The 111,128-nt window shown below is 43.6% G+C and overlaps 3 protein-coding genes across 3 annotated transcripts; 1 reads left to right on the plus strand and 2 right to left on the minus strand.

The window, feature by feature from the left end:
- The first annotated feature begins 2,066 nt into the window (after nucleotides 1-2,066).
- On the plus strand, nucleotides 2,067-66,145 carry TK2 (thymidine kinase 2). Its single transcript, XM_063438443.1, has 10 exons — nucleotides 2,067-2,144; nucleotides 34,760-34,794; nucleotides 35,513-35,587; nucleotides 38,594-38,647; nucleotides 47,518-47,607; nucleotides 48,819-48,892; nucleotides 53,029-53,117; nucleotides 55,824-55,903; nucleotides 61,591-61,671; nucleotides 65,774-66,145. The coding sequence occupies exons 1-10, from the start codon at nucleotides 2,096-2,098 to the stop codon at nucleotides 65,849-65,851; spliced, it is 705 nt and encodes a 234-aa protein (XP_063294513.1). The 5' UTR covers nucleotides 2,067-2,095; the 3' UTR covers nucleotides 65,852-66,145.
- A 6,612-nt stretch (nucleotides 66,146-72,757) lies between these two features.
- LOC134578461 (uncharacterized) lies at nucleotides 72,758-79,538 on the minus strand. Its single transcript, XM_063437463.1, has 4 exons — nucleotides 79,121-79,538; nucleotides 78,868-79,023; nucleotides 78,423-78,721; nucleotides 72,758-75,042 (listed from the first exon to the last, which is right to left on the minus strand). Exons 1-4 carry the CDS (start codon nucleotides 79,536-79,538, stop codon nucleotides 73,669-73,671), a joined length of 2,247 nt encoding a protein of 748 aa, XP_063293533.1. The 3' UTR covers nucleotides 72,758-73,668.
- A 12,289-nt stretch (nucleotides 79,539-91,827) lies between these two features.
- On the minus strand, nucleotides 91,828-110,814 carry LOC134579294 (uncharacterized). The gene is made up of 2 exons (XM_063438521.1): nucleotides 110,360-110,814; nucleotides 91,828-94,086 (listed from the first exon to the last, which is right to left on the minus strand). Exons 1-2 carry the CDS (start codon nucleotides 110,675-110,677, stop codon nucleotides 92,713-92,715), a joined length of 1,692 nt encoding a protein of 563 aa, XP_063294591.1. The 5' UTR covers nucleotides 110,678-110,814; the 3' UTR covers nucleotides 91,828-92,712.
- Between the last annotated feature and the right edge of the window lie 314 nt (nucleotides 110,815-111,128).

The raw sequence follows: 111,128 nt of genomic DNA on the forward strand, positions 1-111,128 counted from the left end.
GGATAACCTGAAACATCATTTAAATTATTTTTTTTTTTTAAACGTTAAAGGGACACTATAGTCACCAGAACAACTACAGCTTAATGGAAGTTGTTCTGGTGTCTATATTGTGTCCCTGCATGATTTTTGCTGTAAAGACTGCCTTTTCAGAGAAAACACAATGATTATATCGCTGCCTAGGAACACCTCTAGTGGTCACTCCTCAGACGCCCACTAGAGGTGCTTCCCGGGTCAGTGCAGTACTGATGTTCAGTGTCTCCAAGCACTGCATTGAGACACTAAACTTTCCCCATAGAGATGCATCGATTATTCAATGGACCTGACTGTATATATATATATATATATATATATATATATATACACACACACACATACACACACATACAAATAACTGGAGCCCCGCATATGTCGGTACTAGTTGAGTGCAAAATCTCTGTCCACAATAATAAAATACATTGTTGGTGAGCACTCATAAAAATCTATATAAAAGGCGCAAAAACATTCAGAAAGAGCTAAGGAATCTGTTGGCGCTGTATAAATGGCAATATTAATAAAAATAATAATAATAATAATAATAAAAGGGTGTGTGAGTGAGACCTAGATTGTTGAGGCGGTTGCTAGGAAACCACTACCAAGCCTCAATGTAAAAAACAAAGTGTCCAAAAGGATGAAAGCAAAGTATCTACCTATGTTATGTCCAGAGGATACATAGTAACAAGATAACGCAAACCCCAGTAACGTCACCGAGTATACAGCACATGTAAAGCACAGGGTATGGCAGTGAAACTGAAGGTAAGAGCTGCGTATGTAAATATGTACAAGATCAGAATCTGCAAATACACATGAAAAGAGTTTAAGATGTAATTTGAAAACATTAAATAATTGTATGGGTCAATACTTGTGCCACAAATTCCACGGAAGGCTCTGACCCCTCATATATACGAGAGGCCCGAACCTTAGTGACTATATGGTCAATTCTTGTATGAACAAAACTTCTGAATAACCTACCAACCCAAGCAGTTATCGATGCCTAGGATGTGTGATCTGTGGGCACATGAATCTGGCTGAAACCTTTACCAACCCACACACTGGCAGGACATACAAGATCAAACATAGGATTACATGTACCATGGCATTTGTGATCTATAAACTCCAATGCCCACATGGTATGACCTATATTGTCAAAGCCAACACAGAAGTACAAAAAAGAATAAGGGGACATTGGTCCTCGATCAGGATAGCCTACCAGGATGGGCAGTCAGACAAACCTGTAGCTAGGCATTTCCTATAAGCAGACCATACCCCAGCCTACCCTTCCTGGGATTTGTGGAAATTTATCATGTATCTGAACCCACACGATCGTTGTAAGACTCTACTGAAACTGAGTTTTATTAGAAATTTACTTTAGACACTGTGTCCCAATGGGTCTTAATGAAAGAGACCTCCAAATTGCTTCTTAGACTTACGCCAATTTAGGCTCATATTACACATGGCCCACTCTGGACTTCCCATTGTCTGGCCATATGGAGTGGGTCGCTAATCTTTGCCGATGTTTATTATTATGCAGTTTGGATTAATTCATCTTATTTTTTATGTGTGTTTGTAGGTTTGTGTTTTTGCAGATTGTGGTCTTTTTGTACATATGTACGTATGCACTACTAATCTTCTGTTTCAGTGGCACACCTTGCCCCGTATACTCAGTGACGTTACTGTGCGGTGACCTATGTTACTATATCTTCTTTACAAATACTTTGTTTTCATACTTTCGTTTACTTTGTTTTACATTTAGGCTTGGTGGTGGTTTCCTAGCAACTGCCTCAGCAATCTAGGTTTCACTTTCACAAGAATGCTTTACGTCACTCTCTCGTTTCACTCACACCTACTTTTTGAATGTTTTTGCAGCTTTATATAGCTATTTGTATCCTTGTTCACATTGTCCTGATAACATTTTAAGAAAAGCACTGAAACATTGGTCATTTGTATGCAAGCTTGCAAAAGGCTGTTGCAGTAAGTCCTGTGAGTGCTCTTTTACGATATATATTTTATTATTGTGGTGGGAGATTTGGCACCAGGGCTACACTCAATAATCTCAGCCATGGAGCTTGGAGCAGCTGCGGACAGAGCACCACGGCATCAGGGAAAAGGTAAGTTAACTATCTTTTAATGTACTTGGTGGATGTGGTGGTAAATTTAACAGCTACAGGACACTAGAGCGTTAGGAATACACATATGAGAGAGCACTTACTGTCAGACTGGGTACCGCACCCCGCTCTGCCACGCTACAGGAGAGCAGGTACAGAGGGGAATGGGGGAAAGACACATGGAGGGACAGAGGGGGGGCTTGAAACTGGAGGAATGGGGGGGATTAACACTGGGGGGGTAGATAGACACTGGGGGGATGGGGGTTGTAGATTAACTTTGAAGGGGTGGAGGTAGATTGACACTGGAGGGACAGGGGGGAGATTAACCCATGGAGGGATGGGGGGGGGGGGGGGTGATTGACACATGGAAGGACATAGGAGGAAATTGACACATGGAGGGACTGGGGGGTGGAATTGACACATGGAGGTAAAGGGGGGCGAGACTGACACAGAGGGACGGGGAGAAGATTGACACATGTAAGGATGGGGGGGATTGACACATGGGAGGACCTCAAGGTAATTCATGCACCGGGGCCCCGTGGTTTCTAGTTACGCCTTTGCCCCACAAGCAGCCTCCCCACCCATATACACACTCACCTTCTCCCAGCTCTACCCAGCATATCATCTAATCCCCCACCTAGTCACATTCATCATTTAACTTTACCCCAAACTAGCCACTTTCACCCATTAAATATTGGTGTGTATATATATATATATATATATATATATATATATACACACCAATATTTAATGGGTGAAAGTGGATGGTAAATCTGGCCTAGTCTGTGTTCCTAATGCTATATATTGATCAGATACAACATTAAAGCCACTGACAGATGAAGTGAATAACTGATTATATATTGTTACAATGGTCCTCTCAATGGGTGGGATATATGAGGCAGCAAGTGAACAGTCAGTTCTCAAATTATAATTGTTATAAACAGGAAAAATTAGAAAAATTAGTGACTTTGACAGAATGACTGCGTCAGAGCATCTCCAAAATGGCCCAAGGGTCATTGATGCATAAGGGAAGTGAAGCCTAGTCTATCTGGTCCTATCACACAGAAGACTGTAGCTGAAATTGCTCGAAAAATTTATGTTGGCCATGATAGAAAAGTGACAGAACACACACTGCAGTTTGCGGTGTATTGGACTGTATAGACACAAACCAGTTGGCGTGCCCCTGTCGATTGCCAAAAGCAACTTCAATGGGGACGTGAGCATCAGAACTGGGCCATGAAGCAATGGGAAAGGTTGCCTGGTCTGATGAATCACGTTTTCTTTTAGATCAAGTAGAACAGGTGGGTGCCTGTACATAATTTACCTGAGGAAGAGATGGTAGCAGGGTGCACTATGGAAAGAAGGCAGGCTGGAGGAGGCAGTGTTCTACTCTGGGCAATGTTCTGCTAGGAAACCTGGATCCTGGCATTGATGCGGATGTTAATTTAACATGCACCCCCTGTCTAGAGATTGCTGCAGACCATGTACACCCTTTCATGGCAATCATGTTCCCTGATGGCAGTGGCCTCTTCCAGCAGGATAATGCACACTGCCACACTGCAAAATTGTTCAGGAATTATTTGAAGTACGTGACAAAGAGGTCAAGGTGTTGCCTTGGCCTCCAAATTCCACATCTCTCAATCCGATTGAGCATCTGTGGGACGTGCTGGAACAACAAATGTGATTGATGGAGTCCCCACCTCGTAACTTGCAGGACTTAAAGGACCTGCTGCTAATGTCTTATGGAGCATGCCACAGGACTTGCTAAGAGGTCTTTTGGAGCCAATGTCTTGATGCATCAGAGCTGTTTTGGCAGCAGAAGTGGATCTATATGATATTAGGTAGGCAGTTTTGATGTTGTGGCTGATTAGTGTAGTGTTCCTTTAATAGTGTGTTCTAGTTACTTACTGTGGCGGACCACTCCTTAAGGGATCCGAGTGTCCCCCGTGTGCATGATACAGGAGATGTGATTCAGCATGAAAGGCTTATACAGCATCTCTGTTTTAAAGCAGGTGACATTGGCTGAGTCATTTCAATGAAACGATGTGGTATCCATTCATTTACACCTTGAGTTTCCTTTTGCATGGGGTGCATCAAATAAGCAAATAAATACTTTTGCTAAATTGTATTGGGCAAATGATTAAAAAGTCCCTAATGCTGACAGATTTAGTTCCAAGCTGAATCACACAGGAATCAACACTTCTGCAAATGCATGAATAGACTTTCATTGTGAAAGTATAATTGTAGTTACCGGAAATTTGAAAAAATTATTCATAAAAGTGTGAGTTATCAGTAATTTAAAGTAAGATTTAAATTCAAGGTTAAAATAGATGACATAGCTCAGCTATTCTGACATACATTTTGCAATTCCCTATTCAGCTTAATTACTGATGTATAAAAAAATGATGACTTTGTAAAGCTACTACATCCACTAAACCCTTATCAAAACAGCACTAGTAATTTAGTTTCATTTTAGGGTCAGGGGCACACCTCGGTCCCATTTGATCAAAACAATATGGGGTTTGAGCTTGGCACCCTGATCTGATTGCTTTAAACCAAGCTTTTTTAAACTCAAAGTCTGGATCGGGACACATAAACAAGGTTTACGTTTATGTGGGCCGCAAAAAAAAATACCGTAAATTTTCATAGAAACTTAAAAAGCACTATATATATATATATATATATATATATATATATATATATATAAAAACAGCATTCCCCCTCTACTAAACCACATCACCCTGTGCCAAATCTGATCCTCCCGCTGACACACACACAGACTGACAGACAGACACACACACACAGACTGACAGATAGACACACACAGACTGACAGACAGACAGACAAACACAGACTGACAGACAAACAGACACACACTCGCAGACAGACACACACTCGCTGACAGACACACACACTCGCTGACAGACACACACACTCGCTGACAGACACACACACACTCGCTGACAGACACACACACACTCGCTGACAGACACACACACACACACACACACGCTGACAGACACACACACACACGCTGACAGACACACACGCTCACTGACAGACACACACACACACATTCTTGCACACACATACTTTTTTATTGCTCCTTACCTTATGGAGCCGATGTGGGGCCTCTCCCTGGGGTCCTTCTATCTGCTCCTCACTGCTCCCTTGCGCGGTTTAGTGATGCCGGGTGCTGGAATATGACGTCATATTCAGTCAGTGCACGTGAGGGAGCAGTGAGTAGCAGGAAGGCTGAGCTCCCTCGCTGGCCCTCCTCCCCAGCCGGGTAAGTGTTAGCAGAGTAGGCACCTGCAGTGTGGTTGAAAGCAGGTGCCTACTCTACTCTAACACCAGCATGTACTCATGGCTCACCGGGCCGCAAAGATGGTCCTTGTGGGCCATGCCTTAAACGAAACTTCAAACCAGTCGATCCCCATTTTTTTACCTTTAAAAACAAATACAGTATTAAAAGTAGGCAAAAAATAAGATGCAAATATAAAATTATTTCCCAGGATTTATAGCAGAAGAACAGTTATGTGATTTTGCGAAAGGCTGTTACAAGAAGCAGACAGATCCACAGACTGCAGCATGTGCAAGACATAAATACAACATGGTGGCTTCATACAGAACACAGTAGTAGCCAACAGGTATCTGCCCAGCTGATATGGCACTATAGTTTCCATAATGTTTTCCAAGCCATTAAAAAGCTAACTACTGGCCACATACACAGCACACATTCAAACAGGTGGAAGGTTGTTCCTACATCTATTTTTAATAATTTGATTGACGTTTTAAAGTTCGTATGTCATAGTGATACCGGAGAAACTGACGGAAGCCAAGCACAGAGAGATGGACACAGGTTTCTTCAGGAAGGAAGAGATTCTTTATTGGATCACCGATCGGGACTCAGAGGGACTAGCGTCACCAAAATACCACAAGTTCTGAGCCCCGGACAATAGTGCAGGCTCCTTATATAGGCATATAACTCCTCCCATATTAAGCTCCACCCGCACATTCTCTTAACCAATCAACACAAATAAGAATTAACTTCCTGTTTGACCGCATGGCTTGTCCAGCACAATGGAGGAGGGGAATACTATATCCTGTATTCTTGCACATGCTCCGTACACTACTGATCGTATCTTGCCTCGTGCAACCAACTGATCGATACGTCAGCATATGCACGTACACATGCCACGTGGTAATCTCGGCCTACTAAATTTATTTTTACCGAGATTCCACCACATTCCCCCCTTTGATGCCTCTTGATATTTTACAATTACTTGAGGCATCACATAACCTTAGTTTTGCTTACACCGCAAGTTACCTTGAACCAGACCAGACTTATCTTATGATGTGAATCTTTTAACACTCATCTTCCTGCATTGGTTCTCCTTGATCTAGAGCCTTATACTTATATATCGCCATTATCTGTGCAGCAGCCTTCCTCTCTGCTATACTTCCTATCAGGCTTTGCACAGACCTAACTACTAAGGGTATAAGACACGGTAGGAGTAGACACAACAGTAAAATCAGTAGGACTCCACCTACCACTGCCTTAAGCCCTCCAAACCACTCATACCAGCTACCAAACCAACTACTTGGATTGTACCCTTTCCATACCTGAGTAGGCACATGCGCTAGTTTAACCATATGGCTAGTAAGCTCAGCTATTGCTTGCCCTTCGTCATCTATTTGAAGACAGCAATTGCTTAGGTTAAACTTCCCACATACACCTCCCTCTACTGCCAAAAGGTAATCCAAGGCTAATCTATTCTGGTATACTGCTGTCCTCATCCTGGTATTATGTTTCACTAGGAGATTGAGCGCTTGTGATGTTTCATTAGTGATAATCTCAACCACCGCCTGTAATCTTATAATGCGGTTGAGCATATAAATAGGGGTTCTATAACCAAAGGTACCATCTTCTGCCCACGTGGCTGGCCCATAATAATCTATGATACGCTGGGGAGGCCATTCATTATCTTCCCAGGTGCCTATCTCTAAGGGTCCCCTTTTCTTCCTATGATTCACATCATACACTTTAACACCTAAAGTCTCACCTGTTTCAATCGGTAACAAGAAGAAGGATGGTTTGAGCATACCCAACACACATGCCCCTTCCCAGTCCTGTGGCAACTCCGAATAGGCTTTCTTACCACAGATCCAGTACAAATTTGCTGGGGCTCTCCAGGTAGATGTGATGGATAAATCAAACCACACATCCTTTAAACTGGCATATCTAGCAAACGGGTTAGATGGTTCTGAGACATTTGAAGCCGACCACCAAGTTGTATTTTTAGTATCATCATCATAAGCTTTTTGCCCTAGACAAGTTAATTCTCCTACAGAAGTATTATACATTATTCCTTTCCTTGCTATGCAAACATAACCTATGATGGAGGTCTTTAATCTCCACTCAGATTTACCTCTAACACTCAAATGATAATCGGCTTGTGTAGATATTAGTTGGTCAACTGCCTCAGAACCGGACATTACCTCCTTTGCTTCCCAAGGCCATTGGTCTCCCATGTTAGTACCTCCACACACATAGCAGTTGGTAACATTAAGACTACCGGCAATACTTTCAGCTAGGTCAATGAACAGGTTTTTAGCGTTATGGGGGATCTTATTATCTATACTCATCTCTTCATAAAAGGAATGGTATACTTGATGAGTCTGGGAGGATACCGTATCAGTCTCTATTCCTATAAACAATAATGTCCCAGGATCTAAACCCGTCCCGTATATCTGAAACCGAAATAAATTTCCATACTTATCTAGGAACTTGTCGGGGTTATTAATAAGTATATGGACTGGGTTGCATTCCATAGACTTACAATAAGGGCTAGTCGGCAACTTAGTCACTATCATGTCTTTATCTACTGTCTGTCCCCAAGTCGCCCACCCCACACAAGACCAATATGGGCAAAAGTTATAGTCTTTATTTGGGCATCTAGGACTTACATATTTATTTTTACTACTGGGACAAATATATTTATCATTAGACCCATACGTCCTCTCCCATCTAAGATCCCCACATACATTCCACGGTTTTCTACCACTTGATATCGCCTTACATGCATCAAATAACAGAACACCCGAAGAATATACGGATTCTAACACCGTCTTATTAATTAGGGTCCCCTGAGGATCTCCATTCCTGAGAGTCAACCAAATTGTACGAGGTTGATACTCTGGACTGAAGCACTTAGGTTCTCCTACTCCTAAATGGCACACACTATAGTCTATATTTAGGTATCTACATCTTGATACCTCTCCTTTACATTCGTATTGTGAATGCCAAATTAGGGTTTGGGAAATATGGTTACCTGTTCTCGTAGTCTTAATGCATACCTCACAGCTAGGAGTGTCGGTACCTCTACCTTCCTGAATATAAAAACACATGTAAATAAACACAATCAAAAGCACATCTTTCGCCGTCATCCTCAGTCTTCGTCCGTGCGATGGAACCTCAGCTTCCAGGATGTGAGGGCTGCAGGGAATGGAGTTCTGCTCGTCTTCACAGGTGTCCCTTCGAGACTTTCCTGGCTTATACACTATGTGTTGGTAAGCGGACAGGCTTTATTATGGCCTTCTCACTCACACCTGTAACAATAAAATTTGTAATCCACAATAATTCCTCGTTACTCCGACTGAGTAGTGCGTTTCAACCGGATCTTGCAGGGATTCTCTGGATCTGCTGTAACTTGCCAAGAATCGACTGCTGCTGGTTTAACCCTGGAGTGATGTATCCACGGAGTTACTTCGGCTACTTTTATCGCTGTAGGGGTAGACAAAAGAACAACATAAGGACCTCTCCACTTGGGCCCTAACGGTACATTATTCCACTCTTTAATCCACACTTGGTCTCCTGGATGATAACTATGAACAGGGGGATAAATATTCACAGGTAATCTATCTTGTACCCATTTCTGTACCTCCTCCATAGTCTTACCCAACTCTACAACCTGCTGCCGGGTAATTCCTTCTCCCAACTGACTCAAATCCCCCCTTAAGTTACCAAGTACGGGAGGTGGTCGCCCATACATAATTTCAAAAGGAGAGAGGCCCATCCTTCTGGTAGGGGTACTGCGGATTCGCAATAGAGCTATGGGTAAGAGAACGTTCCACTTAAGTTGGGTTTCCTGACACATTTTAGCCAACTGGTTCTTAATAGTTCTATTCATTCTCTCTACCTTACCAGAACTCTGGGGTCTATATGCAGTATGAAGCCTCCACTTTATACCAAGCATATGAGTCAGTTGTTGTAGGCACTGGTGAACAAAAGCTGGACCATTGTCCGATCCTATAGAACAGGGTAGTCCATATCGGGGTATTATTTCTCGTAGCAGGAATCTTACAACTTCTCCTGCTTTCTCTGTACGAGTAGGACATGCTTCTACCCAGCCTGAATAGGTGCACACAATTACCAACAGGTAACGATGTCCACCCGATTTAGGCATTACTGTAAAGTCTATTTGTAGATCGGACATGGGGAGTCCCCCCATAAACTGGACTCCTGGTGGCTTTACTGGTCCTTGTCTTGCATTATTCTTAGCACACGTTACACATCTGCGTACAATGGCCTGAGTCAAGTTGGACAATCTTGGTATGTAGAAATGTTTCCTGAGAGATTCTTCAGTACTGTCTCTCCCAGAATGTGTCCCGTTGTGATAATTTTGGACAATTTCTACCGCTAGTGATGCTGGTATGACTATTCTTCCATCTTCTAGCTGATACCACTTGTTCTCCAAATACTTTCCCGGTTCAGTCTTTAACCACTCCTCTTCTTGAGCTGTATAAACTGGAGTCCATTGGGACAGTGGAGTTGGTATAAGAGCAGCTATATGCCCCACATACTCCTGTCTTCCTGATTCAGCAGCACGCTTAGCTGCACTATCTGCCATCCGATTTCCCTTGGTTACATCACCATCTCCTCTCAGATGCGCTCGACAATGTATGATACCGACTTCTTTCGGCTCCCACACTGCTTCCAATAGTTGTAGGATTTCGGCTGCGTATTTGATTTCTTTGCCTTCTGAATTCAGTAGTCCTCTTTCTTTATACAAAGCTCCGTGGGCATGAGTGGTTAAGAACGCATACTTAGAGTCCGTATAGATATTCACTCTTAAACCTTCAGCCAATTGTAACGCTCGTGTTAGTGCTATTAATTCTGCCTTTTGTGCTGATGTTCCTTTCGCCAGTGGCCGAGCTTCTATCACCTTGTCTATTGTTGTTACTGCATATCCTGCATAGCGGATCCCTTCTTTCACATAACTACTGCCGTCGGTATAATATTGAACATCGGGGTTCTGGATGGGAAAATCACGAAGATCTGGTCTACTTGAAAATACTTCATCCATTACTTCCAAACAATCATGTTGACTTTCAGTAGGTTGCGGCAAAAGGGTAGCTGGATTTAAGGTGTTTACAGTCTCTAAATGCACTCTTGGGTTTTCACACAACATTGCTTGATACTTGGTCATACGGCTGTTACTAAACCAATGATTTCCTTTGTAATCCAACAACGTCTGTACTGCATGTGGGACTCGTACATAAAGTTCTTGACCCAGAGTGAGTTTATCGGCTTCAGCTACTAGCAGGGCGGCTGCAGCTACGGCTCTTAGACAAGGTGGAAGTCCGCTGGCCACTGCATCCAGTTGCTTAGACATGTAGGCAACAGGTCTTTGCCATGATCCCAAGTACTGTGTCAATACTCCCACAGCCATTCTTCTTTGCTCGTGTACATATAAGTAGAATGGTCGTGTGTGATCAGGTAGACCTAATGCTGGGGCACTCATCAAAGCCTTCTTCACATCTTCAAATGCCGTTTGCTGTTCTTGGGTCCATAAGAAGGGGTCGTGCTCTGTACCTTTGATGGCTGCGTACAGAGGTTTTGCCAGTATCGCATAGCTGGGAATCCATATCCTACAGAAGCCTGCTGCCCCCAAGAATTCTCGCACTTGTCTTCTATTCTTGGGTATTGGTATTTGGCAGACAGCTTCTTTTCTCTCTGGCCCCATAATCCTTTGACCTTCAGAGATATGGAATCCCAGATACTTGACAGTTGGCAAACACAACTGAGCCTTCCTCCTGGACACCTTGTATCCTGCCTTCCAGAGAATATGTAGTAGATCGTGCGTTGCTTGCTGACATTTTTCTTTTGTAACTGCTGCTATCAACAAGTCATCTACATATTGTAACAATACACATTCTCCTGGGATAGACTCGAAATCCAGTAGATCTTGACTTAGAGCTGAACCAAATAGGGTAGGTGAATTTTTAAACCCTTGGGGCAGTCTTGTCCAAGTCATTTGGCGTTTTGAGCCCGTTACAGCGTTCTCCCATTGGAAAGCGAAAATACATTGACTTTCTGCGGCAATTCGGAGGCAAAAGAAGGCATCTTTGAGATCTAAGACTGTGAAGTAAGTAGCCCCGCCCGGAATTAAAGCAAGCAGGTTATATGGATTGGGTACAACTGGATGTATACTAACAACCGCATCATTGACTGCTCTCAAGTCCTGCACAGGTCGATACTCATCTGTACCGGGCTTTTGAACAGGCAGCAATGGGGTGTTCCAGGGGGAAGTACAGAATTTTAGGATACCATACCGTATGAACTTATCCAGATAGGATTGGATGTTCTTCTTAGCCTTCTGTGGGATGTGGTATTGTCTTAGGCTCACTGGATAAACCCCAAGTTTCAGTTCAATTTTTATAGGTGGAATATTGCGGGCCAGTCCTGGTGGGTTGTTCTCTGCCCAAACTCCTGGTATGTTAAACAATGTCTCATCACTCCTAGGGTTTTGGCTAGTCAACACTGTATAAAGTCGCCACTCTTCTTCCTTTGGTACGGATAAAGTCATAATACCTGAAGGTCCATTAAACTTTAAGGATGTTGTTCCATTTGGTAGGAACGTAATCTGCGCTTGTAATTTTGATAGCATATCACGTCCCAGCAATTGGACTGGACATTCAGGCATATAAAGGAATTGGTGTTTTACTACGTGGCCTCCCAATGTACAGAGTCGACTTTTAAGAACCGGTTTTTCAGCACTTCTTCCAGTTGCTCCTATCACAGTAATAGTCCTTCCAGATGGAGGAGCAACTAGATTAGTCACCACTGAATGTTCAGCACCAGTGTCGATCATGAACGCACTCCTTTTTCCCCCTATTGATACATCGACCATAGGCTCCGCTTGACCAAGGGGGATGGAGCCCGGTCGGTATCAATAGTCCTCCATGACCGTGTCAGCCAATCCTACAAAGTCCCTACCTTCTCTATCGCGGGACCTTTGCGCTGCTGGAATATACCTGTCTTCCCTAACACTTCCTCTGTTCCCATTACTCCCTCTATAACCATTACTCCCTCCGGGGCCTCCTCTACCTCTCGCTCTGCCTCTAAAGTTTCCGTAGCCTGCCCTGGGTTGGTCTCTCTCGTACTGCTCTCTTTGCGGACATTCGTTCCTCCAATGCCCTTCTTCCTTGCAATACGCGCATTGATCCCTACTCAAAGGCTCCCTACTCCATCTATTATTGCCTCTATCTGGGCCCCGTTTATCTACGCCTGCGATCGCTACCGCTAGCATATCAGCCTTTTTACGCATCTTGCGCTCTTCCTCTTTCTTACTTTCTGTATCCCTGTTCATATAGACCTTATTTGCTACCTCCATTAGTTGGGTGATGGACATACCTGCAAACCCTTCTAACTTTTGTAGCTTGCGCTTAATATCCCCGTATGCTTGGCTGACAAAGGCGGAGTTAACCATTCGGGAATTGTCTGCGTCTTCCGGATTAAAGGGGGTATACAAGCGGTATGCCTCCAATAATCGGTCATAAAAGACACTGGGCGCTTCATCGCTTTTCTGGATCACCTCAACTGTCTTCGACATGTTAATGGCTTTCTTTCCTCCTGCTTTCATGCCAGCAATTATAGCGTCTCTATAGGCTCTGAGTTGAACCATATCAGCACCATTTACGTTCCAATCGGGATCAGTGTTGGGATAATGTGTTGCGGCCCATGCTGCTGGATTAGCTTGGTTCAAAACACGGGCTCTATCCTCTAGTGCTTTTATGGCTGCTTGATTTATTCTTGTCCTTTCCTCATTGTTAAATAAAGTCATTAGTAACTGCTGGCAATCAGCCCATGTCGGATTATGCGTCTGTACTATTGAGGTGAACAGATCAGTCATAGCTTGTGGTTTCTCAGTATACGAGGAATTATGGGTCTTCCAGTTTAAAAGATCGGTTGTGGTAAATGGGACATATACGAAGACTGGGTCAGCGTGTGCCATTTGACCTGCGGCATCGATATAAGCTGACCCGGGATTCAGACGAAGAGGCATCTGATAGTGCTTTAATTGTTGGGCACCAGTCAACTGTCGGGTTTGGATGGGGCTACGTAGAGAGGCGTCAGTCATGGGTTCCGGTCGGGGAGAGATAGGGTATGGGGATGTGGGAGGTTGGTTTTGGGAAAAGGTCGTAAATAAAACACTTCGAGCCGAGCTAGATGAAGCTTGACCGGAAGTCTGAAGTGGCGCCAAATCAGGATATTCGTTTCTAATGGGGGTGGGTTCTGGTTCCGGAAGGGGAGATTTAGTACGAGGGGGGGTGGATCCTGTACTGGAGGAGGAAGCGGAAGTGGATGGGGGTAATGAGGGGAGGGCTGCAGGACTTCCTGCGTTTGCGTCACTTCTTCTTAACGGAAAGTAAGGGGGCGGCAAAGGGATCTCGGACTCAGGGGGCGTGTCCAAAATGGGCCTAACACCAGTCCTAGTGGACGAACAAGTCCTAGCTACCATGAGGCGACACTGCTCCTCGTGGCATGTCTGGAGCCATTTTGGCGAGTCATTTACGGCCTGTCTCCAACAGTCAATATAAGGAAACTGGCCGTAAAGTTCAGGCCTACCTGATACAGCCACGTGTAAGCGCTGTACCAGAGTTAGATCCAAACTGCCACGTGGCGGCCATGCCGCAACCAAAGTAGGCCACTCCCTAGTGCACAAAGTAACTAAACGCACAGGAGACATCTTAACCCCAAAATCACAAGTTTTGAATCCCTTTTTAAAATTCTTCACCATACTACCTAAGGGATCCGGAATCGTTGACTGCGACGCACCCATACTTAACAACGGAACGTCGTCGACAACGAATACTATACACGCGTACTATTCAACAGTCACACCCGTTTCCTCTGGCAACAGCACCACGTGGTACGGTTACCAAGTGAAACGTACACAATAACAATAAACACTCAGGGAATTCCCGTACACACACAGCTGTTACACCAGTCACTATATAATCAATATTATGCCCTTTGGCGTAACTATACAGTCACCCACGCTATAATTCTCTATATACGAATTACCCGTCTATAACACACCCCAGTAACATCGTCTTTTACAAATAGCGGTTACAGTACGGTTAGCATAGGTCAAAGCACAAGTTAAGGTCACAATACAATTATTAGTGGTTATGGTGTTAAACATGCAATGGACAACAATGATTAGTACTTATATACAGTGTCAGTAAATATACAGGGTTATGGTACCGTGCACTATAATACAGCAACACACTATTAACACTCTCGCTAGACGGCTGAGCTCGCGCTATCTAACAAGATATACACTTTACTAAAACAATCGTTAACACATTTACAATTCCCAACTAAACTATTGGCCAGTACCTTGAATGGACTACCTAAAACTATATACACCCGTTTTGGTTAGCCACACTGCCCAATCACCACATATATAGCGAGCTAGAGAACCGAATTTACACAGGCGCCTCTTAGTCGCACTATCAAAAGTCTAGTGGGTTCCAAATTTACACGCCTTCCCACTTAGCCCAGATAGGATGAGAACTAGCGAACCGAATTTACACAGGCGCCGCTTAGTCTCCCGGTCCCTCCGACCTAGCGAACGTAATATACACCCTAGAACGCTAGTCTAGACAAGACACCGGTGTCCGGCTAGGGCTATTTACACCAGGACCCCGCCTGACTAACCAAATCAAACGGTCTGACTAAAGAGCGTTCGATCGAGCGGTGCGCCTTCGCTCCTTCCCTCCGACAGAGGGGGCAGATACACAGATTCAAAACCCCTTTGGGCCTACCGCACAATCGGTATACCCCTAGTGGGTCCTGCCGTCTAAAACAGCAGTTGTCTTACCTCCTCGTTCCTGAACCTGAGTTCACACTCATCGACGGGGACACCCCAGCACTTCTCACGTAGAGGCCGATGATCTCCTGGACAACAGACCAGTGGCGCCGAGACGAAGGGAGGTCCACGCAGAAGTTCAGGGGTGCAGCCGTAGAGAACGTGGGCAAAGATAGACCGTCTCACGCCTCTGCCTCTCAGCTACCGTTGAACGATGAGTTTCCCGGCCAATGCACCAAATGATACCGGAGAAACTGACGGAAGCCAAGCACAGAGAGATGGACACAGGTTTCTTCAGGAAGGAAGAGATTCTTTATTGGATCACCGATCGGGACTCAGAGGGACTAGCGTCACCAAAATACCACAAGTTCTGAGCCCCGGACAATAGTGCAGGCTCCTTATATAGGCATATAACTCCTCCCATATTAAGCTCCACCCGCACATTCTCTTAACCAATCAACACAAATAAGAATTAACTTCCTGTTTGACCGCATGGCTTGTCCAGCACAATGGAGGAGGGGAATACTATATCCTGTATTCTTGCACATGCTCCGTACACTACTGATCGTATCTTGCCTCGTGCAACCAACTGATCGATACGTCAGCATATGCACGTACACATGCCACGTGGTAATCTCGGCCTACTAAATTTATTTTTACCGAGATTCCACCACAATAGATCTAGTTGGAAGGTTGGTTTTTAATTTAAGAATGTTGCCCCAGCAAGGAGCTCTGTCTTGTCCAGGAATTACTTGACGACTGTCAGCCAGTCTTTAGTTGTTATAGTTACTGAAGTGTCACTTAAAAGAGAAGCACGGAAAATGTGTGTTCTGTAATGGCAAAAAAAAACAAAAAAACATTTCAACATCAACATTGGTGAAAAAAAAAATGTATGTCAAAAGATTACCGTATGTCAAAGTTCTATAGAAAGATGGTATCTGGAACAAAAAAAAAAAAAAATAACAACCTGAAGGTGACGATAAGAAAGCTTTCGGGTATAATCAGAAATAATACTTTTATATAAAGAATAATATAATAATTCTATATAAAGAATTGTAGTTGCATAAAATGGCCTTTCAGCAACTTCTTACTCTTAAATGACCAGGGGAGAGGGTAAAATGTAAATCAACAAAATACCCAATTTTCTTATTCACACGTGTTAAAGGAACACTATAGTCACCAAAACAAAATCATGCCCCTGCAGTCTCTCTGCTCAAATCTCTGCCATGTAGGAGTTAAATTACTTTTTTTTATGAAGCCTTTGGCACACCTCCCTGCATGTGACTTACACAGCCTTCCTAAACACTTCCTGTAAAGAGTCATCTAATGTTTACACTTCCTTTATTGCAAATTCTCTTTAATTTAGAATTTCCGATCTCCTGCTCTGTTAATAGCCTTCTAGACCCTGCATTTAATTAAACTTTCGATTTACAAAACAGGAGAGTCTTTTTTTTTTTTTTTTTTTTTAAAGTAAGTTACATCTGATTAAAAATGAAAAACATTTTGTTTTCATGCAGACTGTGTCAGTCACAGCCAGGGGACGTGTGACTAGTGCTGCATACACTTCTAAATAGCAGTGAAACCTCAGAGGCACGATCTATACACCAAAACTGCTTCATTAAGCTAAAGTTGTTTTGGTGACTATAGTGTCCCTTTGATTTATTACTTTTCTGGGTTAGTCAATAAAATGTGAATTCAAAGTGAATGTGAAATTTCAGGCTGAACTGAAAACTGGCTTGCTTTCTGGGTGAATTTTTACCAGTTCAACGCTTTCGGCCTAAAACTCCCATTGAATTTACTTTAAAGTCACAACTGCTTACATTATAGCGAATAACTGTTTTGTAGCTGTAAAACTCTGTTATTGTCATGGTGGTCAGAATGGGGTGGTCACTGGTGCCACAAGTGTGCTTCAATATGGCTCTGGCATATGCAACGTCCTAATGGCCCCAGGGGTATCACTTCTCACAGACAGGGGCCATTACCAGGGCTTCCTTGCCTTTTGGACTCAGACTGTTTTTTATCACTTGTGCTTCCTCACTGCCTGCCTGGACTTTCAGACCTCATGACTTTGTTCTCTGCTTTGCCCTTCTGGATTTACTTATAAAAACCCCGGGCTAACACAGATTTCCAAGGTACCTGTCCCTAATTCCAGGTCACCAAGGAGGTCTTTCTTGTACACCCATGGGTCACTAGAGTTTTATAAAATCAGTGCTTTGATACATCCTCTTTCTGGTTCTGGATCATCCCAGTCCCTCCTGGGTCCGTCGGTTATATACTCGTACGCACTGATCATATGAAACTCTAAGAAGAAGAAAGGGACATTAGGACAAAAAAACAAAAAACGACTGGAGAAATTTGACCCCAAAAAAACTGACTGTTCCTTTTAAATAGGAATGCATGGTGGTTTTAAAGGTATACTATAATCACAAGAACCACTACAGCTTAATGTAGTGGTCCTTGTGTCTATAGCCTGTCCCTACAAGCATTTTAATGTAAATGCTGCCTTTTAAGAGAAAATTTAGTGTTTACATTGCTGCCTTGTAACACCTCTAGTGGCAGTCACTCAGACAACCACTAGAGGAGCTTCCTGGGTCAGTGCTGCACAGTGAGCAGCACCTACATTCAGTGTCTCCACGCTCCACATGTAGATGCTGAACGCTGCCCATAGGAATGCATTGATTAAATACAGCTCGATGAGGCGATGCTGATTAGCGCAGTGTTTTTTTTTTTGCACATGCGCTATAGCCTCCGAATGCTTTTTTATGGGAAAGCATTAGATTTGCCAAAATCCTCAAGATTGATGATCTCAGCCATGGAGGCTGGGGCCAGCCACAGCAAAACCGTCATGGCGCTGGAGAAAAGGTGAGCAAAATCACCATTTTACTGCGTTCTAAGAGGGGTTGAGGACCTAAATTGTCAGTTTAACACTATAGTGTCTGGAATACACGTTTGTTGTTGTGGCTGATCAAAAATAAATTAAGCCACTTTTTCAGTATAGGGAATAGTCAGACTGGGCAGATCAATTATTTTGAATTTTGTCCAAAATCCAATAGAAGGGGGCTATGCGTTGTGTACAAGATCACATTTAAAAGCACAAAACCTCAAATTAAAGAAACAATAAATAGGGTTGAGCTAATGTAATATCCTTCATGTCTTCTGAGATAAAGTTTTACAAAGTAGTGCTGTTTAATAAACAAAGAGCAATTAGAATGGGTGGATGACTCTTCTTCCGAGAGTCTGTTTTAGATCATCTTGTTCTACACGTTGTTGGAACACTCATGCCCGCAGTATACTTGCATTGCAAGGCTTCTGAAATTGTAGATTTTTCTTACCGAAACAAATACATTTATGAGCCCTTCCTACTACTGTTCTGAGAAAATCTAAAATAAAATATATACCTGCCAAGTGCCTCTGTGCAGGGCCGGATTAAGAGCCCAGTGGGCCTGGAGCTGACAATTATGATGGGCCTAATTACGGAATCTTATCGACCAAAAACACTAAAACAGTCATACCTCCCAAGCATCATGTATCTGATGGAGATGGTGCTGGAAGGAAACTCAAAGGATGCAGCTATAAGAAAACACATACTCTATGCTAATCTCCCTCTAATTTATGCGTTCATCTTATAAGTAAATCCATACCCCCTAACAGCAGTGTCCAGTGAAGCAGGAAATCAATGGGCGCGGTAAAAGGGTGTGCCACTGGCACGAATCACGTGACCAGACCTGCCAAAAGGGGTGAACATGCCCAGAAAGGGGGCATGTTTGTCCAAAGAATTGGAAGGTCAGCCTGGCATGAATGCATGTCAGGCTGCCCGCCAATCCTGCAGGCTGTCCAACTAAGGGCATACTATGCAGGCAGCACCCTGAGCTTGACATAAATGTGTCTAATGATGCGCTCACTCCATGCTTTCTTAGGACTGTACCCTAGCACTCGCTGGTCCACTAGTCTCCTTACCTTCTTACTAGCAGGCAGAAGTTCCTGGTATATAGTCTGAGACAGAGAAAAGGTGAGTGTAGAATAAAGGGGACATGCCACAGTGTTAGAGAGACCAACGTCTGCATTACCTAAACTAATTTTATTGTCAGCCAGTCCACACAAGTTTTATTCCCATACATCCCTCTCAAGCTTCCAAACATAAAGGGACACTATAGTCACCAGAACAACTACAGCTTATTGTATTTGTTCTGGCAAGTAGAATCATTCCATTCAAGCTTTTTGCAGTAAACACTGTGTTTTCAGAGAAAATAACTCCACTGGCCGCTCCTTAGATGACTGCTAGAGGTGCTTCCTGGGGCAGTACTGCCTAGTGTGCAGCACTGCCATTCAGTGTCTCCACCCTCTGCATGCAGACACTGAACTTTCCTCATAGAGATGCATTGATTCAATTTATCTTTATGATGAGATGCTGATTGGCCAGGGCTATGTTGGACTTGTGCTAGCTCTGCCCCTGATCTGCCTAGTTGACAGCCTCAGCCAATCCTATGGGGAAGTATTGTAATTTGCTCAGACCACCACTTCTGATGATGTCAGCAGACAGTCTGTTCACAGGCAGAGCCAGCAGCTGCAGACTTGAATACAAGTAATATTTTATTATATTTAGGGAGGTAAGAACAGGCCAGGGTGGTGGGTTTAACATAATAGGGTCAGAAATACATGATTGTGTTCCTGACCCTATAGTGCTCCTTTAAGCAAGAGTATGTGAAGAGTAGTTAAGGTTGCCACCTTTCTTGGAAAAATATACCAGCCTTAATCATTTGTATAATGAATTAGTTAAGCGTGACACCACATGATGTAAATCACAAGGAGTGACATCAGAGAAAATTCTGTAAAATCACCAACAAACTACTCACAGTTTGATTCTGCTGTATAGATGGATTGCTCCCAGTGTCTCCCTGTCTCTCAGTGTCGCAAGTCACCCAGTGTCTCAGTGTCCCTATGTATCACAGTGTCAGTGTCCCCATGTCACCCAGTCCCCTAGTTTCCCAGTATCTGTGTCCCCATTTCTCCCAATGTCTCAGTGTGTCCCCATGTCACTAGGATACTGGGGACACAGTGAGACCCGGGGACACTAGAGACATGGTGACGGGGACACTAGAGACATGGGGACACAGAGAACCGGGGAAACTGGGAGACATGGGGACACTGGGAGACACAGACATTTAGGGAAACTGGGAGAAATGGGGACACTGAGACACTAGGGACACAGACACTGGTAGACATGGGGACACTGAAACATTTGGGGACACTAAGACACTAGGCACACAGAGACATGGAAACAGACACTGGGATACTAGGGGACACTGGCTGGGAGACAGACACTTGGGGACACTGGGGACATGGGGACAGTTGGGACATAGACATGGGGACACTGGGACATATAGGGACACTGGGAGACATGGGGACACTAGGCCCACTGAGACACTAGGAACACAGACACTGGGAGACATGGGGACACTGAAACATTTGGGGACACTAAGACACTAGGGACAGAGAGACATGGGAACACAGACACTGGGAGACTAGGGGACACTGGCTGGGAGACAGGCACTTGGGGACACTGGGAGACATGGGGACAGTTGGGACATAGACATGGGGACACTGGGACATATAGGGACATTGGGAGACATGGGGACACTAGGCACACTGAGACACTAGGAACACAGACACTGGGAGACATGGGGACACTGAAACATTTGGGGACACTAAGACACTAGGGACAGAGAGACATGGGAACACAGACACTGGGAGACTAGGGGACACTGGCTGGGAGACAGGCACTTGGGGACACTGGGAGACATGGGGACAGTTGGGACATAGACATGGGGACACTGGGACATGGGGACACTGGGACACATTGGGAGACATGGGGACACTAGGCACACAGACACTAGGAACACAGACACTGGGAGACATGGGGACACTGAAACATTTGGGGACACTAAGACACTAGGGACACAGAGACATGGGAACACAGACACTGGGAGACTAGGGGACACTGGCTGGGAGACAGACACTTGGGGACAGTTGTGGACATAGAGTCACTAGGTACACTGGGAGACTTGGGGACACACACTAGGGACACTGGCTGGAGGACATGGGGACTCTGGGAGACATGGGGACATAGTGTCTCCGTGTCCCAATGTCTCAGTGTCTCCCAATGTCCCTATGTCTTACAGCATCCCCATGTGTCTCAGGATCCCCATGTGTCCCAGTGTCCCCATGTTTTCCAGTGTCCCCAAGTGTCTGTGTTCTCAGGTCTCCCAGTGTCTGTGTCCTAGTGTCTCAGTGTCCTCGTGTCTGTGTCACCATGTGTCCCCTAGTGTCCCCATATGTCCCCTAGTGTCAGTGTCCCCTAGTGTCAGTGCCCCCATGTTTTCCAGTGTCCCCAAGTGTCTGTGTTCCCAGGTCTGCCAGTGTCTGTGTCCCCTAGTGTGTTTCCCCGTGTCCCATAGTGTCTCAGTGTCCCCACATGTCCCCTAGTGTCTCAGTGTCCCCATGTGTCCCTGCTGCCTTTCCCCCCATCCCTCACTTACCTGAGCTGTAGAGCTGCTGTCTGGACTCTGTGCTGTGTTGCTGCTCCCCCACGGATCAATGAGTAGTAGAGAGAGGCAGGGATTTGCTGTAACTTCCTATCCCTGCCTCTCTCCACACACAGTGACCCCTACTGGCCGGTGCTGGTATTGCAGAGTAATCTATTTATTTTCTCATTTACTCTGAGAAAAATACATGCATTTGTATTGCTGGTATTACTGCAATACCGGCACAGCCAGGCAACCTCAAATACCGGCTGTGCCAGTAAAATACCAAAATTTTTTTTTTTTTTTTAAATGGGCCTATTCCATGGGCCTGGGCCTGGAGCTGCAGCTCCATCAGCCCCTATGTTAATCCGGCCCTGCCTCTGTGTAAGAAAGAACAGTCACTATGTCAGGCTAAAAATTCTCTCTTCTTTACCAATACCCCTCCTTTCTAGTAATGACAGGGTTATTAACTAAAATATGCATTATCAGGAACTCAAAGGGTCTTCGAGAATATTTCCCATTGTGGCTTAAAATTTGAAATTCTATTTGAATTCAGTTGAAAGTCCCTGATCACACCTCCAGCCATACCCCCAAAATAAATGTGTCCCTCTTTGGCCATATGAAATATTGCGAGTTATAGTTACAGTAGGGAGGTCATGGTTAAACAAAGAATAAAAGAGTTCCATGGGCTTAAACATTATACTGCTGCAAAAATATATATAATTTTTGCCTTCTATGGGTTATTAACAGTTTTAAAGTTAAGTACACCCTTCCCATTGCTATAACCAAATGTGATTATGGATAAGAAGCACTGTGTCTTTAATATTCTTATTGCGAATATAAGCATCTATGGGAACCGTAATAAGGAACAGCCATTGTCCAAAATCGAATCCAGCTGCAACTCAGCTCATATCACTAACCAAACGTTCCTTTAAAGGCGCAGGTCTCTTAAACTCGAATCTAGATGTTTAGCTATTAGTGAAAAGCCTCAGGTAGTTATAAGGCTATGATAGCTCAGGATGTCTGTTATTAGAAGTGGGTTTTAAAAGAACACTTCAAACACCATAACCACTACAGCATGCAGGTGGGGAGCGGTGCCTGGCGGACCCATGGTAAGATGTCAAACAGTTCTAAAATTATTTGAAAACTTACACTGGGGGAGCGTAAGGACATTCCTGGCAACATAACCACTACAATGTCCTGCAGTAGTTATGGTGCTTGGATTGCAACTTTGCAGAAGAAAAAAATTACTAAGTCTCCCTAGAGGGAAAATATGTGAATCTGCACAAGACCCATATTAATGAGGACAGCATTGGAGGTCACTCCATTAGACTAACAACAGGGAGACATCTGCCTGCTATGGTGCCAGAAGTGTGCAATAACCACTATAAAAACAACCAGTACATTACTGTAAACACAGACCAATAGCCCCGTTCAATAGGGTAGCAATACATGGACAGGGTTGGACAAAAAAATGGTATAGGACAAAAGGATTACCTATCAATAGTGAGAGCTAATGGGCAAGTGAAAAGAAACACATTCTGACAATGGCAGGCCTCTAGGCTGTGGACATAAAAATAAATAAATTAAGCAATAATAGTTTGAGGAATTTTCATAAAAATCTTTAGCAATATGGCCCATGTGCAGACAAGGTAGAGGGTAATTCCCTGTAAATGGGGGATGGTGATGTCCCGTGGAGTGGGCAATGAGCAAGCAGATCCAAAGAGAATGTGTTTATTATAGAATAAGAATTTAATTTGAAGCAAAAGTAATGCCACAAAGGTAAATAGGACAGTGGCGCCAGCATACCTCCCAACAGTGAGCAGTATGAATGCACAATGTGTTTGGCAGGCCAACACAAGGTGTGCTACTGATGCTATCTACACAGGTGAGATGCAACAGGGTCAGTTCTGCTTAGAAAAAAAGTTTGATACATAGTAGAGTGTTTGTCGGGTTGGTTGGCAGACACACCGGCCAGATCCACTCAGTGGGAAACTGGAGATCAAACCCAGGACAGCAGCTCAATATCAGGACTGAACCGTTGAATCATGGACTGTTGGAATGTTTGCATCCAAACAGAATGACATATTCTGCAAATAGAACGTCAAGTGACCAGGCTACTGCACTACTATATTATCCTGGCAGTGCTAGAGTTAAAAATATATATATATATGTAATAGATTTGCTGTAACAAAAAACAGGTCTTTGTGCTACAGGACTGAAATGAAGGCATTAACATGGTTTCAGTAACAACGAATATTAATGGGTGTTTTGAAGCAATGGCTAGCGTCATTGATAAGGGACTGCAGACTGGCAAGGTTATTTATTGAAGTGAGAATTCAAAATGAACTCCAAATTTAAAGAGGAAGCCCCCCGACCCATAAACTGCAAAAGGAGTATTTCATGAATATATCATCTTGTTGAAATACTTCTATTGACTGTGGAATTTCATTGAAATGCCAACTCGATCAAAAGATATACTGAGACAAAGTAGGGACTACTGCCATCAAGAGGTGTTAATACCCCAGCTGTCACCGGTGCCGGTTGCAGGCAAATTAGCTCCATCTAATCTCTCACAGGATCCTCCATAAACTTCTCTTCTGTACTCTTGTGCGTGCACACTAGTAACATAGGGATGTCGGCTCCTGGCAGCTGAAGCACCAGGAGCAGAATATGATTGGCCGGAAGAAGATGGCGAGAGTGTGACAGAATCAGGTAAGTAGAACTCACCTTCGCCGGTCACCTGCCAAAGGACCACCAGCAGCAATGCTACTGACTATGTAAAGTACCCAGAAGGTGACAGTGCTGCTTTAAAGGGAAACTACAGCCATCAAAACAACTTTAGCGTAATGAAGCAGTTTTGGTGTTCAGATCATGATCTGGAGTCTCACTGCTCAATTATCTGCCATTTAGGAATTAAATCACTTTGTTTATGCAGCCCTAGTCCCACCTCCCTGCATGTGACTTACACAGCATTCCTAAACACTTCCTGCATAGAGTCCACTAATGCTTACACTTTCTTTATTGAAACTTCAGTTTCATTTAGAATTTCTTATCTCCTGCTCTGCTAATAACTTCTAGACCCAGGGACACTATAGTAATCCTATGTGTAATTAAAGTTCAAATTACAGAGCAGGAGATACAAACTTTTAAAGTAAGTAACTTCTGATTGAACACGAAATCACTTTTTTTTCATGCAGGCTGTGTCATTTACAACATGCGAAGGTGTGGCTAGGGCTGCATACACAGAAACAAAAAACATTTAACTCCTAAATGACAGGGAATTGAGCAGTGAGACTGCAGGGGAATGATCTATACACCCAAACTGCTTCATTAAGATAAAGTTGTTTTGGTGACTATAGTTTTCCTTTAAGGTCAAAATAGCTAAAAAAAAAAAAAAAAAAACTGGGAAATTCTCCAAGCCAGCAATGATTTCAGTTCAGTTAATTCTCATTTTGGTAAATAATCCTGTTGGTGTTGCTGAGGGCACACAGAAACTGTGATTCATAAGAAAGAATGGGACACGGTCCCCAAACTCAGCATAATAATGTTCATAATGTCAGCAACACTAAGCTACATGGCCTATTGTGGTTGTGGCAGCCCTCACCCAGATACAGTGAGTGACACCCTCACCCAACAGCAGCACCATGAACAGCACCCATCAGCTTGTGAAGCACACACACAATGCCAGACACACACACACACACACTTTTAGGTGGATACACAATACTAATCACACTCTGCCCCCTTATAGCATTTGTACACACACACTACTCTCCCACACACACACAGAATGCCAGAGACACACACACGTTCAGGTACATACACATAATACTAAACACACTCTGGCCCCTTATAGCATATGTACACACACACTACTCTCCCACCACACACACACAATGCCAGAGACACACACACGTTAGATACATACACATAATACTAAACACACTGCCCCCTCATAGCCTATGTACACACACACACACACTACTCTCCCACCACACACACACAATGCCAGAGACACACACACTTTCAGGTACATAAACATAATACTAAACACGCTCTGCCCCCTCATAGCCTATGTACACACAAAACCACTCTACCACCACACACACACACACACACACACAATGCAAGACAGTCAGTCAGTCCCCTCTCCCTTCCATAGCTCTCAGCCTCCTATGTACACACACCACTCTCCCACTACACAGACACACACAAAGCAAGACACACACAGTCAGTCCCCTCTTCCCTCCTCATTAGCTCTCAGCCTCCCCCATTAAATTCTCTCTCTCACACTGTGCCTAGTGGTATGGCAGTGGGTCCTAAAGACCCCTCACAGTCACAAATCAGCTCCAGAGGAAGCGGACTGAGCCACTGCCAGCACACTGACTGCCCTATATATATAAGCAAGGCGTGTCACGTGGTGCGCGCAGGCTCCGCCCACACCCGGAAGTGCATGCTGTAAGGCTGGTACCGGTACACCGGGATGTCAGTGAGATCAGCCGGCCGGCTCTGCTGGGGAATCTGGAACCGAGCCCGTACCCCCGCCGGGCCCCTGGGAGCCCCCAGCACACCCTCTGATAGAACCATGAATCACAGGAACTGCACGGGTATACCGGGCACAGGGAGAATAATATCTATATAGACCGTCACAGCCATGGGGAGGGAGAATAATATCTATATAGACCATGTCAGCCATGGGGAGGGAGAATAATATCTATATAGACCATCACAGCCATGGGGAGGGAGAATAATATCTATATAGACCGTCACAGCCATGGGGAGGGAGAATAATATCTATATAGACCATGTCAGCCATGGGGAGGGAAAATAATATCCTATATAGACCGTGTCAGCCATGGGGAGGGAGAATAATATCTATATAGACCATCACAGCCATGGGGAGGGAGAATAATATCTATATAGACTGTCACAGCCATGGGGAGGGAGAATAATATCTATATAGACCATGTCAGCCATGGGGAGGGAGAATAATATCTATATAGACCGTCACAGCCATGGGGAGGGAGAATAATATCTATATAGACCGTCACAGCCATGGGGAGGGAGAATAATATCTATATAGACCATGTCAGCCATGGGGAGGGAGAATAATATCTATATAGACCCTGTCAGCCATGGGGAGGGAGAATAATATCTATATAGACCGTCACAGCCATGGGGAGGGAGAATAATATCTATATAGACCGTCACAGCCATGGGGAGGGAGAATAATATCTATATAGACCGTCACAGCCATGGGGAGGGAGAATAATATCTATATAGACCATGTCAGCCATGGGGAGGGAGAATAATATCTATATAGACCATCACAGCCATGGGGAGGGAGAATAATATCTATATAGACCGTCACAGCCATGGGGAGGGAGAATAATATCTATATAGACCATGTCAGCCATGGGGAGGGAGAATAATATCTATATAGACCCTGTCAGCCATGGGGAGGGAGAATAATATCTATATAGACCGTCACAGCCATGGGGAGGGAGAATAATATCTATATAGACCATGTCAGCCATGGGGAGGGAGAATAATATCTATATAGACCGTCACAGCCATGGGGAGGGAGAATAATATCTATATAGACCGTCACAGCCATGGGGAGGGAGAATAATATCTATATAGACCATGTCAGCCATGGGGAGGGAGAATAATATCTATATAGACCATGTCAGCCATGGGGAGGGAGAATAATATCTATATAGACCCTGTCAGCCATGGGGAGGGAGAATAATATCTATATAGACCGTCACAGCCATGGGGAGGGAGAATAATATCTATATAGACCATCACAGCCATGGGGAGGGAGAAAAATATCTATATAGACCGTCACAGCCATGGGGAGGGAGAATAATATCTATATAGACCGTCACAGCCATGGGGAGGGAGAATAATATCTATATAGACCATGTCAGCCATGGGGAGGGAGAATAATATCTATATAGACCATGTCAGCCATGGGGAGGGAGAATAATATCTATATAGACCGTCACAGCCATGGGGAGGGAGAATAATATCTATATAGACCGTCACAGCCATGGGGAGGGAGAATAATATCTATATAGACCATATCAGCCATGGGGAGGGAGAATAATATCTATATAGACCGTCACAGCCATGGGGAGGGAGAATAATATCTATATAGACCATCACAGCCATGGGGAGGGAGAATAATATCTATATAGACCATGTCAGCCATGGGGAGGGAGAATAATATCTATATAGACCGTCACAACCATGGGGAGGGAGAATAATATCTATATAGACCGTCACAGCCATGGGGAGGGAGAATAATATCTATATAGACCGTCACAGCCATGGGGAGGGAGAATAATATCTATATAGACTGTCACAGCCATGGGGAGGGAGAATAATATCTATATAGACCGTCACAGCCATGGGGAGGGAGAATAATATCTATATAGACCATGTCAGCCATGGGGAGGGAGAATAATATCTATATAGACCGTCACAGCCATGGGGAGGGAGAATAATATCTATATAGACCGTCACAGCCATGGGGAGGGAGAATAATATCTATATAGACCATGTCAGCCATGGGGAGGGAGAATAATATCTATATAGACCCTGTCAGCCATGGGGAGGGAGAATAATATCTATATAGACCGTCACAGCCATGGGGAGGGAGAATAATATCTATATAGACCGTCACAGCCATGGGGAGGGAGAATAATATCTATATAGACCATGTCAGCCATGGGGAGGGAGAATAATATCTATATAGACCATCACAGCCATGGGGAGGGAGAATAATATCTATATAGACCGTCACAGCCATGGGGAGGGAGAATAATATCTATATAGACCATGTCAGCCATGGGGAGGGAGAATAATATCTATATAGACCCTGTCAGCCATGGGGAGGGAGAATAATATCTATATAGACCGTCACAGCCATGGGGAGGGAGAATAATATCTATATAGACCATGTCAGCCATGGGGAGGGAGAATAATATCTATATAGACCATCACAGCCATGGGGAGGGAGAATAATATCTATATAGACCGTCACAGCCATGGGGAGGGAGAATAATATCTATATAGACCATGTCAGCCATGGGGAGGGAGAATAATATCTATATAGACCATGTCAGCCATGGGGAGGGAGAATAATATCTATATAGACCCTGTCAGCCATGGGGAGGGAGAATAATATCTATATAGACCGTCACAGCCATGGGGAGGGAGAATAATATCTATATAGACCATCACAGCCATGGGGAGGGAGAAAAATATCTATATAGACCGTCACAGCCATGGGGAGGGAGAATAATATCTATATAGACCGTCACAGCCATGGGGAGGGAGAATAATATCTATATAGACCATGTCAGCCATGGGGAGGGAGAATAATATCTATATAGACCATGTCAGCCATGGGGAGGGAGAATAATATCTATATAGACCGTCACAGCCATGGGGAGGGAGAATAATATCTATATAGACCGTCACAGCCATGGGGAGGGAGAATAATATCTATATAGACCATATCAGCCATGGGGAGGGAGAATAATATCTATATAGACCGTCACAGCCATGGGGAGGGTGAATAATATCTATATAGACCATCACAGCCATGGGGAGGGAGAATAATATCTATATAGACCATGTCAGCCATGGGGAGGGAGAATAATATCTATATAGACCGTCACAACCATGGGGAGGGAGAATAATATCTATATAGACCGTCACAGCCATGGGGAGGGAGAATAATATCTATATAGACCGTCACAGCCATGGGGAGGGAGAATAATATCTATATAGACTGTCACAGCCATGGGGAGGGAGAATAATATCTATATAGACCGTCACAGCCATGGGGAGGGAGAATAATATCTATATAGACCATGTCAGCCATGGGGAGGGAGAATAATATCTATAAAGACCCTGTCAGCCATGGGGAGGGAGAATAATACCTATATAGACCGTCACAGCCATGGGGAGGGAGAATAATATCTATATAGACCGTCACAGCCATGGGGAGGGAGAATAATATCTATATAGACCGTCACAGCCATGGGGAGGGAGAATAATATCTATATAGACCCTGTCAGCCATGGGGAGGGAGAATAATATCTATATAGACCGTCACAGCCATGGGGAGGGAGAATAATATCTATATAGACCGTCACAGCCATAGGGAGAGAGAATAATATCTATATAGACCATGTCAGCCATGGGGAGGGAGAATAATATCTATATAGACCATGTCAGCCATGGGGAGGGAGAATAATATCTATATAGACCGTCACAGCCATGGGGAGGGAGAATAATATCTATATAGACCGTCACAGCCATGGGGAGGGAGAATAATATCTATATAGACCATATCAGCCATGGGGAGGGAGAATAATATCTATATAGACCGTCACAGCCATGGGGAGGGTGAATAATATCTATATAGACCATCACAGCCATGGGGAGGGAGAATAATATCTATATAGACCATGTCAGCCATGGGGAGGGAGAATAATATCTATATAGACCGTCACAACCATGGGGAGGGAGAATAATATCTATATAGACCGTCACAGCCATGGGGAGGGAGAATAATATCTATATAGACCGTCACAGCCATGGGGAGGGAGAATAATATCTATATAGACTGTCACAGCCATGGGGAGGGAGAATAATATCTATATAGACCGTCACAGCCATGGGGAGGGAGAATAATATCTATATAGACCATGTCAGCCATGGGGAGGGAGAATAATATCTATAAAGACCCTGTCAGCCATGGGGAGGGAGAATAATACCTATATAGACCGTCACAGCCATGGGGAGGGAGAATAATATCTATATAGACCGTCACAGCCATGGGGAGGGAGAATAATATCTATATAGACCGTCACAGCCATGGGGAGGGAGAATAATATCTATATAGACCGTCACAGCCATGGGGAGGGAGAATAATATCTATATAGACCCTGTCAGCCATGGGGAGGGAGAATAATATCTATATAGACCGTCACAGCCATGGGGAGGGAGAATAATATCTATATAGACCGTCACAGCCATAGGGAGAGAGAATAATATCTATATAGACCATGTCAGCCATGGGGAGGGAGAATAATATCTATATAGACTGTCAGCCATGGGGAGGGAGAATAATATCCTATATAGACTATGTCAGCCATGGGGAGGGAGAATAATATCTATATAGACCGTCACAGCCATGGGGAGGGAGAATAATATCCTATATAGACTATGTCAGCCATGGGGAGGGAGAATAATATCTATATAGACTGTCAGCCATGGGGAGGGAGAATAATATCTATATAGACCATGTCAGCCATGGGGAGGGAGCATAATATCTATATAGACCGTCACAGCCATGGGGAGGGAGAATAATATCTATATAGACCGTCACAGCCATGGGGAGGGAGAATAATATCTATATAGACCGTCACAGCCATGGGGAGGGAGAATAATCTCTATATAGACCATCACAGCCATGGGGAGGGAGAATAATATCTATATAGACCGTCACAGCCATGGGGAGGGAGAATAATATCTATATAGACCATGTCAGCCATGGGGAGGGAAAATAATATCCTATATAGACCGTGTCAGCCATGGGGAGGGAGAATAATATCTATATAGACCATCACAGCCATGGGGAGGGAGAATAATATCTATATAGACCGTCACAGCCATGGGGAGGGAGAATAATATCTATATAGACCGTCACAGCCATGGGGAGGGAGAATAATATCTATATAGACCATGTCAGCCATGGGGAGGGAGAATAATATCTATATAGACCATGTCAGCCATGGGGAGGGAGAATAATATCTATATAGACCCTGTCAGCCATGGGGAGGGAGAATAATATCTATATAGACCGTCACAGCCATGGGGAGGGAGAATAATATCTATATAGACCGTGTCAGCCATGGGGAGGGAGAATAATATCTATATAGACCGTCACAGCCATGGGGAGGGAGAATAATATCTATATAGACCGTCACAGCCATGGGGAGGGAGAATAATATCTATATAGACCATGTCAGCCATGGGGAGGGAGAATAATATCTATATAGACCGTCACAGCCATGGGGAGGGAGAATAATATCTATATAGACCGTGTCAGCCATGGGGAGGGAGAATAATATCTATATAGACCGTCACAGCCATGGGGAGGGAGAATAATATCTATATAGACCGTCACAGCCATGGGGAGGGAGAATAATATCTATATAGACCATGTCAGCCATGGGGAGGGAGAATAATATCTATATAGACCATGTCAGCCATGGGGAGGGAGAATAATATCTATATAGACCCTGTCAGCCATGGGGAGGGAGAATAATATCTATATAGACCGTCACAGCCATGGGGAGGGAGAATAATATCTATATAGACCATGTCAGCCATGGGGAGGGAGAATAATATCTATATAGACCGTCACAGCCATGGGGAGGGAGAATAATATCTATATAGACCGTCACAGCCATGGGGAGGGAGAATAATATCTATATAGACCGTCACAGCCATGGGGAGGGAGAATAATATCTATATAGACCGTCACAGCCATGGGGAGGGAGAATAATATCTATATAGACCGTCACAGCCATGGGGAGGGAGAATAATATCTATATAGACCGTCACAGCCATGGGGAGGGAGAATAATATCTATATAGACCGTCACAGCCATGGGGAGGGAGAATAATATCTATATAGACCGTCACAGCCATGGGGAGGGAGAATAATATCTATATAGACCGTCACAGCCATGGGGAGGGAGAATAATATCTATATAGACCATGTCAGCCATGGGGAGGGAGAATAATATCTATATAGACCGTCACAGCCATGGGGAGGGAGAATAATATCTATATAGACCATGTCAGCCATGGGGAGGGAGAATAATATCTATATAGACCCTGTCAGCCATGGGGAGGGAGAATAATATCTATATAGACCGTCACAGCCATGGGGAGGGAGAATAATATCTATATAGACCATGTCAGCCATGGGGAGGGAGAATAATATCTATATAGACTGTCACAGCCATGGGGAGGGAGAATAATATCTATATAGACCGTCACAGCCATGGGGAGGGAGAATAATATCTATATAGACCATGTCAGCCATGGGGAGGGAGAATAATATCTATATAGACCGTCACAGCCATGGGGAGGGAGAATAATATCTATATAGACCATGTCAGCCATGGGGAGGGAGAATAATCTCTATATAGACCATCACAGCCATGGGGAGGGAGAATAATATCTATATAGACCGTCACAGCCATGGGGAGGGAGAATAATATCTATATAGACCATGTCAGCCATGGGGAGGGAGAATAATATCTATATAGACCGTCACAGCCATGGGGAGGGAGAATAATATCTATATAGACCATGTCAGCCATGGGGAGGGAGAATAATATCTATATAGACCCTGTCAGCCATGGGGAGGGAGAATAATATCTATATAGACCGTCACAGCCATGGGGAGGGAGAATAATATCTATATAGACCATGTCAGCCATGGGGAGGGAGAATAATATCTATATAGACCGTCACAGCCATGGGGAGGGAGAATAATATCTATATAGACCGTCACAGCCATGGGGAGGGAGAATAATATCTATATAGACCATGTCAGCCATGGGGAGGGAGAATAATATCTATATAGACCGTCACAGCCATGGGGAGAGAGAATAATATCTATATAGACCGTCACAGCCATGGGGAGGGAGAATAATATCTATATAGACCATCACAGCCATGGGGAGGGAGAATAATATCTATATAAACTGTCAGCCATGGGGAGGGAGAATAATATCTATATAGACCGTCACAGCCATGGGGAGGGAGAATAATATCTATATAGACCGTCACAGCCATGGGGAGGGAGAATAATATCTATATAGACTATGTCAGCCATGGGGAGGGAGAATAATATCTATATAGACCGTCACAGCCATGGGGAGGGAGAATAATATCTATATAGACTATGTCAGCCATGGGGAGGGAGAATAATATCTATATAGACCGTCACAGCCATGGGGAGGGAGAATAATATCTATATAGACCGTCACAGCCATGGGGAGGGAGAATAATATCTATATAGACCATGTCAGCCATGGGGAGGGAGAATAATATCTATATAGACCCTGTCAGCCATGGGGAGGGAGAATAATATCTATATAGACCGTCACAGCCATGGGGAGGGAGAATAATATCTATATAGACTGTCAGCCATGGGGAGGGAGAATAATATCTATATAGACCATGTCAGCCATGGGGAGGGAGAATAATATCTATATAGACCCTGTCAGCCATGGGGAGGGAGAATAATATCTATATAGACCGTCACAGCCATGGGGAGGGAGAATAATATCTATATAGACTGTCAGCCATGGGGAGGGAGAATAATATCTATATAGACCATGTCAGCCATGGGGAGAGAGAATAATATCTATATAGACCGTCACAGCCATAGACCATGACAGCCTATATTATGGTAGCCCCTTTAATGCATAAAAAAACCAAAAACAAAACAATAGACCATGATGGAATTCATTATATCCAATAACAGGCATATTCTGAACTGGGACAATGCTGTCCAGTTGCTTAGCACAGGAAAATACTGTGATAGATGTTAAGCTAGGGACTATGTCTGGAAATCGGTGCAGTTAGGATGTATAGGGAACAGTATGATGAGTTTTATTTGGTAAACATCAAATTGTAAGGAATTGGATACTGATTGGCAAAATGTAGGCCAAAAAAATCTGCAATTTTCAGTCTCCGCTATTTGGTCTTAATTTTTTCAATCATCTAGTGTGTTCTTTACAATTTCCAGTTTAGTTTACGAACCTCAAGGAATTAAACACCCTGTTGCAGTGGACTTATAAATTAATTATTTATTTTCTCTCCGATAGGTAATTTTCTAACCAATAGGAATAAAAGCACAACTGTAAGTAAATGGCATTCCTGACATGTGATGTTAATGATCGTTATAATAATTGCAAAGAAATCTGTCTATACCAAAGGTTCTCAATTGTTACATTCTGAAACCGTGTACATAAATATTTATATACAATAATGAATCCGGCTGATATTTTGTCCAAATCCAAAGGTTTGCCCAATGGCTCCATATTTGAGTTATTTTTACTCCCTGTCCCCAAATTAATTGCAACATTTATAACCCAGGCATACACAAAAGCTCACTGTGGGATGCAGCTCCCAGGATGCTTTGCTGTTTGGGTTATACTATGGCTATACCTATGGCTTGCAGTTTTGCCACAGTTCAGAAGCACACATGTAATTTAGTATTTTAACTCTATGTTTCACTGCCTTTAATATTTTCTTACATTGACTAATTCTATTTTCTGATTTTGCGCTGACTATTTTTTTCACCTTTTGCTTCTTTTGCCTAAAATGTGCAGTTCCGTTTTAAGTTCACTGTTGAGTGGACAAACCTCCTCAGTGTAGTTGGATATATTTGTTTAATTTTTTTTTCCCCCAACACAAATTGTATGACATTTTATAAGTAGTTGTTTGTAACCGTACCGCATTTCTCTGTTTAGTCAAGACACCTAAATATCTACATGGCTTAATATTGACAGCATAATGATATATTGACTTTGTATAAAAAAAATAACAACTATTACATTGTATTTGTTCTTTATTAGATCTGCGTGGAAGGGAACATTGCCAGTGGGAAGACCAGCTGTTTAGAGTATTTCTCAACTACAGAAAACCTTGAGGTATTCTTTCATACTGTCTGCAACATTTTCGTGCTAATTTACATTTGTTCGCCAATAATAATTTAATTGATATGGTTGAACAAATGTTACATTTTTCCTCTAAGTGGCACTGCTACTTATTTTTTTTTTTTTTTTTAAACAATCTTTATTTAAGAGAGTTTTCTTGAGACACACAAAGAACCTAACATACCAGTGACTATAAACAAATGCACACGTCTGCATTAGCAATTGTTACAAATAAAACTTCAGTATAAGGCATGAGGAGTTAGTACTATAGGCCAAAATCCAAAATGAACGGGAGGTTCTGAAGAAATTTGAACAAATAAATCTCTCCGTTTAGGGTAAAGGAAAGATTAAAATTTTGATGGCTGTGTAAAGGGAACCCATAAGGGGAAACTTTTTTTCTAAAACAAGCATTGAAAGAATAAAAAGCCAGGTACAATAAAATGGAAAGAGAGGCTGGAGAAGAAAGGGGGAGAATACTGATAGAGAGCAGGAAGGGAGGTGGACGAAGGTGGGAGACTGCCAAAGGGAAGGGGGATCACCTCCAGTATGAACCAGCCAAGTAGCATATCAGGGAACAGGCTCAAGATTGTAACTCCGTCTAATTAAAGCAGGGAAACCAGATAGCAAAATATTTATTGTACGTCTTATAGGGAGGCAGTAAGTTCCTCCTTAAATCTACCATGTTCAAATCTATTGCAGCATATGTTACTTTTGGGGTTTTCTATAAAGGTTAAATCTTTATAAAACCATGTGACTGTTTCATACCCTTTACTGCACACCGTACCCTAGTAAACACTTTGAATAGAGTTCAATGAGGTAAGTGAATTAGGACTTTTCATTGAAATGACTTCTAAAAATGTCATTGGTGGCGCCTAATGTGAACCCAAATCTTTCCTCCCAGGGGCCGTGGCAAATGAGTGTAAACCTTTCACACTGCAATCTGTCAAGGAGAAGATTTGTTTTAATGCATTTACAGTTAAAGGGACACTAGAGCTTCATTATAGCTTACTGAAGTATTTTTGGTGTATAATTCATGCCCATGCAGTCTCGCTGCTCAATTATCGCCAGTTTAGATTGATTCAATGCAGCTCTATAAGGAAATGCTTACTGGCCAGGGCTATGTTTGGCTTGTGCTGGCTTTGCCCCTGATCTGGTTCCTTGACAGCTGTAATTGGCTGATCAAGCAGACAGATCAGGGTCAGAGACAGAAACAGCAGACTGGAATAAAAGTAAGATTTTACTATATTTACTATATTAAAGAGGTAAGGGGGATCAGAGGGGCTAGATCAAGCATGTTAAACTCGCAGCCTGTGGGCCCCATGCCGCCCAGAATGGGCATCTTCGCGGCCTGTCAGTGAGTGAGTGTGTGTGTTGGTCAGTGTTGCATTGGCTGCGACTGGACAGTGGAGTACCTGGAGGTGCATGGAGGCACGCAATGCCACGTCACATTCCGACGTGACATCGATGTGCTCCACCTTCACATGGTTTCAAGAAGTAGCGGGAGGATCAGACTTGGCACAGGGTGCGGACGGCGCCATTTGGGGTATACCAGAGGCTGGACTCTGGAGTCACATACTGGCAGCGGCAATGTGAGTGGAGTCTGGTTGTTGGCTAGAGGTGAGTGCTGGGATTTAGTATATGGGGGGCAGGGGCGTATTAGCCGCGAGGCAAACAAGGCATTTGCAAAAAAAGCCGCCCCCAAATGCCCAAGGCAAATGTCTTGTTAGCCTTGCGGCTAACTGACATGCCGGGCTGCTGCTGGGCGGTCGGGCGGCGCTGGCGGGCGGCTGGCGAGGGAGCACTTCCTCTGAGCTGTCTGCTCAGCTCCCTCGCGCGCCGCAGAGTGAGGCTGGGAGCCGGAATATGACGTCATATTCCGGCTCCGCCTCCCAGCCTCACTCTGCGGCGCGCGAGGGAGCTGAGCAGACAGCTCAGAGGAAGTGCTCCCCCGCCTGCCAATGCCGCCTGCCCAGCAGCCACTGGACTACCAAGGAGGAAGAGACCCCCCCCCCCCCCCCAGCATTCCCAAAGGTAAGGGGGGGGGTGTTTAAATACATTTTAAAAAAAAGTGTTAATGTGGGTGAGTGTGTGTTAGTGTGTGTGTGTTAGTGTGTGTTTGTCTGTTAGTGTGTGTGTGTCTGTTAGTGTGTGTGTGTCTGTTAGTGTGTGTGTGTCTGTTAGTGTGTGTGTGTCTGTTAGTGTGTTTGTCTGTTAGTGAGTGTGTGTGTGTCAGTGTGTTTCTGTTAGTGTGTGTGTCTGACTGTTAGTGTGTGTGTTTGCCTGTGAGTGTGTGTGTCTGCTAGTTTGTGTCTGTTAGTGAGTGTGTTGGTCTGTTAGTGAGTGTGTTGGTCTGTTAGTGAGTGTGTTGGTCTGTTAGTGAGTGTGTTGGTCTGTTAGTGTGTGTGTGTTTCTGTTAGCTAGTGTATGCATATCTGTCAGTGAATGTGTGTGTGTGTATTTAGAATGCGGGGTAGGGGGAAAGGTTGGGTGGGGGTGGCGCGGGGGGGGGGGGGGGGGTCGCCTGAGTTTTGTCCTGCCTAGGGCAGCACAAAACCAGGATACACCACTGATGGGGGGGACTGGGATTTAGTAGAGGGGGGGGGGGGGTGCTGTGGTTTAGTAGAGGTAGAGGGGGATGCTGTTTTCTTTTTATACTGTACTTTTCAAAATCGACCTACGTTTCGATGAAAATTTAAGTTGTTGTTTTTTTTGCGGCCCACATAAACTTAAACCTTGTTTAAGTGGCCCATGCTAGACTTTGAGCTTGACATGCTTGGGCTAGATGATGTTTTTAACACTATAGGGTAGGTATATGTTTGGGTTCCTGACCCTATAGTGTTCGTTTAAATCACTTTGTTTATGCAGCCCTAGGCACACCTCTGCGCATGTGACTTACACAGCCTTCCTAAACACTTCCTGTAAAGAGAAATATAATATTGTGCCTTTAATTAATAAACTATTACTAATAAGTATGTTTTTTATTTATTTTATTTTTTTAAGGTTTTGAAGGAGCCTGTAGAAAAATGGAGGAATGTTCAGGGTCACAACCCACTGGTAAGTGATTCAGATAAACAAGAAATGTGCGTGCTTTGTATTCATAGGGTTTTTTTTGTTTTGTTTTGTTTTTATTCTTTATTTTTGTAGTGCATATCAAAATAACATACGTGCGTGAGGTACCCTGACGGCAATCCTCGCACATAATCGTAACATATTTAACAATGGGGTAGTCTAGAATACGTGCACATTTTTAAATGTAAGTCGATAGTAAGGCAAGAGTGATACAGGCTAGGAAGTTTTTATCACAGTGGTTAAACTGCGCTTATACTGACATGTCATACAGTTAAACTGGGCTCAAGGGTAAACTAGGTAAACCAATAGGAGCTGCTGACAATCATCACTAGTGTGTGCGTATAAGTGTCTATTTATCATAACAGGTGGCACAGACCCACTAAAAGCTTATTTCAATGGTGCTTAAGGGCGCAGTGCCCCGAGTATTACTAGGGTGCTTGTAGTAATATTAATGCCACAGAGTTGCGCAGTAGTAGGGGAGACTAGGTGCTGAAAAACACTTAAAATGGGTATGGTTGACAATGGGTGTGTGCCCACTGGGGGTCAAAAGGCCTGAGGAGAGTAAGACCCTTTAGCCATAATGGGTCATTGATCTATGCGGCCCACCCCGAGGTGAAATGAAATACTGGGTCTCCTCAGTGATACCCAAATATCCCACGGCTCTGGTAAAGTCCAGTTCCTGCTCCACCCCTGGCCGTCTGTTTCCGACCGTCCGCTCTGGGTCTCGGGACTCTTCTGCGTCCGGTCGTCTGCGTCGCTGAATGGTGAGTACCCGGGGTTGAGATCCTTCAGTGGGGATGTCTCCTTGTAGGCTGAGGACCAGGGGCTAAACCTGTCCTGGGTAGATGTCTGCGCCGTCTATGTGCTTTTCGTTTTCTCCCACCTCTCCCTTGAGCTGACTTCGGTGTGCTTCTGCTCTCTGCCAGGTTCTTTTGATGTGGCCCCGAGAAGGCCCCTTGTTTGTCGTGGCCGCTTGCTGTTGTTGTGTAGTTAAGGGTTTCTGCCTTCCTCCGCTTGGCCGCCCGTGCCGGGTCCTGAGGTAGGTCATTGTGTGGAGTCGCTGGCTCTGGAGGTTGCATGCGGGCTTCCCATTGCTCCCAAAAGGAGGCGAAAATTTTATTCAGCTGAGGCTCCGTTTCAATCCATGCACCTCGTGAGTGGGAGGTGAGGAAGGCGTCCGCCATTTTGTGAGTTTCTCTGGGTGTTGCCTCGGGACCCCAAGTTAAGGTAGATGTGAAGAAAAGAGACCTCATCCGACCTTTTCTTTTATTTCTGTGCATTTTGTTTCCTTTTTCTGCCTATAGTGGATTATTCGTTCGGCAGTTTGCAACTACCGAACCCCGACCTCCCTCCTGGCTTGTTGTGATCTAAAGCACCGGCAATTAAGTGTTCCCTGGGTGGCCGCTGTTCGTATAGCCGAACGCCACGAGGAAAAGAAAACGGCGGCCATCTTGTTCGCACGAGGCGAGTCAGCGGGACTTGGTCGTTGAGTGTCTGGAACTAAAATCGGACACTCGACCGTACGAAGTACCGCTGAGAACTACCGAACGCCCGCTTCTCCTACTTGCCGAACACTCAGAAGAGCGGCATTCGGTAGTTATGTTCGTATGGACCAGGGGAACAATCGCTCCTATGAGCCAGGAGGGTATCTTCAGTATTTTGACCGCTTTCGCCTTTTTCTCCAATTGGCCGACCACACACACTGAATTCGTGGAACTGTTTTGGGCAGGAGCCTTGTGTGTGTGGTCGGTTAAAACAAGACTTCCACACTTTTTGAGAACCCCTGAACCGATCTGGGTGAAATTTGGATATGTTTACCTCCCAGATCGGGGCTATCAGGGGATATGTATTTTGTGGGGATACCTTGTGGGGAAAGGGGTGTTCCAACGTTTGGGTAAAATGTGTGCCCTCTGCCGGGAGATAATTGATTTACTCCTTAACTTATCTCACTATCTCCCAGGCAGAGGGAGGGCGTGTATTAAGAAAATACTGTACAGTGATTGGTGATATGTTTGTTTGTTTTGGGAGGTCCTCTTGCATGAGGATCCCCCATAAAAGCCAGCCTGTTTCAATAAAGTTTTAGTTCTGTTACACCCTTCATGAAGTCTTGGCTCATGTTTGGGGAATATTCTATCTACTGGGAAGGATTGTCTGGAAGCTGTATTCATCTCTACCCCCTGCTGGAGCTATAATCACTTGTACTCAGCAGCTGGGAAAGGAACAAGAGACCGCAGCACCATCACCCCTGCAGGTCTTAACAACTGGTGGCAGCGGTGGGATTGAATGGAACGCAGAGAGACAACTGGTGAATGGCCCAGCAGTACGAGAAACTAAAAAAGACGACGCTACAAGATCTACTGGAAGCCCGAGGCCAGGTGGCAAGCAACAAGAGAAAAGCTACCCTCATAGCAGAACTGATGGAGGGCGACCAAACCAGCAGCAGAGCGGACGTCAGCCGAGAGGAAGCGGAATTCCAACAGAAGGTGATGTGGAGGCTAAATTTATATGGGCCGAACCCCCCACCTGAGGCGATAACGCAAATCCTGGCACAAGTGAACGCAGAACGCAGTGCCCTACAGGCCAGCTTGAACCAGGCAGACAGCGCGTCCCTAACAGGATCTATAAATGGAGGGCAGCGGAGAAAAATTAACTATGCTGCATTTAAAAGCTTTGCGGACGGAGAAACAGACATTGACGCATATCTACAGGATTTTGAACGTCAATGCGCTTTGGAGGGTCTGGAATCGGAGCAGTGGGCATCGATCTTAAGCAGCAAGCTCACAGGCCGAGAAGCAGAGGCCTACAGAACAGTTCCTGACACAGCCATACATGACTATGCCAAGGTAAAGGAAATTCTGCTAGCTAGATATGCCGTGACCCCAGAGACTTACAGAAAGAAATTTCGGGCATTACGGAAAGGGGGCCGAGACTCCTACACTGAGTGGGCTTTTAGGCTGTATCGAGCGGCCCAAAACTGGATACAAGGCTGCCTGGCCACCACATTGGAAGAGGTACTACAACTCTTCTTACTTGAACATTTTTTTGAGCACACCCCAACAGACACCAGGGATTGGGTCAGAGACCGAAAGCCGGCTACCATCGAAGCCGCAGCCAAGCTGGCGGATGAGCATCATGAGGGCCGAAAGGGGGAAGCTAGTGGGAACCGTCCTCTGGTAAGGTCCAGTTCTCCACCACCAGGACCTGTGACCAATCCCAGACCACCCACAGTGGCCCCCACAACCCAGCCTGGTTTTGCCCAGAGACCTCCACCGGTATGTCACCAGTGCAATCAGCCCGGGCACTACAAAATCCATTGCCCCCAGCGGAGCCAAACCAGCTGGGAACGGCCCCCACAAACCCCGAGGGCTGCCGCTCACCACTATCAGCACACCCCTGTGGAAGAGCCATCACCCGACTCAGAACAGTGGTCCGTGCTGCATGAGGTAGACCTAGCCCAAACCGAAATCGACAACCGGGTCCACCACAGACAGTTGGTCACCATAGACGGTAAAGAAGCAGAGGCGCTCCGAGACACGGGCGCCACACCGTAGCTGCCAAGGCCCGCACCCACAGGACTGTAGCAGTACGAGTGGCCGGGGGTGCCATCCACAAGATACCCACCGCCCGGGTACAGCTAAATTGGGGCAATGGCGCAAAGCCGATGGAAGTAGGCATTATGGCGGGACTACCAGCGGAAGTTTTGTTGGGGAATGACTTGGGGTGCCTGACTTCACAGCTGGTGCAATCCGAACCTGCTGGAGCCTGCGCAGTGACTACTAGGGCGCAATCCCGCCGAGCTGGACCGACACACTCCGAGGAACCACAGGTAGGAACTGAAAACCCCGTAGCCGCCCCTAACCCTATCCCCTTCTGGGGTACCCCCCAAGACTTTGGCCAAACCCAACAAACAGACCCCACCTTAGCCGGTTACAGGAAGGCAGTAGGGACACCCAGGGAAGGTAATACCCACGAGGGATTCCAATGGGATAAAGGGTTGCTGTACAGGGTTACCGGGGGAGTGGGGAGAGGGGCAGCGCAAGTTATAAAAAGGCAACTGGTAGTACCCCGGAAATACAGGGCAGAACTTCTAAGGCTCAGCCATGATATCCCGCTAGCCGGACATCTGGGTATCAAGAAAACTAAGGACCGCCTTACCCAGACGTTCTTCTGGCCAGGGGTATCCACCGATGTGCAGTCCTACTGTAGAACATGTGATACCTGTCAAAGAATAGGGAAAAGGGGGGATCACCCTAGGGCCAAGTTAAGACCCCTACCCATAATTGACAAGCCATTCTACCGGGTGGCAGTGGACCTGGTGGGGCCTCTCAGCAAACCCAGCTCCTCAGGGAAGCGCTACATACTCACGGTAGTGGACTATGCCACCAGATACCCTGAGGCGGTGGCGCTCTCCAACATTGAGGCGGAGACGGTTGCAGAGGCTCTGGTTAAGATCTTTTCCAGAGTAGGGTTTCCCCAGGAAATACTTTCCGACCAAGGGACCCAGTTCACGGCAACTGTAACTCAACAGTTGTGGCAGAGCTGCGGGGTCAAGCCCTTATTTAGCTCCCCCTATCACCCCCAGACGAATGGACTCTGTGAACGGTTTAACGGCACGCATAAACAAATGCTCACAGCGTTCACGGAGTCCTACGGTCAATGGGAGAAGTTTCTACCTCACCTCCTGTTTGCCTACCGGGAAGTGCCTCAGGCGTCCACTGGGTTCTCCCCCTTCGAACTCCTCTACGGGAGAAAAGTTCGGGGACCCCTGGACCTCATACGGGAGCACTGGGAGGGCAACACAGGAGAGGAGGGAGTCCCAGTCCTGCCATACGTGCTGGAGTTTCGGGACCGCCTGCAGGCCCTAACCGAGTCAGTTCGGGAGAACTTGCGGGCGGCCCAGAAGCGACAGAAACAATGGTATGACCAAGGGGCGAGAGATAGGAACCTGGAAATAGGGCAAAAGGTACTAGCTCTCAGACCGTCCAAAGAGGACAAGCTCCAGGCAGCCTGGCAGGGGCTATTTAAAATAGTAGAGAAAATTAGCGACACCACTTATATCGTGGCCAAATGTTCAGATGAAAGGGTACGACGAGCCTTTCATGTGAACATGTTGAAACCCTATCACGGACGATCTGAAGATGTGGCTGCCATATGCTCCCCATCCACGGATGATAGTGAGGGACTCCCCTTACCGGACCTACTAGCAGCTAACCCCGGGACGGTAGAACAAGTCGGGTTAGGAGACAAGCTAGACCCCCCCAGCAGGCAGACACTAAGCACCTGCTGCAGGAATACGGTGGGCTATTCTCCTCTCTACCCGGATACACCTCCGCGGCAGTACACCGGGTAGAGACCCAGGGGGAAAACCCCTTGAGACAGCAGCCCTATCGTATACCGGCAGCAGTACGCACGAGCATGTGGAAGGAACTCCAAGAAATGCTCAAACTAGGGGTTATTGAGGCTTCCCAAAGTCCCTGGACGTCTCCGGTAGTGCTAGTACCGAAGCGAGACGGCACGACTCGCTTCTGTATTGACTACCGGAAACTGAACGACAGGACAATCACGGATGCCTACCCTATGCCACGGGTCGACGAATTGCTCGATCGCATGGCCAGTGGACACTTCCTGACTACCCTAGATCTGTGTAAAGGCTATTGGCAAATTCCGCTAGACCCGGCTGCCATCCCTAAGTCAGCATTCGTCACCCCATTCGGGCTATACCAATTTAAGGTTATGCCGTTTGGGATGAAGAATGCCCCGGCTACATTTCAAAGGATGGCGGACCGACTTCTGGAAGGAATGCAGGACTTCGCATGTGCCTACTTGGATGACATCGCCATCTACAGCGGCACATGGGAAGCTCACCTGGGACACTTGTCTTTGGTGTTTAACAAGTTACAGGAAGCCGGCCTTACCCTGAAACCCGAGAAGTGCCATGTGGGCATGGCAGAAGTCCAGTACTAAGGGCATCGGGTAGGGTCGTGTAAGCAGCGGCCCGAGCCCGACAAAATAGAGGCCATAGCAAATTGGCCCCAACCCCGCACTAAGACCCAGGTATTAGCTTTCTTAGGCACAGCAGGGTACTACCGCAAGTTTGTCCCCGAGTATAGCACTCTAGCCAAGCCCCTCACCGATCTAACCAAAAAAGCCCTACCCAAGCAGGTATCGTGGTCCCCGGAGTGTGCAGCAGCGTTCCAAAGCCTTAAGGCAGCTCTGAGCAAAGCTCCAGTATTGGCGGCCCCAGACCCTAAGAAGACATTTCTCGTTCACACAGATGCCTCCATGTTTGGGCTGGGAGCCGTGCTGAGCCAGGTGGGGGAAGATGGCATGGAACACCCGGTGGCATACCTCAGTCGGAAGTTACTACCTCGGGAGGTCAGCTATGCCACCGTGGAAAAAGAATGCTTGGCGTTGGTATGGGCCTTAAAGAAACTCCAACCGTACCTCTACGGCCGAGCTTTTACGTTACTGACTGATCACAACCCCCTCATTTGGCTCAACCGAGTCTCTGGAGACAATCCCCGGTTGCTACGCTGGAGTTTAGCGTTGCAACCATACAATTTTACACTACAGTACCGTCCGGGCAAACAGAACGGTAATGCTGATGGACTTTCCCGTCAGACGGACTTGGACTCTTAATGATACCACCCGGACATCCCCTAGCCAACCCGGCAGGGTCTAGGCGGGTATGCCGACCCATGGAACTAAGGGGGAGTAATGTGAAGAAAAGAGACCTCATCCGACCTTTTCTTTTATTTCTGTGCATTTTGTTTCCTTTTTCTGCCTATAGTGGATTATTCGTTCGGCAGTTTGCAACTACCGAACCCCGACCTCCCTCCTGGCTTGTTGTGATCTAAAGCACCGGCAATTAAGTGTTCCCTGGGTGGCCGCTGTTCGTATAGCCGAACGCCACGAGGAAAAGAAAACGGCGGCCATCTTGTTCGCACGAGGCGAGTCAGCGGGACTTGGTCGTCGAGTGTCTGGAACTAAAATCGGACACTCGACCGTACGAAGTACCGCTGAGAACTACCGAACGCCCGCTTCTCCTACTTGCCGAACACCCAGAAGAGCGGCATTCGGTAGTTATGTTCGTATGGACCAGGGGAACAATCGCTCCTATGAGCCAGGAGGGTATCTTCGGTATTTTGACCGCTTTCGCCTTTTTCTCCAATTGGCCGACCACACACACTGAATTCGTGGAACTGTTTTGGGCAGGAGCCTTGTGTGTGGTCGGTAAAACAAGACTTCCACACTTTTTGAGAACCCCTGAACCGATCTGGGTGAAATTTGGATATGTTTACCTCCCAGATCGGGGCTATCAGGGGATATGTATTTTGTGGGGATACCTTGTGGGGAAAGGGGTGTTCCAACGTTTGGGTAAAATGTGTGCCCTCTGCCGGGAGATAATTGATTTACTCCTTAACTTATCTCACTATCTCCCAGGCAGAGGGAGGGCGTGTATTAAGAAAATACTGTACAGTGATTGGTGATATGTTTGTTTGTTTTGGGAGGTCCTCTTGTATGAGGATCCCCCATAAAAGCCAGCCTGTTTCAATAAAGTTTTAGTTCTGTTACACCCTTCATGAAGTCTTGGCTCATGTTTGGGGAAGGAATATTCTATCTACTGGGAAGGATTGTCTGGAAGCTGTATTCATCTCTACCCCCTGCTGGAGCTATAATCACTTGTACTCAGCAGCTGGGAAAGGAACAAGAGACCGCAGCACCTTCACCCCTGCAGGTCTTAACAGTAGAGTTCTCACTATTTTGCTCGGGGAACGTGTGCTGGTAGACCGGGATATCCCCCGCCGGTCCAGAGGGGGGGTAACGCGGGCCCAGATTCAGAGTTGCTTCTTGGCTCGGCGTCAGGAGAGCGGCTGCCTTTCCCGCGTCTACCGAGCTTGTAGGCCTCAGAGACATGTTGGGTATACAGTGCTTGAATTGTCGCATATACGGTATCTTCTTGTTCCCTTCCATGTCATCAGTGGCGTGTTGGCCTTTTAGCATAGGAAATTCACCATTTAGTGAGCGTTAAAACGCTTTTTTCTCATAATTCAGCAGGAGCTGTGGAGGCCAGCGTTCCTCTCTGCTCCGTGGTCAGGCCACGCCCCCATTCATAGGGGTTTTAATCTGCATTCTCATCATTTTCAAGAGAGAGTGATTTTGACAGAGCTCCCTGTACCCCGACTGGGTACCTCCGCCAAGCATGCTTCATAGCTATCACTGGGACACTAGTAGAGCTTCAGCCCATAGCCGCCTCAGCTTGGCTGGGATCATTTTATAGATTCCTGCCCTGGAACAGGGTCCTGAGTACAGCTCCAAGTGACTGCAGGAGAGCATATAGCTGTATAGCTGGTCCCCCAAACACTAGTCTAAACTTAGTGAAGGGTGAAAATGAACTGCTTTATTCAGGCAAGGCACACAGCATTTTGCATGATAATCCTCTTTAGAGAGAAACTGTCATTCTCTAAAAAAATACACCATTAAATAAAACTTTGAAAATCACCTGTAATTTGTGTTGAACATTTTATTTTATCAGGTTATACTCAGTTTTCTATTAAATATATGAAACATTTAGCAATTGACATCACAATCCAGTTCTGTCTAATATGTATTGAGAAAATTTGATAGCTACAGATACATCAGCCAATAAAAATAAACCTAAGGAGACAGCATTTTCAATGAATAAAGAAATGGTAGATAAGAGGGCATGATGTAAAATCAGGAGGTTGTAGATACTTGGGTTATAGTTGAAGCTCTCCACTTTTCTTAGCGCAGATATTTGGTGTCTTTAATGCCGTTTTGAAAAGGATGTACATTTGAAACGTTCTTGTCTGTGTTCTTTATCCATTCTTCAGGCTTTAATGTATCAGGATCCCTCCAGGTGGGGATTAACGTTACAAACCTACGTACAATTAACAATGCTGGATATGCACACCAGGTCATCGGTAAGTTTTAACATGATAAGTTGTATTCTCATAGGAAATACCGAGGGGGATCAACAGGGTAGCCTGCGGTATTCTAGTAGAGAAGATCCGTGGAACACAATAGAGAAAAAAAAATCCGAAAAGTAAGAAAACCATTAAATTACCATAATTGATAAACAATGTATGTAGAGATGCCAGATTGTTATAACACCCAGCGGCCAAATACTTGTGAGATGCATTTTAAACATATTTAGATTTTTGGAAACCAGTTCTTAACATGGGGATGTCCCTCTGATGGGCTAACATTTATACAGGACAGTTAGCCATTTCATCTTACTGGATCTCAAATTTCTGGTTGGTTGCCCAGTTGTCTACGTGGTGGGATGCGTAAGGACCACCAGCTGTGTATTAGGGAAACAGTTAAGCCAGATGTAACTGTCACAGTAGTGGGAGGGGAGTTGGTGGGGGGGGGGGGGGTCTAATTACAGGAGGCAAGGTGTTTTTTTTTATTTAATTATGGATGGGATTCAATTGAGGCATAAAGTATCCATTTTAAATAAGAAACTATCACAATATAGGTCAAATTACTACAAGAATATTGATATTATGTAAACGTTATCTTGCCTCTTTACTAAGGATTATTAAGGGAACAGTTTATATACAGTTGAGTTTATTAAATAGAGAACACTAACTTTATCCTGTGAAACTGGGGGAAAACATTTTTGACAGCAAAAACAAAATTTGTGATGCAATGGCCGCTCTATCAAGAAAATGGTTGCATTGTCACATGACAGTTACAGTTCACTGCAGACTGATTATATCAAATTAGTATTACTGATTCATGTAAGAAAGTCAAAGAGACACAGAATGCTTCAATAATTTACTTTTATGCTTATTGAATAGGTTATGGAGCAAGGAGGGCCCCTGCCACTGTGACTGTGCTCACAACCGCTTATAACTACAGCCAGTTACAAAAAACAAATAGGACTCTGCCTAGGATTCAGTAGCTTCACACTAAAACATTATAAAAATTCACATTTTCATAAATAGTTGAAATACTTTTGCTCTAGCATTCACTGGCAGACAATTTTTGTGCATTTAATTAAACTATAGGTAACAAGTAAACTTTTGACACTGGCAGCCATTTTGAATGCCTAAAACTATAGCAATGTATTTTGAAAGTGATCGGCCCCATGCATAAATTAATTTATACACCTGCATTTTTTTTTCAGACCTGCCCTGTTAAAATGATGGAACGATCCATTTACAGTGCCAAATATATATTTGTGGAAAATCTGTATCGTAGGTACAGTATTACTTTTCTATATATATTTCTATATGTTGTGGGACCTTTTAAAGCAAAACTGTCAATGTGCAAGGTTTTATTTTTTTTCCCCCCTTGTTTTTATATTTTGAAATTCACTTTATATATTTTTTTTTATTATACATATGATAATGCAGGCGATATTTTATTTCTTATGGGGAGCGTAAATTCTGTCAATCTTTGGCAATGGGCGGAGCTTAAAGTTCTCTTTCAGTTGCTTCGCTGATTTACCCACAATCCTTCAGTGAACAGAATCCCACAGAAGGCAAGCGGCAGACCTCAAATAAACAAAATGGCGGTGCCCCGATATTGAGGCGCAAGGAAGAAAAAAATCATAAATATAAATAAAGGATAAAAGTAGTAATGAGTGAGGGTATAATAATTAAGATACAAAGGGTTTAACATTTAAAAATTACAGATCTAGAAATTGGTATCCTATATTTTATATATAGATGGATAAATCTCCCAGTGGTCACAATTTCAAGTTGTACACTACTAGCCAGGCATAAAATGTGCTTGTCACCTCGTATCCCACATAGAGCTGTGTTCTAAGCATAGTTATCTCCTATAATATTACACTGCGGGCTGCTGGGAGCTGTGTTTAGAACTTGCTGTGGTCTATTGAATGGCCCCTGAGTTAGCAGAGCTCCTGCCAGCCCTTAATGGGAAGATTTGTTTTGAGTAAAGGGAGACTGGCAGACATGACTTGGAGAGAGGAACCGATACGATTGCTGTCTCCTATGGAGTAGGAGCCTTGTATGATATGAAGTGGCTTACTGGCAGGGGTCGTGGCATGGCGTGGGTTACTGGCAAGGATGGTAGGACGCAGTGGAATAATGGCAGGGATTGTGGTACGGGGTGGGTTACTGGCAGGGTTCAAGGTATGGGGTGGGTTACTGGCAGGGTCAAGGTATAGGGTGGGTTATTGTCAAGGATGGTAGGACTGAGTGGATTAATGGAAGGGATTGTGGTATGGGGTGGGTTACTGGCAGGGGTCGTGGCATAGCGTGGGTTACTGGCAAGGATGGTAGGAAACAGTGGAATAATGGCAGGGATTGTGGTATGGGGTGGGTTACTGGCAGGGTTCAAGGTATGGGGTGAGTTACTGGCAGGGTTCAAGGTATGGGGTGGGTTACTGGCAGGGTTCAAGGTATGGGGTGGGTTACTGGCAGGGTTCAAGGTATGGGGTGAGTTACTGGCAGGGTTCAAGGTATGGGGTGAGTTACTGGCAGGGTTCAAGGTATGGGGTGAGTTACTGGCAGGGTTCAAGGTATGGGGGGACTCGGCTTTGGCATACAAAGTGGAGAGGCATTCTCTTCTGTGTTCTGAATGGAGAGACTCTTGTACATGTGGCGTGTGCCACAGAGACTCTTAAAATAGTGACTTTCTTAAGTTTTGGTTTAAATATTTAATAAAAATGAATTTAAAACCAGTTATACACAACTTGAGGATATTATACAGACATTATTTTACAGCAGCTTGTTTTTACTATCACTTCAGCTTCTGTATTTCAGATTCTGTGAGTTTAACCACCAGGGGTCACCGGTGTAGCACAGAGAATATCCACAACTAGTCTATATAGTATTAAACGAACTAGGTACTGCTTCCATTTTAGCCAGGAGAAAATTTCTGGCAAATCTGCTTATAGAACGATACAATTACCTGAAGTCTTCTGGTCTGTGGATCATAAGTTCTAAAGCTCAGTGTAGTGTTTATGGTCCAAAAATTCTCTAAGTACTGTCCCTTGTTTCACATTCTTTTTTTTTTGCCAAATTGTTTTGGATACATTTGCCAAAACCCATCTCCCAGGCACTCATAGACTGCTCCCTCTTAATTACGCCTAATTCCACATTACCAGTATAAATTCTGTGCAACATGGATGGCAATGACTGGCTGACAGTGCTGGCGACAAGGTTCGCCCACTGCGCTCAGCCTAACACTGCTGTCCATATTTAAGAGAATTTATATTTGTAATGTAGAAGTGTACATACCACATCATTTAGTGGGCTGGATACCGGGCTGTCTGTAAGCTTGTGTTTTTCTGATACTGCTCTAAAACAGTTTAAAGGACCACTATAGGCACCCAGACCACTTCAGCTTAATGAAGTAGTCTGGGTGCCAGGTCCCTCTAGGTTTAACCCTGCAGCTGTAAACATAGCAGTTTCAGAGAAACTGCTATGTTTACTTTAGGGTTAATCCAGCCTCTAATGGCTGTCTCATTGACAGCCGCTAGAGGCGCTTCCGCGCTTCTCACTGTGATTTTCACAGTGAGAAGACGCCCGCGTTCATAGGAGAGAGCCCGGCAGGGGGGGGGGGAGACCCAGAGGGTGAGGGGGTCCCAAGTATGTTTTCCTGGCACTATAGTGGTCCTTTAAGAAAAAAAAAATGGGATGATATTACTAGTTTCTTTGCATCATAACTGTTACTTTGATCTGTCGTGGTTTTGGTGCTCAGTGTGCCTATTTAAGAAGGTGGATACAGTGTGCGAGGATGTTTAGATAACAACATAATTTGGGGAGGTGGAGTAAAGCAGATTGTGTCCCAACCACTATGGCAGTGGTTTTTGCTGTTTTATCACAAGGCTAATTGAATGGAAGACAAAATGTTTTCAAATGATTTTGTATTTGTACAATGTATTGGTTAAAAGCTATTGTTAACCTATATTTAGAATAGGTGTGGGTTGATCTTTACCTATGGCACATTCCATCTTCTCTAAAAGCACATTGTGTGTGCAAACACCCTGTGGCAAATTAAAGGGCATCCATCCCTTCCCTTGAATTTACCATATTGAATAAAACAATGAAAATCACTTACGAGCCCTGTTAAAGGGACACTATAGGCACCCAGACCACTTCAACTCATTGAAGTGGTCTGGGTGCATAGTCCCAGATCCCTTATAACCCTGCAATGAAATAATTGCAGTTTTTAATAAACTGCAATAATTACCTTTTGAGGGTTAACAGCAACTCTAGACAGCCACTAGAGGGACGTCCGGGTCGCTATGCATGAGGACATTCAGCGTCATCTGAAACCCCATAGTAAGTCCTAATGCGAGCACTGCCATTTATTTAGCCTTTAAAAAAAATAAAATATATATATTTTGAGCTCCGCATCTTTAGAATAACATTTTCTATTTTTTTTTATGAGATATAACTTTGTAAGGACCAATGCACTCATCAATTTGGTCTGTCGTGTCTCTATGACAACATTTTATAGCCTGCTATCAGGACCCCTCTCCGCTCAGCACTCCCCTCATGCTCCCATTCTGTGTGCCTCCTCTCTCCCTGCAAGGTGCCAGACGGGTGTGGGCTTGATTGCACCTCTCGGCGCTAGATGTTCCTCTGGTGGTTGAAATCTGTCCCTCCAGACTCATCACTCATTTGGTCAGGCGCATCTTAAAGTGGAAGTGGGTGTTACTGCCAGGAATGTGTACCAGTGATGCAGGCATGATGCGCATGGAACCCCCTTTATCCTATAAATAGCTTGCTCTCACTGTTCAGTAATACTGTGCTCCTTGTTCCATCAAGTTGTACCCTGTTTTGCTCCTAATCTCCTATATGGTCTGCCTGACATCTGACCTTTGGCATGACCGCTGTTTGTGAACCTGTACGTCCTGCCCTGACCTTTTGCTATCCTGACCATGTCTCTACCTCATCCGTATCTGGATACCAAACCCTAACACCTACGTACTCAGCACTGACAACTATGTATTGCCTTGTTTCCACTAAATGAATAGAACCTTCCAGTTACGTACAAGATTTTTAAAGGGAGGCCTCTTATACGAGTTAACCCAAAGCTCACAGTATGTGATTCCTGTCCGCACTGGTTTAATTTGTTTAGATAATGTGGAAGTGAAACTTTCACATTGTGACTGCGGCAGGAGACAGACCAGACTTAAGGTACCGGGGCAGCCCCGGTTTTTATAAAATTAATTACACAATTGGACAAAATGTACCCCTAGTGAGTATTCTATGGCTTGCAGTGGGTAGCAATTTTAAGGGCTGGCTAGTAGCATTTTTTTATTTTTATTTTAAGCCTTGCCATGAATTGTTCAATGGATTTTGCTCCCAGTGTGCAGTGAATGACCTCTCCATTAATGTGCTTTGTGTATTTTGTAGTGGGAAGATGCCTGAAGTGGATTATGCAGTTTTAACAGAGTGGTTTAAGTGGATTACAAAGAACATTGACCTCTCGGTTGACCTAATAGGTATAATTCAGATGAACATTTCCTGTTTTATTAGTGACTATCACTTTATCTTTGTGGGTGATTTTATTTTATTTTTTTCTTCAAATATTATTACACAATTCACAAATGCACAGTTTGGCTGTTCTTGCCAAAAATGAAAAAAAAAATGAAAAAACCCTGTGAGAAGTGCTAAATGAACCCACAGTGATTCTTTATCAGTTCCGAAATGTTTGCTAATTTCCTGTGTTGGTTCGTCTTTGTACAAGTAGTTCTATATTGAAATGCAGATGCATCCGGAAACACCTAACATAAGAAAAACCATAAAATCTGATGGAATTTGATTACATTGAAGAGCCACTTTAGGCTGCACAACAGAGCTGCTACAGTGCGCCGTAGTGGTTGTGGTGCCAGGAATCCGGGGGGACCATTTGATGGTAACGATTGCGAACATTTCTACACTTACTTTATTTAGTTACTTCCCACCTGAGTTGGTCTGATAAAGTGGAAAGTCAAACCTCAGCATTATCATACAGGCGCATACCAGGATGAAACCTTATTAATTGGCCACCTGGTATGATATTGTGGAAGTATTACCTTGCACTTCAGCAGGTCAGGGTGAGTGTCAAATAGTTCCTAAATGGTTTAATAGATTCTTGGAAGCTGATGCCCCTGGAACTCCAAGCACTATAACCACTGCAGTGTACTGTTGCGGTTCTGATTTCTAGATTGTTCGATTAACCCTTGGAATATTGTTAAGGAAGTTTAAATATGATGAAGATGCCTTTGTATTGGCTTAGAAATAACTGATGCTAGTAAACAGAGAAACTTTACTACAGCCGAGTCTTATAATACACCAGTCCATTGTAAGGGAAGTTACAGTGGACAATAAAGTTTTTATTTTATTTATTTTTTTGTGTATGTCGGTCAATCTGCATAGACTTTGAATATAGAAAATAATCCAGGCACTCCAACGAATTCCAGTAGAGGCAATTTTTATGGGAACAAGGAACCAGAAAGCAACGTTTCGACCCCTTTGGGCCTTTTTCAATCTGCATAGAACACAAGTAGTGGCCTGATATACACTGCATAGAGGAGGGGCACTGACCTCCGCTCATTGAAATGTGTATGTTTATATTGTATTTATATATTATCTAAGAGCTAGGAGGAGGGATCTGCCATGAATTCAATGGGAGTTTTTATATTTGAGGCCAGAACAGCCAAAATGTAAACAAGTTTCCAAGTCAACTGTATTTGGTCCATGTGTTTTGACCATTTGAAGCTCACTTTGTATTCCTGACAATTCACACTTAACCCCTTAAGGACCAAACTTCTGGAATAAAAGGGAATCATGACGTGTCACACACGTCATGTGTCCTTAAGGGGTTAAAGGGACACTCATTTGCCCAAATACAAAAGAAATAACAATCAGTGTCTAGTAGATATACCCAAATGAAAACTTACATGCATTTTTTTATTGGGTATATATCTAAAATCAGCTTGCAAAACATGCAGTTCTCTTGTCTGCCGCCTTTGCAACCCCATCCAGACGTTCTGTGTTTGTCCAATCACAGACTTACCAATGCAGCTCAATGAGACGTCTTTGTAAGTCAGGTGCTCTGGGCAATTGCTGCCTCTCGAGGTCAGCTGTATTGAGCTAATGAAACCAGGAAGTAACATTACCTGTTGTCTGCTTCCAAGCCAAGGAAGTAACATTACCTGTTGTCTGTTTCTAAGCCAAGGAAATCCACTCTTCACACATAAAGCTTTTCAGCGAGCTAAAGTTGCTTAGGGGTCTGGAGTGACCCTTTAAGTGAATAACCCTTCGTATCATTTAACCTACTGGGCTATGGCCATTAGAACTTTGAAAGCTAACTTTTATTGATATATACAACAGATCATGGCATAACGTTTTTCCTTTAGATATACACCAGGCCCATGTCCGTACAATATTCTGATTTATTCTTCTCCCACTTAACCCAGGACAGTAAGATTCTCCCATCTGAGCGCAAAATCGGTGGTTTCAGAACTTCCTTAACCAAACGGTCACTTGCCTTTGAATAAAAAATTCTTAAAGGAACATGCTGCACTAAATTGCTTTGTTCTGAATTTATAAATATGGTGAAAGTCGATTTTAATTTCTTTTTATAAAGAATGTGTTTCTTTATCTATCTAAATTGGGCAGACTAGATGGTCCGAATGGTTCTTATCTGCCGTCACATTCTATGTGATCAATAATACTTAGTGTATGTCACAAACAACATAGAAACATTACACTTTTTTCAATATGAGTTAAAATTGCTGTTTTTTCCTTTTTTTTTTGTTTTTTTGTTCTTGTTGTAAAACAAATTCGTGAAGCTCAAAACATGACTTTCCAGCAATCCTTTTTACAGCAAGCACTATTTTATTGTGACTCCTCAGTGGCGATATTCTGACCTTCTGGCTGTTTTTTCATTTTTTTTCCCCATTAAGGCTTGTAAAGAGGAGTGCTGAATCTTTCTGGTTGGTTTTTCTTGCTGAATTGTTGTTTTTTAGGTGAGACTAGAGGGTCCTTTTGAATCCTTTTAAAGAAAGCAAACTGATGTTAATGTTTGAAAATGTTGACAACTGGAAAAGGGGGGAATCTGAAAACATACTGTCTATCTGATAAAATTGCTGATCTTATGTTCTGCTACCCATCTACAATGAAGAGATCTTGAAACAAGTGCTAATAAGTCATCTTCCCTACAGTTTATCTCAGGACATCTCCTGAAACCTGTTATGAGAGGTTGAAGAAGAGGTGTAGAGAAGAAGAAAAGGTTGTACCGCTGGTAAGATGTTCTTTTAAGGAATGATACAGGTGTAAAATGTACACGATGGATCTCAATATGTGTGGATGGCAAACTACATATCCGTTAAAGGAAAAAAAAATTGTAACAAGGTTATTCATTAAAAAAAAAAAAAAAAACTATATTAAAAAAGTCCTTCTTAAGTATCTGTCCCTAGCCCCCTTATGTCTCTTCCATGCCTGTATTTTTAGTTTATCAGCAAGAATAGAAGATAGTATTTTAATATCTATTAATGATATAGGTCTATAGTTGACGATATAATCTAAATATTTATCTGCTTTTGGGATGGGAACAATGTTCGCTCTCAGCAGCTCTCCAGGACAGTCTCCTGTTTCCATTATATAGTTGAAAAATATTAGTTAGTTCCTCTTTTAATTGATCTTTCATTAACTTGTAGAATTTGTTTGTAAATCTGTCTGGGCCTGGTGCAGTCTTTGTTTTAAGTTTATCTATAGATTTAGTAACTTCTAGTTCTGTTATGGGCTGATTTTATCAGTCTTAATTGGTCAGGTAGAAGTTTTGTCATGGACAGATTTTCGAAGAATTTCTCGATCTCTTTTTCTTTGCCAAATGTTTTTCCTGGTAAGCCATTTAGATTGTGATACAATCTTTCAAATGCTAGACCTATTTTTTTTCTGGGGCCATTAAGTAGGTATCCTTATTTTTTATTTTATATATTACTTTTTTATGTTTATCTTTTTTCAGTTTATTAGACCTAATTGTTTCTGGTGTATTGCCTTTTAGGTACCATTTAGCTTGTAGTGCTTCTAGTTGTTTAGATGCTTTGTTCATTAATTCGTTTTTTATCTGCTTTTCTATTTTTACAATCTTACTTGCTATTTGTATGGAGGTGGTAGAACTTTTTTATTTTCAATGGCTGCCATTTTTATCAAATGACCTTACTCCACTTTTATTTACGCACCAGACCATGATGTCCGGCGTACCTCTGTTTTTTTATTTAAAGAGATTTGTTATTTTTTTTTAATTTCTTCCACATTATTTTTTTATGTGATAGAAAATCTTTAATGCGCCACTCTTTATGAAAATTCTCAAAGTTATCTTTGTATTTCAACATGATAGGGCTATGGTCTGACCATGCTATATCGTGTATCTCTATTTCTTAACAAGGTGTAACATGGTGACGTTTCCCAAGACAAAGTCTATTCTGGAATATGAGTTGAATGTTTTCGAATCGCATGTGTAGTCTAGATCGGCAGGGTGAAATGTTCTCCATACATCTCTTATTATTATGATTGTTCAGTAAGTTTTTCAGTTTGGTATCGTCTATTTTCCTTTTTTTTTTTTTTATATAGTTCTGGCTCTTTCTGTCCTTTAGTGGATCAACTACACAATTGAAGTCTCCCATAATTAATACCAACCCTTGTTTGATCTGCTCTATTTTTTTTATGCACTTTTGATATGAAGTTTATTGTAGCTTTATTTGGTGCGTAAATATTGGCTAATGTGAATAGCTTATTATTTATTTCATAAATTAAAATAATATATCGGCCTTCTGGATCTAGCTCTTGATGTTTAATGATTAAGGAAACATTTTTTGCAAAGATAAATGCAACGCCTCTTTTAAAAAAAAAAATTAAAAAAAATCTATCCTTCTTTGCTTTCTTGGAAGCCACCAATCTTATTTAGTGGCATCATATAAAAGAATGGCAGCCATTTTCCCATAGCTGAATTTTTTTAGAAAATGAGGCACCAAAACACCACTTCGACCCATACAGTAATATGTGTAGATAAAAGAATGGACTGATGATAGACACAACCATAAATATTGTTTATAACATTTATTGCTTAATGACATATATAGTTTCAAATTAATTATCCATCCTACTAAGGCACAGCATGGCTATACCTGAGCTGTTTGTGCCTTGATATTCCACTATTGTTCCCTGTATATACAAGTGATAGTACAATTGGCTAGTCTACTTCCATGTCTTCAACTGATGATTCCTGAAAGCTGGGAAGGTTGATGCCTATTGAGCCTTGAATGTTGGGAGGGTTGATGCCCATTGAGCCTTGAATGTTGGGAGGGTTGATGCCCATTGAGCCTTGAATGCTGGGATAGTTGATGCCCATTGGTTGAACTGGTGGGATTTGAGCACTTTGTGTGTATTCTGCCAACTTTTTATCTAATTCTTCTAATGTAATTCTAGGAACAATGTACTCTGTTTCTGCACCCCGTTTTCTTTTGTTGTTCAAACCTTCTCCTTCCTCAGCTGTGTGACCTTCAGATAAAATGACAATTATTTATACAGTTTCAACATATTCCCGCAGCTCTGTACAAAAGGTAAAACAAGACAAACAATTCTAACAAAACACGTTTGGCTTACGGGAAAAGTATTTGAAGAGGACATTGCCCGGATGAGCTTACCTTCCCAGCATCTTTTGCGTTTTCCACCTCGAATCACTGGCCTTTCATTTGCCCTAGTTTTGTTAGGCTCCCCTTGGCTTCTGTTACTTTCTTGCCAGTGATCAAGCTTGGTGTTGTCCTCGCTTAATTGTTGGGGTCTTCCAAGCTGCGTGCCATCTTTGGGCAACAGGTAAAACAAGACAAACAATTCTATCAAAACATGTTTAGCATACAGCAAAAGTATCTGAAGAGGGCTCTGCCCAGATGATCTTACCTTCCCAACATCGTTTGCGCTTTCCACCTCGAATCACTGGCCTTTCGTTTGCCTTAGTTTTACTTCCTTGCCAGTGATTAAGCTTGGTGTTGTCTCCTCTAAAATGTTGTGATCTTTCAAACTGACATTCATCTTTGGGTATCTTCCTGGTATGGTGAAAACTGTGCATATTTCTTCCTCCAACATGTCTTTCCCACTTGGCCTGGTGATTTAGGGGATAGTTTTGCCTCGGTAATCTATCCATTTTATCCTGGGCATACCGCCTTTTTTCCATTTGCTGGTCAAATCTGTTGTTTTTAGCGATGTGCTGATGGATCTGGCGCAAAGAATTACGGAAATTGACCATTGCCCGTGGTTGGTCTTTTACTCCAAAATTAAAGCTCCTGTTTGGGGGAAGCTTCCTCCTCTTGCACTCCATCTCAAAGTTAGAAATGGGCTATAAAGCCCTATTAATTTTGGTGCACCTGCTGTGCAGTTATATATGAATATATATTTTGTCTCTTACTCCAATTTTCAACTCAATAATATTGTGTGCTACCTGCTGCAGTGGTATACAACACTAATGTGAGGTATATGCTGCCTTTCACCACAGTAATAAATTCACTGATGTCTTACTTATGAGATCACACTTGCTATATGCAATTTTACATTTTTTTTTTTTTTTTAAATACAAATCTTTATATAAAGTTCAAGAACAAACATTAGGAAGCAGCATTCTTCAGTAATAAAGGAGCAAAATAAATCTTTAAATCAAGTATTTTTGATTGCTATTAAAAGATTATATTGCTGTTTTGCTTAATTCTATATTGCTCTGTTACCTGTTTAATGGTAAAAAAAATACTTGGAGATTTCTTATTGCGAATTAATGATTAAAGGACAACGGTTGCCTCAAAACCATTTTTAATATAGTAATCTAATGATCTTTTTACCATGTTTTGTTTGGAAAGGAACATGATTTTTTTTTTTTTTAAGTGGCGTATATGTAAAATTATTACGAAAACTCATCCCTACCTTTAGTAAATGACAGGATCCTTTAGCCAAATACATGTACCTTTGGTAGGACACTGTATGAAAGCCGACATTTATTCTCTATGGTCTTCCCTGTTTCACTCCCTGCATCACTGATTTGGGTATTTGTATAATTATGGATAATTAAAAAAAATAATAATAAACCCAATGCATCTTAAGAGAAGCTCCCAAAACACAGACGTGATTTCTTTTGGCTTAAAAAAATAATATATATATATATATATATATATATATCTTAATGATTTGTAAGTGGTGATCTGCTACAAATAAGTGTTTTGAGAAATGCACTGTGATTATTTCGGTGCAGACTTGCAAAGGTTTTTCACCACAGTAAATATATTGTCAGTAAATTCAATGTAAATATAAATAATCTGTGCCAAAATAGCCAAACTGAAACCTAGCTGACGAAGAATTTTTCAGTTTGGGCTATTTGGGCCTTATTTGTGAAATTTAGTTTGTAAACCTGTAAGGAAACAAATGGATGTCTGATTATATAGTTAATCGACTAGAAAGAACAAGCCAGTAGCAATTTGTGGGGAGGAACTTAAATTATGCCTGGCCGTAAACATATTAGACATGAATAAAGTGAATACTGGGTATGGAATTCCAACTCATGTCTGGTTCCTGTGCCTGATATTAAGGTCACGACAATGAGGGGCCCCAGTAATGTGCCCACTCTTGTTACATTTTACACCTTTCATGCCATCATTGGTCAGTTTATCAGGTAGTGATTCTTTCATGTCAATTACAGACCACCCCCCCCCCCCCCAACAGTCCTGATTGTGGACTTTCACCCCCTAGAGCCTGCCCACTTGCCCTCATCTTATACCTCCAAATTTTTGGTGGACTGCATTTAGACTCTTTCATGCATCCTTCTGTATGTGACATTTGTGCCCTCTGCTACAGGGTGACGTGTCGGAAAACTGCTAACAACATTTCCACCGCTATGTATAATTTAGTCTTATTCGTCCTCTAGTCCCAACCACAAATGAGAAGTCTGTTAGCCTGGCATTGGGGGGAGGGGTTTTCAGGCCTGTTTACACTTACCTGTCCCGTAGGTGAGCATGCTGCGTGAGCACACTTATATATCCCACCTCTCTTCCAATTATTTCTTCTGAACAAACTCTTCTCTTAGATCAGCCCTCTATTATAGGCTTACCACCCATACCTGTTTTAGCACACTGCCCCATTATGCCCCCCCCCTCCCTCCAACCACAAATCTAATTAAATATCTATATGACAACATTCTTCAAACAGAGTAAGTGATGAGAACCGCACTCAGTCCCAACGGCCAAGGGTGCTCCAGAGCAGGACCAGCAATCCCAGTACAATAATCCAAGAAGAAAAAACTCACAGGCATTCCAACTTCAAGCCGCAGGCAGATTTATTATGACAGAATGCAACGCAACGTTTCGACCGGAAAGGTCTTTTTCAAGCTTGAAAAAGACCTTTCCGGTCGAAACGTTGCGTTGCATTCTGTCATAATAAATCTGCCTGCGGCTTGAAGTTGGAGTGCCTGTGAGTTTTTTCCTTTTAACATTCTTCAAACAAACACAATAAAGTACATTTGTTTGTGTCTCGTACCATTAGGGTATATATATGATTGTGAGGTTTATTACAGTGTCACTCTAAGACCTATAACCACTACAGCCCCCTCTAGTGTTTATGATGGTAGGAGTACCCTGCCCACTCCCTGGCACTGGGCAGGCTCTAAGGGTCCTCCATGGCTAGTGACGCGCATCCAGCTCTTATTTAGGGCTGCCTGTTTGAGGTGGAATTACACCTCTGGCAGCAAAAGGGTTAAACTCTGTATGTTTGTACACACAGGTACCAAGCAACATGACCACTTCAGTGATTTGAAGTGTTCGCGGTGCCCCTTTAATTATTGAGTTGTGATATATTCCGCAATTCTTTTCACCTAAATTGTGCCCCTGGTTGTCAGTTCATTGGATGTGACTGTATACTAAATACCTCCCTTGTTATATTTTCATTTGTTTTTAGGAATATTTGAATGCAATCCATAATCTCTATGAAGAATGGCTGATCAAAGAAACCTTGTTTTCAGTCCCAGCACCTGTACTGGTACGTTTTTTTTTTTGTCAATCTTTCTTTTATTGAGGCATGTGGTTATGGTGGTACAGAATAAAGAGAGGGAGACTTGCAGAGATTATACAGGTCAGGGATATCATAACAAAATACAAAATCTCCTAGAGTTATCAGCCTCATTTTATATTATACAATCAAGCTTAAAACATTAAGTTGTGGAAACAGGTGGACAGTAATATATGTCTTAGTCAGTAAGTTTAAATACATGCTAGGGATCCTAGGATCCGATTGGCAACAGGCTAGAGTATTATAGTCAGACATTCGGTGGTACATGGGTAGATAATATGATGGTCAGGCTATTTACGATTGTGAACAACTGAGGCTTGAGACGAGCAGTGTGGACGCGTGAACAGTATAAATATGCAAATATCTAATAATCCTGTGTAAGCTCACGTTGCTTATGGCGATATATGCAGGACTCGTGGCGAGCTCATTAGGAAGGTATGTATAACATGCTAGGTTTACACCAAGTTAGTACTGAGGCTTAAGCCATATTATGAGGCCCAAGTCCAAGCCATGTTAAGTGATATAGTGGTAACCCTGTGTGAGTATCACTGGGTAAGCAAGAGTACACTACATACAATGACGTGAGGCTCATCGCTAATTCCAAGAATAAACTGTAAATGTAACAAGCTTGACTATGCAACGTTCAACTGCAGTTACCCAGATTCCATAATTTTAGTAATACACTGGCTTGGGTATATCATAGTTGCAAACTATGCTAGGTACAACACTTAAACTGTAGTTATCAGAGAGGAAAACATATTTGACACTTGTAAGGCATATTACATAACATTAGCTATATACCAGTCCGAGTGTGCTTAGGAAGATAAACACTCCAAAACCTTTGCTTGCTCGCAAAAGATGTATCTCCGTGTGGTTGTTGGATCAAGAGTCTATGCCGCGGCAGCATTAAATGTGCCCTCTGAGTGTAGATACGGCATGTCCTTAGTACAGCAGTCGGCCTCAGCCTATGCCCAGTGCAGGAGTTTGCCTCTTGCTGCTGGCTTTCGTCTCCGGGGGGACGCTGGCGCACGCTGGCGGGCTGTATAGGGCCACTGCTGTGCGGGTGCGGGAAGAGGTGATCCTCCAGCCCCAGGCTGGTGAGCAGGCCTGCATCACTGTGCCACAAACCCGGTGACTGCCAGAGTCCGAGTTTACTCCTCTTGTGGGAGAGCTGGGGGGTCTGGTGTTTTGCTGCCGCTTACGGCGCTGGGACCTCCGCCGCTGTGGAAGATGCTTCCGGGCTTTAGCCCTGGTGGCTTTCAGCCCAGGTGGGCTACGTGGAGTAGGGGTGTATGGCTGTGTGACCGCTGTGCCCGAGGACACCCTCCTCACTCCCTGTCGCGTGTGCCCCGACTCACCGGCGTGTGGCTTGGTTTGTGAGATGATCTGGGCTGTCTGCATGCGCTGATCCAGTCTCTCCCAGAACCGGAGAAAGATTTCCTCGAGGCGTTGCAGGATGTCTGTGGGATTACTTTGGCTGGGCATGTAGTGCTGAGGCCGGCTGCAAGTGTGTGGTGAGTCTACAGCCGCCATCTTGGACGTGCCACGAGGCAAGCGTGTTTAGTGCCTTGCTGTATGCTGGTGTTAGAGGTTCTCTACTGCGGTTCTGTATGGTCCAGGATAACCCCCACTGGACCGGGGCGGGGGGAGGAGGTGTGTGTGTGAGGATGCAGTCGCCGTATCTGTGCCTGGAGAGCGGCCGTCTCCTCGTGGCTCAGTTCCTGGTAGGCCGCAAGCCTCGGTGTGTCCGTTTGGCTGTGCCGGAGCTTGGGAGAGGCACCGATCGATGCAGCAGCCTCTCCTAGTTGCAGTCGTCGAGGGTTGCAGGCTGTCAGCCACGATTTACAGGTAGAAATCCCCGTTTTTTGTCCCCAGACGTGGGAGCTCTCGCCGGACACGTCTGGGCTGCTTGGTTGCTTAGCTCCGCCCCGGTACGTTTTTTTTGTCCTTATGGATATGTATGTATATATCTAGTTTTGCCACGCACAGCACGTAAGGGCACACTTTAATTGTAATCTCCAGCTGTGGAGCTTTTGGTTAAATCAGGATTCAGAATTGGTCCTCATGCCATTGTAATGTGTCACATCTGGTAGGAGCAGGCACATTATTTTCAGCAGGCCCAGGGAGTGCCCACAATGTGCTGTTTACTGTAGCAGCACTGTCTTTCCTAGTATTATGGGACACCCCCTAGCAGGGCCGCCATCGGGGCATGACAACCATAATGGTTGTCATGGGCCCGGCGGTCTTGGGTGGCCCGGACTACTTTGGCAGTCCGAGCCCCACATTCCTTATGTGCACATATATATAGCAATTTTCGCTATATATATGTGCACTGTGGGCCCCCCTACCTGTACATTGCAGAGGGGGGCCCAGCAGCACACTCTTCTTTCCAGCTGCTCTCTGTCCAACTTTCCTGCGGCCGCTAGAGCATTGCCACGGGTTACTGTGGCAACGCTCCGCACAGCACGCAGGCTGGTCTCGTGAGAGTTACAGACAGGAGCTGGAAAGGAAGACAGTGTGTGCTGCTGGGCCCCCCCCCCCCTCTGCAATGTACCGCAGCTTGCTCTCTCCATCATGCCACTGGACCACCAGGGAATGCGATCTCCCCCCTCCATGGCAAGGTAAGAACCAGGGAGGGGGGGGATACAATTAAAATATACACAAATAAAAATACTCACTTCCCTCCTATTTTACACACACACTGCATCCTTACAAGCACACACTCTGCACTACATTCACTAAACAAACTCTGCACTACACACACTAGATTCACTAAACACACTCTGCACTACACACGCACACACACTAGATTCACTAAACACACTCTGCACTACACACACTAGATTCACTAAACACACTCTGCACTACACACACACACACACACACACTACATTTACTAAACACACTCTGCACTACACACACACACACACACACACTACATTTACTAAACACACTCTGCACTACACACACACACACACACACTACATTCACCACAATCACACTACGTGCACTATACAGACTTTGCACTCACTACAAACACACTACATTCACGCAACACACTTTGCAATCACACTACATGCACTATACAGACTCTACATTTGCTATACACACTACATCCACTACAAAAACACACTCTGCATCTAATGCATGCATACAAACATTACACAAAACGTACAATCTGCTTCCACTATACACACGGCATCCATGACACACATACCACATCCACTACACACATTCTACATCCACTATACACACACACTTCATCCTTGAGGGCGGACTCGGGGCTGGGGCCCAAATCTTGAGCTGTGTCCGGGGCCCTAAAATTTCTGATGGCAGCCCTGCCCCCTAATATTATGTGTCCACCATCTAATAGTAGCTAATGTTAATTGTGAATATATATTGTTAAAATACTTGGTACAAAATATATGGATCCAATGTTTCCTGCTCTGTTTGTAAATGGGTTGTGTAAGCATTACCTTCCCCAATATTACTTTTTTTTTGCTGTCCCACAATACAATGCTGTTGGGTATGCCCAATCACCTACAAGATTATATTAGCTGCTTGCAGTTAAGAGATATATAAACAAACGTTTCATCCCAGTATTGATATCTTAATATGAATGTTTTGGGGGTGTAAACATGAACTGTCAACAGATGTTTGTGAGGCCTGAAACATAAAATTAAATGTAGAATTTCCAGAACGGCATACCTCCATCTTGGTTCCCCGTCTATCACTGTCATAAGTTATGTTCTTTTCTTTAATTGAACAAACATTGTGGAGGTGCAAAAAGGAAAGTTTGTCCTCTTTCAATGCAGTGTGTGCCTTGGCTGTGCCAGGTCTGGACCCGACTATTCTGTCAATTGCTAAATCTTAATAAACGTAAACAGAGCATCACATGAAAATGGTTACCATGGTTTAGAAGTCATAGGATATTTTCATTTTATTCAATGTTCAATTTCCAGAGACGTGTCTGTTTCACATAAAGTGCAGCACGTTTTTTTTTTTGTGGTTAATGACTCAATAAAAGGAGCAATTTATATTTATAATTCTAGCTTCATGTTTCATGGTGTAGGTGATAGACGCTGATAAGGACTTGGAGGAGATGATGCAGCACTATGAAGACAACCGTGGAAAGATACTGTCAATGTGAGACGGTATAATGTACAGGCTTAATGGAAGCTCACAACAAGTCATGGCTACTAGTAATGACAGAAAACTGATTGCCTTTTGCATTCCAGCTTCTTTATCCCAAAGTCTTCTCTTCCTCATCCAACTCTCCCTGGTGCTTACGGCAATGGAAATCTTAGAATATCGGCTGCATGGATGGCTCTTTATTATGGAACAACTTACTTGTGTTATTGATTAACACGGGCCACCGTCTATCTGGATGAAGACACATCTTAGAGGTTGTTCTGCACTTAATTTATTTGTAAATATTTTTTTTATTTCTTCAAAGTTAGTTACTAAACTCCAAATCGTAGCAAATTTAAATCCGTATGATATATATATATATATATATATATATATATATATATATGATATGTAGAAAGCCATTCAAAACTGAAAAAAAAAATCAACAAACAGCCTCTGTGTTGGTAGAGACTCTAGTACTGCGGTTTGTCTGCTAATAAATTCTGTTTAGTGGGATATTCTATAGCAGGTGTAGGCAACAGTCAGCTCTCTAGCTCTTGTGGACTACATCCCCCTGGTACTTTGTTAGCACTATGGGAGATGTAGTCCACGAGATCTGGAGTGGTAAAGGTTGCTTACCTCTGTTCTATAGCATCCTCTCTCACGGTAGCTCCGATCTCACTCTCCTCATTAGCTGGCACTAAATTCAAATCTTAATACAAAGTAACATTTCAAAGATACGCCAGGCTCAAATTCATAACCTTTAATTACTTGAACTTATGTTTAAATAGTGTATATTTCTGCTACACATAGCTTGTTTTTAAAATACTCAGACGTTTATAAAAGAAGTTAGCAAAAAAATACTTGCATGGTGAGAGCCAATTTGGAGTTTATTATTTTTAAGCAGTAAATGTGCTTAATGAAAATTTGAATCTACGCATGAAGTAGCAAAGTTGAGAACAGAGCGGAGTTATCCTATAGCCTTAATTTAGCAGACTCGCTACAATTCACAGTTTATTAACGAAAATCCTATTCGGGTTATTCAATATTAAATTGTCAGCAATTTAAAGCAAATTCTAAGTTTTGGTAAGAATAGATTAAAACAGAAATGATAGCCAATTTGGAGAATTTTTTTCTTTATTTTTATATTGTCCTTCGATGTGAAATCCACTTTGAATTCCTGACAAAACACATTTTACTGAATAACCATGTACGTAATTATAGCTAGTTAGCAGAGATCCCTACTGAGAGATAAACGGAGTGTCCACTCTTTCAACACAATGCATTGCGGTAAAAAAAATCTGTGGATCCACTTGTAACCCATATTCAACAATCTGTGTCATGAGTCAATGCGGGTCTACAAATGTTAACTTAGTATGAGAAATTATCTGATGTTTTGTAGTAATACAGAATAGGTTTAAACTATGTAAAATAAGTGGTGATATAGAAGAAGGTCCAGTCATGCAATAGCATGTCTGCCGGCACTGACCAGTAAGACTAGGATATGGCATGGCAGTAATACAATTAGTCAGAAACCTTGCCCAAAGGTTCCGCCTGAAAGCTCCGGCCTTCTGTCACGGAGGGTGCTCCGTGCAGAAGGTGGACAACGCTGAATCCACCAGTAGGCTCACAGAAGTAGAAGAAACACAGGCAACACTCCAGGATCAAGAGGGTAAGTTTATTTCTTGATACAGCAACTCATAAAGTGCATGATTAAGGCTCTGTTGAGCTGAAACTTTGCACTTTATGAGGTGGTGTATCCAGAAATAATTACCTTCTTGATCCTGGAGTGTTCCCTGTGTTCTACTTCTGTGAGCCTACTGGTGGATTCAGCATCTCCACGACAGAAGGCCGGAGTGTTGCCTGTGATGTTCTGCTGATGCCGCTAGCTAAAAAAATGCATTCCAGCATGGCAAGGACCACTGGCAACCAGAGCAGAATGTTGATGACACACTCTGTGCTTGGCGATTCCAGGACCTTTGAACCAATGAAAACCTTTAGTGTTTAAAGGGACATACATCACTTTGAGACATCTGTCTCAATCTGCAGACTGAAATAAGATGGTTAATAAGATCCTCCCCCTCCCTCCCCCCCCCTTTCATATTTACCTGTTTCTTCTTTCTTATGCTTTCCATTTTCTTATGAGGGGAGAAATTCCCTTAGTTGAGAAGTTTACTGCGTTTGTGCTACATTTAATGGAACATTGCAACAAGAAACTGGGCCAATGGAACCGAGACCAAAAAAATTCTGCAAAGTGGGATTCAGGACACTTGAATAGTTAAAGGACCACTATAGTGCCAGGAAAACAAACTAATTTTCCTGGAACTATGGGGTCTTTGGGTTCCCCCCCACCCATAGGGTCCCAATTCTTACCTTTCTTCTCGGCGCTGGGGACTCCCCTCCCTCTTCCTAAGTCATCCGCCGAATGCACATGCGCGGCAAGAGCCTTCAATCAGTCCATAGGAAAGCATTTCTCATGCTTTCCTATGGACGGCAGCGTCTTCACACTGTGAAAATCTCAGTGGGAAGCACCTCTAGCGGCTGTCAATGAGACAGCTACTAAAGGCTGGATTAACCCTAATGTAAACATAGCAGTTTCTCTGAAACTGCTATGTTTGCAGCTGCAGGGTTAACCCTAGATGGACCTGGCACCCAGACCACTTCATTGAGCTGAAGGGGTCTGGGTGCCTATAGTGGTGCTTTAAAATGTTCAATGTTACAAGGCAAGATATCTCTTACAAGATAAGAAATTGAATTAACATTTTCATGCATAACAACCAGTTCTGGCAGGATACAAAGGTTTTATTTTCCTATCCCCTTGCCATGAAAGGGTTAAGGGTACAAGTGGGTTTCCTGATGGCATTTTGTTAATGAATGTTGTTTTTGTGCTAGATCATAATGTTTAACTTATCTAAAATGTATACCATGTCAAAACTATTTTTATATCCTGTTATGTTTGTATGTTAATAACATACAGCTGTTGTAATAAACAGTATTTTTGTGGATTGTGTAATATTTTCTTGGGGGAAAAGCTGTGATTGGATATGCAAGGACTTTTTCTCTAAACGGCAAATAATCCGTAATGAAAAGCCTAATGGTGAAATTCGGGCTAAACTAACCAAACTGAGTTTTCAAAATCCAATATTTTTGGTTGAAATTTTGCATTTTAATGTTCGATTCACTTTAACACTTTGCCAGTGTTTGCAGCTGTAAATAGTATAAAACATTATGTAGGTTGCAGGGGTAGGCAACCTTCGGCACTCAAGATGTTTTGAACTAGACCTCCCATGATGCTTTGTAAGTATGACTAAGAGCATTATGGGAGATAGAGTCTACAGAATCTGGAGTGCTGAAGGTTGCCTACCCCTGCTGGAGAGACACGGCATGGTTTTAACCCTTTCAGTGCCACTGTTCTCCCCTGTGGCACTGAGAGGTACAGTATAATAAAGGTTACACATGGTTGGGTCTGCGAGAGGATCATTTGGCTCCCTCATAGTGTGATAATCAAAATGTTTTCGCTATAAATTAAAGGAACCCTCCAAGCACCTTAATGACATCTCAATTAAAGGGACACTCCAGCCTGGCACTGCAGGTCCCCTCTCCCTTCCACCCCAGGTTGTTGAAGGAGTTTAAACCCCTTCAGTGACTTACCGGAGTCCAGCGCCGATGTCCCTTGGCGCTGGTCCAGGGTCCGCCCATGCTCCTTCCCCGCCGACGTCATCCGGCAGGGGAGACCGATTGCGCATGCGCGGCCACCAGCAGGGTGAGACCTAGTGTACATGCGCGGCAACGCCGCGCACGCGCATTAGACCTCCCCATAGGAAAGCATTGAAAAATGCTTTCAATGCTTCCCTATGGGGATTTTAGCGACACTGGAGGTCCTCACATAGTGTGAGGACGTCCAGCGACGCTATAGCACAGAAAATCTGTGCTCTAAACCAGGAAGTACCCTCTAGTGGCTGTCTAGTAGACAGCCACTAGAGGAGGAGTTTACCTTGCAGGGTTAATATTGCAGTTTATGAAAACTGCAATATTTACAGTTGCAGGCCAGGCAGTTCAGAGAAATTTCAATTTAATTACTAATAGCAATTTATGCAAAATGTAATTTAGAACAATGTATCTTATTTACACAGACTAAACTACAATAAATGTGTTTAGATAAAGACAAATTACTGGGAGTATTTTTGCTGTAAAGCTCTGCTATACACCCAGACACATTACTGGGAGTATTATTACTGTGGAGCTCTGTTATACATTCAGACACATTACTGGGAGTATTATTGCCGTGGAGCACTGTTTATACACTCAGACACATTACTGGGAGTATTATTGCTGTGGAGCTCTGTTATACACTCAGACACATTACTGGGAGTATTTTTGCTGTAAAGCTCTGCTATACACCCAGACACATTACTGGGAGTATTATTGCTGTGGAGTTCTGTTATACACTCCGACACATTACTGGGAGTATTATTGCTGTGGAGCTCTGTTATACACTCAGACACACCAACAATATGGAGCTCCTAGAAAAGAGGGACATTGGGATTTGGGACAGAAATAGGGACGGTCCTTTCTAAATAGGAACACTTAGGTGATAGGGTGTAATTGTGAACCCGGACAGCAGCAGGGCTACTTCAAAGAGATTAAGTGGTTGTGATGTCTGGAGTTTTCCTTAAATTTGCAATAATATTTTTAGCAGGATTTTTATCGCCATTTTTAACTATGTTCCAATTTAAACGTTTGAAAAGTATCCTAATTTAAACTAGAACAAGCCACTTCTCTGAATGTGTCAGTCCTTCATTTCCTTACCCCATTACAGGTTATAAAAGTTCTTATTAGGATGAGGGGTGCAGTGGAAGCAAGTATAAGACACACTTACCTTCCATGCCCAGGGCAATTGCATTGACCCATGATGCTCTGGGCATACAGAGTAAACCTGTAATGAAAAATGTCACTTACCTTAAAATCGCATACTTACCCATATACATTAAATACACCATATATCACATAGATACATAGTATAGTCAATGTAAAATAGAGACATTTACTTACTTTTCCTTAGTATCTGCTGCTTCGTCGGTGTTACTCCCACCTCTGGGCCACTTCACTCGGACTCTTCTGGGAGTCATTCCCCCAAACAGGGCAAATCGACAGTGACATGTGCACGTAGGCTTCGTTGGCAGCATGGGCTGTGGGTGCTAGGGGTGGAGAGCAGAGGGACCTCATGTGTGAGGTCTTTTTTGCTCTCCCATGTCAGTCTATGGCTCAGTACGCCAAGGCATTGACTGACAGCTGCGAGAAAAAAAAAGTATATATTTTTAAAATCGTTTTTCACCTAACCTATACATTTTCTAACACAATGTATAGATAGAATCTTATGTTTAATTGAATGGGCATGACCGGTCCCATTTGAAAAGCATCTGCTTAGAAAATCATGTATGAGTATATGCACATCGCGGACTAACTCCCATACGTGGCACTGTGGGTATTGAATTCATTTACGTTACATGCTCTAGCAGTGCCAGAACAATTTGAAATTTACTAAAATTTGTAAACAATTATGTTCTGAGCCCTAAAAAAAGTACTTTTTATTAGCTACAAAACTGGCTTGTGTTTTACTCTCTGTCCTGCATTCTGCAGCGACTGCATAAATCCGTCTATACTGCTGATATCTACACAGCCACAAGTATAAACTCAGCATGCTAAACCCGGATGCCGTAGATAATCTGCAGTGTGCCCTGACACCAACGTAAATGTTGTACAAAATTGATACTGCAAACCAGGAAGAGAGCATTCCAGAAGGTTGATTGACAGTCCAGACACACAGAAAAAGGGTATTGGTCTCAAGAATAAAGTATTTTAAAAAACAAAACACAGGATGCAGTGACAGGGTATCTGTATTAAAACCACTTTGTAAGATGGTGCTTAGATTGTCCCTTTAACAATAGCAACATGGAATGATTTGGCCTAAAAAGCAGTTAGCATTTGCCTTTTGGTCAGGTAAATTTTTATATAAAAAATGTCCAGCAATGGACTTCAATCGCTTCAGAAGATCATATGAAGTGTAGTTCAGTATTTCCTGGTGAGACACACATTGATCAGGATCCTGACTGTAGTGATTTAGCCAAAAAATAGTAGACCTTGAGAAATTTGCATCACATCACTCATGTATAATATGGTTGGTAATTTTATTTCTTTAAGTAATTTGAGATTCAATTTTTCTTACAAAATATACGCACAATAATCGAATGTTCTAGCAAGGTGTGATGTAGAACTGTGATTCCTAAACCAGTCCTCACTAATCCTGTGCTCGTATATTTTGGGAATTGGTTAAACCTGGAGCCTCAGGATTCATGAGAAGTGGCTTGGACTGCTCTAGAGAAGATGTAGCCAATGTGTCTTGGCTTGGATTGCTCTAGAGAAGATGTAGCCAATGTGGAAGTTCTAGTCCTGCAACAGCTTGAACGATAATGCCTACAATTAATTCTTGATTTGGCAAATATAGCCCTCACTTTGTTGTTGGACCTCAACTTCTATCATCTTCCTGGAAGACCACAGGTGGCCATACCCATTCTAGAGTACTATATTATATATTACAAGACCAGTTCTTAGCTTCACAGATTCTGTATCCAATAACCCTGCAGGATACAAAGGATTTTGAAAACCATTTATCAGCCTTACTATCTGTGCAAGTAAAGGACACCGGTACTTTGGAGAAAAATAAGGCACCACATGATAGAGAAAACTAGCTGATGAAGCATCTTATTAGTAAAGCTGTTCATGAAATTAGGTACGATTTAAAAAAAAAACAAAAAAAAAAAAAAACACATAAGTCCACGATGGAAGCACTGTGTGTTTCATGCTTTCTAAGTCTTCATATGTTAACATTATTGGCACCGAAGACATCTGCCGGGAAAAAAACCCAAAAAACACCAACAAGATGTCCAACAAGTGAAGAGCAGAATATAGTCAACAATCTATACATGGTAGTAGTGTGTGGTCATCACCAAAAGCTAGTGAGGTGAGGCTGGTGTAACATTCTTCTTTCATAGTCACAATTTAAAATTTGGCTGGTCAGTCAGTAGGTTACCTGAATGTCATCTGTTCCAGAGAAAATGCAATGAAAATGCATTAATATACAGATCAACTCTCATTCAATATAGAACAAATTCGGTTCTTCATCCTTCATTTAAAAATGGATTGCCTCGATTCTCCTTGCTATGCCTGTATGACTGGTCCAGTCAATGTAAACTTACCTGTAGCATCGAGCAGGAGGGTATGGCTTAAAAAAACCAACCAAAAAAAAAAACCCAATAGGGCAGGAACACCACAATCTGCAGTGCATTTTGCTACATGGATAAAAGAAGTTCTGCAATGGTTGTAGGACCATGCGTGGTTTACCACTGGTAAAGATAGACAAAGTGGTGATGTATTAGACAAGGTATTACATACACCAACAAGATTCCTGCCACCGTGTGAGGCACAAGTACAACTCCAGTTGTGATTGGTCAGCATATATTTGGTTACATATAATGGCTGTGGAATTTTATTTGCTAAGGTTGTTTAAATCCTGATATATGGGCTGCTGTATCTTTTTCACTGATTTAGTGCATCTGCTACCAACTCATATTGCAAGGGAGAACCATCTGGATGGGCATGTCTTCTTAAAATCTCCATGGAAATGTTGGCATGCGTGTACCTATACACGATAAGGATCTGAACCCATTCAGAATTTCTTTTTTGAATGAAGTAAAAATGTTTCAATGTAGCAGCAAGCAGATAATCAAAGTCAAATTTAGAACAATAAGTCTCAGGTTTGTGTCGGCACAGCGTCATTCAACTTTGGAAATTTTCTCGCCTGGTAATAATTACAAAATCCTCCCTTGTATCTGTGTTCATATTATATATGGTTTCATCAATTTGGACTATATCTGATGACTGAGACAAGGATTGGTCCTCCTCAGGTTGCAAGTCTGAGATTTTCCCGATATGACGCTCTACCCCAACTGGTGGGATGTATGTTGAGTTTGGAGGCTCTCGAAGGTGACTTATGTTTTCTATATCGCCACTACACTCAACAGCTTTATTCATGGGAAATGTGAGTTTGGGTGTACACAACCCCGCATTAACAGTATTTGATGTGGAACCACCACTAAAGTGATCTTCACACACGGATAATTTCCACTTTGACTCAGTGTTGGTCAACTCATTGCCACTGGTTGGTGCTTTACTGTTTGGAGGTAAAGTCTCTTCAGTAGGGTAAGGTAAAAACACATTGTTCATTTTTTCCATTTTCAGTTTAATTACTGACCTCTCTAAAGGTTGTCCATGCTTGGTTGACCTGCTATAGTCCACTCTAGAGTCATTGTGGGGCATATTACCAAAATTTCCTTCTATGTTTGATTTATGCCAACCAGGAGAGTAATCCATGGCATCACTGCTTTCACCTCTAGCCTCACTCACTGGTTCTTGTACAAATTCCATGGCTTTGCTCCAACCTGCTTCATCTAAAGATTTTGGATTGGCCGTCGCATTCACAGAAGATTCTAGACCGATGAGGTATTTATTTGATTCTTCAAGTAATGGTTTTATCCACTGACTAGTCTTCTTCTCGTGGGTTTTCATATGAATAGTTTTGCTTTCATGTCTTGGGAATATAGGCTTTTGAGCCAGGTTGAGATCACTGTATTTATTGATAAATTCTTCACTGTCTAAGGGTTTGCTAAAATAACCTTCTGAATCATCATGGACACTTTCTGGTTTCAAAGGTGATACCAATGACTCTTCCAATACTCTATTCTCCAGTCCCTTAGTAGTGAGCTCTTTTATTTTACATTTAAATTCCCGGTTATCAATACCCTCGGTTTTTGAAAAAACAAGTAAAATGTGCATATTGTTGTCCGTGGAGGGCTGCTCTGCATTTTTACATTCAGTCCCTTCTCCTTCATCTTTCTCAGAAGAAGACTCTTTAAATAAGGGTTCCAAGCAGTCTGTTTTACCTTGATTTATCAGCTGAATTAGTTCTTGGCACTGAATTCTGGCCACAAACAGTTCAAAGGCAACTTGTTTTGCCTCTTCTGTATTGATTTTCCTTCCAATAATATACTCGGTCTCTGTGATGATGGTGTAACCTACCCTTTGCAGGGTTTTTTTCAATGTATGCCCTGGAATCACAGGTTCGATGTAGTATACAAAGTTTCCGGTGAACCTCTAAAAAGAAAAAAAAACACACAAAAAATATATATTATTGAGATGCAACTTTCAAGTCTTTACAATACACTTTTTTACAGCAAATCCCAGGAACCAGTTTAACATGTGGCTACTAATTATTTAAGGTTAACATCTAGAGCTATTTAAAAAGTTCAACTACAGCATGGTTTAGAGATTAATAGAAGTGTGCATTTGGACAAAAAAAAAGTTTGATTCAACCATTTGTCCAAATCTAATATTGCATAATGTAAGTGAATCAATGAACAAATAGCACAATGGACAAAATTCTTCCTATGCTTGACCAGCTTTCACCCAGGGGAGGAGCTAAGTCCGCTCCATTTCCTGTGGTCAAAGAAATGTTCCCACAATACTCCCCCTCTCCTCCTGTGTTCTCGTGTTGCTTCATTTGCCGTTCGAACGCCGACAAAACTACCGAATTTCGTCCTAACAGAATAAGAACAGTTTGTCCATTCGTGTTAGGACACAATTCGGTACTTTTTGTTCGGGTCGAAATTTCATTCAAATTTATTACATTTCAATCTTATTCGTGCCGCAGCTGCATCTTGCAGCCACTTAGTAACATAGAAACATAGAATGTGACGGCAGATAAGAACCATTCGGCCCAATTTTCTAAATACTTTTAATTAGTCTCTGGCCTTATCTTAAAGAGAAACTCCAGTGCCAGGAAAACAATCCGTTTTCCTAGCACTGCAGGTCCCCTCTCCCTCCCACCCCCCGATGCCCGGTTGCTGAAGGGGTGAAAACCCCTTCAGTAACTTACCGGAGGCAGCGACGATGTCCCACGTCGCTGCTTCCGCCTCCGCATTGCGTCGGCCGGTGGGAGAGACTGAAGTGGTCTGGGTGCCTGGAGTGTTCCTTTAAGTCTAGGACAGCTTTATGCCTATCCCACCCATGCTCAAACTCCCTCACTGTGTTAACCTCTACCACTTCAGCTGGAAGGCTATTCCATGCATCCACTACCCTCTCAGTAAAGTAATACTTCCTGATATTATTTTTAAACCTTTGCCCCTCTAATTTAAGAGTATGTCCTCTTGTTGTGGTCGTTTTTCTTCTTTTAAATATATAGTCTCCTCCTTTATGCATTTAAATGTTTCTATCATATCCCCCGTCTCGTCTTTCCTCCAAGCTATACATGTTAAGTTCCTTTAACTTTTCCTGGTAAGTTTTATCCTGCAATCCATGAACCAGTTTAGTAGCCCTTCTCGGAACTCTCCCTAAAGTATCAATATCCTTCTGGAGATACGGTCTCCAGTACTGCGTACAATACTCCAAGTGAGGTCTCACCAGTGTTCTGTACAATGGCATGAGCACTTTCCTCTTTCTATTGCTAATGCCTGTCCCTATATAATACAGTGGGAATTAGGAGCTATCTACTAAAAGGTTGAAAGACCAAAATTGTTCATTCAGCCAAATTTACTAATACCAAGTAAATATTACTTAGTATTTAGTAATTAAGGGAGATTAAAATCACCCTTTTGCCCCTACTCGCTATACTGTGAGTAGGGGTATGTCTACTAAACAATGAGCAGCCAGTAGCTGCTCACTATTGTAAAAAAGCCCCCCCCCCCTCCCACTGACTTATAAAGTGCTCCTTTGTGGGGCACATCTAAAAATAATTAAAAGGGGAGACATAGTGTCCCCCCCTCGGCCCCCACCCATAAGCAGCGGGTCGGGACCTTAGTTACAACAGGGGGGAGGAGGGAACCTATTGTCCCTACCCCCACCAATGAGCCGCAGGTGGAGGCCCTAAGTTACAATAGGTGGAGTGAATCTATTGTCCAGTCCCCCCGGCCCCCACATATGAGTGGCGGGTCAGGGCCCTAAGTTACAATGGGGGGCAGGGGCAGGGCGTCCTATAAGGTGAACTAGGCAGCCGCCCTTTCAATGCTGCAGCCGCCTGAGCGCTCTACAGAGAGCCTCAGGCGGCTGCAGCACTGCCTGTCTCCTCACCTCCCCTTCCCTGTAGCGTGGCCAAACTCCTCTCTGGTCCGCGGTACAGGAACATCCGTTTCCTGTACCCGGCCGGACTGATAGGAAGGGCACACTCAGTTTTTTTCTGGGGCCATTAAGTAGGTATCCTTATTTTTTATTTTATATATTACTTTTTTATGTTTATCTTTTTTCAGTTTATTAGACCTAATTGTTTCTGGTGTATTGCCTTTTAGGTACCATTTAGCTTGTAGTGCTTCTAGTTGTTTAGATGCTTTGTTCATTAATTAGTTTTTTATCTGCTTTTCTATTTTTACAATCTTACTTGCTATTTGTATGGAGGTGGTAGAACTTTTTTATTTTCAATGGCTGCCATTTTTATCAAATGACCTTACTCCACTTTTATTTACGCACCAGACCATGATGTCCGGCGTACCTCTGTTTTTTTATTTAAAGAGATTTGTTATTTTTTTTTAATTTCTTCCACATTATTTTTTTATGTGATAGAAAATCTTTAATGCGCCACTCTTTATGAAAATTCTCAAAGTTATCTTTGTATTTCAACATGATAGGGCTATGGTCTGACCATGCTATATCGTGTATCTCTATTTCTTAACAAGGTGTAACATGGTGACGTTTCCCAAGACAAAGTCTATTCTGGAATATGAGTTGAATGTTTTCGAATCGCATGTGTAGTCTAGATCGGCAGGGTGAAATGTTCTCCATACATCTCTTATTATTATGATTGTTCAGTAAGTTTTTCAGTTTGGTATCGTCTATTTTCCTTTTTTTTTTTTATATAGTTCTGGCTCTTTCTGTCCTTTAGTGGATCAACTACACAATTGAAGTCTCCCATAATTAATACCAACCCTTGTTTGATCTGCTCTATTTTTTTATGCACTTTTGATATGAAGTTTATTGTAGCTTTATTTGGTGCGTAAATATTGGCTAATGTGAATAGCTTATTATTTATTTCATAAATTAAAATAATATATCGTCCTTCTGGATCTAGCTCTTGATGTTTAATGATTAAGGAAACATTTTTTGCAAAGATAAATGCAACGCCTCTTTAAAAAAAAGAAAAAAAAAATTATCTATCCTTCTTTGCTTTCTTGGAAGCCACCAATCTTATTTAGTGGCATCATATAAAAGAATGGCAGCCATTTTCCCATAGCTGAATTTTTTTAGAAAATGAGGCACCAAAACACCACTTCGACCCATACAGTAATATGTGTAGATAAAAGAATGGACTGATGATAGACACAACCATAAATATTGTTTATAACATTTATTGCTTAATGACATATATAGTTTCAAATTAATTATCCATCCTACTAAGGCACAGCATGGCTATACCTGAGCTGTTTGTGCCTTGATATTCCACTATTGTTCCCTGTATATACAAGTGATAGTACAATTGGCTAGTCTACTTCCATGTCTTCAACTGATGATTCCTGAAAGCTGGGAAGGTTGATGCCTATTGAGCCTTGAATGTTGGGAGGGTTGATGCCCATTGAGCCTTGAATGTTGGGAGGGTTGATGCCCATTGAGCCTTGAATGCTGGGATAGTTGATGCCCATTGGTTGAACTGGTGGGATTTGAGCACTTTGTGTGTATTCTGCCAACTTTTTATCTAATTCTTCTAATGTAATTCTAGGAACAATGTACTCTGTTTCTGCACCCCGTTTTCTTTTGTTGTTCAAACCTTCTCCTTCCTCAGCTGTGTGACCTTCAGATAAAATGACAATTATTTATACAGTTTCAACATATTCCCGCAGCTCTGTACAAAAGGTAAAACAAGACAAACAATTCTAACAAAACACGTTTGGCTTACGGGAAAAGTATTTGAAGAGGACATTGCCCGGATGAGCTTACCTTCCCAGCATCTTTTGCGTTTTCCACCTCGAATCACTGGCCTTTCATTTGCCCTAGTTTTGTTAGGCTCCCCTTGGCTCCTGTTACTTTCTTGCCAGTGATCAAGCTTGGTGTTGTCCTCGCTTAATTGTTGGGGTCTTCCAAGCTGCGTGCCATCTTTGGGCAACAGGTAAAACAAGACAAACAATTCTATCAAAACATGTTTAGCATACAGCAAAAGTATCTGAAGAGGGCTCTGCCCAGATGATCTTACCTTCCCAACATCGTTTGCGCTTTCCACCTCGAATCACTGGCCTTTCGTTTGCCTTAGTTTTACTTCCTTGCCAGTGATTAAGCTTGGTGTTGTCTCCTCTAAAATGTTGTGATCTTTCAAACTGACATTCATCTTTGGGTATCTTCCTGGTATGGTGAAAACTGTGCATATTTCTTCCTCCAACATGTCTTTCCCACTTGACCTGGTGATTTAGGGGATAGTTCTGCCTCGGTAATCTATCCATTTTATCCTGGGCATACCGCCTTTTTTCCATTTGCTGGTCAAATCTGTTGTTTTTAGCGATGTGCTGATGGATCTGGCGCAAAGAATTACGGAAATTGACCATTGCCTGTGGTTGGTCTTTTACTCCAAAATTAAAGCTCCTGTTTGGGGGAAGCTTCCTCCTCTTGCGCTCCATCTCAAAGTTAGAAATGGGCTATAAAGCCCTATTAATTTTGGTGCACCTGCTGTGCAGTTATATATGAATATATATTCTGTCTCTTACTCCAATTTTCAACTCAATAATATTGTGTGCTACCTGCTGCAGTGGTATACAACACTAATGTGAGGTATATGCTTCCTTTCACCACAGTAATAAATTCACTGATGTCTTACTTATGAGATCACACTTGCTATATGCAATTTTACATTTTTTTTTTTTTTTTTTTTTAAATACAAATCTTTATATAAAGTTCAAGAACAAACATTAGGAAGCAGCATTCTTCAGTAATAAAGGAGCAAAATAAATCTTTAAATCAAGTATTTTTGATTGCTATTAAAAGATGATATTGCTGTTTTGCTTAATTCTATATTGCTCTGTTAACCTGTTTAATGGTAAAAAATACTTGGAGACTTCTTATTGCGAATTAATGATTAAAGGACAACGGTTGCCTCAAAACCATTTTTAATATAGTAATCTAATGATCTTTTTACCATGTTTTGTTTGGAAAGGAACATGATTTATTTTTTTTAAGTGGCGTATATGTAAAATTATTACAAAAACTCATCCCTACCTTTAGTAAATGACAGGATCCTTTAGCCAAATACATGTACCTTTGGTAGGACACTGTATGAAAGCCGACATTTATTCTCTATGGTCTTCCCTGTTTCACTCCCTGCATCACTGATTTGGGTATTTGTATAATTATGGATAATTAAAAAAAATAATAATAAACCCAATGCATCTTAAGAGAAGCTCCCAAAACACAGACGTGATTTCTTTTGGCTTAAAAAAATAATATATATATATATATATATATATCTTAATGATTTGTAAGTGGTGATCTGCTACAAATAAGTGTTTTGAGAAATGCACTGTGATTATTTCGGTGCAGACTTGCAAAGGTTTTTCACCACAGTAAATATATTGTCAGTGAATTCAATGTAAATATAAATAATCTGTGCCAAAATAGCCAAACTGAAACCTAGCTGACGAAGAATTTTTCAGTTTGGGCTATTTGGGCCTTATTTGTGAAATTTAGTTTGTAAACCTGTAAGGAAACAAATGGATGTCTGATTATATAGTTAATCGACTAGAAAGAACAAGCCAGTAGCAATTTGTGGGGAGGAACTTAAATTATGCCTGGCCGTAAACATATTAGACATGAATAAAGTGAATACTGGGTATGGAATTCCAACTCATGTCTGGTTCCTGTGCCTGATATTAAGGTCACGACAATGAGGAGCCCCAGTAATGTGCCCACTCTTGTTACATTTTACACCTTTCATGCCATCATTGGTCAGTTTATCAGGTAGTGATTCTTTCATGTCAATTACAGACCACCCTCTCCCCCCAACAGTCCTGATTGTGGACTTTCACTCCCTAGAGCCTGCCCACTTGCCCTCATCTTGTACCTCCAAATTTTTGGTGGACTGCATTTAGACTCTTTCATGCATCCTTCTGTATGTGACATTTTTGTCTTATTTGTCCTCTAGTCCCAACCACAAATGAGAAGTCTGTTAGCCTGGCATTGGGGGGAGAGGTTTTCAGGCCGGTTTACACTTACCTGTCCCGTAGGTGAGCATGCTGCGTGAGCACACTTATATATCCCACCTCTCTTCCAATTATTTCTTCTGAACAAACTCTTCTCTTAGATGAGCTCTGTATTATAGGCTTACCACCCATACCTGTTTTAGCACACTGCCCCATTAATGCCCCCCCCCCCTTCCAACCACAAATCTAATTAAATATCTATATGACAACATTCTTCAAACAAACACAATAAAGTACATTTGTTTGTGTCTCGTACCATTAGGGTACATATATGATTGTGAGGTTTATTACAGTGTTACTCTAAGACCTATAACCACTGCAGCCCCCTCTAGTGTTTATGATGGTAGGAGTACCCTGCCCACTCCCTGGCACTGGGCAGGCTCTAAGGGTCCTCCATGGCTAGTGACGCGCATCAGCTCTTGTTTCGGGCTGCCTGTTTGAGGTGGAATTACACCTCTGGCAGCAAAAGGGTTAAACTCTGTATGTTTGTACACACAGGTACCAAGCAACATGACCACTTCAGTGATTTGAAGTGTTCGTGGTGCCCCTTTAATTATTGAGTTGTGATATATTCCGCAATTCTTTTCACCTAAATTGTGCCCCTGGTTGTCAGTTCATTGGATGTGACTGTATACTAAATACCTCCCTTGTTATATTTTCATTTGTTTTTAGGAATATTTGAATGCAATCCATAATCTCTATGAAGAATGGCTGATCAAAGAAACCTTGTTTTCAGTCCCAGCACCCGTACTGGTACGTTTTTTTTGCCCTTATGGATATGTATGTATATATCTAGTTTTGCCACGCACAGCACGTAAGGGCACACTTTAATTGTAATCTCCAGCTGTGGAGCTTTTGGTTAAATCAGGATTCAGAATTGGTCCTCATGCCATTGTAATGTGTCACATCTGGTAGGAGCAGGCACATTATTTTCAGCAGGCCCAGGGAGTGCCCACAATGTGCTGTTTACTGTAGCAGCACTGTCTTTCCTAGTATTATGGGACACCCCCTAGCAGGGCCGCCATCAGGGCATGACAACCATAATGGTTGTCATGGGCCCGGCGGTCCTGGGTGGCCCGGACTACTTTGGCAGTCCGAGCCCCACATTCCTTATGTGCACATATATATAGCAATTTTCGCTATATATATGTGCACTGTGGGCCCCACTACCTGTACATTGCAGAGGGGGGCCCAGCAGCACACTCTTCTTTCCAGCTGCTCTCTGTCCAACTTTCCTGCGGCCGCTAGAGCATTGCCACGGGTTACTGTGGCAACGCTCCGCACAGCACGCAGGCTGGTCTCGTGAGAGTTACAGACAGGAGCTGGAAAGGAAGACAGTGTGTGCTGCTGGGCCCCCCCTCTGCAATGTACCACAGCTTGCGCTCTCCATCATGCCACTGGACCACCAGGGAATGCGATCTCCCCCCTCCATGGCAAGGTAAGAACCAGGGAGGGGGGGATACAATTAAAATATACACAAATAAAAATACTCACTTCCCTCCTATTTTACACACACACTGCATCCTTACAAGCACACACTCTGCACTACACACACACTACATTCACTAAACAAACTCTGCACTACACACACTAGATTCACTAAACACACTATACACACACACACACACACACACACACACTACATTCACTAAACAAACTGCACTACACACACTAGATTCACTAAACACACTCTGCACTACACACACACACACACTACATTTACTAAACACACTCTGCACTACACACACACACACTACGTGCACTATACAGACTTTGCACTCACTACAAACACACTACATTCACGCAACACACTTTGCACTCACAATCACACTACATGCACTATACAGACTCTACATTTGCTATACACACTACATCCACTACAAAAACACACTCTGCATCTAATGCATGCATACAAACATTACACAAAACGTACAATCTGCTTCCACTATACACACGGCATCCATGACACACATACCACATCCACTACACACATTCTACATCCACTATACACACACACACTTCATCCTTGAGGGCGGACTCGGGGCTGGGGCCCAAATCTTGAGCTGTGTCCGGGGCCCTAAAATTTCTGATGGCAGCCCTGCCCCCTAATATTATGTGTCCACCATCTAATAGTAGCTAATGTTAATTGTGAATATATATTGTTAAAATACTTGGTACAAAATATATGGATCCAATGTTTCCTGCTCTGTTTGTGAATGGGTTGTGAAAGCATTACCTTCCCCAATATTACTTTTTTTTTGCTGTCCCACAATACAATGCTGTTGGGTATGCCCAATCACCTACAACAAGATATTAGCTGCTTGCAGTTAAGAGATATATAAACAAACGTTTCATCCCAGTATTGATATCTTAATATGAATGTTTTGGGGTGTAAACATGAACTGTCAACAGATGTTTGTGAGGCCTGAAACATAAAATTAAATGTAGAATTTCCAGAACGGCATACCTCCATCTTGGTTCCCAGTCTATCACTGTCATAAGTTATGTTCTTTTCTTTAATTGAACAAACATTGTGGAGGTGCAAAAAGGAAAGTTTGTCCTCTTTCAATGCAGTGTGTGCCTTGGCTGTGCCAGGTCTGAACCCGACTATTCTGTCAATTGCTAAATCTTAATAAACGTAAACAGAGCATCACATGAAAATGGTTACCATGGTTTAGAAGTCATAGGATATTTTCATTTTATTCAATGTTCAATTTCCAGAGACATGTCTGTTTCACATAAAGTGCAGCACGTTTTTGTTTTTTTGTGGTTAATGACTCAATAAAAGGAGCAATTTATATTTATAATTCTAGCTTCATGTTTCATGGTGTAGGTGATAGACGCTGATAAGGACTTGGAGGAGATGATGCAGCACTATGAAGACAACCGTGGAAAGATACTGTCAATGTGAGACGGTATAATGTACAGGCTTAATGGAAGCTCACAACAAGTCATGGCTACTAGTGATGACAGAAAACTGATTGCCTTTTGCATTCCAGCTTCTTTATCCCAAAGTCTTCTCTTCCTCATCCAACTCTCCCTGGTGCTTACGGCAATGGAAATCTTAGAATATCGGCTGCATGGATGGCTCTTTATTATGGAACAACTTACTTGTGTTATTGATTAACACGGGCCACCGTCTATCTGGATGAAGACACATCTTAGAGGTTGTTCTGCACTTAATTTATTTGTAAATATTTTTTTTATTTCTTCAAAGTTAGTTACTAAACTCCAAATCGTAGCAAATTTAAATCCGTATGATATATATATATATATATAAAAAACATGGGGGGATGGTTGCACTCACCTAAACATGCTTAAATGGGGTGCTGCTGGGGGCCATATTATACAATAAATACACAAGATCCAGCGCACTCTCCTATCTACTAAACAGCAACTTCAATGTTGACAGATTAGTTTGTAAAAGTTTTTTTTAAAAACACCTAATCTAGGCAAAAAAGTGGGGATTTAGTTACATTATATGATCATACATTGCATAAGCCTGCCACAACGTCAATGTACCCCATCTTTGGCAGGTCCTACTCTCACAGTCTAATGTCTGCTCTTATGAGATTAACCACTTACTTGGGAAAAAATTCCATCTGAGGCTCTCTGCAGTACAAGACTAAATAGGGACCTGAGATGAGGCACCTGTAACAGGGAGGGGTGCAGAACCAAGGAGTTGGCTAGACTCCCAAATATATATAGGAAACATGGGGGGATGGTTGCACTCACCTAAACATGCTTAAATGGGGTGCTGCTGGGGGCCATATTATACAATAAATACACAAGATCCAGCGCACTCTCCTATCTACTAAACAGCAACTTCAATGTTGACAGATTAGTTTGTAAAAGTTTTTTTTAAAAACACCTAATCTAGGCAAAAAAGTGGGGATTTAGTTACATTATATGATCATACATTGCATAAGCCTGCCACAACGTCAATGTACCCCATCTTTGGCAGGTCCTACTCTCACAGTCTAATGTCTGCTCCTGTTACAGGTGCCTCATCTCAGGTCCCTATTTAGTCTTGTACTGCAGAGAGCCTCAGATGGAATTTTTTCCCAAGTAAGTGGTTAATCTCATAAGAGCAGACATTAGACTGTGAGAGTAGGACCTGCCAAAGATGGGGTACATTGACGTTGTGGCAGGCTTATGCAATGTATGATCATATAATGTAACTAAATCCCCACTTTTTTGCCTAGATTAGGTGTTTTTAAAAAAAACTTTTACAAACTAATCTGTCAACATTGAAGTTGCTGTTTAGTAGATAGGAGAGTGCGCTGGATCATATATATATATATATATATATATATATATATATATATATATATATATATATATATATATATATATATATATATATATATATATATATATATATATATATGATATGTAGAAAGCCATTCAAAACTGAAAAAAAAAATCAACAAACAGCCTCTGTGTTGGTAGAGACTCTAGTACTGCGGTTTGTCTGCTAATAAATTCTGTTTAGTGGGATATTCTATAGCAGGTGTAGGCAACAGTCAGCTCTCTAGCTCTTGTGGACTACATCCCCCTGGTACTTTGTTAGCACTATGGGAGATGTAGTCCACGAGATCTGGAGTGGTAAAGGTTGCTTACCTCTGTTCTATAGCATCCTCTCTCACGGTAGCTCCGATCTCACTCTCCTCATTAGCTGGCACTAAATTCAAATCTTAATACAAAGTAACATTTCAAAGATACGCCAGGCTCAAATTCATAACCTTTAATTACTTGAACTTATGTTTAAATAGTGTATATTTCTGCTACACATAGCTTGTTTTTAAAATACTCAGACGTTTATAAAAGAAGTTAGCAAAAAAATACTTGCATGGTGAGAGCCAATTTGGAGTTTATTATTTTTAAGCAGTAAATGTGCTTAATGAAAATTTGAATCTACGCATGAAGTAGCAAAGTTGAGAACAGAGCGGAGTTATCCTATAGCCTTAATTTAGCAGACTCGCTACAATTCACAGTTTATTAACGAAAATCCTATTCGGGTTATTCAATATTAAATTGTCAGCAATTTAAAGCAAATTCTAAGTTTTGGTAAGAATAGATTAAAACAGAAATCATAGCCAATTTGGAGAATTTTTTTCTTTATTTTTATATTGTCCTTCGATGTGAAATCCACTTTGAATTCCTGACAAAACACATTTTACTGAATAACCATGTACGTAATTATAGCTAGTTAGCAGAGATCCCTACTGAGAGATAAACGGAGTGTCCACTCTTTCAACACAATGCATTGCGGTAAAAAAAATCTGTGGATCCACTTGTAACCCATATTCAACAATCTGTGTCATGAGTCAATGCGGGTCTACAAATGTTAACTTAGTATGAGAAATTATCTGATGTTTTGTAGTAATACAGAATAGGTTTAAACTATGTAAAATAAGTGGTGATTATAGAAGAAGGTCCAGTCATGCAATAGCATGTCTGCCGGCACTGATCAGTAAGACTAGGATATGGCATGGCAGTAATACAATTAGTCAGAAACCTTGCCCAAAGGTTCCGCCTGAAAGCTCCGGCCTTCTGTCGCGGAGGCTGCTCCGTGCAGAAGGTGGACAACGCTGAATCCACCAGTAGGCTCACAGAAGTAGAAGAAACACAGGCAACACTCCAGGATCAAGAGGGTAAGTTTATTTCTTGATACAGCAACTCATAAAGTGCATGATTAAGGCTCTGTTGAGCTGAAACTTTGCACTTTATGAGGTGGTGTATCCAGAAATAATTACCTTCTTGATCCTGGAGTGTTCTCTGTGTTCTACTTCTGTGAGCCTACTGGTGGATTCAGCATCTCCACGACAGAAGGCCGGAGTGTTGCCTGTGATGTTCTGCTGATGCCGCTAGCTAAAAAAATGCATTCCAGCATGGCAAGGACCACTGGCAACCAGAGCAGAATGTTGATGACACACTCTGTGCTTGGCGATTCCAGGACCTTTGAACCAATGAAAACCTTTAGTGTTTAAAGGGACATACATCACTTTGAGACATCTGTCTCAATCTGCAGACTGAAATAAGATGGTTAATAAGATCCTCCCCCTCCCTCCTTTCATATTTACCTGTTTCTTCTTTCTTATGCTTTCCATTTTCTTATGAGGGGAGGGGAGAAATTCCCTTAGTTGAGAAGTTTACTGCGTTTGTGCTACATTTAATGGGACATTGCAGAAAGAAACTGGGCCAATGGAACCGAGACCAAAAAAATTCTGCAAAGTGGGATTCAGGACAATTGAATAGTTAAAGGACCACTATAGTGCCAGGAAAACAAACTCATTTTCCTGGAACTATGGGGTCTTTGGGTTCCCCCCCACCCTTAGGGTCCCAATTCTTACCTCTCTTCTCGGCGCTGGGGACTCTCCTCCCTCTTCCTAAGTCATCCGCCTAATGCACATGCGCGGCAAGAGCCGTGCGCGCATTCAATCAGTCCATAGGAAAGCATTTCTCATGCTTTCCTATGGACGGCAGCGTCTTCACACTGTGAAAATCACAGTGGGAAGCGCCTCTAGCGGCTGTCAATGAGACAGCCACTGGAGGCTGGATTAACCCTAATGTAAACATAGCAGTTTACTGAAACTGCTATGTTTGCAGCTGCAGGGTTAACCCTAGATGGACCTGGCACCCAGACCACTTCATTGAGCTGAAGGGGTCTGGGTGCCTATAGTGGTGCTTTAAAATGTTCAATGTTACAAGGCAAGATATCTCTTATAAGATAAGAAATTGAATTAACATTTTCATGCATAACAACCAGTTCTGGCAGGATACAAAGGTTTTATTTTCCTATCCCCTTGCCATGAAAGGGTTAAGGGTACAAGTGGGTTTCCTGATGGCATTTTGTTAATGAATGTTGTTTTTGTGCTAGATCATAATGTTTAACTTATCTAAAATGTATACCATGTCAAAACTATTTTTATATCCTGTTATGTTTGTATGTTAATAACATACAGCTGTTGTAATAAACAGTATTTTTGTGGATTGTGTAATATTTTCTTGGGGGGAAAAGCTGTGATTGGATATGCAAGGACTTTTTCTCTAAACGGCAAATAATCCGTAATGAAAAGCCTAATGGTGAAATTCGGGCTAAACTAACCAAACTGAGTTTTCAAAATCCAATATTTTTGGTTGAAATTTAGCATTTTAATGTTCGATGATTCACTTTAACACTTTGCCAGTGTTTGCAGCTGTAAATAGTATAAAACATTATGTAGGTTGCAGGGGTAGGCAACCTTCGGCACTCAAGATGTTTTGAACTAGACCTCCCATGATGCTTTGTAAGTATGACTAAGAGCATTATAGGAGATAGAGTCTACAGAATCTGGAGTGCTGAAGGTTGCCTACCCCTGCTGGAGAGACACGGCATGGTTTTAACCCTTTCAGTGCCACTGTTCTCCCCTGTGGCACTGAGAGGTACAGTATAATAAAGGTTACACATGGTTGGGTCTGCGAGAGGATCATTTGGCTCCCTCATAGTGTGATAATCAAAATGTTTTCGCTATAAATTAAAGGAACCCTCCAAGCACCTTAATGACATCTCAATTAAAGGGACACTCCAGCCTGGCACTGCAGGTCCCCTCTCCCTTCCACCCCAGGTTGCTGAAGGAGTTTAAACCCCTTCAGTGACTTACCGGAGTCCAGCGCCGATGTCCCTTGGCGCTGGTCCAGGGTCCGCCCACGCTCCTTCCCCGCCGACGTCATCCGGCAGGGGAGACCGATTGCGCATGCGCGGCCACCAGCAGGGTGAGACCTAGTGTACATGCGCGGCAACGCCGCGCACGCGCATTAGACCTCCCCATAGGAAAGCATTGAAAAATGCTTTCAATGCTTCCCTATGGGGATTTTAGCGACACTGGAGATCCTCACATAGTGTGAGGACGTCCAGCGACGCTATAGCACAGAAAATCTGTGCTCTAAACCAGGAAGTACCCTCTAGTGGCTGTCTAGTAGACAGTCACTAGAGGAGGAGTTTACCTTGCAGGGTTAATATTGCAGTTTATGAAAACTGCAATATTTACAGTTGCAGGCCAGGCAGTTCAGAGAAATTTCAATTTAATTACTAATAGCAATTTATGCAAAATGTAATTTAGAACAATGTATCTTATTTACACAGACTAAACTACAATAAATGTGTTTAGATAAAGACAAATTACTGGGAGTATTTTTGCTGTAAAGCTCTGCTCTACACCCAGACACATTACTGGGAGTATTATTACTGTGGAGCTCTGTTTATACACTCCGACACATTACTGGGAGTATTATTGCTGTGGAGCTCTGTTATACACTCAGACACACCAACAATATGGAGCTCCTAGAAAAGAGGGACATTGGGATTTGGGACAGAAATAGGGACGGTCCTTTCTAAATAGGAACACTTAGGTGATAGGGTGTAATTGTGAACCCGGACAGCAGCAGGGCTACTTCAAAGAGATTAAGTGGTTGTGATGTCTGGAGTTTTCCTTAAATTTGCAATAATATTTTTAGCAGGATTTTTATCGCCATTTTTAACTATGTTCCAATTTAAACGTTTGAAAAGTATCCTAATTTAAACTAGAACGAGCCACTTCTCTGAATGTGTCAGTCCTTCATTTCCTTACCCCATTACAGGATATAAAAGTTCTTATTAGGATGAGGGGTGCAGTGGAAGCAAGTATAAGACACACTTACCTTCCATGTCCAGGGCAATTGCATTGACCCATGATGCTCTGGGCACACAGAGTAAACCTGTAATGAAAAATGTCACTTACCTTAAAATCGCATACTTACCCATATACATATCAATGTAAAATAGAGACATTTACTTACTTTTCCTTAGTATCTGCTGCTTCGTCGGTGTTACTCCCACCTCTGGGCCACTTGCCTCGGACTCTTCTGGGAGTCATTCCCCCAAACAGGGCAAATCGACAGTGACATGTGCACGTAGGCTTCGTTGGCAGCATGGGCTGTGGGTGCTAGGGGTGGAGAGCAGAGGGACCTCATGTGTGAGGTCTTTTTTGCTCTCCCATGTCAGTCTATGGCTCAGTACGCCAAGGCATTGACTGACAGCTGCGAGAAAAAAAAGTATATATTTTTTAAATCGTTTTTCACCTAACCTATACATTTGCTAACACAATGTATAGATAGAATCTTATGTTTAATTGAATGGGCATGACCGGTCCCATTTGAAAAGTATCTGCTTAGAAAATCATGTATGAGTATATGCACATCGCGGACTAACTCCCATACGTGGCACTGTGGGTATTGAATTCATTTACGTTACATGCTCTAGCAGTGCCAGAACAATTTGAAATTTACTAAAATTTGTAAACAATCATGTTCTGAGCCCTAAAAAAAGTACTTTTTATTAGCTACAAAACTGGCTTGTGTTTTACTCTCTGTCCTGCATTCTGCAGCGACTGCATAAATCCGTCTATACTGCTGATATCTACACAGCCACAAGTATAAACTCAGCATGCTAAACCCGGATGCCGTAGATAATCTGCAGTGTGCCCTGACACCAACGTAAATGTTGTACAAAATTGATACTGCAAACCAGGAAGAGAGCATTCCAGAAGGTTGATTGACAGTCCAGACACACAGAAAAAGGGTATTGGTCTCAAGAATAAAGTATTTTAAAAAACAAAACACAGGATGCAGTGACAGGGTATCTGTATTAAAACCACTTTGTAAGATGGTGCTTAGATTGTCCCTTTAACAATAGCAACATGGAATGATTTGGCCTAAAAAGCAGTTAGCATTTGCTTTTTGGTCAGGTAAATTTTTATATAAAAAATGTCCAGCAATGGACTTCAATCGCTTCAGAAGATCATATGAAGTGTAGTTCAGTATTTCCTGGTGAGACACACATTGATCAGGATCCTGACTGTAGTGATTTAGCCAAAAAATAGTAGACCTTGAGAAATTTGCATCACATCACTCATGTATAATATGGTTGGTAATTTTATTTCTTTAAGTAATTTGAGATTCAATTTTTCTTACAAAATATACGCACAATAATCGAATGTTCTAGCAAGGTGTGATGTAGAACTGTGATTCCTAAACCAGTCCTCACTAATCCTGTGCTCGTATATTTTGGGAATTGGTTAAACCTGGAGCCTCAGGATTCATGAGAAGTGGCTTGGACTGCTCTAGAGAAGATGTAGCCAATGTGTCTTGGCTTGGATTGCTCTAGAGAAGATGTAGCCAATGTGGAAATTCTAGTCCTGCAACAGCTTGAACGATAATGCCTACAATTAATTCTTGATTTGGCAAATATAGCCCTCACTTTGTTGTTGGACCTCAACTTCTATCATCTTCCTGGAAGACCACAGGTGGCCATACCCATTCTAGAGTACTATATTATATATTACAAGACCAGTTCTTAGCTTCACAGATTCTGTATCCAATAACCCTACAGGATACAAAGGATTTTGAAAACCATTTATCAGCCTTACTATCTGTGCAAGTAAAGGACACCGGTACTTTGGAGAAAAATAAGGCACCACATGATAGAGAAAACTAGCTGATGAAGCATCTTATTTGTAAGGCTGTTCATGAAATTAGGTATGATTTAAAAAAAAAAATAAATAAATAAAAACATAAGTCCACGATGGAAGCACTGTGTGTTTCATGCTTTCTAAGTCTTCATATGTTAACATTATTGGCACCGAAGACATCTGCCGGGAAAAAAACCCAAAAAACACCAACAAGATGTCCAACAAGTGAAGAGCAGAATATAGTCAACAATCTATACATGGTAGTAGTGTGTGGTCATCACCAAAAGCTAGTGAGGTGAGGCTGGTGTAACATTCTTCTTTCATAGTCACAATTTAAAATTTGGCTGGTCAGTCAGTAGGTTACCTGAATGTCATCTGTTCCAGATAAAATGCAATGAAAATGCATTAATATACAGATCAACTCTCATTCAATATAGAACAAATTCGGTTCTTCATCCTTCATTTAAAAATGGATTGCCTCGATTCTCCTTGCTATGCCTGTATGACTGGTCCAGTCAATGTAAACTTACCTGTAGCATCGAGCAGGAGGGTATGGCTTAAAAAAAACAACCAAAAAAAAAACCCAATAGGGCAGGAACACCACAATCTGCAGTGCATTTTGCTACATGGATAAAAGAAGTTCTGCAATGGTTGTAGGACCATGCGTGGTTTACCACTGGTAAAGATAGACAAAGTGGTGATGTATTAGACAAGGTATTACATACACCAACAAGATTCCTGCCACCGTGTGAGGCACAAGTACAACTCCAGTTGTAATTGGTCAGCATATATTTGGTTACATATAATGGCTGTGGAATTTTATTTGCTAAGGTTGTTTAAATCCTGATATATGGGCTGCTGTATCTTTTTCACTGATTTAGTGCATCTGCTACCAACTCATATTGCAAGGGAGAACCATCTGGATGGGCATGTCTTCTTAAAATCTCCATGGAAATGTTGGCATGCGTGTACCTATTCACGATAAGGATCTGAACCCATTCAGAATTTCTTTTTTGAATGAAGTAAAAATGCTTCAATGTAGCAGCAAGCAGATAATCAAAGTCAAATTTAGAACAATAAGTCTCAGGTTTGTGTCGGCACAGCGTCATTCAACTTTGGAAATTTTCTCGCCTGGTAATAATTACAAAATCCTCCCTTGTATCTGTGTTCATATTATATATGGTTTCATCAATTTGGACTATATCTGATGACTGAGACAAGGATTGGTCCTCCTCAGGTTGCAAGTCTGAGATTTTCCCGATATGCCGCTCTACCCCAACTGGTGGGATGTATGTTGAGTTTGGAGGCTCTCGAAGGTGACTTATGTTTTCTATATCGCCACTACACTCAACAGCTTTATTCATGGGAAATGTGAGTTTGGGTGTACACAACCCCGCATTAACAGTATTTGATGTGGAACCACCACTAAAGTGATCTTCACACACGGATAATTTCCACTTTGACTCAGTGTTGGTCAACTCATTGCCACTGGTTGGTGCTTTACTGTTTGGAGGTAAAGTCTCTTCAGTAGGGTAAGGTAAAAACACATTGTTCATTTTTTCCATTTTCAGTTTAATTACTGACCTCTCTAAAGGTTGTCCATGCTTGGTTGACCTGCTATAGTCCACTCTAGAGTCATTGTGGGGCATATTACCAAAATTTCCTTCTATGTTTGATTTATGCCAACCAGGAGAGTAATCCATGGCATCACTGCTTTCACCTCTAGCCTCACTCACTGGTTCTTGTACAAATTCCATGGCTTTGCTCCAACCTGCTTCATCTAAAGATTTTGGATTGGCCGTCGCATTCACAGAAGATTCTAGACCGATGAGGTATTTATTTGATTCTTCAAGTAATGGTTTTATCCACTGACTAGTCTTCTTCTCGTGGGTTTTCATATGAATAGTTTTGCTTTCATGTCTTGGGAATATAGGCTTTTGAGCCAGGTTGAGATCACTGTATTTATTGATAAATTCTTCACTGTCTAAGGGTTTGCTAAAATAACCTTCTGAATCATCATGGACACTTTCTGGTTTCAAAGGTGATGCCAATGACTCTTCCAATACTCTATTCTCCAGTCCCTTAGTAGTGAGCTCTTTTATTTTACATTTAAATTCCCGGTTATCAATACCCTCGGTTTTTGAAAAACCAAGTAAAACGTGCATATTGTTGTCCGTGGAGGGCTGCTCTGCATTTTTACATTCAGTCCCTTCTCCTTCATCTTTCTCAGAAGAAGACTCTTTAAATAAGGGTTCCAAGCAGTCTGTTTTACCTTGATTTATCAGCTGAATTAGTTCTTGGCACTGAATTCTGGCCACAAACAGTTCAAAGGCAACTTGTTTTGCCTCTTCTGTATTGATTTTCCTTCCAATAATATACTCGGTCTCTGTGATGATGGTGTAACCTACCCTTTGCAGGGTTTTTTTCAATGTATGCCCTGGAATCACAGGTTCGATGTAGTATACAAAGTTTCCGGTGAACCTCTAAAAAGAAAAAAAAACACACAAAAAATATATATTATTGAGATGCAACTTTCAAGTCTTTACAATACACTTTTTTACAGCAAATCCCAGGAACCAGTTTAACATGTGGCTACTAATTATTTAAGGTTAACATCTAGAGCTATTTAAAAAGTTCAACTACAGCATGGTTTAGAGATTAATAGAAGTGTGCATTTGGACAAAAAAAAAGTTTGATTCAACCATTTGTCCAAATCTAATATTGCATAATGTAAGTGAATCAATGAACAAATAGCACAATGGACAAAATTCTTCCTATGCTTGACCAGCTTTCACCCAGGGGAGGAGCTAAGTCCGCTCCATTTCCTGTGGTCAAAGAAATGTTCCCACAATACTCCCCCTCTCCTCCTGTGTTCTCGTGTTGCTTCATTTGCCGTTCGAACGCCGACAAAACTACCGAATTTCGTCCTAACAGAATAAGAACAGTTTGTCCATTCGTGTTAGGACACAATTCGGTACTTTTTGTTCGGGTCGAAATTTCATTCAAATTTATTACATTTCAATCTTATTCGTGCCGCAGCTGCATCTTGCAGCCACTTAGTAACATAGAAACATAGAATGTGACGGCAGATAAGAACCATTCGGCCCAATTTTCTAAATACTTTTAATTAGTCTCTGGCCTTATCTTAAAGGGAAACTCCAGTGCCAGGAAAACAATCCGTTTTCCTAGCACTGCAGGTCCCCTCTCCCTCCCACCCCCCGATGCCCGGTTGCTGAAGGGGTGAAAACCCCTTCAGTAACTTACCGGAGGCAGCGACGATGTCCCACGTCGCTGCTTCCGCCTCCGCATTGCGTCGGCCGGTGGGAGAGACTGATCCCGCCCACCGGCCGGGGGAGACCTAATGCGCATGCGCGGCAATGCCGCGAATGCGTATTAGCACTCCCCATAGGAAAGCATTGAAAATGCATTTCAATGCTTTCCTATGGGGAAATGAGCGATGCTGGAGGTCCTCACACAACGTGAGGACGTCCAGCGATGCTCTAGCACAGGTTTCCTGTGCTAGAAACCAGGAAGTGCCCTCTAGTGGCTGTCTAGTAGACAGCCACTAGAGGTGGAGTTAACCCTGCAATGTAATTATTGCAGTTTATAAAAAAAATGCAGGGTTAAGAGTAGTGGGCAGAAGTGGTCTGGGTGCCTGGAGTATTCCTTTAAGTCTAGGACAGCTTTATGCCTATCCCACCCATGCTCAAACTCCCTCACTGTGTTAACCTCTACCACTTCAGCTGGAAGGCTATTCCATGCATCCACTACCCTCTCAGTAAAGTAATACTTCCTGATATTATTTTTAAACCTTTGCCCCTCTAATTTAAGAGTATGTCCTCTTGTTGTGGTCGTTTTTCTTCTTTTAAATATATAGTCTCCTCCTTTATGCATTTAAATGTTTCTATCATATCCCCCGTCTCGTCTTTCCTCCAAGCTATACATGTTAAGTTCCTTTAACTTTTCCTGGTAAGTTTTATCCTGCAATCCATGAACCAGTTTAGTAGCCCTTCTCGGAACTCTCCCTAAAGTATCAATATCCTTCTGGAGATACGGTCTCCAGTACTGCGTACAATACTCCAAGTGAGGTCTCACCAGTGTTCTGTACAATTGCATGAGCACTTTCCTCTTTCTATTGCTAATGCCTGTCCCTATATAATACAGTGGGAATTAGGAGCTATCTACTAAAAGGTTGAAAGACCAAAATTGTTCATTCAGCCAAATTTACTAATACCAAGTAAATATTACTTAGTATTTAGTAATTAAGGGAGATTAAAATCACCCTTTTGCCCCTACTCGCTATACTGTGAGTAGGGGTATGTCTACTAAACAATGAGCAGCCAGTAGCTGCTCACTATTGTAAAAAAGCCCCCCCCCCCCTCCCACTGACTTATAAAGTGCTCCTTTGTGGGGCACATCTAAAAATAATTAAAAGGGGAGACATAGTGTCCCCACCTCGGCCCCCACCCATAAGCAGCGGGTCGGGACCTTAGTTACAACAGGGGGGAGGAGGGAACCTATTGTCCCTACCCCCACCAATGAGCCGCAGGTGGAGGCCCTAAGTTACAATAGGTGGAGTGAATCTATTGTCCAGTCCCCCCGGCCCCCACATATGAGTGGCGGGTCAGGGCCCTAAGTTACAATGGGGGGCAGGGGCAGCGCGTCCTATAAGGTGAACTAGGCAGCCGCCCTTTCAATGCTGCAGCTGCCTGAGCGCTCTACAGAGAGCCTCAGGCGGCTGCAGCACTGCCTGTCTCCTCACCTCCCCTTCCCTGTAGCGTGGCCAAACTCCTCTCTGGTCCGCGGTACAGGAACATCCGTTTCCTGTACCCGGCCGGACTGATAGGAAGGGCACACTCAGTGTGCACTTCCTGTCAGTCCAGCCGGGTACAGGAAACAGAAACCTCCCCTCACCCCACAAAGACAATGCATCCTTTGCACACATACACAGAAACACACAATGCATCCCTTACACACACATGCAAACACACACACTGCTTCTCTTACATACACACAGAAACACAATGCATTTCTTACACACACACAGACACACACCTTGCATCCCTTATGCATTCAAACACAGATTCACACAATGCATCCCTTACACACAACACATCCCTTATACACAAACACACACTGCATCACCTACACAAACTGGTATCCACATACACTACATTCCATAAGCACACACATTAAATCCTCTACAATAACACATAACACATCCCCTACACACTCCACTCCCTGTGAGCGAGCTCATGGGTGGAACATATAGGTAGACTTATGGGTGGGCCTTATGGGCATACTCACCGTCAAGCCCTGGGGCCCAGACCTTGAGCTGTGTAAGGGAACACTGAATTTTGTGACCACAGTTACAAACAGCCGCCAGAGAGCCTGTTCTACACCAGACCAGTGGAGCCAAACTGCAGCCAGAGCCCATCATCATCCTCATCTAGTTGTAAGTAGGCAATCTTGTATATTATTAGGGACACTAATCTCTAATTTACCTCACATTAAAGGGACACTATAGTCCCCAGAACCACTGAAGCGGTTCTGGTGTCTATAGCCGGTCCCTGCAGGCTTTTTAATGTAAATACACACTGTGTGCAGCACTGGCGTTAGTTCATATGGCAGATCATATGGGTGGGGCATTGCACCGGCCCTGATGGGGGGGTAACCTATTGTCCCCTCCCCTGTTCCCCCCTATGAGCAGCGGGTGGGGGCCCTAAGTTACAATGGGGGGGGGGGAGGGTAACCTATTGTCCCAGCCCCAACCCATAAGCGGTGACAATAGGGGGAGGGAAGGACCTATTGTCCCCCTCTGCCCCCACCCATGAGCAGCAGGTGGGAGCCCTAAATTACAGTATTACCTATTGTCGTCGTCCCCCCCCCCCCCCCCTCCCCGAGGACCTTTTGTCTTGATTTGGTCTGTGATTGGACAACGACAGAAAGTCTGGGCAGGGTTAGAAGGAGAGGGTTTGCAAAGGCAGCGGTGTTTTAGAAATACTCCTAATTAAAAAAAAAAAGCATAATCAAATACATGCATATTTTAATTTGGGGTATACCTACTAAACAGTGTTTTTAAAATTTATTTTGTATTTGTGAAGTGGGATGTCCCTTTAATCCTACATACTTAGGGAGATATCTACTAAACAGCTCAAAGTTATGTTTTTTTTAATTTTAGTCTTTCAGCTGTTTAGTAGATCAAATTAAGGCACAATCTTCTACACAGCTCCCTAATTTGCTATCCTTGTGAGGAATTGGCAGATTTAAGGATACGAAATAGGGGAGTTATCTAGCAAACTCAACAGCTCCCCAATATGGTACCCTTAAATTTGGTAGTGCCACATAAAGATAGAAAATTAGGGAGTTACTTACAAAAAAATTTGGACTAACCACATTTTTTTTCAACCAAAACAATTTAGAGAAACCCAATTTTTCTAGTGATTAAGCTGCCTAGAGTCAACTGGCATGCTTTTTTGTTTAAATGGAGAGCTTTTAATAGCAACTTCCATCTGTCTTTTTATACAGAAGTCAGGACTGTCTGGCTGTATCCAGGCCAGTTGATAGGTATGTAAGTGGGGGATGGAAGTTGATAGGTATGGTTAAGAAATGTTAACTGTTAAAAGAAGGAGAGTCATTCTACTTAAAGGGTACCGTTCATGCCATTTCATGTGTTGCAGAAATGTAATTCCTCTCGTGATTCTATCTATACACGGAGCTTTGCCACACCTTCAGTCTCCTACCATGTTAGCGTCATTTTGGGGGCTGTGCCAGGCATAGGGAAACCATCCAAGGCTTCCCAAACACAGGCAGTGCAAAAAGGAAGGGTACTGCTGCCCATGAAAGCGGGCTAGTGGCATCACTGAATCTGTTGGGAAGGAACTACAATTAGGTTATATAGAAGATGGGTGGAAAAAATGACTAATTTCGGATGATAGACAGGGCAAGAAGCAGGATCACAGACATTGACAATTTCGATAGCAGGTTCATTTTAACAACAAAAACTCAGACATGACAAACTGATTTATATCTATCTTGACAGCCCTGGCAAGTCATCCGTCATGAAGGGGTTAAAGGGAGGTGAGACAAGTATTACAGTTAAATGAGGACTTGAGGGGGGCGTGGTTTGGCCGCGAACGAAGATGGCCGCTTAAGGGACGAGCTCCGACCCACACAGCAAATATAGCAGGCTTACTTACCAGCACGGCACGGAAATGGGGCGCACTAAACGCCCTGACGGCTCCCAAACCCCCAGGCATCCAGCGACTGCCGCACAAACGGGTCCCATGGACGGGTACCTGGCCCCGGCACCCGCCGAGTACCACGAGGCCGCGGGCGCAAGCATGGCCGACTCCCCGGCCCACTCACCAATAACGGAGGCGGCTGCACCCACGCTGGCGGAGATCAGTGCGGACATTAAGGCAATAAAAGCCCTGGCAGCAGCAATGGTCACCAAAACTGACATGCAGACCCTCTCTGATAATCTACATGCGGCGATCCGCACGGAGGTAAACTCACTTAAGGCCGAAATCTCCACACAGGCCTCCAGGATACAGGCAGCTGAAGCTTCAGTGCAGGCTGTTGGAGAGAGGGTTGAGGCTTCAAATCTGGCTATACACAGGCAAGGCAATATTCTTCTACACTTAAGACGCCAAACTGAAGATCTTGATAACAGGGGCCGCAGATCAAACATTAGGGTCCGCGGCCTACCAGAACCCGAGGGGGCGGAGGTCGTGGAAGCAACACTACAGACGCTGTTCCGCGACATACTAGGCTCAGATGCGCCAGACTCCATAACGTTTGATAGGGCGCATAGGGCCAACAGAGCACGCACGTCTGATAACACACCGAGAGACATTATATGTTGCCTACACTCCTACAAACTGAAGGAGAAAATAATGAACAAAGCCCGCGCAAGGCCCACCTGGCGTTTCAACGGCGCAGAAGTTGCCCTTTACCAAGACCTGTCTCCCCTCACGCTTGAGGCCCGCAGGGCCCTGAGACCCATCACAGCGCTACTCAGAGATAGAGGGATCCCATACAAATGGGGTTTCCCCTTTATGCTATTGGCCAGACACCATGACGACTGGCTCCCGCTACGCTGGCCGGAGGAGGTGCCCAGGTTCCTACAGCGCCTCAACCTTCCGCCTACGGAGGTCACCGACTGGATCCTGGGGCCAATGGACCAGAGGCAGGGAATTCACACTCCGAACCTGCAGCGAAGGAGACGAGACGTCACACCTAGGCGCCCGCAGGCCCGCAGGCAACTGATACCCACGGACCCGGAGGAATAAGGTTATGCTCCCCACCTACACCCACCAGGCAAGGAAGACCGACCATGACACACCAACATATCACGGCCTGCTGATAACCACAGATGCCAACGCCATCCCGCGTACAGCAGAAGTCAGATAAGTACTGTTCACGCATACACATGTATGGGGTCTCACACATGACCGGGTGTTACAACACTTTCCTAACATGCCCTTGGGTAAGGGAGGCTACCCCAAGTTGAATGGGGAGGGGGGCCTGACGGGGGTGGGACGCACCGCTTGGCTTGCCCGTGGGTTGGGGCACCTGCAAGGAATATCCCACATATGTACGTAGAACATGAACTGTGTCGCTATACGGGACTGTTGAAATGCTGTATACACGTGCACATGTGCGGAGACTTACGCATGACCGGGTGTTGCCACACATTCCTAACATGCCCCTGGGGAAGGGAGGCTGCCCCGAGTTGCTTGGGGAGGGGGGCCTGATGGGGATGGGACGCACCGCCTGACTTGCCCGCGGGTTGGGACCCTTGCAAGGAATGCCCCACTTGTGCACGCGGAACATGAACTATGTCGCTATATACGACTGTTGGTTACTTACGGGACGCTTGAGCACTTGATATATTGTGGGTTTTTCTGATGCTGCAAATGTGATTTGGTCAGGTCATATTAATCACTTAACAGCTGCCTATAGCACTATCTAAAAGATGGATGGAGGGAGGTGGGGAACAATTGGGGGACATATTTGGGTAAGTGATCTTATTTCGTTAATACTGATGTACCGGGCTGTAATGGGTGGGATGGCTCTGGGGGTGGGAGTATGGCAGGGATGCTGCTGTGCCCTAGGGCCACGGAGGGAGTAGGGGATATATGGAGAGTTAAACTGGGACTACACCTATGACTCACTAGTAGCACAAGATACCTAGGGTTGCGGGGATGCGGGTGGGTCTGGCTGGGTGGGGGGGCGGTCGGTTTCTGAGTGGTACTGAGGAGTGATGTTATATGTTTGCTATGTCGCATTGTCAGTTCCTTGCACCGTAAGACAGTCGCAAATTGAGACGTTCACCCACGGCGGACAGGCTCGCACGCGCCCATACCACCTAGCGCCTCCCTCTCCTCCCCCACGGACGGCTAGCTCCGCTTCCTATCCCCAGAATAGGGGACCCAAAACAGAGCCCGCTATGGGAGGTGGGGGGACCCAGAACGCACTCCATACGCAGCCGGCCCGGCACGACCCACGACCTGAACTAACTTAAGATAGCAATGGGCTACCCGCCCCGACATAGGGAAGGACCAGCAGCCACTCACACCATATATCCCAACAGATGTTAACCCATACCCCCATATTACGTGACCGTACTAATCGATATTTTCACTGTACTAGCCATTGAATTCAGATTGGGAACAAGTGGGACACGGACACCCCTCTGAGAGTTCATACACTACTACACCACTAGACACTGAGCCTCTGCGGCCGACTGGACAGTGGCTCTGGACTTCTTCGGTCTCACCACCACCCCGACTTACACCTGTGTAGACCACACTACTGGGGGACCCAACACCGCGGCTGCCCTAGCTTGCTAGGGAACGGTACGGTCTTGTAATCCACCCAGCTACACAGGACTCCCTCGTATTGAAGGGATAACTTTGATTCTTATTGACATCACACCTCTGAGCACTCACACCGGGGGCCTCCTGGGACGGGCTGAACTGGGCGTGGGCTGAGCCGCCCCCAACTCGTGGGAATTGTGACTCACGAAGGTTCTACCTTCCCTCTTCTCTAACTGTACTTATATTCTTTTTCCCCATCCATCCCCCCCCCCCCTCCCTCCCCCACCGGCAGTTGACGTGCGCGAGGGCCACTGGACCCAGAACTCCTGAACACGACTACGGAGACGCCAGCGACTTCGCCCACACTCACTCCATGGCGTACACAGCAGCACCTCTACATGTCCTCACGCAGAACTGCCGAGGCCTTAACTCGCCTGAGAAGCGCACACACCTCCTAAGGGAACTCCATCGCAAACGGATCTCAGTAGCAATGCTACAAGAAACGCACCTCAAATCCTCGGATACCCATAGACTGAAAGACAGAGGTTACCTAATCAACTACCACAGCACTCACCCCGAAGCCCGAAAGGTAGGAGTTGCGATACTGTTGGCTGCTAATCTTGCCTTCACTTTGCTGGACCAAAAGACAGACCCTAACGGTAGGTTCCTTTTTATCAAAGGCACGATTACGGGGAGGACATACACCTTTGCCTCTATTTATGCGCCTAACGCAAAACAGGCGATGTTCTTGTGCAAAACATTCCGCCAACTGGCAATATTCATGGAAGGTTCGCTCATCATAGGGGGGGATTTTAACGCACCGCTTGATCCGTTGCTGGACTCCTCGACAGGACACAGCAGTATACCACAAACCGCGATCAGGGCTATAAAGAAGACCATGAGGGACTAAAGACTGGTGGATGCGTGGCGGACCATACATCCAACGACTCGAGATTATACGCACTACTCAGCCATACATAGGAGATACTCTCGCATCGATTATGTTCTTATACAACAGGAAGGCCTACGACACCTACAGTCAGCAACAATCGCGCCAACACCATGGTCGGACCACAGCGCAGTGTCCGTGAAGCTGGACTCCCCGCTGTTCAGGCCCACCAAGACGGAGTGTAGACTAAATGAGTCGCTCCTGTCAGACCCAGGAGTGCAGGCTGCCCTGACAGAACATCTCACCAACTACTTCAGGGAAAACGACACGGAAGAGGTGTCAAAAGTGACGCTATGGGAAGCGCACAAGAGTGTACTTCGAGGCCATCTCATCAGGATTGCCTCTCGTAAAAAAAGGGAATCGCAGCGACGTATGTTGGAGCTCACCGACCAGATCTCCCGACTGGAAGCACAACACAAGCGATCACAACTCGAAGAGCACTATCGCTCACTCCTGGACGCTCGCCGACAACTGGCGGACCTGGTAGCCAGCAAACACCATAGGGCGACACAACGATCCAAGGCTTCTTCTACATCCATGCTAACAAGGGTGGGAGGCTCCTAGCCCGCATGATCCGACCCCAACAAGCGAGGGCGCAAGTACATGAACTACGGAAGACCGATGGCACACTCACACAATTCCCAGAAGCAATTGCCACTGAATTTTGTAACTACTACCGACAACTGTACAATTCCACACCGTCACTTCCCGATGCCCGCGGAGCGGACCTACAAGACGCAACATGGCGTTACCTACAAGGTTTCCAACCAGACGCTCTAACACCAGAAGAAGCGGAACTACTGGAGGCCCCGATCACCACGGAAGAGGTACAGGCGGCGATTAAGGCAGCGAAGAAAGGGAAGGCCCCGGGACCAGACGGACTCTCGGTGGGATACTACAAGTCATTCAGAGACATTCTTACGCCACATCTAATGGCAGCCCTCAATCGACTCCAGCAGGGAGACACATTCCATCAGGAAACGTTAGCAGCTACTATCACGGTAATCCCTAAACCCGGCAAGAACCCCGAAAACTGCAGTAGCTACCGGCCGATCTCGCTTCTCAACGCGGATGTGAAGCTATTCACCAAGATCATTGCCACCAGACTACAAAAATATGTACCGCGCTTAATACATCCGGATCAAACAGGTTTTGTGCCGGGAAGGGAAGCCAGAGATTGCACACTCCGGGCGTTTTCCATACAAGCATTAGCCCTTAGGGAGAAACCAGGCCTACTAATGCTCTCAACAGATGCCGAAAAGGCTTTTGACCGGGTAAACTGGAGCTTCATGATGGCGACACTACGAAAAGTGGGACTGGGAAGAGGTATGATGACTTGGATTGAAGCGCTCTACACAGACCCCAGCGCCAGAGTAAGGGTGAATGGTGCGCTTACGGACACCTTCACCATTCACAATGGCACGCGACAGGGTTGCCCACTATCGCCACTCCTGTTTGCCATCTCGCTGGAACCGTTCCTGGATAGAGTGAGACATACACCAGAGATCAGAGGGTTTAGGCATGGGACCCAGGAACACAAGGTAGCTGCATACGCAGACGACATGCTCTTCTTCGTGAATGATCCAGCTGAATCCCTGCCGGTCTTGATGCGAGAATTCGATACGTATGGCCAGTTATCAGGGCTGAAGCTCAATTTAACTAAATGCGAACTATTAGACGTCTCAACCCCGACGAACACAGGAGAGCGAATTCAACGTGAGTACCCCTTCCATTGGTGCCAGGACCAGATGCGATACCTAGGAATCTGGATACCCAGGAACCCGAAAGAACTGTATGCCAAGAATTACATCCCCCTCTTGCGCACAATACTAAACGACCTTAAGAGCTGGAATTACGACCACATCTCCTGGCAGGGACGTATATCGGTAATAAAGATGAACATTCTCCCGCGGCTACTTTACCATTTTCACACCATTCCCTGGCACATCCCGCCAGGATTTTTTACATCTCTTAAGTCGGCGGTGATACAATACGTCTGGAAGGGAGAAAGGGCACGACTCAGCTTTGACAAGCTATGCCTACCTAAGAATTGGGGGGGCCTGGCTTTACCAGATATCCGCAAATACTTCCATGCCACGGTACTGCAGCGGATCAGGGACTGGCATGTGGCATCTGATGACAAACTGTGGGTGGCATTGAATAGAGAAGTCATAAACAAAGCCCTCCCCAGACTCACATGGCATAACTCGGCGGACGTAACATCGAAGCTGGGCGCTGAATCACCCGTCATTCAAACGTTAAAGACATGGTCTCACCTGAGACGAAACCAACATATCTCCCCACAGCCGAGCCCCCTGATACCGATAACTCATAATTCGGAGATAGGCGGAGGACTACATCGTTCTTCCTGGCCAATAGAGGGAAGTGGAGACTTTGTCCCGATATTCGAGGTCCTCAGTAACGCGGGAATACGAAATCTTCGGGAATGGAGTGGAATACCACAACCGACACTAATGTACAGATTTCATTACGCGCAACTACGACATTTTTACTACAACCTCCCCAACAGGGTAGCGTTACATAGAGAACAGACGTGGTTTGAACGCTCCTGCATGACCGGCTCCGCCGCCGATGGCAGTGTCTCAGTCATCTACCAACAGCTAATAACAGGAGACCGCACACGGAACACGGCGTTCAAGAGAAGATGGGAAGAGCTGACGGATAGGACGTTTACTGACACACAATGGGAACAGATATTGATTTTGCAGCACAAGAGCTCCATTAGTACCAACTACCAGGAGGTCAACTTCAAGCTACTCTCCCACTGGTACAGGACTCCATCCCTACTACGTAGAATATTCCCGGGGTCTACAGACACTTGTTGGAGATGTGAAACCCACACAGGCACAATAAGACACATCTGGTGGGATTGCGCAAAGATTAAGCCGTTTTGGGAAGACATACAACGGGAAATGACAATCATCCTGGGAGACCTACCTGACTTCAACATAGAAATGGCTCTACTCCATCACACGGAAGGCTTAATAGCCCAATACAAGAGGTCGATAATCCGCCACCTACTAAATGCGGCCAAAGCATCCATACCCGCTAAATGGAAACAAACACAACCACCAACTATGACAGACTGGCTTCAGAGGATAGAGGACATACACACGGCCGAGGCGCGATACGCAGAACTGCTCGGAAGGAGCACCAAACATGTCGAAGCCTGGACCCCGTGGTATGTATACCTCTCAAGACCGGGAGCAAGAAGACCGTAAAGCACACTATTTCACACGGTTCAGGAGTGCCCGGGCGCGCGCTGACGTATGGTGCCACCTATAAACCCAACCCTCCTCCCCCCCCCCCCACATCTGCCCCCCCCCCTCCTTCCTCCCCCCCTCTTTTTCTCATTTTCACAACGTACAAGGTTTCTACTCAAACCCACGCGACCTACTTCTGGGACACAGTGGCGGCGGCTCGGACTGGCCCGGGGAGGTCGGATCAGGGGTACCCGACTGTGAGGATGCGCGAGCTATAGGCGAAATAGGCGGTAGATCCCAGGGAGGCGTACCAGTACTATCACCACATGCTGACTAAAGGGACAACTAGGGAACTGACCATACTGAGAAGTGACCCCAAAGTATGACACACTAGACCGACGAAAGGAAGGGAATATAACATACGCCCTACGACACTCCAAGGCACCTCATCAGACGTCTGACTGACGGACTACTGAAGTAGACAGACACACCCAAACCACCTATGTAACACGAGGGACTACTAGAATTTCCATCTTCGGGAGATCCCAGATTAAGGTGCGGATTTGGGGGTGGCGCCCTTAGTGGTGCATTGTAAGTGCTTGGAACTCACAATCTCGCCTGCAACACAACACACTTAACACGCTTAACATCATATGCCTACACATCTTCGACACTACCCCCAACTGGGGATGCGCAGGTTCTCTCAGCCATATATGTCACATCTAACCATGTTTGAGACTGAAGCTCTTACCTACTCTCTTGGCTATTAGGTCTATATGCCAGGTCACTTGGAAGGACTGCGGAACGGGGGCTCCGAGATATCCCCTTGTTTAACCTTGCTTGATTGATTATTGAAGTTACTGGAACTGTTTTAGCTCTCAACGATGCATCTATCTATAGTCGTTCAATTGTTTAACTTGCTCAAATTACCTACGCTTTACTGATTGATTAACAGCCATATGACGCTTGCTGAATGTTAGATGATCAGAAGCTAACAATGCTTATTTTCAACGTTGAGTTACGATCTGACATACCGTATATACACTGTTGTGGTGTATGAATATTTGTGATTCTGTACTCACCTGATCGTCATAATAAAGAATTTACAAAAAAAAAAAAAAAAAAATGAGGACTTGAAGGATGGACCCCCCCCAAAACATCTGACCCCATCACAAACGTCAGATAACATATAAGTTGAGAAAATGATGCATGCTGTTGCTTCGAAAAAGTATAATTAGCATTTATCTTAAGTAACATATTAAAACAAACCCGGCCATAATATTTAACAATGCACCAAAGGTCTGTCTGCTATCCACAGAGAAAATATCTTATCTTATGCATTCTCTGTTCTTATCATGCATTTTGATAAGGCAGAGCATTGTACACAAAGCCATTACCTGCCAAACCTACTAATCCAGGCCTCTGGCAAATCGCAAGACGATCAGCAGGTCACACGAAGCAGTCTAGGAACCATAACCACTACATGCAGATTTAGTGGTCATGGTACCATTAGTATACGGTGCGGTCCGCTGGTTCTAGGTGAGATAACTTTATAGCTGTCTGACCAAGCCAGTGGTCCCTGAGGCATCCAGGGCCAGGCCCCCAATGATGAAGTTCTACTCAAACATTTCATCAACAGTTTACCACCATTCGCTAACAGAGCAAGTCAGCTAACAGTAGTTTGTTTACCGTAACAGCATTGCCCTCTCTAGTACAACGGAGCCCTAACAAGCATTGGCAATAGTGCAAATGAGGGGTTATTCAAAATGTCATCTAATATTAATTATACTACATGTTATAAATGGGTCCTATATGGACACTATAGTCACCAAAACAACTTTAGCCTAATGAAGCAGTTTTGGTGTATAGACAATGCCCCTGAAGTCTCTACTCAATTCTCTGCCATTTAGGAGTTAAATCACTTTTGCTTTTGTTTATGCAGCTCTAGTCACTTCTTCCCTAGATGTGACTGACACAGTCTGCATGAAAACAAAATGGTTTCATTTTCAATAAGATGTAACTTATTTGAAAAGTTTTTATTTCCTGCTCTGTAAATTGAACTTTCATTACACACTAGCAAGCTATTGACAGTGCAGGGGATAAGAAATCCTAAATTAAACAGAACTTGCAATAGAGGACTTGTAAATATTAGATGATGCTGTACAGGAATTGTCACATGCAGGGAGGTGTGACTAGGGCTGCATAAACAAAATGATTTAAAGGACCACTATAGTGCCAGGAAAACACTCTTTTTCCTGGCACTATAGTGCCCGGAGGGTGCCCCCACCCTCAGGGTCCCCCTCCCGCCGGGCTCTAGGGGGTGGAAGGGGTTAAACTTACCTCTTTCTCCAGCGCCGGGCGGGGAGCTCTCCTCCTCCTCTTCGGCTGAATGCGCATGCGCGGCACGAGCCACGCGCACATTCAGCCAGTCTCATAGGACAGCATTCACAATGCTTTCCTATGGACGCTGGCGTCTTCTCACTGTGATTTTCACAGTGAGAAGCACGGAAGCCCTTTAGCGGCTGTCAATGAGACATCCACTAGAGGCTGGATTAACCCTAATAAAAACATAGCAGTTTCTCTGAAAAAAGGGTTAATCCTAGCTCTACCTGGCACCCAGACCACTTCATTAAGCTGAAGTGGTCTGGGTGCCTATAGTGGTCCTTTAACTCCTAAGTGCCAGAGAATTGAGCATGGAGAGCGCATTTGGCATTATCTATACACCAAAACTACTTCATTAAGCTAAAGTTGTTTTGGTGCCTTTAAGTGTCCCTTTAAGAATAAGGCACTGCGCCAAGGTTAGGCAACCTTTGGCACCCTAGGTGTTGTGAACATCTCTCATAATGCTCTAACAGCCATAATGTTGGCAAAGCATTATAGGAGATGTAGTCTTCAACATCTGACAGCCGAGGGCTACCTACCTTTGCACTGAGCTAATGCCATATACAGAATTTTAGCCGTTGACAAAAAAAAAGGTAAGACCCATTGTTCTAAAATCACTAAGAAACAGATCACCTGTTATTCCTTCTTACCTTCTGACAGTCTGATGAAACCAGTAGCCCAGCAACAAGATGCGGGTCCTATACAGTTATCACTTTGCCATTTTTTGGGGGTGATCCAACTACAAAAAGGTACCAGAATTTAAGGCTGCTTGGTCTGTGGCCTGGTTACAACTGCACATCCACAACCCCAATTATGTCACCAGTAGATGCCAATGCTTGCCATATGGTAACCATATGTCTAGAATTTGTACAAAATAAACTATATTCTAGAACTGTGGTGGCCAAAAAGTATACCTTCTGCAGTGTAAAAGTAAAATTCCCATAATGCTTTGCAGGAACAAGTGATGGCCCCTCATTCAAGGGCGTATTTCCCGCGAGGTAAACAAGGCATTGCCAGCCTCTGGTCCTGGGGGATCCAGGAGCTGGCTGGGCGGCCACTTCAGGGCCCCCTGGGCTGGCAGCGGTGGAGCTTTCTGGGCGGGCGGCGAGGGAGCCTAATCCTCCTGTTCAGCTCCCTCGCGTGCACCGCAGTGATGCCAGAGCCGGAATATGACATCATTCCGGCGCCGGCATCACTACGCGGCGCGCGAGGGAGCTGAACAGGAGGATTAGTGCTCCCTCGCCGACTGCACTCACCGACCGGCCGGCCGCCAAGCAACCCCACTGGACCCCAGGGAAAACAAGAATCCACCCCAGCATTCCCAAAGGTAGAGAGGCTAGGGGGGATTGAATTTTTTTAATAAAATGTGTGTGTGTGTGTGTGCGTTTGTTAGTGTGTTACTGTGTGTGTCTGTTAGAGAGTGTGTGTCTGTCTGTGTGTATGCATGTCTGTTAGTGAGAGTGTATGTGTGTCTGTCAGTGAGTATGTATGTCTGTTAGCTAGTTGTGTGTGTGTCAGTGAATGTGTGTGTCTGTCAGTGAGTGTGTATGTGTCTGTCTTTAGAAGGTGGGGTGGGGGGATTACAGGGGAGTGCCTGAGTTTTGTGATGCCAAGGGCAGCACAAAACCAGGATACACCACTGCCCTCATTCCCTTATATACTGAAGCGCATCATATGGCGGAGCTAAGTAACATATATACTTAAATTCCCTGCAGTTGTGCGCTTAGGGTGACGACATCTACAACAAAAGGGTTTGTTTAATTTACATGTCTTGTACAGACCATGTGTGTTAATTAAAAATATAAACTTGTCAGAATAAAAAAAATAAATTAAAAAAATTGAAAAAAAATTATAATTTTTTTTGTGGTATTAACAACGGGCTTGTGCAACAGTCTTACTAGTGATAGTAATACTTTAACCCCTTGAGGACCAAACTTCTGGAATAAAAGGGAATCAGTACATGTCACACATGCTGAGGGATCACGGGGGGCTATATCTAATCTAGTACCTAGTTTATTTACCAGACCACGAGTACACTGTAAGATCAGGAAATTCTGAACAGCCTGCTTTAATTTGTCATGCTTAAAAACATATTAAAAATGCCGAAGTTACACCATCTAGCTGCCAATAACACAACAACAACAACAACAACAGTACATGTGAGTGCTTTAAAACCTTATAATACATGAGAATGATGCTGCATTTTTGCCACGATAGTTATATTTTGATTTAAAAACTAAAATGCAGTGCATCTAATTACATTGCATGCGTTCGATTTCCTCTAGAATCTACTTTTCCTAGGGGATCAAGGGGTTAACACGTGTGGATTTCTAGAAACCAGTGTGTTGTGTGCTGGCAATCTGGTTGTAGGTTTTACCTTCAGAGTCCTGATCTCTTTCCTCCAGGGGTACAGAAACAGGTTGATACAGATCAGTTCCAGAATGGCGAATCCTTTCAGGAGGGTTTTCAGTAATCCCTGTCTTTGCTGCTCCCCCAGCCTCCTGCGATAGTTCTCTACGATGATCTGGAAATGGGAGCCTCTGAGCTCTGCTGATGGGCTGCACACTGACACAATGTGTCTGAGCCCCTCCACATCCTGTTTGTCACACAATGCAATCCTGCCATCTCTGCTCCTGTCTTCATAGTATGAAATATACTCTTGGTAAAGCCTCAGTCTGTCAGCATCCCCCTTCATCTTCTGGAAGCTGTGCTCTGGATGTCCCTTTGCCCAGAGTTTTGCATCAGGAAGTTAAAATCATTCTCTAAGCCCTTTGTCTCTGTGATTGGCTCTGGGTGTTCAAGGCCCTGAGTCTGTTTGGTTGATGATCCTGACAATCAAACAGTCTCTGGATGAGGAAGTGTGAAACAAAAGTGAAACTGGTTAAACCATCCTTTGTGGACAGCAGACAATCAGTGCAATGAGAAACAGACAGTGATCTTTACATTAAAAATCTAGTTCTGTATTGAGAGCACAGGATGTGCTAGCAGTGTCTTCAATCAGAACTAACTGTAACACATGGACATTGTACATTAGGCATCGATACATTTTACAATATATTCCTTACATAAACGTGTCTGTGTGTCTTTAGCTGTACATTAATCTATCTGTATGTGAATTTATTTGTACCTCTGTGTCTACCTGTGCA

Source organism: Pelobates fuscus, chromosome 12 (assembly GCF_036172605.1).
Source record: "Pelobates fuscus isolate aPelFus1 chromosome 12, aPelFus1.pri, whole genome shotgun sequence".
Lineage (NCBI taxonomy): Eukaryota > Metazoa > Chordata > Amphibia > Anura > Pelobatidae > Pelobates > Pelobates fuscus.

Coding starts and splice junctions, on each gene's coding strand:
- TK2 (XM_063438443.1), top strand. CDS start 2,096: ATGGAGCTTGGAGCAGCTGCGGACAGAGCACCACGGCATCAGGGAAAA. Junction 2,145..34,759: donor ACCACGGCATCAGGGAAAAG/GTAAGTTAACTA, acceptor TCTCTCCGATAG/GTAATTTTCTAACCAATAGG. Junction 61,672..65,773: donor CAGTCCCAGCACCTGTACTG/GTACGTTTTTTT, acceptor TTCATGGTGTAG/GTGATAGACGCTGATAAGGA.
- LOC134578461 (XM_063437463.1), bottom strand. CDS start 79,538: ATGGAGCGCAAGAGGAGGAAGCTTCCCCCAAACAGGAGCTTTAATTTT. Junction 78,722..78,867: donor ACGCAAAAGATGCTGGGAAG/GTAAGCTCATCC, acceptor TTTTATCTGAAG/GTCACACAGCTGAGGAAGGA. Junction 75,043..78,422: donor CATCAGTTGAAGACATGGAA/GTAGACTAGCCA, acceptor TTTTCTTTTTAG/AGGTTCACCGGAAACTTTGT.
- LOC134579294 (XM_063438521.1), bottom strand. CDS start 110,677: ATGAAGGGGGATGCTGACAGACTGAGGCTTTACCAAGAGTATATTTCA. Junction 94,087..110,359: donor AAGAGATCAGGACTCTGAAG/GTAAAACCTACA, acceptor TTTTCTTTTTAG/AGGTTCACCGGAAACTTTGT.